The sequence below is a fragment of the Acomys minous genome, assembly GCF_964271855.1.
Source record: "Acomys minous genome assembly, chromosome: 16".
NCBI lineage: Eukaryota > Metazoa > Chordata > Mammalia > Rodentia > Muridae > Acomys > Acomys minous.
The window spans coordinates 74,227,154-74,339,269 of NC_140498.1; the positions used below are offsets into that span (position 1 = coordinate 74,227,154).

General features: G+C 46.2%; 3 protein-coding genes and 1 long non-coding RNA gene across 5 annotated transcripts; 2 read left to right on the forward strand and 2 right to left on the reverse strand.

Annotated features, from left to right (window-relative positions):
• Positions 1–6,334: 6,334 nt before the first annotated feature.
• Positions 6,335–11,644, forward strand: FZD9 (frizzled class receptor 9). Its single transcript, XM_084764636.1, has one exon. It carries the CDS (start codon positions 6,568–6,570, stop codon positions 8,344–8,346), a length of 1,779 nt encoding a protein of 592 aa, XP_084620762.1. The 5' UTR covers positions 6,335–6,567; the 3' UTR covers positions 8,347–11,644.
• A 700-nt stretch (positions 11,645–12,344) lies between these two features.
• On the reverse strand, positions 12,345–76,483 carry BAZ1B (bromodomain adjacent to zinc finger domain 1B). 2 transcript variants are annotated; one of them, XM_084764561.1, is made up of 20 exons: positions 76,012–76,483; positions 65,892–66,008; positions 61,975–62,119; positions 55,677–55,875; positions 51,840–51,961; positions 49,456–49,653; positions 41,784–43,482; positions 38,216–38,354; positions 37,054–37,187; positions 32,803–32,905; positions 30,639–30,737; positions 29,775–29,952; positions 27,747–27,929; positions 22,526–22,673; positions 20,366–20,513; positions 17,854–17,975; positions 14,833–14,963; positions 13,776–13,879; positions 13,232–13,585; positions 12,345–12,753 (listed from the first exon to the last, which is right to left on the reverse strand). In XM_084764561.1, exons 1-20 carry the CDS (start codon positions 76,116–76,118, stop codon positions 12,750–12,752), a joined length of 4,434 nt encoding a protein of 1,477 aa, XP_084620687.1. In that variant the 5' UTR covers positions 76,119–76,483; the 3' UTR covers positions 12,345–12,749. The 2 variants fall into 2 exon arrangements, with proteins under 2 accessions (XP_084620687.1, XP_084620686.1); XM_084764560.1 differs by having other exon boundaries at positions 12,345–13,585.
• LOC311587637 lies at positions 38,394–40,646 on the forward strand. Its single transcript, XR_014775926.1, has 2 exons — positions 38,394–38,825; positions 39,729–40,646. It is a non-coding gene; the product is annotated as an uncharacterized lncRNA (long non-coding RNA).
• An 8,463-nt stretch (positions 76,484–84,946) lies between the features above and the next one.
• Positions 84,947–103,999, reverse strand: BCL7B (BAF chromatin remodeling complex subunit BCL7B). The gene is made up of 6 exons (XM_084764678.1): positions 103,737–103,999; positions 100,612–100,687; positions 90,706–90,802; positions 86,681–86,851; positions 86,187–86,266; positions 84,947–85,947 (listed from the first exon to the last, which is right to left on the reverse strand). The coding sequence occupies exons 1-6, from the start codon at positions 103,826–103,828 to the stop codon at positions 85,855–85,857; spliced, it is 609 nt and encodes a 202-aa protein (XP_084620804.1). The 5' UTR covers positions 103,829–103,999; the 3' UTR covers positions 84,947–85,854.
• Positions 104,000–112,116: the final 8,117 nt, after the last annotated feature.

Consider the following 112,116-nt stretch of genomic DNA (forward strand, 5'->3'; position numbering starts at 1 on the left):
TCCACACTCTCCCTATGACGTGAGTACTCAACACACACACACAGGCACGCACACACTCACAGGCAGGCACACACACACAGGCATGCACACAGGCACACACAGGCACGCACACATACATAAATGTATAAATAAATAGATAAATGTCATCCTCCCCGTGACACATGCATCCAACACACACACACACACACACACACACACACACACACACACAGAGAGAGAGAGACAGAGACAGAGAGATTAATTAAATGACACAAGGGCTGTAGAAGTGGGAAAGTTCACTCAAACCACTATAGTGAAAGGAGAGAATTGACTCCTGCAGGCTGGCCTCTGGCCTCAACACACGCACCATAGCACCTGTTTGCGCGCACGCAGACACACACACACACGTGCATTATATACATGTATGGAAATGTATATGAGACCCCCATTATGTAATTATATATACTTGTATATGCTAATACAACGGAAACAAGCAGAGCCAGGTGTGGTGCCGTATGCCTTTGATCCCAGATCTCAGATGCAGAGGCAGGCAGATTCCTGTGAGTTTGAGACCCGCTTGATCTATATAGTGAGACCCTGTGTCAATCAGTCAATCAATCAATCAATCAATCAGCAAACCCTCGTATTGTTACTTACTCAAGTAGAAAGCCTCACGGCCCTCTATGCCTCAGCTTCCTTATTAAATAACTACAGCCAATATTAAGCACCTTGGGGAAACTGCTCAGTGTGGGTAAGAATAATTGCTGTATAAACAAGGGGACCTGAGTTCAAATCTCCCGGGCCCACAGCGGCTGTTATGGCGGTGTGTGTTTGTAGCCCCAGCACTGGGGAAGCCGAGACACACGGATCTCTGGTGCTCGATTCAGATGCAGTGAGAGACCTTATCTCAAGTGAGTAAGGCAGGATAGAGTAAGGCTCCCAACACCCACCTCTGGCATATATGCACATCCACACTCCATGACATGTAGCATGCGTACACACAGACACATATACACAAACGCAAAGTGCCTTATAAAGCATTACTGGAATTAAATGAGATACAAATAACTTTGTTTTGTTTTGTTTTTTGAGACAAGGTTTTGCAGCCCTGGCTGTCCTGGACTCACTTTGTGGAGCAGGCTGGCCTTGAACTCCCAGGGATTCACTTGCCTTTGCCTCCCTGAGTACTGGGATTGCAGATGTGCACCACTATGTCCAGCTGCAAATTAATTCTTAATAAAGAGTGGCTATGCTTCAGCTCATTACATCTATATCTGAATTGTAAGAATTATTGATACATTGGTCAGTTCCCATTATTAACAATTTAATTTGCATTATGACGTCTGCTTTTTAGCTGCAAGATGTTCATTATTTGGACCAAGTGTTGCAATGATTTTACTAGTATATTCATATACCAGAACTCAAGTTATATTCTTAAAATGTGTGTGATTTGGGGCTGGAGAGATGGCTCAGTAGTTGAGAGTGCATACTGCTCTTGCAGAGGTTTCCAGTTGTGTTGCCGTTGCTCACAGCCATCTGTAACTCTTGCTTCAGGGTGATCTCACGCCCTCTTCTGGCCTCCAAGGGCACCTGCACTCATGTGAACATACACACAGATGTATAAAAGCAAATCCTAGGGCTAGGCATGGTGTTTCATGCCTCCAATCTAGCAGAGGCAAGCAGGTTTCTATGGGTTCGAGACCAGCCTGGTCTACATCTGTGTTCCAGGTCAGCCAGGGTTAAGCAGTGAGACACCCTGTCTCAAAGACAAAACAAAAAACAAATAAACCCAAAACTTTAAAAGAAAAATAGATTTGCCATTTATGGTATAACATCAATAATGTCTCTCAATATGGCTTTACGGTTAAGAGGTGAGCCCAGCATGGGGGGAGTGGGGGGAGAAAGAAAGGAAAAAGAAAACAATAGGCTGCTGGTACCTCTGGCTTCTAGATGTGGGGGATTCAGATGACTGGCTTTTGCTACCATCCCTGGCTTTGCATGTGGTCTCTTATTCACTCTGTAACCTAGGCTGACCTTGAACTCTTAACAGTTCTACTCCACACTCACAAATGCTGGGATTACAGGTATGTGCCACCATGCCTGGCTTTTATTTTATTTTATTTTGAGATTGGGGGGGGGGGCATCTCAATGTGTAGCCCTGGCTCTTCTGGAATTCACTATGTAGACTAGGCTGGCTTCAACTTAAATTGATCTGCCTTCCTGTGCCTCTGAGTGCTGGAATCAAAGGTGTGTGTGCCAGTATGCCCAGCATGCCCGGCTTTTAAGAAAATGCTTCTTGGGGCCGGAGAGATGGCTCAGCAGCTAAGAGCATACGCTGCTCTTTCAGGGGGCCTGAGTTTGCTTTCCATCACCCATACAGAGCATCTCATAGCCACCTGTAATTCCAGATCCTGGGTGTCTGATGTCTTCTTCTGGTTCCTGAGGGTTCTAGCTCTCCTGTGCACATACCCTATACAGGTACACACACATACAATTAAATTTTTTCAATAATCAATCATTTAAAAAATAAAGAAAATGCTTTTTTAGGGCTGGAGAGATAGCTCACTGAGTAAAGGTGCCTGCTGCCAAACCTGATGACCTGAGTTCAATCCCCAGGAGTCATCTAGTGGAGAAGGGAACTGACTCCTCTAAATTGTCCCTTGTCCTTCACACGTGCATTCTGGCAGGTATATGCTCACCTCCCCGTACATAAATACATGTAACGTATTTTTAAAACACTTTTAGAAGTTTTTTTTTTTTTTTTTTAAAGATATCTTCACAGTGTAGAACGGGCTGGCCTCAACCTCACAGGAGATCACTTGCCTCTGCTGGGATTAAAAGCATGTGCTACCACGCCTGGCTAGCATTTTTTCTTTGAAGTGTGTGTGTGTGTGTGTGTGTGTGTGTGTGTGTGTGTGTGTAGGTGTCAGTGACAACCTTAGGCTTGAGATAGGATTCTGTTGTTCGTTGCTCTGTAAACTGGGGTGGCTGGCCTGCTGGTTTGTGGGATCCTCCTGTCTCTGCCTCCCCCTCCCATCTCCCTGTAGAAGCCGTGATATTACAGGTGCCCTCTGCCATACCTGGCTTCACATGGGTCTAGAGATTTGAACTCAAGTCCCCACATTCCTCACTCTCACATTGTGAGTGTTTTACCCATTGAGCTGTCTGCTCCCTTCCCCTGCCCCCAGCTCTCTTTAAGCATTTTTAATGGTCTCTCTCATTCAGACATTCTTTTCACACAATGGACATTTATAGGCGCCTATTCCAGGCCAGGCGCCAAAGCCTTGTGGGGCATGGCACAATGCCTTCCTCCTGAAGCCCCCAGGTTGTGTAAAACAGGCTCTGGAGCAGCTGGCTGCTCTCTCTCCAGTGGGGTGTGGAGTAGGAGTCATCCTACTGAGAGCTGAGATAGGGTCTCGGGATGGCAATTGGTGGTCACAATGGAAGAAAGGCCTCTGGGAAGGTTGGAGGCCCGGAGTGGTGAGGGTGGGAATTCAGGACAGAGGCCTGTCCCTTCCCATAGTGAGCCCCCAGCCAAGGCCCCTAGGAGAGCTGGCATCTTCCAGGGAGGTGGAGCTTCGAGGGGCTCCCCAGGGGGGTAAGAATTGACGGTGACCTCCCTCCATCCCTGCCCTTCAAATCGGCTCCCTTTCAGTGTGTGCCTGAGGTATTGTTCCTCTTTTGTAAAGAGAAGGATCGGTAACAAAGCCGGGTGGGTGGGCAGGCAGCCCAAGGGGCCTCTTCTCTCCCCCAGCAGCATCTGCACTGGGAGGGTAGGCGGGTACAGCAATGTCCCATACACAGACACCTCTGGCTTCACAGGAACGGGCTGTTGCCATAGTGACAGGCAGGCCTTGCATCTCACTGGCCCCTGGAGTGCCCTCCCCACTATGGCGGCCAGAGTCAGAGCCCCCAGCTCTTTTGCATCCCAGAGTGGGGGCAGGGACATAGAAAAACAGGGCTCTCAGGCCAGTCTCTTCATCTGTCCCGTCCAGTCTTAGCCTCAGTCATCCTGACAGGTGCCCAGGAGGTAGCACTGAGCCTTGAGTTCAGAAATAAGCCATCCTTGGCCCTGGTGCCTGCGTTAGCCCTTAGTGTTCTGCAAAAAGGAAGGGAAAGAGGGAGAGAGCACTCATAGGGTGGGTAAGGACACTGCGGCCCCCAGAGCAGAGCCTGCACTCTGTCCAGAAAAGGTGGGGACGGCCCCTGAGAGGTGATGATGGAGCCTTCTGTGATAGGTAAACTAGAGGGGAAAGGCCTTGGGGTATTGGTGGGAAAAACAAAAACCACAAAACTTAGAGAATCGAGGACTGAGGGGAGGTCAAGGGGTGGGAGTTGGGAGGAGGAAGAGGGGGAGGAAGAGGAGGAGGGATCACCCTCAGGGATCTACTTGTCTCCTATCCCCCAGTGCCCCCCCATCGCCAGCAGGGGAACCAACAGGTGTGGATCCCACCCCCTGGCTTTAATTTGTGGCTCCTGGGGGTTCAAACTCAGGCCCCTGGGTTTGCCCAGTAAAGTAGGCATGCTTTACTGCCTAAGCCATGTCCCCAGGCCAGCGTTTAGGACCTTGCGGCCAGCCCTACCTCTGGGGTCTCCCAGGGGCTGCTCTTGGTGTGCAGGGGCGGCTGCATCTTCACAAAGCCCCTTCAGTCTTTTCAGAGGTGGAGGGGCTGGGTGCATGCCAGTGACAGCATATGTTTGTCTTTGTTCCCACCGAGTTCCAGCTAGGTTCTCAGGGAGCTGAGAGACAGTGGGAACTGAAATGACTGCCCCGTGTTCTCACTGTGGCCATCAGGGCTGTCCCAACTCCTTCCTGATTCCCAGCTCTAAATATAGCGGGAGGGTATTGGTCAAGCCGGAACACTTGGGCATCTGCCTTTCTCTCTCTCTCTCTCTCTCTCTCTCTCTCTCTCTCTCTCTCTCTCTCTCTCTCTCTCTCTCTCTCTCTCGGGGGTGGGGGGCAGACACTTTGCCTGTCAGCCTGACCCCTAGGAGGTATGTAAGTCAGTCAATAGCTTCACTTTCAGACTTGTACAGTGGGCACGGGCTTTCCTCTAAAGCCATAAGGGTTGAAAGTATCACTATGAACCGGCTGGCTCAGGGGCCGGAAGTGGTGCATACCTACCATCCCAGCACTTGGCAGCGGGGAGCAGGAGGGTGAGAAGTCCAAGGTCATCCTTTGATGCCTAATAAGTGTGAGGCCAGCTTGGACTACAGCAAACAGTCTCAGAAACAATCAAATATGGAGTTTGAGAGACTTGTTGGGCATTGAGAGTCTTCAGAGGACCTGGGTTCAATTCCCAGCACCCACGTGGCAGTTCACAAAGCCTCCAAGGCCCTCCAAGGGCACCAGGCACGCAAATGGTGGACACACATAGACATACATGCAGGCAGAACACTCATACATAAATAAAACAGTTTAAAAGTTAAAACAAGCTGGGCATGGTGGCGCACGCCTTTAATCCCAGCACTCGGGAGGCAGAGGCAGGGGGATCAAAGTGAGTTCAAGGCCAGCCTGGTCTACAGAGCAAGTTCAGGACAGCCAGGGCTACACAGAGAGACCCTGTCTCGAAAAACAAAAACAACAACAGAAAATTAAAATAAATAAAATAAACAAAGCAAAAAGCAAACAAAGCAAGCAAATGAAGGCTGGGCCAGAGAAATGGCTCAGTATAAAGGCAGTTATTACCAGTCATGACCACCTGAGTTCAGTGGGCAGGTTCCACATAGTGGAGCTAGAGAACTGCCTCCCCATGGTGGCGTGCATAGTTTCATGAGAGTGCATGCATCTCTCTCTCTCTCTCTCTCTCTCTCTCTCTCTCTCTCTCTCTCTCTCTCTCTCACACACACACACACACACACACACATATACACACACACACACACACACACACAAACACCAGAGCTTGGGCTGGGCATGTTGCTTAGTTGGGAGAGTGCTTGTCTAAAATAAATGAGGCTCCCTGGGTTTCATCCCTAGAACGAATGGCGTGAAAGTCATGTGGTTGGCAACCCTTATGAGGCAGGAGGACCTTGTCTCAAAAACAAGAGCAACAAAAATACCCTGAGGACTCCACAACTATCTTGCCTGGGGCTTGGAGACCTTGAGATGATCCCCTCCCACCTGGGAAGAAAAGGGAGTATCTGACGTAGGGAGAGTATGCACGGGGACGGGGGGGGGGGGTTGTGTGAAAAAGAGTGGAAGGCAAGAAGAGCTGCCTCGCGACATGGCCCACTCACCTCCTGCGTGGCAGAGAGGCGCGGCACCTTTAAAGCGCGACGGGGGCGTGCCCGGAGAGGCTGCCCCGCCTCCAGGCGTGTCTTTCCCTCTGACCACGCCCCTCAGGGGGTTCGGCGCTGCGGAGGCTGGCGGCAAAGACCGCGCCGGCTCTGGCTGGAGTGGCGGCGGCGGCGGCGGCTTCGGCTTCGGCTTCGGCTTCGGCTTCGGCTGTTCCTCCGAAGGCATCGCGCGCTCCGGGACGCACGTGGGCGACCGGGAGATGGCGCGCGGCCCGCGACGTGGCGCGCAGATCCCGGGACGCAGGATGGACCGGCTCGAGTGAGCCCGGGCGGCCGCGCCGCGGGGCGATGGCCGTGCCACCGCTGCTCCGCGGGGCGCTGCTGCTGTGGCAGCTGCTGGCGACGGGCGGCGCGGCGCTGGAGATCGGCCGCTTCGATCCGGAGCGAGGCCGTGGTCCCGCGCCGTGCCAAGCGATGGAGATCCCCATGTGCCGGGGCATCGGCTACAATCTGACTCGCATGCCCAACCTACTGGGCCACACGTCGCAGGGCGAGGCGGCCGCGCAGCTGGCCGAGTTCGCGCCTCTCGTGCAGTACGGCTGCCATAGCCACCTGCGCTTCTTCCTCTGCTCGCTCTACGCCCCAATGTGCACGGACCAGGTCTCCACTCCCATCCCCGCCTGCCGGCCCATGTGCGAGCAGGCTCGTCTGCGCTGCGCCCCCATCATGGAGCAGTTCAATTTCGGCTGGCCCGACTCGCTCGACTGCGCCCGGCTCCCCACTCGCAACGACCCTCATGCGCTCTGCATGGAGGCACCCGAAAACGCTACTGCAGGCCCCACAGAACCCCACAAGGGCCTGGGCATGCTGCCAGTGGCACCTCGGCCCGCGAAGCCACCGGGAGATTCAGCCCCAGGTCCCGGCAGCGGTGGCACCTGCGACAATCCCGAGAAGTTCCAGTACGTGGAGAAGAGTCGCTCCTGCGCTCCGCGCTGCGGGCCGGGCGTCGAAGTGTTCTGGTCTCGGCGCGACAAGGACTTCGCGCTCGTCTGGATGGCTGTGTGGTCCGCGCTGTGCTTCTTCTCCACGGCCTTCACCGTGTTCACCTTCCTGCTGGAGCCTCACCGATTCCAGTACCCCGAGCGCCCCATTATCTTCCTTTCCATGTGCTACAACGTCTACTCCTTGGCCTTCCTGATCCGAGCAGTGGCAGGTGCTCAGAGTGTGGCCTGCGACCAGGAGGCAGGGGCTCTGTATGTGATCCAGGAGGGCCTGGAAAACACAGGCTGCACCCTGGTCTTCCTATTGCTCTATTACTTCGGGATGGCCAGCTCACTTTGGTGGGTGGTTTTGACTCTCACCTGGTTCCTGGCTGCAGGCAAAAAATGGGGCCACGAGGCTATTGAGGCCCATGGCAGCTACTTCCACATGGCAGCTTGGGGCCTGCCAGCACTCAAGACCATTGTGGTCCTGACACTGCGCAAGGTGGCCGGGGATGAGCTGACGGGCCTCTGCTATGTGGCTAACATGGACCCAGCAGCTCTCACTGGCTTCGTGTTGGTACCCCTCTCTTGCTACCTGGTACTGGGCACCAGCTTCCTCCTGACCGGTTTTGTGGCTCTCTTCCACATCCGCAAAATTATGAAGACGGGCGGCACCAACACAGAGAAGCTGGAGAAGCTCATGGTCAAGATCGGGGTCTTCTCCATCCTTTATACCGTGCCAGCCACCTGCGTCATTGTCTGCTACGTTTACGAACGCCTCAACATGGATTTCTGGCGCCTTCGGGCCACAGAGCAACCGTGCACTGCTGCCATAGTGCCCGGAGGCCGGAGAGACTGCTCGCTGCCAGGGGGCTCGGTGCCCACTGTAGCTGTCTTTATGCTCAAAATCTTCATGTCTTTGGTGGTGGGCATCACCAGTGGAGTCTGGGTATGGAGTTCCAAGACTTTCCAGACTTGGCAGAGTCTGTGCTACCGAAAAATGGCCGCTGGCCGAGCCCGGGCCAAGGCCTGCCGAACCCCAGGGGGCTATGGCCGTGGTACCCACTGTCACTACAAGGCTCCCACGGTGGTCTTGCACATGACTAAGACAGACCCCTCTCTGGAGAGCCCTACACATCTCTAGGACATAGGCTGGGCTAGGGGCTATGCCTGCTCCCTCCTTGCTGTCCCCTCCCCCCTTCAGAGACAGCTGACTAACAGCTGCCCAGCTGTCAAGGTCAGGCAAGTGAGACACAGGGCTGAGGACTAGGGTGGGGACCCAGTAAGGCTCAGGGCCCAGTCATGCACAGAGCTGGCCTAGTTGGGTCCTCAGAGGGTCCCAGGATGATAAGGGGTAAGAAGGGGCAGGGTCCAGTGCGGAGTTTATTTAATGATGTAATTTATTGTAGCGTTTCTCTGGAACTGTGACTGGAATAAACCCTCGTGTGGCACTGCTGTGTCCTGCCTGGGCTGGAAAGAGGGAAGACAAGACAGGAGGGAGAGAGACTTCACAACCAGCACTGGGGGTGACAGGCGGGAGGTTCATCCCTTAACCCATGTCCTGGCTCCCTGTCAAGGAGGAAGTTCCCCTCCACAGGCATTGGCGCACTATAGGTATCCTAGACTGCTTGAGGCGTGTGTGTGTGTGTGTGTGTGTGTGTGTGTGTGTGTGTGTGCGCGCGCGCGCGTGTGTATGCATTCGTGCGTGCGCCTGCGCGCACTGGATGAAGACTGAGACCCCTGCCTCTGAAGTGGAACAAGGACGCCTTCCTGAATACCCCGAGGAATGCCTGGGTGTCACACGGTTGCCTCTAGCCCTAGTAGTGTTTGGGGAAACAGGTAAGCTTTCTCTTTTTCACTCTGCTTTGGAAAATAAGAGAGTCAGGGCTAGCAAGACAGCTCCATGGGTAAGGGTGCTTGCAGCCAAGGCTGAGGATGTGCGTTCAATCGCTGGGACTCATGGTGGGAGAGCCAACTCACAAATTATTTTTTGATCTCCACATGTGCACTGTAGCCCACTACACAAGTAAATAAATGTAATAAGATGTTTATTATTAAAAAAAAAAAAGCGAAGGAGTTAGACAGGTTCCAAGTTGTCTCCTCAACCGAGTCTGGAGGATGGCTATCCTCATTATTGAAGAAGATTGCTGGGAGCTGGGGGCACAACTCGGTTGGCAGGTTGGCCTAGCATACATGAAGCACTGGGTACCATCTCCAGCACAGCTTAAAAGAGGCATGGTAGAGCATGTCTGTAATTGAAATACTTGGGAGGTAGAGGCAGGAAGATCAGGAATTCAAGATCAGGCAACTCCTACTACATGAGACTTTTGACAAAAAAATCAAAATACAAAAGGGAGTGGGCAAGCCAGAAGGCTCAGCAGGTAAAGCTGCTTGCCACCAAGTTCAAGTCTAAATTGAGTTCAATCCCTTGAACCTGCATGGTAGGGGAGACCCACTTCCCACCACCCTCTCATACCCCATAACTTGATGTAGAAATATTCTTTAAAGAATTATTGTTTAGCAAGGTAGAAGCCTTGTCTTAGAAAACAAAATAGCATTTACAACATTAACATTGAAACCCCTCATTAACAACAAAACAGTCTTTGGTAGTTGGAGCCCCAACTACCTATTTTGGGATGGAGGGGAAGATGGGCCTGGACTATGCATACATCTTGGTAGAAGACAGCCTTAGAGGTAGGGAGCTATTGAGTTCAGTGAGAACTGTGGCTCATCTCACCCACCATAAGCTATAGAACTTGGAGTGCTGTGAGAATAAGGCAGGTCTACAGGGACATGCACAGCTGTGCTGGGGCTGTTGGCACATGTGTGTGGGTCTGGAAAAACACCACGTAAACTTGTGTGCCATGTGCAGTCATCATGGAGTTCCTATCAGCCCAAACTGTGTGTGTGCACTCTCTCAAGTGTGTACATAGGCCAGGAATGTTAAGTGTCTATCAGCTCACTGATCCACACCCAGCTTTTTCTGTGGGTGCTGGAGGAGGGACTCATCTCAGGTCCTCATATTTGCACAGCATGTGCTGTTGCCTACTGTACCATCTCCCCAGTCCCACAGACAACGATCATAATCACTATGCCTGGATGCATTCTACGCTTAGCCAGCTAAGTAAGCACAGCACCTCAGATTTTCCATTTTTGCGTTTTGAGACAGGGTTTCTTTACATAGCCCTGGCTGTCCTGGAACTGAGAGAGCTCCCCGTCCCTACCACCTGAGTGCTGGGATTAAAGACCCTCTTCCCAGCTGGCTGGCTAAGGAAGTTTTAAAAAACTGTTTATTACGCCTCAGCCCTCACTTCATGTGTTTTTGTAATCTTGGTAAAATGAGAAGCAGCAAACACAAAACCTCTATTACAAGCCGTTATCTCTGGGAGTAGAGTGTATACACTGAACCGTGATATGAACTAGATACTTGCTGCACAGCACACTACTCTTGCTTTGCTGGGGAGCCACACCCCCAGGCTGTCCTAGGAAGTGGCCTTGTCTTGTGTCTCAGGCAAGGGCTCTCTGGCATGAGGAGCAGCTCTTACAGCCCACGCTGGGAGCAGGAAGCTAGTGGCCACACAGGATTTTGGCAGCCATACACCTGGAAACAGGAAGGTAAGGGCTGGGCTGAGGTGTGCATTTAATGGGCAATCAGTGCACCCCTATCCTTGCCAGTCATAGGCAAGCAAGGGATCGGTCCTTGGTTGTCTGTGCAATGGAAACAAGACCAGTGTTGGCTTCTAGAGAAACTAGGGGGTGGGGGTGGGAGGGGATGTAACGCTGTGCTGTGTCTTTGTCACTTTCTGAAACAAGGTCTACATTTCCTAGGCCAGCCTTGAATTTCTGGTCCTGTTTCCTCAGCCTCCACAGGAATGCCGTCTAGTAGCTACTCCAACACCCAGATGCCACCTAGGTACACTAACCATGTTTTGGGGAAAGGGTGGAGGGCATAGGACAGAATGAGGGTCCTCACTGGAGGATGACATGGCCCCACATCCACAGAGGAACAAGACTGTAGATGTGGGATGAATGACACTCAGGAGTGAGCTGGCGAGGATGTCAGAGAGGGCTGCTTCCTGCAGTGTGCTCAGTGCAGGCCAGGCTGGTGGAAGTCAGTGGCAAGACCTGCGTCTGATTCCCTTCCTGATTGACTGCTTCTGTAGCGTGACAGAGGCCTGGCAAAGCCTTCCAACCTCATTAACAGGCTGATTCTCAGCAATGAACTACTCAAACTCAGTGACTTTAAAAAAAAAAAAGAAAGAAAGAAAAAAGCAAGCACAATGAAAACAAGGCGCTGCAGGACAGAGCTGCAGAGCCAACTCCATACAAATCCACTGTATTGTTCGTGCTTGAAATAACCCCACTCCAAGGGCTGCACTGCCCATCACTGCCCCAAGAGCAAAAATCAGAGTTGTCTATTCTTTATAAACACAAGTACATAATGTTTATTTGAAATTCTAATTTATTACAAGTCTACCCTTTACTGCAGCCCTTCCTCCTTTAAGACAATTTAAAAAGCCACCATGCAGATGTCACTGCAGTGGGAACACCAGCCAGGGTAAGAAGCAGGGAGGCAGCAGGGCCAGGGATCACGGTGTATTAGTGCGCACCCCAGCCAAGCCTGCAGGAGCGGGGACAGGACTCAGCCACACCGAGGTCTGCCCTGTCTTGGGAGTGGTGAGCCTGCTTGATCTGGTGGGCTTCTTTTCCTTTAAATAAGGAGAGCTGAGGGGCTCACATTTTCCAAATCCAAAATTGGTAGGAAAGAAAATTAAACCTTGATTTGTATTTTTATCAAAATCTGTCATAAAAGGGAAAGCAGACTACAAACTTTTGCCTAAATACAACACGAGGCTAGACTGGCTATAAAGGGCGGAGCTGGCCCCTGCCACCACCTCCCAATGCTGACACAACTGCCATCCACTGTCCACTGGGGAGATGCACTCCAAAGGAGTGCAAGGTCTGCAGAGTGGGCCCTGGAGCAGGCACCCACGGGAAGCAGAGTGCTGCCAGGGCAGAGAGGGGGCTCCAACGCCAGCTCCTGCTGCCCACAGGCCTCTCTGAGGGGAACAAAGCGAACACGTATCATAGAAACTGTACTGTACATGTGCCAAAGCAAAATGACAAGTATTTTACAACATGTTCTTTATACAATATCACTGCGGAAACAAGCAACTTTAATAACTACAAAAGTCAATTTAAAAAATTAAACATTTTCACTTCTTCCTGCTCTCTTTCGGCTCCCTAAGGGCTTGTCTGGTTTGTGGGTGGGCTAGGCTCCAACACCCTTGTGGCCAGACCCATCAACGCCAAGGTCATAGCATGATTAGAAGCAGGAGTCCAGTCTCTATGGGAAGTGCCTTAGTTTGCTTTGTTTCTTTATGAGACGGTGAGTTGGGTGAGGGTGTGGAAGGGCTGCCACAATGGAGAGGGCACCCAGGAACAGCTCCAGAAAATGTCCCTCTATTCTGCCACGATCAACTCAAAGCCCACACTGTCCCAAGATGCTGGTGAACACAGAATTCTGTATGGCACTCGCTGATACTGTCACCTGAGAGGGAGGAGGAAGAGACAGTGTGGACATAGAGAAATAGGACTGTGTATAAATATAAATTCAAAATCATCCACACCTCACCCAGCACGGCCAGATGATGCTCCTTCCTACTGTGGGGCACAGCACCCTCTCCGAGAGCAGGGGCTTGGCACTGCTGTAATGATGAGGTGGGAGGGGAAGGGGGAGGAGGCGGCGAAGGGCAGGGCCATACCTAGGCTTCTCCCAACTCTCAGAACTCAGGGTGAGGCCCAACTTTTGCTGCTAGCTGTTCTGGGCAAGGTTCACCAGGCCAGTATGAGACTCTCCAAGAGCTTGGCTTTGCTGGAAAAAGGCCCAAGCTTGGCATGGCAGGCATTTCTGGATGCTAGTCACCTCCTCTTTAAGTTCTCCCAGCTTTCTTGCCTCTCCCACACCCCTTGGAGGTATCCTCCTATCCCCCCTCCTCAGCTCCCTCACTAGGGCCCTGCCTCTTTACTTTTTCTGTCTTCGTCCCCTGGACTGTCCAACAGACTCTGAATCACTGTCCCCTTCATCCTCAGCGAGCCGATCAGGAAACTTCCTGCGTTTCCTGCGGACATAGGGGTGGCCGGGGAGGTGTTTATGCAGTAGAGCCAGCAGGCACTGCTCTGTCTTCTCCATGCAGCTCAGCACATGGCTGCCGCGGCAGTTGTAGAGCTCCGCATTCGTAAACACTTGCTTCATGTCGGTGAGGAACTCTTGCACAGATCGGTAGTTCCCACAGGAGCACTTGTTCTGCATGGTCTGGAAGTCCATGGGGTGGTCGATCACATCATAGTAGTCCTCCGCCTCATCTCTGGTCACAGGCTCCCTGTAGGAAAACACCAAGTGAGAAACGTGTACCAGCCAGAGGACCACCAGCCCCAAGATGCTTGCAGCCATGATCAGCCAAGCCAGGAGACCAGGTGTGTTCACTTTCAAAGGGCTGTCACTCCCCATTCCCTTGCCAAGATGTGTCTCAAAAGGAGGGGCCAGGGCCGCCTGAGGGGCGTGGCACTTACCGGAAGGGCCAGCTGAAGCGGTACTTCACCAGTTTGTGAAGGACCTCCTCACACTTCTGCAGCTCCACACTCTGCCTCCTTGAGCTTCGCTTGGTCTGAAGTACCTAGCACCAGAGAAAAGCAGTGTGCCAATAGGACTTACAAGAGTAGACAGGACACACACACACACTCTCCCCCCCCCCCCCATCTGCTTGGACATCAAAGTTGGGTGATCTGCAAGTGAGGGACAGTGACTAAAGCAGCAGAGGACAAGCAGCGAGTGCCCGTCAACAGAACAGAGAGTGGCTGGAGAGGACCACAGCAACTGGACACTAACCCTGGGAGCGATGGACCCAGGATTATGGGCATAAACAAAGCAATCTAGAAGGTAAGGCAGCAGCTGACCCTAGCAGCCAGCTTAGGCCAGCTAGGCTATGCTTAGGAGGAAAAGCAGGAGGTGTGGCTCCCTTGCTCAGTTGGCTGCTAGAGGAGGTGACTAAGGAGATACAAGGTGGGGCACCATTCCAGGCAGCCATAGCCAATGCACTAGCCAACTTTAAGGACTGTTCCTCTACATAACAACTTGTTTCATGTCCTCAAGCCCAAATTAATCTGCAAGGACAAGCCAGTTCCCGAGAGGTTCCTTCTGTTCTTTGCGCCCAACTGAGATTAAAAGTGAACAACTAAAAGGACATCGGCCGATGAACATAGGGGTGGGGTGATGTCCTCATAACAACTGTGGCTGAAGCCGAGCAGTTCGTGGCTCTGGCATTGCTGGCATTCCCACAGGGAGGCCCACCCCTCTGGGCCCACCAGAGACACATGGACACTATTTTAAAGTCCCTAACGAGCTGTAGGCTGCTGCTAACTAGGGGGAGACTGTCTGCAGGCTAGGCAGGATGCCGGGCATAGCTGCTCCTGGAGGGCCTGCTGCCTAGTCTGCCCAGAGCCCATCCATCTGCTGTCTCAGCCCCCAGCCCGAGAGGAGGGGAGGCTCCCACCTGTTGCACTGTGAATTCCTCATGGTGGACTAGAACATAAAGAATACAAAGACTAGAGGAGGCTAAGTCAGTCTTACCAGCTCATCAACCTCTGTGTCATCCTTTGGCCGTGACCTCCTGGCAGAATGTGACTTCTTACCCGGTGGTCTGCCTGACCTTGCTGCAGGGATGACACTCTGCTTGCTTCGGATGTTCTTCCGAGGTCTCACTGAAACAGAACATGGGCTCAGAGCAGAGCACTCAGAGTAGTATGGCGTGTGCTCGGTAGGGGAGGGGCGACACCACCCGAGTAAACGGGCAGTGACTTTCTGGAGTGGCAGAAGGCCAGGTCTCAGCACTTCTATCCTGTGTCCATTTGGTTCAGTTTTATCAGTTATGTCAAGGAACTCAGCAGGTAACAAGCTTGCTAACATGGCAGCATGGCTCTCCTACAGCCCAGACTTAGCCCAAGAGAATGCATGCACTTACTTCCATGAAAAAGGGACTCTGACCTTGGGTAATTTCCAGTTACCCTAAGCTCATTACCCAGTGTTCTCAGTGAAAAGCTCACTCATGCAGCGGGTCAAAGGATTTTGCAAATCCAAGTCAGGACCTGCTTCCTCACGTTTCTGAAAAGCACGATGGTCGTTTAGGACTCTTCCCTAGGAGCCCTGCCTGGAACAACCGAAGAGAATAAACTTGAAGGCACTTAGACTCCTCGTGTCTGGCTGACAGGTGCTCAGGGACAGGCAAACCAACATTCCTTGGGATGCCCTTGGGAACATTCTCTGCAAGGATTAACTCAAGGCTTCTCCTCCACTAAACCATTTTCCACGACCTTTCCTTGCTAATACTGTGTTGGGGGGGAGATGACATGTGGGTAGAGAATGTGTTCAGAGAGGCAGCCATACGGAGAATCAATGAATGATGCTTCCCATTCTATTCTGGGACCATGCTAACCCTCCGGGGGCTATTTTAAGGCTTCTAGCTCCAGACAAGGATCATGAGGAAGAAGAAGCTGAGGCTCAGGTGCTAGGCCGAAACCAGGGAGCCAGGAAACCAACAACAGTGGGTTGAAAGGCTGAGCACACCGAGGGCTCCAAAGTGTCAAATACTTTCTGGATTCTTCTGCTGGACAATAACGTTAGAAGCCCAGATACAACTATTGCCTTCATGGGGTAGAGGTGGGACACCATCAGTAGCACGAAAATAAACAGAAGCAACTCTATGCTGCTCTGAGCTGTGTAGGCTCAATCTTCTTAGCAAATATATTTTATTATGAACTTATTAATTGAAAGTACCTCACTTGGGCTGGAGAGATGGCTCAGGGGTTAAGAGCGCCACCTGCTCTTTCAGAGGTCCCTGAGTTCAATTCCCAGCAACCACATGGTGGCTCACAACCATCTATAATGTGGTCTGATACCCTCTTCTGCAGATAAAGCACTCATATGCAATAAAATAAATAAATCTTTAAAAAAAAAAAAGCACCTCACTTATAACCTGACTAACCTAAACAATAGAAAAAGAAGATTAAAGAATACAGTAATGAAACCGTAAGGATATCAGTTCCAAGGAACGATTCTCCTGGCATAATCAGCAGGATTTCTTCTGCTGGAACCTGGAGCAACCGGAACCCGGAACCTCAGCCAGAGCCCGGAAGCCTTCCCTCGAGCGGTGCTCTCTAGGAAGGTCTCCAAGTGGAGCAGTGAACAGTCAAAACCATCCCAAGTCTCCAAAGCCCCGCCTCTTGTTTTTGGCTCACATTTAGACCTCCTCTCAGAATTTGTTCAAGGATGTTTTTCAGCTGATTAACAGCCAATCTCCCCTACACAGTGGTTCGACTTCTAAGGGGATAAACATCACCTGCTCTTTCATAAGTCTTTTTCTCATCTCCCACTTGTGATTTAAATAAAAAACATGTTTATCTCTCCTTCAGAGCTATCTCCAGACAATGCACCCATACCATCTGTCATGAGAGCCCCTTCATAACATAGGACGGCTAGCCCTAGGCACATCTGAATTCATACCTAGTGACATGGTGGCACATGTCGGTGATCCCACCAGTGAGGAGGCATTGGAATGGACAGCTTTGGGAAAATCCTTTTAATCACAGTACTTAGAAGGCCAAGACAGATCTCTGCTTATTTGAGGCCAGCTGGCCTATACTGCAATTTTTAGGACAGCCAGGGCTACATAGTAAGATGGGAAAGATCACGCAATAGCCGTGCCTAATGTGAGGGAGGAAAGTCAGTTAGGGCGGGCACGGAGGCCAGAACACAAGGACATGGGATGCGATGCACTGCTACAGCAGGACATGGCCATACCAACACACGCTTTTTCTCACAGCACAGCTTCAGAGCTGCATTACTCTTGAGATCTGCGGTCTATTTTCTACCAGCCTATAAGAGGATCCTGCTGAAAGGCTGGCTGGAGCCATTGGCTTGCTTCGTCAGTGACAATACTTAGAGCCTTTCCACCTCCTCTACGAAAGGACTAGAGAAAACCAGCCAGCCTTTTTCAAACTAGCAAAGCTAGGCACTTGTACACTCCAGGGAGCATCGATCAACATATGTGATGAGAGAAGCAAACCCAGTGTCTGAAGCCAGCCCAGCACCACAGACTAAAGACGCCCCTTGGTCACTGTTGCTATGCACAGACAGGGCCAGACCTGAACCCCTCAGCCCCACTAGATCTTAGAGCAAGTGATCTGCTGTGGGCTGACACCTAGGAGACCAGCCCAACTTCTCCCTGATTTTTATCTTTGTATGAGTCTGTATGTACATATATATGTGTGCCCATGAGTGAAGATGCCCAGAGTCCTAGATAGCCTGGAATTGGAGTTTTAGGCAGTTGTGAGCTGCCCAACATGGATACTGGGAAGTGAGCACTGGTCATGTGGTAGGGCAGTATGGCTTCTTAACTGCTGATCCATCCTTCTACCCCATCTGCCTCCTCCTCCACCATCTTGAAAGCCAATATAGACACATGGGCTCAGTCACTCACAGTCCTAAGAGAGAAGAGGACGGGAGCAAAATGGCAGTGCTCAATTTCTCTTGCCAGTCAGGCTTCTCTGGTCAGTGTGAGAGACTGAGGGCAACTATGCCTCATTGGACACTTACACCGCAAGCCAGCTACTTCATAATCCTCTTCCTCCTCCTCCTCATCTTCTTCTTCCTCTTCTTCCTCATCACCACTCTCATCACTTTCACTGTCCTCAGAGGTAGACTCTTCAGCGTAATTCCTATGGGAAGGAAAGGCCAAGTAGAGAGACAGTTCGAGTTTAGTCAGGAGGGCTTAAGGAGAGCTAGCCCCCACCCCCAAGCCCATGTCTGCAACAGTTAGGAGCAGATGGAGCTGACAGTCAGGGGAGAGACCCCGAGCACAGCAGTGGCCTCTACTGTGCTTCAGCAGTGTGCCTCCCTCTGCTCAGCCTGAAGGGGCTTAATGGACAAAGAACAAAATGCAGCCTCTGCTTCTCTCAAGCAGTAGAAACACAGAAAACCAGAGAAGTGAAGTTCCAGACACCAAAGCTGCCTGCCTCAGAGGTGGACTGGGAGGACTGAGCCCAGACAGGTGTTACTGCCCACCTTCATGGCTCTCTTTCAGGAGCTGAGACAATTTGCAGATGACCACACAACAAAGCAACTAATCCCAGCTTAGAACAGCTGGTCCTAAGCACTCCTTCAGAGCAGCATGCCTCCTGTCCCTCCAGGGGAGGTGGTGGAGGAGTGAGAGCGAGAACTAAGCCAGCCAGGCTGTTACGGTGTGGCTGGGATGAACAGTGCTGCCCTTTCCAAGAGAGACGGCCTAGTCCTGTAAGGATGCCCTTTCACAAACTCAAATGCCAACGCAGAAGGCCACAGCAGTAATGGGAAAATATTAGGTGCTTCAAAGGTGCTGGCTTGTCTTTCCTGACACCAGAACAGAATGAAGCACTGATCTACTTGCAGGGCATGGGCAGTCAAGGAGGTCCTAGGTGGGCGTTGGCCGCCTGGAGGAGAACCCATTCATTCTAAGGATATAAGGACTTCTGAAAGAGGTGATTTTAGCCTAGCCCCAGGCAGTTTACCCAGTGGAGAGTGTGGAGAGTGCTGGACAGACAGGATGCTAGATGTTGGGGAGCAAGAGACAGCAAGAATAATATAGTCTTTAACAAAGCACACAAACAGGAGAAAAAGTCTAATGTGTCAAGAGTCTCAAAAATAAGGATGAGGAGTCTGAATTTAGTTTTAGAGGCAAGAGGAAGACTAGAAATTTCAAAACAGTTCTGTCTTCTCTATGCTGCTCTGATCTCACTAGTGAGAAGCCACAGATGGAAGAAGGGGAAGAACAGGGGCTGAAAGCCACCAAAGAAGCCCAGCTGAGAGCCAGGCGGGAGGAATGCCAGCAGGGGCTACAGAGAATGAGCAGGAGACCAATTCACAGATAGCTGACAGCGGGTTGGTAATAGTTGGCCAGTTAATAAATATGTAAGACAGATGAAGGGACGCTCATGTCCACAGACAGCAGGCAGAGGAGAGTAAGTGTGGGAGGCAAGGCAGTGATCTGGCTGCAGAGTTTCAGCAGTGATTGCCTGTGGAAGGGAGCAGCTCTCATGGAAGCAAGGAGGTAAAGGCAGGAAATGCTGTTGCTGAGATGTGTAAGGGATGGAGGGATGGCCCAGAGTTAAAAGACTGGCAGCTCTTTCAGTGGCCTGAGGTTCAATTCCTAGCACCTACAAAGAGGCTCATAACATCTGTTAACTTGAGTTTCAGGGGATCCAGTGTCTTCTTCTCGCCCCCACAACCAGCAGACACACATGTAGTACACAGACATAGATGCAGGCAAAATACCCACACACACTGAAAACAAAACAAAAACTGTAAATGGTGGGGTGGGGTGGGGGTGCATCCAGAAGAGACAGCTAGTAGTGGTGGCACACGCCTTTATTCCCAGCACTCGAGAAGCAGAGGCAAACAGACCTCCGAGAAACACTGTCTTGAAAAAGCAAAACAGAAGTGAGGGCTAGAGGGGCACAGGGCTAACAGCGAAAAGCAGAAACATCAACATTCAACAAAACCAGATGGCTCAGCAGTTAAGAGCTCTTGCTGTCCTTCTGTTAGACCCAGATTCAATTCCCATCACCCACAGGAGCTGGCGACCATCACAACTCCAGTTCCAGGGGATCCAATGTCTTCTTCAGAACTCCACAATGAACAGACACACTATGTATACACACATGCAGGCAAAATACTCATACATGTAAAAAAGTAAAGTTAAAACAACACATACACAAACCAAAGTCATATGACAGTGTCTAGCTCCTGTTGTTGCACTAGAAATGACCAAGCTTTGAACCCAAATGAGCTTAAAGCTCCTTGGAAACAGTTTGAGTAACTTATCAATGCTCTCATATATCCCTGAAAGTCCTTCAAATTGCTTTGTAGCCAAAGATGACACAGAACTCTTGATCCTCCTGCCTCCGCTTTCTTAGTGTTTGGGATTATGGGCTTGCACTTACCATGCCTGACTTATGTAGCACTAGGAACCAAATCCAGCACTTTGTACATGCTAAGAAAGCATTCTACCCAGTGAGCTATATCCCCACCACACCCCACCCCCATTTATTTTTAAAAGAAAAAAAATTCTCACCTGCCACGGGAATTGCGCCTGGCGGTAGGAGGCTGGCAAGCTGGACACTGCCACTCGCCATCTGGTACTTCATAGAGGGCCGGCCTCAGACAGAACAGGTGGAAGGCTTTATTACACTCATCACACAGGATCAGCTTGTCATCTTCACCTGCAGAGACAAGAGACTCACACAGCACTGTTGGCAGCACAACAAAACAAACACTGCAGCATAGCACTTATCTTTTCTTGTTAAAGACTTATTTTTATTTCTGTCCGTGTGTGTCTGTGGGAGAGTATGCCACGTGTGTTTGAGAGCCTGTGAAGTCAGAGAGAGCTCCAGAGCCCCTGGAGCTGGAGTTACAGGAACTGTCCAACATGGGTCCTCCAGAAAAGCAACAAGCATTGTGAGGGCTAAGCATCACTCCAGCTCCTTTTTTCTTCTTTTAAGACAAGGTTTCACTGCATAGCCCACAATGACCTGGCACTTGGGGAGATCCTCCTGTCCCTGCCTCCCAAGTAATGAGACTGCAGGTACATAGATAGCATCAAAGTCGGCCGCTCTTGTGTGTGTGCATGTGTGGAGGCAGAGGCTGACCCGAGGTTTCCTATTCTCACAGCCTCCCACCTTATACACTGACACAGGGTCTCTCACTTGAACCCAGAGCTGAACACCGGTTCCGTGAAATCCCCTTGTCTCTATTTCCTAGGAGCCCGGACAGTTGAGCCACCAATTCCCAGTCTACATTTATGTGGATGCAGCAGTGGAACTATACTCACCCCATGGTTATGTGCATGTGTTTTACCAACTAAGCCATCTTTCCAGCCTGTTCTTATTTTATCTTTTTATGCATTTATTTTCTGAAAACTGGACAATTTAGGGAGAGTTCCTAACTCACCTTCTCAGAACTACCAAAAATCAGGGCAGGACAATTAATATTTACTAAGAGGTGACTGGGCATGGTGGCATACTCCGTTAATTCCAGCACTCAAGAGGCAGAAGCAGGTGGATATTTTTGAGTTCCAGGCCAGCCAGAGTTACAAAATGAGACCCCATGTCAAAGTAAGTAGGTAAATAAATAAATAAAAGAAAGGAAGGAAGAAAGCTGTTCGATAGTGTGGTTATTTTAACCAAAAGGCAACAAAAATCAGGAAATGGCTGGAGAGTCTGTTGTTCTTTGTGAACCCAAAACTCTGGCTTGGGTCCTCAATGACCAGGTTTCTTTTCTTTTCTTTCTTCTTCTTCTTCTTTTATTTTTTATTTTTATTTTTTTTTGTTTTTCGAGACAAGGTTTTCTCTGTGCAGCCTTGGCTGTCCTGGACTCACTGTGTAGACCAGGCTGGCCTCGAACTCACAGCGACCCACCAGTCTCTGCCTCCCAAGTGCTGGGATTAAAGGCACCAACACGGCCTGACTATGACCTGGTTTCTTTATATTAAAAAACATACGGTGTGAACTTCACATGATTAAATTCCTTTTCCAACCATCTTTCAAGGTCAGTTTTGCAGCAACTGAGTCTACAGTGCTTCATTCTTTGAACACTGATAGTTCATAGGGAAGCACTAGTCAAGGAGAAGTAAATCACGTGGAAGAGCTCAGTATGAGTTCAGCACAGCCTGGTCTACAAAGTGAGTCTAGGACAGCCAAGGCTACACAGATAAACCCTGTCTTGAAAAACCAAAACCAAAAACAAAACTCATTTCTGAATGCTCTGCTCTGCACTCAGGTCTGGGTGTGCAATGAGCAAACAGTGCCCTCTGCTGGACACACTTGTATAAACTGAAGACTGGGCAGCTGTTTCAGCCATCCACTGCAGATGTTTATGCATGCTCACCAGCATGGTGCTGACTGCAAAGGAAAAGAACTGCCCTACCTACCACACTGAGAATGTGCACACGAGAGAGGAGAAAAACGGTGTGCTAAAATTCCTTCACAAGATGGGGTAGCAGACTAGCATGCACACCTATAATTGCAGCACTGGGGAGGCAGAGGCAGGCAGATCTCCGAGTCCAAGGCCAGCCTGGTCTACAGAGTGAGTTCAAGGACAGCCAGGGATACACAGAGAAACCTTGTCTTGAATAATCAAAAAAACAAAACCAAAAATTCCTTCAGAGGATAAAGAAGATTTTGAGAGTGGACAGCCCCAAACAATCAGATGAGCAACTCTTCTCCTCGATGCATACCTTTCTTTCGACAAACTTTGCATCTAGCGTTTTCTGCAGACATATCCCACTTGATACATGCATCAAGCATCCCAAGTAGAACGTGCATTCTGGAAAAGGTCTGTGCTTCACGGATTGCTGTTTTCCATTTTTCCAGTGCAGAGGCGACCTAAGCAAGAAGTAAAACAGCTTGGTATTATGACCATGACCTCAAAGACAACAGAGCACTAAGAACATGTCAAGATGTAATAGAGTTCCAAAGACATTAAATTACGCCATCAAGGTCTCAAAGAATGAGAAACGTACGCGTGCAGGAGGGGTGAGAAGCAGCGTGAGGTCCCCTCCAGTGGGATGACTGAAGGGTGTCGCATCTGGGATAAATACTTGCAAGCAACATCAAATATGGCCCAGGAAACGTTAGTTACTGAGTCCTTCATTCAGGCCCAGATAAGTCAAGTCTTATCCTTGAAGCTTCCCACTCTTTCTTGTGTACCTGGTACAAAGCTCTCCTCTCATCTGCACATCACTTTAACAAAAGTGAAATTTCTCACGCCTTAGGGATTGTCTGATTAATCCTGAACATTCACCACCAGTATATGCTTTGCACTCCTCTTACATCACCAGGAAATGCAGGCTGAACTAGAATTAGCCATAGTTAGAATGAACGGTGGAGGGATAGGATTAGAATCTGAGTGGTAAACATGACATTTTCCCCCTATAAAGTGGGTGTCTGAGGTCAATGAGATGGCTCAGTCGGCACCTTCCTTCGCTCGACCATTCAAGTGCCCCAGCTTGGCATGCCGACAATGAGCCTCTGGTTAGGAAGTGAACAGTATCCAGGAAGGAACTTACATATCAAACCACACCAGCAGCCCTTTTGGTTAACACTAGCAAGTCAGCTATCCTGATTCTGGAAGGGATGGAAGGCTGCACAAAATACCATTCAAAATGGAAAGCTTTGCTACTTTGACAGAACACACCAATACAGAACTGCTGTATGAAACACCGATGGGGTACTTGCATCAGAAAGACAGGCAAATTCACGAGCCAGTTCATACTTTTAAATACTGCATAGTACCTCTTAAATATGCTCAATTATTAGGTATTAATGGATTTTTAGGGTGTTTAAATGAGCCTAGAGATAGCAAGGTGGTTAAGAGCACTTGCTGCTCTTGCAGAGGGCCTGGGTGTAGTTCTCAGTATCCACATGGTGGTTTCCAAGAATCTGTAACTCAATTCAAAGAATCCAACATCCTCCTTCTTCTTACCCCATGTGCTACATGCACACACACAAACAGGCAAATCACTCATATGCATAAATTAAGAAAATCTAGGTGGGCAGTGGTGGCACAGGCCTTTAATCCCAGGACTCAGGACCCAGAAGCAGAGGCAGGTGGATCTCTCTGACTTAGAAGCCAACCAGGTCTACAGAGGAAGTTCCAGAACGGTCAGAGCTAGACAGAGAAACTGTCTTGAAAAACAAAAAACAAAACAACATAATTAATAACAAAAATGAAGTGTGTTTAAAGAGGGGGAACGCTCACTATTCTGACTTGATTATATATATGCTATATACACACTGAGTTATATTGCACACTATACATTTGAATAACTAAAATAATGAAGAAAAGTTAAGCGCCAGGCCTGGTAGCTTGTGGGAGGCAAAAGAGTCCTTGTGCTCAGAGATAAGCACTAGAGAAACTGGAATGCTGGACACACAGGGTTTTTGCTTCAAAGGAAGGGATGCATAACCTCTTATCCTCCCAGAACACTGGGAGCAGACATGCGTTCTAGCCTGTGACCTCTGTGATACCTGTGTGCCTGGAGACCACAACAGACCCTCCCCTACACTCTGACCCCAAGTTGTGTTTTCTCAGTCAATCTACAGAACTTATCTCTATGGAAGGTATCGCATGTACTTTACAAAAGGTTTTGATGTAGTCACCTCCGATCCTTATTTAGCTTATTTTGTGCTTTATATCACCAGAAAAGTTTTCATCAAGTTGTGCTGTACTTAAAAATACCTGCAGTAACCGGGCATGGTGGCACATGCCTTTAATCCCAGCACTTGGGAGGCAGAGGTAGGCAGATTGCTGTGAGTTCAAGGCCAACCTGGTCTACAAAGCAAGTCCAGTGAAGGATACACAGAGAAACCCTCTACTGAAAAACGAAGAAGAAGAAGAGGAGGAAGAGGAGGAAGAGGAGGAGGAGGAGGAGGAAGAAGAAGAAGAAAGCCTAAAATAGGGGCTGGAGCTGGAGAGATGGCTTGGAGGTTAAAAACACTGTCTCTTCTTCCAAAGGTCCTGAGTTCACTTTCCAGCACCCACATGGTGGCTCCCTCTTCTGGGATGCAGGCACACATGTGGGCAGAATACTGTACAAATAATAAATAAATCTTTCAAATAAAATGCCTAAAATAAATTACTCAGGGTGTTGGTTTGAACCAACACTAGTTAGTCAGTCACTTTGAACCAAACTGCCTTCTTGCCTCCCTCAAATCATTTTTTGCTGGCTGTGGTAGTCAGACTCTTGTGGTGGCTCAGATCTTGGGAGGCTAAGGCAGGAGGATCACTAAGAGGTGATCGCCAAGGTGAGCCTAGGGTACAGAGTGAAACCTTGTTTCATAAAAACAAGCAAATAGAAAATAAAAATTATGTGACTGGTAACAGTTGTCAAACAAATTTGGGCATAGTGACACACATCTGTTATGTCAACACTCAAGAGGCTGAGACAGAATTATTACGAGTTTGAGGCCAGCTTGGGCGACATGGTTAAGATCCAGTCTCAAAAGAGACAGAGGAAGAGAGGAGAAGAGAAGAGAAATATAGAGGCAGAAAGGGAGAATGCCAAATATGAGATTCTTCCTAAAGTATACATCACTGTCAGTTTTTGGAAACAAAATAGGCATTATATACCAGATTAGGACTGGAGGGTTGGCTCAGCAGTTAAGAGAACTTGCAGCTCCCACATCAGATAGTGAACAATTGCCTGTAACTCTACCAACAAGGGAGCTGATGCCTTTTTCTGGCTTCTGAGAGCCCTGTCTGCAGGTGGTGCATATACAGTCAAGCAGGCATACACATAAGTGAAAATGAACAAAATTTTTTATAATTAAAAAACAAACAAACAAACCAACCAACCTCTGACCCGGATCATTTATTACTACTAAAAAGACCAGGCAACGATCTCATAGAACTAAAGAAACTGGAGCCCAGAGGTCAGGCTGACATAAACTCCGGTGCCAGCCAAGGACGCTCTGGCTCTTATTCAGTGGAAACTTTCAAAGCAGAGGACAGTGGAAAATTTTGAGCTGTGGCAAAGCTGACCTTTGGGGGGAGCTACGGGGCAGGATACCGCTAGAAGAGGATACTGCAGAACCACTCAGCAAGCAGCCTAACTGATTTTTCCAAGAAGCTCCCCACTTTTACACTCTGTCTGGACATTTTATTTCAGCTCAGGGTTTATTACACAAAGGGACCTTAATGGGACTTAATTATCTGTTGGTCTTCAGTATAAAGAAAATGTCACAGGAAAAATAAACAGCCAGGAAAGACAAGGCTCTTTCCAAGAGCTTTCCAATAAAAGTCAGTACAAAGTTGGGTTAAGGGGCAACATGGCTCATAGGATAACGGTAACTGCCACCAAGCCCAACAGTCAGAATCCTCCCCCTGAGATCACATGATCAAAGAACTGACTCCTGCAAGTTGTTCTCTGACCTCTGTAGACTTTCTGTGGCTCACAACACATACAAATAAGAATAAAACAAAACAAAACAAAACAAAAAACCTGGTTAAAAACAAAACCCATGTAGCAAAACAGCATCTCATAAATATGTACAATGAACTGTAAAACAGAATGCAATCTACTCTGATTTGGTCAGTATATACACTGTGCAGGCTGAATTGTCACACTGTACTCATAAATGAATACAATTAAATTAATAAGGAATTTTAAGCCAGGTCTGGTGGCTCAGGTCTGTAACCTGAGGCAGGACATGTCTTAGAGATCACTTATGTTATCTAGGTGCTGAAAGCCATTGAAAGAACTCAGCTTGAAGGAATGTCCCAGTAAAATACTGAGACAGGCAGGAAGTCCTACTATGAAGCAAACCAGCCTCTTACTCCCTGAATCATATATAACTGTGGCCTAAGAAAAAGTAAGGTGAAATACAACTATGTACCAACTCTTGAGGTATTTTAGAAAGAGCAGTCAATTTACTCTTGAGTATTTTTGCTTGCAATCACATATGCACAATACGAGGGCTTGCTACAGATAGTGGTAAGCTGCCATGTGGGTTCTGAAAATTAAAGCTGGTCCTCTGGAAAAGCAGGCAATGCTCAACTGTCTTGGTATCTCTGCAGCCCCTGAGAGTAGACGGACTACCTGGCTGTGGTGATGCTTAGGAGGCAAAAGTAAGAGGACTCACTCAGCTGGGGCTACATAAGACCCTGTATTTAAAAAACAAAAAACAAAAACAAAAGGCCAGGTGTGTCAGCATAGATGTTTAATCACAGAAGCAGGTAGAATCTCTGAATTTAAGGCCAGTCTTGTTTAAATAAAGAGTTCTAGGCCAGCATAGTGAGAGCATTGGCTAAATAAAAATAAAACTAAATAGATTTATCTGTAACTGCCAGACAAATTTCCTTTTGTTCTGCACTTAAGGACTCATTCACTGTTCTTCAGAGCCAGCTCCCTCGACTACTACTGGGAAGCTCTGACACCCTCACATGTTAGCCTAAGCACCACCCCTCCTCCGCAGATGGCTTCCATCTACACCCCTTCCCCCCGCTAGCCCAAGGCAAAGTCTCTATGTAGCCCTGGCTGTCCCAACCTTGAACTCAGAGAGCTGCCTGACTCGGCCTCCTGAGAGCCAGGATCACAGGGCTGCACCAGGTGGGTTGAGTGCTGAGTGGTATGAAAGGGATTCCTGTAGTAGGCCCTATGTAAACGGCCATCTTTCCTAAGCCAGCAATAACAGGCAACACAGGCTGAGCAAAGAGCATGGAGTCACAGCCAAAGCTGGCTACACCATCACTGGGGAAAGAACTGGGGCTTTACAGCGTAAGCAAGGCTAGGCGATGCTGTGCCACAGGACAAGCGCTGTTGTGCACTTTCTACCTTACTATATTCTCAACATGCAGGGATTTCTTAGACCGCAAACAGGAAACTCAAGCAGCTTGTTCTGCCATGTGGCTGCCTCGCTAAAGCAAGGACCCACAACTTAGACTCAGTAACTGAATACCTTTGCTTCCTCGACCATTTTTTTCTCTTCATCCACTTCCTCAGACTTTGTGGAATCTTCACTTTGGAGTTTCCTTTTCTTCTGTTTGGGAGCCATGAATCCTTGCAGAAACTTCTTTATGACACTGGCCTGAAGGGCAATGACGCATTCACCAAAATCCTTCAGTTTCTCTAAGGAAATGACCTATAGGAAAGGTTTAAAAATGAGACTGAGAGGAGGACAAGTGTGTGTGTGTGTGTGTGTGTGTGTGTGTGTGTGTGTGTGTGTGTGTGTGTGTGTCTGCCTATAAATTCCCGACCAACGTAAAGGCAAACCTCAGAACCCTTAGGCAAACACCTGCACGCCTTAGTTACTAGGGCTGTGGGCCTAACAGCTCCTGACTACTTCCACTTCCCCAGTGAATGCTGAAGTCCCATCTACTGCAAGGAATCCATCCACTCAGTAGTCACTTCCTACTACATGCAGGGCAACTAGAGGGCGGAGGCACAGAGGGTGCCTAGCATGTGTGAGGCCACATGTTTAAACCCCAGCACCAGAAATAAAACACAGAAAGAAAAGCAAAGAGAGTCTGAGAAGACTCGCGCTTTCCTGGCTTTCCGGCTGAGTCAAGCTCTGAGCTTTATGTTCTCCCATCTCCACTGCGCCTTTGTTTACTGTATGGATGAAGAGGCAGGCACTAAGTCATTATCAATCAAAATTATGTTTTTTACAGAGCTGCTCACCAGAGTTAAAATTGTCAGGAGGCTCAGTCACCAGTTAATCCAGATCCAGTGGGATCCAGCACCTCCATCTGGCGCACACACCCACACACATAGTGAAAATAAACTTTACAGCTGAAAGTGGTGCTACAAGCTTTTAATCCCAGCATGCGGGAGGCAGAAGCAGGCAGATCTCTGAGTCGGAAGCCAGGCTGGTCAACTTATCAAATTCCTGGCCAGCCAAGGCTACACAGTGATTCCCTTTCTCAAGAGAAAAGGAAAAACATTAAAAAACTAGCAGGCGTGGTGGTGCACAAGAACACAGGTGCACATACCCACATACATAGCGAAAATAAACTTTACAGCTGGGAGTGGTGCTATAAGCTTTTAACCCCAGCACTCAGGAGGCAGAGGCAGGCAGAGTTCGAGGCCAGCCTGGTCTACAAAGCAAGTCCAGGACAACTAAGATTACACAGAGAAACCCTGTCTCAAAAAACCAAACCAACCAACCAAACAAACAAACAAAAAACCAACCAACCAAAACAAACAAGAACAAAAATATTTTTTTGATACCGAGTCTCACTAGGTAACCCTAGCAGATTAGAACTCACTATGTAGACCAGGCTGGCTTCCAAATCATAAAGACCTGCTTGCCTGTGCTTCAGGTGCTGGGATTAAAGGCATACAATACCATTCTTTAATTAATTAATTAATTGTTTTAATCATGCGCACGCACCTGCTTGGGGTATGTGTGTATGACTGCAATGCCCAAAGGAGCCAGTATCTGATCCTCTGAAAGGACAGTTGTAAACTGCCTGACATGGGGGCTCTATAAGAGCCACTCCTTCAGCTCACAACAGTGTGCTCTTAGGCACTGCGCACTACTATCTTGTCAGTCACAATAGGAATGCCAACATTAAAGGAGAGAGTCAGGCGTGATGCTGTGCACCTTCACTCCCACACTAGGGAAGCAGAATCAAGAGATGACGTGTGCTTGAGGCCAACCTCATCCTAAACAGTGAGTTCTGGCTGGGCCATGTGGCAAACCCTGCCTAAAGAAAAAAATCAAGCCAGAAAGAAAAATAACCTACTGTGAGCAAGAGAAAGAACTAGATTTGGCCTATTTCTTCATACTTAGCAAACAAAAAAGATGACAAAGAAAAAAATTATACACATAATCTTTTGGTTCCACGTGTATTATGTAAAACAAACCCAAACTGAAACATGATCCTAGCTTTACGTTAGCAGGTAAGACACCAGCTCTGGAAAGGGCTCCAAGCTGAGTTTCTGAGAGCAGCAGCTTTCCAAGGGTATTTCCTCACACTCTTACCCGGGCTTCAAACTCTGCAGTTCCCTCCATGTAGCCAAGGCCTCCTTTCTGCAGCCGCGTCGCCACTTCAATAAGATCACTCCTCAGGAAGTTTAAGAGCTCCTGGTTGCCATCACAAGATTTCAGACCCAAATTTGGCTTCCGAGCCAGATAAATAGAGTGAGTAATTTCTTGGTACCTACAGGAGTTGGGACAGGAAAAAAGGAGGTATACAGAAACTTTCAGAAGTACTTCTGCATCCCCCAGCAGCCAATAACCAGCTCTGTTTCTGTGTTATCCTATACTGGATGCTGGTGCTTCACATAAACAGAATCATACATGTGGCCTTTTCTGTTTGTCCTCTTTTGCCTAGCATAACATTCTGACACTTAGCCATGTGGCTGCACAAACCAGTGCTTATTTATTTATTTAATGTATGTGGGTTTTTTGTGTGCATGTGTAATCCCTTCTGTAAGTGAAGAGCATGATGTTTGGACAGGTCACACTCTGTCTTTCTACTCATCAACTGGTAGACAATTATGATACTTCTCCCTTTGGCTTACCATGAATAATGACGAAATCAGTATTGAACAACTAATTCAGGTAGGAATGCATTTTTGCAGTACTGCTCAACTACAGGGCACACACTAGTCAAGAAGCAATTATGCTACCCTGGATCATATATAAGCTAAATGTGTATTTTTCCAAATAAAAGATTGTAAGTTTTATCAATATCAAAGGTTACAGACTTATTTTTGTAACTTTATTTTAATAGACTATCAACAAAAAGTCAGGTATGGTTGTACACAGTTCTAGCCAAGAGCTCCTTGACACCTGCACCAGATTTACATTTACGCTGAGAAGATATGAACAAAAAATATTTACCTTTTCTCCAGTCTCTCTTTAAGCTGACTTTCTCTTATTCCCTGCGGGTGAAGGCCATTTAGCAACTCGTCCAGTTCCTTCTGACTATCACATAGAAACCTGTAGAAGCAGAACAAACCTTACAAGTGGAAAGAACATTTAAAATCAAGCAGTGTATTAGTCTCAGGTTGATAGTGAGAGAGAAATGCAGAATTCCAAACTGTCTTCAATCTAAAGTCTACCACTAGAATAACTAATTTACTATTCCCATGAGGCCTAATGTTAACTTTATTCTAAGCTATGAGAGGAGCCAAGGTCTCCTGCTACAAAACAGAGATTTTGTTTGTTTTTCTGAGACAGGGTTTCTGTGCTGTCCTGGAACTAAACTCAGTCTGTATAGAAGACTAGCTTTGAACTCAGAAATTCACCTGCCTCTGTCTCTCTGCTAAGATTGACACCATTGCTTAGCTCAGAGACAATTTATAAAACTGTCCATACAACTCTAAAAAGTTTACATCTCAAAGTAAAACAGCTCAGATATAGGTGACTGCACCAAATGTATTTTATGTAATTAAAAGTAGCAAAGACCTTTTTAAAATCTACCTCTTTCCGTAAAAGCAGAATTGTACATTCAGAGAGACCAATAGCTATTTTTAATTTTTTCCCCAATGGGTAGAATTTACTTGATTTTTGTAACTTAATTTTAATTTATACAAGGATTATAAAAGTATAATCACAAATTCAAAATACTTCAATATTCCTAAACAAACTCAGCAGCATTTGGCAATGCTACTTAAGATGCATTACACAGCAGACTTGGTGGTGCACGAGTGCAATCCTAGTACATTGGGAAGCTAAGGCAAGAAGAGTAGAGTGGGCTCAGAGCCAGCCTGGGCTACACAGCCTGGGCTAAATATCTCCATGCTCACCTGAGCTATAGTGTGAGACTCTTATGTCTCAAGAATTGGTGATAAATCTAGCACATAATTTACAAAATTATAGTATAAAGGGGTCTGATAGCTAATCTAGATTGTCAATTGGACACACTTGAGAAGAAGGGCCCTCAAGTGAGGAACTGCTCCCATCAAATAGGTCTGTGGGGCATTTGATTGCTTTGATAGAGGAGGGCCCAGCCCTCTGTGGACAGCACCACCTGTAAGCAGGTGGGAAGAAAGAAAGCTAAAGGCGAGCCTGGGAACAGGGCTGTAAACAGTACCCCTGTGACTCCTGACATGAACTCCTGCCTGGCTTCCCTGGAGGACAGATTGTAACCTATGAGTTAAAATAACTGTTTTCCTCCGCAAACTGTTTTAGGCCACAGTGTTTATCTCAGAAACAGAAGCCAAATGAAAACAAGCAGGGAAATCCACTCATCAGCTTTGAGAAAAATAGCTATTTACCAAAAATGACATGTGGCTTTAAAGTAGTGAGGTTTTTTGCTTCCTTTCTTTTGAGGCAGATCCTAGAGTTGGTATGTCCTGCTTCCATCTCCTGCCTGCTTGGGTACAAGAATACACCACCACCACCACACTGCCTAAAAGCAAATGGAGTCAGGTGGACATGGTGGCACATGCCTGTGATCCCAGCTCTCAGGAGGCAGAAGGATCTCTGTGAGTTCGAGGCCAGCCTGGTCTACAAAGTGAATATAGGAAAGCCAAGGCTCTCTACACACACACACACACACACACACACACACACACACACACACACATACACACACACACACACACACACACACACCCTGTCTCAGAAACAAAACAAAAAACACCAACAAACAAAACTAATGGAGGTGCAACTCAGGGCTTCACTCACACTAGGCAAGCATTCAGCTGAGCCACAGCCCTTGCTCCCAAGTAAGCTTTGATACGAAAAAACTAAACAGCACCAAATATCCTTAATGTCACTGTTTTAAATATTTTCTTTCGTAACACAGGAAAGGAATAAAACTGAACAAGCCAGCTGGGCACGCCTTTTAATCCCAGCACTCAGGAGGCAGAGGCAGGCAAATTGCTCTGAGTTTGAGTCCAGCCTGGTCTACAAAGCGAATCTAGGACAGCCAGGGCTACACAGAGAAACTGTATCTGGAAAACATAACAGCCAACAAACAAAAAAACACAAAACAAACAAACAAACAAAAAACCCAACCAAACAAACCAAACAACTGAACAATGGGTGCTCTTCTTACCATAGGTTCTGTCCTTGTTTGGGCACAGTGGTCTCCACAGCTTCTAGTGCTGACCCATGGTGTGTGTTCACACTTGCACTCTTGCCTATGTTTGCTTTTTTACCTAAGAAAAATACCAGTGTTACGTTTAGTACATTAAAAACCCAAGTCCTTGTTAAGAAAACTTAAGCAGGCCATGATACACAGAGGCTGCCTATTAAACACAGAGCATGCTTATAATTACCAAAAAGTTAAATTTAAGCTCACAACATTTAAGAAATATCTAAAGCACTCCCATTCCCAGATTCACAAGTATTTATAATGTTATGTGTGATTATTACATAATATAGTTATAGTACAAGGAAAACTCAAAATCCAAACCTTCAGAAAATATCTTTGTTAAAAATTTTTTCAAATTTAGCCAGGTGTGGTGGCACACACCTTTAATCCCAGCACTTGGGAGGCAAAGGCAGGCGGATCGCTGTGAGTTCGAGACCAGCCTGGTCTATAAAGCGAGTCCAGGTCAGCCAAGGCTACACAGAGAAACCCTGTCTCAAAAAAACAATCAATCAATCCAAATCTTAAAGCAGTGGATATTAATATCGTCTGAGGAGTAATACTGAGTCTCATATGGTCCCCACCTCTTTTGTTTTACAGCAGTAGTGATAACCAGTTGGTATTGGAAGCTGTATTCTAAGTCTTTTCTGGGGCTGGACTTTGCACTTTTACACTGTTAGACAACCATGCCTCCACCAGGGCAAACACCAGACCCTCACACTGCAAGTAGTAGCCATGGGGCTAAGCTATACACCTGGTAGGGTAGGTCTATTACACGCTTTTTCAACATGCAGTATTTTAAATGTCTGATAGGATTATCAGACACAACATTGAAGTTGAGAACATCTATGTTTATTTTCTACAGTTCAACAGCTGTACAGTTTAAACCCTAAGCAAACTGATCTTTAGGGTTGTGGTGGTGCACACCATTAATTCTAGCACCTGGGAGGCTGAGGCAAGGAGTTCTCTGTGAACTCCAGGCCAGCAACTTCTATGCTCATAAAATTAAAAATACCTGGCCCAGTAGGTAAAGGCGCCTGCCACCAGGCCTGCGGACCTGAGTGTAATCCCCAGGACCAACACGGGAGAGAGAACCAACTCCTACAAGGTGCCCTCTGGCTTCCACATGCATGCACCCACACATACACACAAACACATAAATATAATGTAATATAGAAGACACCCCACGAGGATGCTCCAGATAAGCGTTTGGAACACAACTGTATCAAATAGTCCACACTCTGCTGGAATCACTTCCAAATCTGAAAGTCCTGACTCCACAGCCAGCTGTTCTCTAGTTCAGCTGCCTCACAGATGTGTAAAGTACACCAAAAGCAAAATGTCCTGCAAGGTGGTAATATAATCTGTACTTAAAATAACTTACTATGAAATAGCCTTAAAAGTTTTTGGAAGAAATTAGTGGTTTTCTTACTGATAACTCTGTGAGTACTAAGTTTGTTATTAGGAGTGTCTCAAAAATCAAGCATTACTTCAAACCAAAAAAAAGCAACATCTTAGAGAACTATAGTCCTTGAGAGGGTATCTCCTTAGGTGATTCTCAACAGGGTGCAGAGCTGCCTGCCAGGACCTGGAGCCATTTGGACATGGCTACTGACATCTAGTGGGCAGAGGGGGAGATGCTGCTAACAGCCCATTAGAGCCCACAGGGCCTTCTCTAACCAAAAGACATCACCTAATCCAGGCATCTGATCTGAAAGCTTCTTTTTCTTAACACATTCAACACATACACAATTGAAGAACAAACATATCTGTCCAGAAAAGTCCACGTGCATTTATTTTTATCAACTAATAGACCTCATAACCAGTATTCAGATGAAAATGTTACCAGTGACTCATTCTTAGTAATTTCTCTAAATCATCTATTTATGTTTTTTCTTTTTCCTTTTTTTTTTTGGGGGGGGGGGGGGAGAGGGAGAAGGGAGGAAAAGTCCTGGACTCACTCTGTAGACCAGGATGGCTTTGAACTCCGAGGTCTGTGTGCCCCTGCTTCCTGGGTGCTAGGATTAAAGGCATGTGCCACCACATCAGCCTTCTTCTTCTTCTTCTTCTTCTTCTTTTTTTTTTTTAATTTTTAGAGACAGGCTGGTTCACAACTGCCTGGGCCTCTGAGGGTACCAGGCTGTACACATGTGGTGCAGACACATCCAAGCAAAATAGCCACAGACACTAACAATTAAAATAAAATCCACATCCACCCTTGTCACTTTTTTGGTTTTATTTTTTTAGTTTTTTTCGAGACAGGGTTTCTCTGTGTAATAGTCCTGGTTGCCCTGGACTTGCTTTTGTAGACCAGGCCAGCCTTGAATTCACAGCCAAGATGTTACATACCTGTAAGTACAGAAACTTGAGAAGTAGAGACAGGAGAATCAAGAGTTCAAGTCTTCTCCTAGGCTACATGAAAAAGTCCAACCCTGTCTCAAAAAAACAAACAAAAGTCCAAAGCCAAAGCTCGGGGGTTAATCCCAGAGCCTATATGGCCATCTAACATCTCTAACTCTAATCCCAGAGAACCTGATGCCCTCTGCTGACTTCTGCAGGTACCAAATGCACACAGTGCAGGCAAAATGTATACTTATAAAAAAAAAAATCTTGAAACAAAGAAGAAAAGAAAGTCAGGCGTGGTGGTGCACACCTTTAATACCAGCACTGGGAGGCAGAGGCAGGCGGATCGCTGTGAGTTCAAGGCCAGCCTGGTCTACAAAGTGAGTCCAGAACGGCCAAGATAACATAGAGAAACCTTGCCTCTCGAAAAAAGAAAAAGACTTCAAAGCCACCCTAGGTTGCATGAGATCCCCAGCTGGTGGTGCTCTCCTTGTCTTGTCCCATTCAACTCCTGGGGTCAAGCAAGCACTCTGCTTCAGCCTTCCAAGGAGCTGCAACTACCATGCCTCAGTCTGTCAGCCTTGTGCACCCCACGGGGTCTCACCATGTAGCCCAGGGTGGCCTCAAATTCACAAGGCTCCTGCTTCAGGGTCCTAAGTGCAGATATCACCTCAACTAAGCAGTCACTTACTTAAAAAAGAGACACTGTCTGTTTTCTCCATACTAGAATTGCAGTCAAGTGGCACTCGGGACCTCACTTGCCTTTTCTGTCAAATCCTTAGCACGCCTAAATTTGCTTTGCACAATACAAGATACTTCACAATTAATTTAAAAAGCAGAAAAGGAGGCTGTATAACTGTTTCTTTGGTGTCCTACCTCAATTCTAGGCTTGATGCCTCCACAGACATTTCCAAGGTACCAAATCTGACAACTGTTTAAGATCTGCCACCCACATGCATCAGCTCTTCATCTTCCTCATTATGCTGAGAACAGGCTACTAGGTCCTCTCCTCTCTACATGCTCATCGTTACCTCTTTTACTCAGAAGCTAGGATGGTAATAAAGAAAACACACATCTGCGAAAGGTCAGGGAAAGGCAGTCGTCGGTGTGGACCCTACGTGCATTACCTAAAACCACAGTCACCTATTTAAACCATCTCAACGCCAGTGGAGGCCCACACCTGCAATCCTGGCACAAGAGACTGAGGATGGAGGATTGGTAGTTCTATGTCAGCCTGAGCTATAGCAAGGTACTGTTTCAAACAAAAATGTTTTATCTTGAGCCAGGTGTGGTGGCGCTCACCTTTAATCCAAGCACTTGGGAGGCAGAGGCAGGTGGATCTCTGGGAGTTCAAGGCCAGCCTGGTCTACAAAGTGAGTCCAGGACAGCCAAGGCTACACAGAGAAACCCTGTCTCGAAAAACAAACCAACAACAAAAACCAACAACAAAAGTTTCATCTTTATAAAACACATTCACAAGAAACAGTCCTTACATCTTTTTCCAAGGCAGCAATGAGCAGCACTGGTTCTCAGGCTAGGGAGGGGCCCCAGCTCCCAGGCAGCTACACACTCATGGAGGAAAATCAGAACTCCACAGTGCTCTGTGCTCCGCTGCCCCATAGTTCAGACTTACTCAGTGTTTTCCGGACATAAATACCTCCCACCTGTGACAGGCTGGCACAATACTCTAAGGCAGTGGTTCTCAACTTTCCTAATGCTGCAGTCCTTTAATACAATTCCTCATGTTGTGATGACGCCAGCCATAATATCTGATATGCGGTGCCCGTAAAAGGATTTCAACAACCCAACCACACCCACCCCAGTTGAACAGTGCTGCTCTAAGTCAGCAGCCTCTGCAGCAGAAAGACTTACCTCGGGGACAGTAATCCTCCTCAGGTGAACTGCCGTGGTCTTTGCGGTGGTGCTTGAACCGGTAGTCAATGCTATTATGGACCCAGCCCTTTTCAATGAATAGTCCTGGAACTTCATTTGAGAAAAGCCAGTATCTACAAAGCACACCCAGGAATTCATTAATAATCACCCAAGGTAAGTTGGACAGTGGACAGGGAGAAGGCTGGTCTGCTTTCCTGCTGGAGAGGCTGCCTAGCAAGCAGGAATTTAACTAGTCACAGTGGACAGTGTCTTCCTTACAGTCTGACACAGCTTGTGTCAGTTATAAGGGAAGAAAAGATGACAAAGCTGCCCTAACATCTGGAACTCATCTAATGTCTGTGTCACTTCTGCAATGTCTATCCTATGTCTTTAAGTCCCACACAAGGTATGAAATTAAAATACCTCACTTTAAAAATACTGTTTTATGTGTGTTGTACTCTGCCTTCACATATATATGTAAGATGGTGCCCCACTGAGGTCAGAGAGTGTCAGACCCACGGAACTAGACTACAAATGGTTGTGTCACCATGTAAGTACTGAGACCCAAACCTAGGACCTCTGTAAGGACAGTAAGTGCTCTTATTCACTGAACCATCCCTAAAATAACAAAGGATTTAAAAAGAACTATTTGGGCCAGGCACGGTGGCGCATGCTGTTAATCCAGCACTCGGGAGGCAGAGGCAGGTAGATCGCTTGAGTTCCAGGCCAGCCTGGTCTACAAAGCAAGTCCAGGACAACCAAGGCAAACACAGAGAAACCTTTCCTCGAAAAACCAAACCCAAACAAACAAAAAACCTATTTGGATTACAATTCATCTGCTTGTGTTATTTATGTTTCCTATCAATGGTACCCTTAAGAACCAGAGCAGAGGGTTTTTTAAAAACACAGCACTGGGAATAGAAGCCAAAGTTTATGCTAGAGCTCTGCCACAAGCTACCATCAAGCCTGGAAAACTGCCTTATCTAACTGTGTAACCCTAGCACCTGCCACCAGTAATAGTCAATAAATGGACACTGAGCAAAAATGGCTACAAACAGAACCGGGAAATTGAACAGGAACAGCTCTTTTCTAGCACCTCAGCTAGCTTCCTCACTAGTAACAGCCATGAGCATCCAGAAGACACAGACGTTGAGGAACTTACCTGTTATGGTTGCGGTCTGTACCAATAGGTGTCCTGCGCAGGACAAGCTTCGCCTTGGCAATCCCTTCTTGGAAAGCCTTCTCAGCAGCGGCCTTGTGCTTCCGCATTCGTTCCTCTTCAGCTTCCCGTTCCAGTCTCACTAGTGAAGATTGAGAAACAAAGTGTCTGTATGAACTACATGTTTGCTGGACCTTCCCTCCTTCTTTTGCCATGTGGTAGCGCACTGTCCCCTACAATGCTCCCATTCTCCTTACATCTTCATGCCTACCCCCTCACCACCACAGAATCCCTAAACAGACCAGGACCAATTAAAAATAGTTCAGCCAAGACAGTGGGGGTACGGGGCAGTGGTGGCACATGCCTTTAAAACCAGCACTTGGGAGGCAGAAGCAGGTGGATCTTTAGGAGTTCGAGGACACCCTGGTCTACAGAGTAAGCTCCAGAACATCCAGGGCTACACAGAGAAATCCTGTGCCAAAAAAACAAAAATAGATTTCAGTCAAGAAGATACTGGGCCAACAACTTGTCTTGTGTGTGTGTGTGTGTGTTAGTTACGTATGTATGAGTCTGTATAAATCTGACTGACCTAAAACTTGCTATGTAGACCAAGGTGGCCTTCAACTCAGAGATCCACCTGCCTCTGCCCGAGTGCTGGGATTGAAGTTATGCACTCAGCACACCCACATGCAGCTCACAGTCACTCATAACTCAGGCTCTAGGGGATAGGACACCAGGTATGCATATGGTATACATACATACATCAAGACAAAGCAATTATAAACATAAAGAACTAAACATAAGAAGTAATCCAAGGGTTAATGTTTTTATTTCATTGATGGGGAAAACAATTACAGGGTTGGGAGAGTTAAGACAATCTCCTGTAGCCCAGGCTGGCCTCCAACTTGATTGATAAGTGGGCTTTTGCTCAGTAAGACCAATCCATCACTCTAGCTTTTAAGTTTTTCTCAAATTCTACTATTATAATGTACAAAAGACTGCTATTTACAATGTCACAATGTTTAATTGTATCTTCTCTGATGATCATACATACAATTAGTAAGATTATAAAAAATATTTGTCAACACATAGGATTTTGAAAAATAAGGTAAAAAAAATAAATAGATGGTCTACAAAGTGATTCCAGCACAGCCAAGGCTAACACAGAGAGATCCTGTCTTGAAAACCAAAACAAAACCAAAAACCCACCAAAAAACAAAAAAAACAAAAACCAAAAAACAAAAACACACACACACACAACAAAAAACCAAATAAACAGAAACCAAACAACCCCCCCCCCAAAACAAAACAGAAAAAAAAATTCTACTTGATCCTTGGAACCACAAAAATAAAATCAAGTACAAAACTTTTCTAGACTGGTTAACTGTTTAATTACAGCACTAAAATGGGTGTGGTGGTGCAGGCCTTTAATCCCAGCACTCGGGAGGCAGAGGCAGGTAGATCTCTGTGAGTTCGAGGCCAGCCAGGTCTACAAATCTAGTGTAGGACAACCAAGGCTACACAGAGAAACCCTGTCTTGAAAAACAAAAACAAAAACAAAACAAATAATTACAGCACTAAAAGAAAAGTACAAAAGTAAACGATAGGGCTGGAGAGATGGCTCAGAAGTTAAGAGCACTGGCTGCTCTTCCAGAGGTCCTGAGTTCAATTCCCAGCACACATACGGTGGCTCACAACCATCTATAATGAAATCTGGTGCCATCTTCTGGCCTGCGGGCACACATGCAGGGAGAACACTGTATACATAATAACTAACAAATTAAAAAAAAAAAAGTAAACGCTAAAGACGAAGCTAGTAGGGGGCTGGAGAGAACACTGACTGTTCTTCTAAAGGCCCTGAATTCGATTCCCAGCAACCACATGGTAGCTCACATGCAGGCAGACTACTGTATATATAATAAATAAACGATCATTTAAAAAAAAAAAAAGAGCTGATGGATTGGCAAGGTGGCACATGCCTGTAATCCCAGCACTTGGGAGGCAGAGGCAGGCTGGTCTCTGAGTCCAGGACAGCCAGGGAACAGACACAGAAAAACCCTGTCTTAAAAAACAAGCAAACAAACAGATAGAACTGGTAAAGCTATGGAAATATTAGAACCCTCACCCTGGTGGTAGAAACGTAAGGCTGTACAGCTGCTTCATAAATGACTTGGAGCTCCTCAAATGGCTCGGCATGGCTACAGGACTCAGTAGTTTCTTTCCCATGCATGTACCCCAAAGGCTTTATGTTTTGGCTTCTTCCAAGTAGTAATAGTGCTACAACACAGATAAACCATCACAGAAAAAAAAAAATGCTCTGATGCACATATTCATCCCAGGGCAGAGGAATCTGAGTTCAAGACCAGCCTGAACCACAGTGTGAGACTGCCTCAAAAAAAAAAAAAAAAAATCAAGAACATGAACAACAACAAAAGTGCTCGCACACAGCTTTAATCCCAACACTCGGGAGGTAGAGGCAGGTGGATCACTTTGTGAGTCTAGGACAGCCAAGGCTACACAGAGGAAATCTTGTCTAGAAAAAAAAACAAACAAAAAAGAATACCTATTATCTATACGTAGTTATTATTACACGGACAATTTGCCTGCATCACTTGGCTGCTACTAATATTGCCACTCACTGTAAGCATCTCTATAAAGGGTTCATCTAGACATAAAGCCTTTGAGGTACATGCGTGGGAAACAAACTACTGAGTCCTGCAGCCATGCTGAGCCATTTGAGGAGCTCCCAACCTAGGCTGACTCAACTTATTTCTTTAAAAAAAAAACAGTGTTCATGTGGCTTGATGAAAATAGTGGCTGGAACTCACTCAATGGTTCACATTATTTCTTCTTAACAGTGTACTTCCAAGCAGAAGTGAAAGCACCTTGTTTTGAAATTGAATTCTTTTAAAATCTAGAAAATCATGAAGTCGGGCATCCCAGTTCTAATGATAGGTATTCAAGGCATCTACTTAAAGTGTTAAAATGAAACTGTCTTGACCAGTGTCTTTTTCTGTAAGACTTTAAGCGCACACCTGAGCATCAGCAAGAATGTGTCCTGTTGGGCAGTTGTTTGGGCTGCTTGTGATAAGTGTGTAGGTGTTCTGCCTTCATAGATGTGTTGCACCACTTGCAGGACTGTGGAAGCAAGAAGTGGGTGCCGAATCCTCTGGAATAAGTTGTGAGCCTCCCCCGGAAGAGCAGTCAGAGCTCTTAATTGCTGAGCCATCCACACACGCCCACATGTATGTGTGCATGCACACACAGTGCACAAAGCCACTGAGCTTAAGCATGGCAGCTCCTGCCTGTAATCCTAACATTCTGGAGGTCGAGGCAGGAGCATGAGTGGAAGGCCAGACAAACTACACAGTAAGCTTCAGGAGCGCCTGAGCTAATAAGAGCTTATCTCCTAACTGAGAAACTATGAGGAAACAAAACTATCTTAGTGAGTGCTCAGTTACTACACATAGACCAAGTGAACAGTTACGACAGATACTCTGCCATTATTCAAGTACTGTCTGTTCTTCTACCCAGGAGAGGGCTGTCCTGAATTTCTCAGGATAAATTTTACCTTTTGTTTCTCTCTCCTGGATCTCCCGCTTCCTTTTAGCTTGCATGCTCAGCAGTCTTCTGCTCTTGACAGCACTAACCATGTCATCTGCTTCCACTTCTACTTGGTGTTCTGTCTTCACAACCTCTTTTTTCCTGTCCGTTTTGCCTAGCCCATTCTCCTCTTTGCCATTTTCTTTATTTCTGGCTTCCATCTCCTTCCGTTTTTGTTTCTCTGCTCTCTTTTTATCATTCTCTTCCTTCAGCACAGCAAGCCGCTCCTTCCACAGCTCTGCCGACATCTGCTGTCTTGTCTCCATGTGGTCTTGCACAGAGTATGTCATGAGGATCCGGTGGCACAGAGCTGTCAATATCCGTAGCTTCTCCTCTGATGTCAGCTCAAAGAATTCTGATGTCTCCAGCTTCTCTAGGAACTCGTCTTGTACCTCATTATCCTCAAATGGCATGGAGTCTTTATTGTCATCTGTTTCCGAGCCCTCACTCTCCTCCTGAACATCACACCTGCGCAAGCAGAGCCGGACCAGCTCTGAGACAGAATGCAGTGTGAGGGGAATTTCTGACAACTTCATTCCCAATTCTCCATAGTCTTCTGCAATTTCGTCCTGAAGTAAGGTCTGTAGCAGGATGACCAGCACTCTGTTCAAGTACAAAAAGCCACCTTTATCTGCACTCAAGGCTTCCATCAGGGACACAGCAGTGATGGGGTACTGAGCATCAGGCAAGAGCAGCCCGGAGTAACAGCTCAGGAACTCCACCACCAGGGCCACATCCCCAAATAGAGTGTTTGGCAGCCCTTCAGGGGTATCCACCAGCCTGAATGCTGGGAGGTTTCTGCCACCTAACTCCTGGTCCTCATATCGTTTCTGTTTTTCTAACTTCTCCAGCATTTCCTTCTCTCTCCGTTCTTTGGCTTTTTCCCTCAACCTCTCCTTTAGCTCCTGTCGTTTCTTTTTCAAATATTCTTTCCGCTGCTCTTCAGACATAGAGGCCCACCTCTTTTTATGTTCCAGGAGCTCATAGCGTTTCTGGACAAGAATCCGAAGCTCTTCTGGAAGACGGGCTCTGTCTTCATTGGAGAGGAGACGTGCTGTTTTGGAGATAACACAAGACAGAGCACTCTTCTTGTCCTCTTTGTCTTTATTTTCTTTGTAATAGGCAATGAGATGCAGGGCTGCAGGAGGCAGATGTTTATGAGGTTTACCAGAGGACCTTGGCACACCCCCAGCACTCCGTGGGGTGCGAGTCATTTTCTGAGTCCCTTTGGCCATATCCAACAGGGTCATCTGCTTCATTTTGGTCTTAGGAGTCTTCACACACTTGTTGGGTGATTTGGAGTTGCCTGTGGCCTTCTGTCCGTTCAGGATGCCTTTGCCTCTGCCCTTGGCCTTCAGAGGTTTGTCACTGGGCTTCCCTGGCTTCTTGGTGGCCAGGCCTTTCTTAGGGATGTGGAAGCTGTGAAGCTTGTTGGGGGACATTATTTTCATTACTTCCTCCAAGTGCTCTTCTGGAGACTTGGAGTTCTTTGAGTTCTTCACTTTGAGTGGTGGGCCATTTAACGACTTCTCCAAGTGCACATGACACCACAGCTTAGGGTTTAGTGGGGAACTCAGAGAAGAATTGTCCCTCTTAGGTTTCTTTGAGGGTTTCCTGTCTGGAGATCCAGTATTCCTCCTCTTGGTAGAGGGATTGAGAGTCATATACTAAAATTTAAGAAGAGGAGCAAAATTACTTTTAAAAGTGAAGCGTGGTAAGCAGTATTTAAAAACTATAAAGGTGTTCTTCATTTTACAACTAAAGCTATGCATCCAGGCTACAACACGAGATCTTATCTCAAAGCTAAGCTCGGCTGACATGGTAACGGCTATCTCCAAACTTAGGCAGTGGAAGCACGAAAATCAGACATGTGAAGTCTGTCTTTATTACATACCAAGTTTGGGGCCAGCCTGACTCACATTAGACTCTGTCTCAATGTCTCTCCCCCCCCCCCCAATCCCTCAAAATGTGTGTGGTGGGGCTGTGCAGTGATACAAAGGCTCTCTTGTGTGTTTGAGGACTTGGGCTCCACCTCCAGCACTGTAACAAAAGGCCATCATCCTCTGGTATTAGATGCTTTCGCTGCACAACTAGTTCTATTTACATATGCATTAGTGGCTCTCAAATAGTTTAATTACACTTTCTCCAGCAACAACACATAAAAATTAAATACACAGTTACCACAATCTATCCATGGGCCCCAGAGGAAATAACTCATCTAGGAAACAGCAGCAGCTCAATTGTAGAGCACCTGGCTAGAACCCCAGTAAGGGGCTGAGGGTGTTGCCAGTGTAGAGCACTTGCCTAATATATAAAAACCTTTAATCCATCCCTGAAAATGGAGGTGGGGGTCAGAGGGAGTAATTCTGCTCATGAAGTAAGAGTTAGATTTTCATCCTTTAATTTTATGTCTCAGCTAAAATAATTCGTGCCATAAGTAGAATATACTATCCAAATACTTTTGTCTCAACCTAGAGGTATATGCTGAGTGAATACATAATTATGTAGAATGACAACAGTACTGTTCAGATAAAGAACCCTCCTGACCTTGGCTCCTGGATTGTTTCTCTTTCTTTCTTCCCTTCTTTCTTTTTTTTTCTTTAAAGATTTATTATACAGCATTCTGCCTGCCTGTACACCAGAAGAGGGCATCAGGTCACATTATAGATGTTTGTGAGCCACCATGTGGTTGCTGGGAATTGAACCCAGGTCCTCTGGAAGAGCTAGTGCTCTTAACCTCTGAGCCATCTCTCCAGCCCAGCTCCTGGTTTCTCAAACTCTTTGTTCTCTCCTACAATGAGAAAACTCACTTCTATGAATACAGGAACTACAACTTCTATAAATTCTCATTTATTTTATACATTTCTTTAAAATGTTTTTTATTACGTTTCGTTGTTTATCTTGTGTAGGTTGAATATATGTGTGCTGGGGGTGCCAGGCACATGCCATGGTGGGCTGTGGAGGTCAGAGGTGAACAAAGGGGTTGGTTCTCTCTTCCCACCATGTAGGTTACAGGGATTGGACTCAGGTGCTTAGCCTTGGCCACAGACTTTTACCTATGGAGCTACATTGCCAGTCCTGATGTTTGCATAATAATGTTTGGAGGTAATAATGTTTGAATGCACCCCAAATGATTCTCTCAGATACTCTAGTCTATAATCCGCCAACCTCCAATCTCAAGACTTTTTTGTTTGTTTTATAAGACAGTGTTTCTCTGTATAACCCTACCTATCCTAGCTGGATCTAGTTCTGTAGACCAGGCTGTCCTCAATCTTATAGAGATCTATCTGTCTCTACCTTCCAAGTGCTGGAATTAAAGATGTGTGCCACTACTGCCAGAGGATCTCATGAAACTTTAAATCTGGTAATTTTATCACATTTTCAGCATCCTAACTTTTCTGTCCTTTAAAAAAGTGGGGCGGGGGGCGGGGGTGGGGGAGGAGAGAAAGGAGGGGAGGGAGAGGGAGAGATGGCTTGTAAGAGCCAGGCATAGTGGCTCACACCTATGATCCCAGCACTCAGGATATGGAGGCATGAGGTTTCCCAAGTTTCAGGATATCTATGGCTACACAGTAAGACTTATCTGAAATAGGCAAATTCTCTTGGAATAAACAAAAAGATAGGATCTCACTATAATGCCCAAGATGGCGTCAAGACTCTGAACAAGCCATGCTTCTAAGCCTTGTGAGTAGATGGGACTTAGGGCATGGACCACCATGACTGGCTTCTACCCTTTGCTTAAATTTAATTCTAGGCAATCATTATAATCTATCTCATATAAACCTACAATTTCCTTCATATTCTGTATTTACTTGGAAAAACCCAATTCGTTCTGCCACAGGCTGTACATGTTCATTGTAAACATGGTTAGAACAGAAAATATAACAAATCCATTGCTGGTCCACCCAGACCCGAGCTGGCCCTATCTCACAGAACATCCCCTCACCCTCAGAGTCCACCCCCCTGCCCACTAGTACACTCACATCTTCTGGCTCCTCAAGCCTCCACACCCCATTCACCTCACACAGAATCAGTTAAGAGGCAGCTTGGCACGACTGTTCCCACCTATAATTCAAGCACTCCAGAGGCTGAGATACAAAGACTGTCATGTCTAAAGGACTGTCATCTTTGAGTCTGAGGTCATCCTTGACTACAGTGTGAAACACTGTATCAAAAATAAAGCAAAAAGACACACCTGGAATTCCAACACTTGGGAATCTGGAAGGATTTCTTCATGGTAAACTGGATGAGGCTATAGGGTGGGACCCAGTTTCAAAACAAACCAAAAAGACTTAAGAGGTTAGAACCAAGTTCACTGGTTCACAACAGGAATTTCTATTTAAATATGTATTAAAATTATTAAGTGATTTTAATATTTTAGAGAATATAATTATAAGTCAAGTATGGAGTATACAAGCCTGTAATCCCAGTACTTGGAACACAGGGGCAGGAGGGTAAGGAGTTCAAGGTCAACCTGGCGACATGAAACTATGGCTCAAAACAAGCCAAAATAGTAAACTTGACAGTTAAAATACAAACTAAATCAAATAAACAACCCAGTTTGGCTAACAGGGAAAAGACTACTAGATAACTTCTAGTACAGGAAGCAGATAAGCAGAAGGACAACCCAAGAGAGTTCTCATTTTTGAATGGACAGGACTAAGTGACATGTGACACATGCCTGGTTATCCTAGTACTCAGGAGGGAAGGGAGGAGGATCTGTTCAAAGAGAACAACCTCAGCTATATGAAATTCTGTCTCAAGAAAAACAAATTAAACATTAAGGACAGAATCATCAACGAAAGAAACCCACATAACAATGCAGGAAACAATGTGAATTGAGAGGTGAGGCATGACTAATTGACTGAATCCCAACTTTAAACCCAAAGTGACTTTTCAGAACTACAGGAAATCCTGGCACATGCGTACCATCCAGCCCCTCAGAAGGCTGAGGCAAAGAGAAAAAACAACCAAACAAGCAAGCAAACAGACTTCTGTAACTGTAGGTCAGTCTTTTAGCTGCTTCAGTGCCTGATTAAAACTGAATGTTTGGTTTCCCTTCTCAGGACAGAGGTTTACCATCTTACAGAATATGAACCCTAGCCATGACTCCTCGGATACATCACCATAGTGTAGAATTTCCTACTTGTAGTTAACAGAACTAAATATCAAAATGTTAATGAGAAATAAGCAAAAACTGATAATTTATTTAACAGTTCCATTCGTAGACAATAATACTGAGTACTTCAAAGAGCAGAGTATTTCTGAGACTGTCCTGCAAACCCAGCAGCAAGTGACAGTGTATGCTCTCAGGCTGGCGCCCCTTCAAGCAGCCCAAACAACTGCCCAACAGGACAAACACACCCACGCTCCTGCTGATGCTCAGGTGTGAGCTTAAAGTCTGACAGAAAAAGACACTAGTCAAGACACAGCTTCATTTTAACACTTTAAACAGATGCCTTGAACAGCTATCATTAGAACTGGGATGCCCGGCATGCGCACTCCTTCACTAGCTGCACCATCTCAGCATGGAGCATGCTGGGTACTCACAGCCAAATGGGAGCCGGCATGGCTGGATCAAAAGGATCTGAAAAAGTGTAAAACCACTTATGTGCTGAGTATCTCCCCTATCTCCCACTTAGCACAACGCTACAAGATTAATACAGAGGGTTGAAAAATGGAGGGGGGGGAAAAACCAGAATAAAAACATTAAATTTTATTTAAATTTTATTTTGTGAGGCCCTTCCTGATTGCCAAATACTTATGACAGCAACATGAGAGCCCAAAAGAAAAAACAGAGTATATATGATTCTACTTTGCTCCTATCACGAAGAACATAGCTCCACAGGACTAAGTCAAAGAATAACGACAGGGAACAAGCTGCAGCAACGCCATCTGAAGATGAGTATACTAATAAAAGCAGTATATCTAAGCACTTAGATTACTTAGAAACCTCTGTTTGTGAGCATCTGGTATTTTGGTAGGTGTATGGCTTTTGTCTTTATGTGGCTATGTGCATGTGACTGCAGGTCAGCTGAGGGCCTAGTGTCAAATTTGTGGGAGTGGGACCACAGCAAGTTGTGAGGTGCCTGATGAGGGGTGTTGGTCTTGGGCCCTCTCCATCTCCATACCTGACTTATGTTCCAGTGTGTTGGTGGGGTTTTTTTTTCCTTCTGTTTTTTTTAACCTTTACTTTATGTGCATTGGTGTTTTGTCTGTAAGTATGTCTATTATGAGAGTTACAGACAGTTGTGAGATGGCATGTGGGTGCTGGGATTTGAACCCAGGACCTCTGGAAGTGCAGTCAGTGCCTTTAAGCACTGAGCCATCTCTCCAGCCCCATGTGTTCTTTCTATGTAATGCTAGCTGTCTTGGCACTTGCTGTGTAAACCAGACTGACAGATCCACTTGCCTCCTGAGTGCTGGGACTGGAGTCCTATGCTACCACTCACACATAGCTCCATTCTTTGTTACTACACAGGGGTGGAACCCAGGGGCTCTCATGACAGACGAGTATTCTACTACTGAGAGACAACCGCAACCTTTTCTACTCCTCTAATTCACTCAAGTCAACAGAGCAGGAGGTTGAGGGCAATATTCACAGAGAGTTTGTCCTCATCTCTATGTTTTTAGTCAGTTAGTTTAGTTGGGAATGTTTCTTCTTTTGGTTGTAGTGTTGGATACTAAGCCCAGAACCTCATATACTGAGGGAAAGTGGAATGGAGACAAAAGAAGGGAGAGGAAAAAACAAAAACAAACAAATCCTAAGCCAAAGTCTTAGCTCATCATCCACTTTATTTGGTTCTAATTAGATTATACCTAATCTAAATAAAGTTAATAAATACAACACACAATGTGATGAACATGATTTAAGGATCAATTAGACAATTCAAGAGGGAAAAATGTCTCAGGAGGAAAATGCTTGGTTTTCATTAGCATGTCATATAAGTTATATATATTCCATGTTTTATAGGGCTGCTGGAGTTATCTCTGCTTATATTACAAAATCAGTTTTCCTTCCACTCCCCACACCGCAAAACAGGGTCTCTCTAAATAGCCCTGGTTGACATGAAACTCTCTATGTAGCCCAGGCTGGCCTCAACCTGCTTCTGCATGCCAAGTGCTGGGATTAAAGACATGTGCCACTATGCCCAGCTCAGTTTTTTCTTTCTTTCTTTTTTTTTTGAGACAAGGTTCCTCTGTGTAGCTTTGGCTGTCCTGGACTCACTTTGTAGACCAGGCTGGCCTTGAACTCACAGTGATCCACCTGCCTCTGCCTCCTGAGTGCTGGGATTAAAAGGTGTGCACCACCATTGTCCAGCTTTAACCAGGATGTCAAAGCTTTAAAAAGGAAAACTGAGCCAGGCAGTGGTGGCTCATTCCTTTAATCCCAGCACTTGGGAGGCAGAGGCAGGTGGATCTCTGTGCGTTCGAGGCCAGCCTGGTCTACAAAGCAAGTCCAGGACAGCTAGGGCTACAGAGAAACCCTGTCTCAAAAAAACAAAACAAAACAAAAAAAACAGACAAACAAGAGTTCAAAATCTGCCATAAATCTAACTCTGTTGTGAGTTACTAGAGAAAAGGAACTTACCTAGCAAGGTTTTATTTATCTAGGTGTCCAACACTAACAGTGACCTTACCTTATACGGGTCAAGTAGAAAGTCACTGAACTTGCTAGGCAGGGAGTATTTCTTCACCAGTTCATCTTCTACCACCCAAGGTGCATTTTCACCAGTGCCAGCACGTAAGGCATTATGCCGAATAAAGTACCGAACTATCTCCTTATTAGGTGGTCTCTCTGTTCGAATCAGGCTGTCTGCTGGCACATTGCTGATGATCTAGGCAAAAAAAAAAACAACAACAACAACAACAACAACAAAGAAGTCAGCTCTGGGACCAGGAACAAAGCACATATCCAGAAAGGAAGACTCACAATTCCATCTTAAAGGGGTGTGGTGCGGGGGAGTGGCATTATAAATTAGAAGAAAAGGCAGAAATGTAAGACAGAATTTCAAATTAAACAATCCCTAGGTTTTTTGTTTGTTTGTTTTTTAGTTTTTCAAGACTATTTCTCTGTGTAGCCTTGGCTGTCCTGGACTCGATTTGTAGACCAGGCTGGCCTTGAACTCACGGCGATCCACCTGTCTCTGCCTCCCGAGTGTTGGGATGCGCCACCTCCGCCCAGCTTGGTTTTGGTTTTTTGAGAGAGGGTTTTTCTGTGTTACAGCCCTAGCTATCCTGGAACTTACTCTATTTACCAGGCTGGCCTTGAACTCAGAGGTCTGCCTGCCTCTGCCTCCCAAGTATTTGGATTAAAGGTGTGCCACCATTGCCTGGCTCAAATAATACATTAATTTGTATTATCATCTCTACCTTTAAAACCCACTTGAGCCCTAACTACTGGTAACCAAATCCATATTCTCCAATGATCATCTCCTATGTGGGATGAAAGATAATTTTTTTTCTTGTTTGCACTTCCCACTGCTTATGACTTGTGAACAATTTGCACCATAATTAGGAAAATGAACGGAAGTGGATGAAATTCCTTCGTATGCTTAACTAGCTAGTCACTAATGAGTAAGAAACTCATATAGGTGTATGTATTTAGATTACCGACTATCAATTAGGAAGATCTGTCAAAATTCTAAACAACGAGAGGGGGGCGCACAACAGCCAGGAAACAACAAAGAATTGCCCCGCCCCAAACAGTGGTCACTCCTGTAATTCTAGCACTCAGGACACAGAGGCAGGATGATTGTTACAAGTTTGAGACTAGCCTGGATTACACAACTACAGTTATAGAAAAATGGAAAATGCGAAAGAACAGGCTAGTGGCTCTTCCCATAGAGGACCTTCCCAGATTAAACCTCACAGGGCTGAGTTGCTTCTTGTATGAAAGGGTTATCTATGAAACAAGCACACAATTGTTTTCAACATCCTAGTCCTCTTTCCAATTAAACAAAATTCTATTCATGTATGTGTAAAAACACTTGAAATAATATACTAATACTTTTTAAATCTAAGATATAAGCAATTAAACATATATTTTATTTACAACTTCAGAACTTTTGTTTTCTGACCCAGGGTCTCATGTAGCCCAGGCTGCCCTCAAACTCGCTGTGTGACAAAGGATGACTTTCAACTCCTGACCCTTCTGCTTCTATCTCCCAACTACAAGGAGCTGGGAAATAAATTCTTGCCAGCTGCTTTAAATACACCCTGACGCTGAACATATTAAAAGATATATAAAACCTATGGCTGGAAATAGCTCAGAGAGTAGTTGTCTAACACATAGGAAGAGCTGGGACTGAGCCTTAGACCCACATGAAAACTGAGCAATGTAAACTGGGTGTGGTTGCAATGCCTTTAATCCCAGCACTCGGGAGGCAGAGGCAGGTGGATATCTGTTGAGCTTGAGGCCAGCCTGGTCTACAAAGTGAGTCCAGGACAGCCAAGACTATACAGAGAGACCGTGTCTCGAAAAACCAAAAGGAAAAAAAAAAAAAGAAAGCTGAGCAATGTAAAAGCCTAACACCTTACATCTCAGGAAAAAGGGCTGGGGGTGTGACTCGGTATAGAATATTCGCCTAGCACAGCAAGGCTGGACGAAGTTCAATACCTAGCAAGGGATTTTTTAAAAAGTAAAAAAGCAGCACTAAGCTATGCTAACGGTACTTACTACCACAGACTATTAGCTTGAAATATACAAGGAGTGAGCTCATCTTGTAACTTGACATTTCTGTGACAAAGACATTCCTTTACAGTTTTCCTTAGCACATTTTTCTTCAAGAAACCCCTATTAATATTTTCTTAAAAATCTATTAATATGGGGCTGGAGAGATGGCTCAGTGGTTAAGAGCACTGCCTGCTCTTCCAAAGGACCAGGGTTCAATTCCCAGCAACCACATGGCAGCTCGCAACTGTCTGCAACTCCAAGATCTTACACCTTCACACCAACACACACAAATTAAAATTAAATAAAAGATATTTTTTAAAATCTATTAATGTAAGAGGTTTAACCAACCTTATCTTCATTTTGTAGCTTTACATCATATTTGTGAGGAAGAAATTTTGGAGGAGCCCATTTCCTTTCTCCTTTTTTTAACGAAGTAGGAAGTTTTCGTGGAGACCTGCGTGCTCTATCATCTAGTCAAATCAACAGAAAATTAGCAAATAATAATACTAATAATAAATTATTTTATTTCAACTTATTCACTCACAACTAATAACTTTACTCAATTCCTCACTTATACCAAGCACTAGTTGATGTGATCCAAAGATGAGATTTAATACCTGTAATTTCAATTCTATGCAGGAAGTCAGCTAAGTAAATGATTTAAAAGGACTCTGAAAGTATAAAAAGGAATACTCCACAAGGTGAGCACAAAACATCTAAAAGAGTATGACTTCTGGCTGGGAAGATAGTTCGGACCTGTGTTAGAGTCCCAGCACCCACATCCAGTTTCAGAGGACCTAATGACTATTTTTGACTTTGGTGAGCACCAGGCATTCATATAGTACAGACATAATGTAGGCAAAACACCTACACACATAAAAGAAATAAGTAAAACAAGGTGAAATATAACAGAATAACCACCAGTGTTAAATCTAAGGAAAAACTGAAACAGCTAGGGTTGGAGAAATGGTTTGGAGGTTAAGAGCACATGCTCTTTCAGAGGACTTAGGTTTGGTTCCTAGCCCTTGCTCACCTGATGACTCACACACAGCTGTGACTCCAGCTCCAGGGGAATCTAATACCCTCTGTGGCCTTCGTGGACACTGTATGCATGTGATGCACAGACATACATACAGTCAAAATATCCATGAACAGAAAAGAACAAAAATCTTAAAAACAATGGGTCTGACTCCCAGCGCCCATATGGCAGCTCACAACCATCTGTAACATTAATTCCAGGAAATCTGACACCTTCTGGCCTCCAAGGGCACTGAGCATGTAAGTGGGGCACAGGCATACATGCAGAAAAAGCACTCACACACATGAAATCTTTAAAATGTAAAAAAAAGTCTTAAAAAAAAAAAAAAGCTCTGTACCTGGCAAGTAAGAGGCCATCGGCAACCTGATTAGAAACTATACTGTAAGTCATTAAAAGGAGGAAATTAATACAGGCATGGTGGCATACATTTGATACACCTGTAATCCCAGGTCTATAGGCCAGTTTGGGTCACAGAGCAAATTACAGTCCTAGGCTGTCACAAGAACCTGCAAGAAAAAGTGCCAAGAGCAGGGGCATAAGCCTATAACTCAGTATTCTCCAAGTAGAGGCAGAAAACTCAGTAGTTGAACATTTCCCTGAGCTACATAGTGAGTGTGACACTAGATTCCTTGAGTCCCTGTCCTGAAGCAAAAAAGTTAAAAATTGTAGGAAGTAAGGCAGAAGGTAAATCATAACAATAGAAAGGTGGTGCACGCCTTTAATCCCAGCACTCGTGAGGCAGAAGCAGGCGCATCTCTGTGAGTTAGAGGCTGGTCTGGTCTACAAAGCAAGTCCAGGACAGTCAAGGCTACACAGAGAGACCCTGTCTCGAAAAACCAAACCCAACCAAAAAACAGAGAGCAACAACAACAAAGGAATCAACCACCAGTCAGGAGGTACAGAAGATAATATTCTCAAGAATCTTGCAATTAACAGGATATAAGAGAAACATGGTGGTACACACCTATCTATACGTCCAACTGCTAGAAGGTATAAACAGGAGGATCAGAAATTCAAGGCCAGTCTTGGCCACAAGAGACCCAATGTTAAAAAAACAAAGACTAAAATATCAAGCTAAGTAAGAACACAAAGCTAACATGTTCCTGACCAATAGATTAACTCTTTCTCCCCGCTCTAAGAAAATACTACGGAAGCCATTATTTTTATGACATTCCTACAGAAATCTTTTTTGTTGTTGGTTTTTTGGGTTTTTTTAATTGTTGGGGGTTTGTTGTTTTGTTTTGTTTGTTTGAGACAGGGTTTCTCTGTGTAGCCTTGGCTGTCCTAGACTCACTTTGTAGACCAGGCTGGCCTCAAGCTCACAGAAATACACCTGCCTCTGTCTTCCCAGTGCTAGGATTAAAGGCGTGTGCCACCATAGGGCTGACTTTCTCTTCTTTCTTTCTTTCTCACCATGCCTGGCTTCCTACAGAAATCTCAATCAACTGTTTAGAAAAAACATACAGTGTTTGATAGCATTAATTCTAGCTCTGCCTGTAACCCTTTCTATATACTGGAAACACCATTAGATCCCAATAACTAAAACCGAAGGAAAGCAAACACACTAGACAAGAAGTCAAAGCCTAAGCTCTGCTTCCTGGGCTCTCATGCTTCGGGCATGAATCTGTACAGTCTGGTGATCACTGTACTCCAATGACCAATTCTTAAACCAGGAAGAAGAGTTCAGATGTCCTCGACTCCTCACAAAAACAATCTTCAACCTTGGGGAATGAGAATTTCCACATTTTGGGGGCTGATGAGATGACTCAGCAGTTAAGAACACTTGCTATTCTCCTCCAGAGGACCTAAGTTCGGTTCCCAGCACCCATATTGGATGACTCACACCCACCTGTAACTCTTGATCCAAAGATATCCTTTCTTGGCCTCTTTGCACCCACCCACATATACACAGGGCATTCACTTATACTGACTCACAGGCAATGTGCACACACAAATACATGCATACATATACACATTAAAAAAAAAGAATACACTTATAAATAGAACTTCAGCTTCAAAGAGAGAAACTGGAAATAGTAGGAATAGGCATTCACAACGGAGCAGAAAACACAGCTGAAATAACAACACTGAAAGGCCAGAGACAACTAGTCTCAGAAGTTTCCTTGGGACTACTAGGAATAAAATAACCAGCACAGGTTCAAAACATCTGGACACAGCAGAATGGATGGCAGACAATGTGGCACTTAAAATAGTGAAGTGAAATGATTTGATCAACTAACAGTTACAGATCGTGCCAATGCTATGTAATCATTTTGAGACAAAAGGATTCTAGTGCAGTTAATTTCCTTATTTAAATCTTTAAAATTAAATAAATAATAAAGGTTTAGAATGTGGTAGCTCTCTCAGAGAGCTTCTCCTAATGAACAATGTTCTTAGTTCTTCTAACTGTAAAACATTGTTTTGGCCTCCAGGTCTGTAAAGATTATTTTTGGACATCACAGTGTTTCAGAATTCTAGTGGCTCCCACCTAAGAGTCAGAGCAAGAGAAAACCAGAAGAACAGAGTATCTGAAAGCCACCGCACCAGCTTGCACCTTGAAGATCAGGAAGTGCTTTGTCTGCCCAGATCCCTGTCCTCTCTCTGCTCACATATATGCTCGAAGCTTTAAGAGAGAAAGAAGGCAGGCTGTGATGGCTCACAGCTTTGACCCCAGCACTTGGGAGGCAGAGACAGCAGATCTGTGTTCCGTGTCAGACGGAGCTATATTGTAAGAACCTTGTTTCAAGAGAACAACCAACCAACCAACCTACCAACAACACAACAGAGTAGGAAAGAGTCCTAGGTGTATGTTGGTGCATACCTGTAATCCCAGAATTCAGGAGACAGAGACAAGAGGACCACTCCAAATTTGAGACCAGCCTAGACTACATATTCAGACCCTGACTCGAAAAAAAAAAAGCAAAGAAAGAAAAGAAAGGAAGATTAAAGGAAATCCAATTTTCTTAACCATCTTGGTTAGGAATGATCTTAATTATTTAGGAAGTTTTAAGTCCTAAGTCACGTTGTGGGTATTTTAGTGGCTTTTTGAATAGTAATGAATATAACCATATAAAAACTAATGCTACATTTCTGTATAACAAATGAGCATTGTCTCAACTCAGGAGCAAGGCTAGCATCATACATACTAATACTCTCTCTCCTGCCTTCATCCTCTTTGACTACTGTCTCCTTCTGGTGGTCCTGAGCCATTTGACTGGAATTCTCTTTGTCACTTGATGGAGAATCACAGGCCCCATCAGATTTCTTCTCAGCAGCCTCTTCATCAACTTTCTCCAAAGGATGAATCTTCACAATCTTCACCTTGAGCATTTTCTCCTTTCCAACCTATGCAAGTGATACAAGAAATTAGGAGACACTTTTTAATAAATAGAACTATAAGCCTAAAAAATTATAAACCATGCTCCAGTATACATGCCTAATATAGTGATCTGAATAAAAACAGTCCCCATAGGCTCATATATTTGAATACTTAGTCACCAGAGAATGGCCCTATTTGAAAGGATTAGAAGATATGACCTTAGCTGGATGTGGTGGTGCACACCTTTAGTCCCAGCACTCAGGAGGCAGAGGCAAGTGGATCTCTGTGAGTTCGAGGCCAGCCTGGTCTACATAGCAAGTCCAGGACAGCAAAGATTACACAGAGAAACCCTGTCTTGAAAAACCTCAAAACATTTTTTAAAAAGATATGACCTAGTTGAAAGAAGTATGTCACTGAGGGTAGGCTTTGAGGTTTCAAAAGTCCAAGCCAATCCCAGTAACTGTCTGTCTATCTATAGATCAACTATTCCAGCACCATGTGTGCCCCCCATGCTCCCCACCATGCTGAAAATGAACTAAGCCTCTGAAATTATAAGAAAGGTCCCCAATTAAATGTTTTCTTTTATAAAGTTACTTCAGTCAAGGGCATCTCTTTAAGAGACCTAGCAAACAAAAATTCATATGAACTCTGAAGTATGCAGGCATAGTGAACTTTGTTTCTGATTTCTAAGTCTAAATATGCATTTAAAAAATAAGAGGAGGGGCTGGAGAGATGGCTCAGTGGTTAAGAGCAATGTCTGCTTTTCCAGAGGTCCTGAGTTCAATTCCCAGCAACCACATGGTGGCTCACAACCATCTATCATACGATCTGGTTCCTTCTTCTGGTGTGCAGGAGTACATGCAGGCAGAACACTATATATGTAATAAATAAATCTTTAAAAAAAAAAATAAGAGAAGGGGGCTGGAGAGATGGCTCAGTGGGTAAGAGCACTGGCTATACTTACAGAGGTCCTGAGTTCAATTCCCAACACCCACATGGTGGCTCACAACCATGTATGCTGGAATCTGATGCCTTCTTCTGGAATGCAAGTAGGTGTACATGGAGATAGAGCATTCACACATAAAATAAAATGAACCTGACACAGTATCGTATGTCTATAATCCTAGCACTTGGAAGGGTGGGGGGAAAAGGGTTGCTCAGCGTTCAAGGCCAGTCTGCAACAAGTAGTGAGCTCCAGCTAGCCTGGGCTACAAGGACAGTCTCAAAAATCAACTAAACCAGTGTTTCTCAAGCTTCCTAAGCTGTGACCCTTTAAAAGAGTTCATGTTATGGTGACTCCCAAACATAAAATTATTTTTGTTGCTACTTCATAACTGTAGTTTTGTTAGTTATGAATCATAATGTAAATATCTGACATGCAGCATATCTGATATGTGACGCCCAAAGGGACCCACAGTTTGACCACTGAACTAAAATAAACAAACAAAAGATCTTCCAGACAGTAACATGACAACCTATAATCCCCAGTAGCTCGAGGCAGGAAGACCAGGAGGACCTCTTTATCATCTCTCCTACATAGTGAGTTCAAGGTCAGCCTGGGCTACATAGCAACACCCTGTTCAACAACAATAAAAATTTTTTAAATAAAATAAAGTGGGAAGGGGGCTGCATAAATAAAATGAGCACTTAAGAGCATTTGCGCTTGCAGAAGTGAGACGTTTGGTTCCTGGTACCCATGTGGTGGCTCACATCTATCTGTAACCCCAGTTTTAGGGAATCCAACAGACACACATGTGGCACACATACATCTATGCAGGCATTCATAAACATGAAGTGAGATAATATTCTATTATATAATGTTCTATTATATAATTCATATACTAAGGGCAATTTTGTGCCAGCCACTTGTGCATTTTGTTTTATTTTCTGGGAAAGGGTCTCGCTGTATTCCTGGCCAACCTGGAACTCGTTAAGCGGAGCAGACTGGCCTAAACTATGTGGCAATCTTGTCCTTTCCTCTATAGTGCTAGGATTACAGGTGTGCATCACCACCCCCAGATAAGAACTTTCATTTTTCAAAAATAAATTGTATAGATCAATTCCAATCATTATTGAGCCCGTCTGTTAAATGACTAGCTTTTCTCCCCTTAACTGCCTTTCAGTGACCATTATAAATCACGGGTCTGGGTTTGTTTTTGGATGCTCATCTACTGCGCTATCTAATTATCTTACCACAGAAATTAAATTAGCTGGGCACGGTGGCACATGACTATAATCCCAGATCTCCAGAGGAAGAAGCAGGACTGACACAAAAAAATGAGCAAGCCTAGTCCTGTGGATTTCTAGAATAGTCTAGAAACGCTGTCTCAAAAAGATGCAGAAACAGGAACTGGAGAGAGCTCAGCGGATAAAGAATGTAGGGATCTGAGAACTGTTCACAAGCACTTGTGACTGACTCCAGCTCAAGGAGGCTGAGATGAGACAGCTCTGGCATCCATGGACACCTGCACTCACATGCACATACCCACACACGTTACTAGAAAGAAATCTTAGAATGCACACACACAAGCCAGGTCTTGGCCTAAGCAACTATAGAATCAAGACCACCCTATGGCACTTACATCCACCATATACACTACTGTTTAATCACACACAAGACAGAGAGCACAGCAGCACATAACTATGGTCCTAGCACTTGGGAAGTGTAGGAAGATCAAGAGTTTTTGAAAGCCAGACTTGACTACAAAACAAAGTTGAGGCCAGTATGAACTAAATCCCCCAGGCAAATAAAAGCACAACTGTAACAGGTCTTAAAGTAACCCACTCTTGCCCTCAGAGACTGACAACTACTGTATTATTGTTTTGATTTCAGTAAATGAAATAAAGATTGCATCCTTCTCTGACTACCTTGTGTTAGTTTTACATTTCTTTCTGCTATTGAGCACTCAAGGCCCCTACAATTTATTCATTCAGCTGCTGACAGATCCTGAGGTTATTTCCTCTTTGGACTATTATAAATAATACTAAGGTAGTTCTTTTTTATTTTTTATTTTTTATTTTTTTGAGACAGGGTTTCTCTGCGTAGCCTTGGCTGTCCTGAACTTGCTTTTAGACCAGGTTGGCCTTGAACTCACAGCAATCCACCTGCCTCTGCCTCCCGAGGGCTGGGATTAAAGGCGTGCGCCACCACCGCCCAGCCTACTAAGATAGTTCTTGCGATAAGTGATTTGGGGCAATTTTATGAGGATAATGTTGAAGAATGAAAGCCCAGTCAAGGGCATGTGCAGACTCAATTGTACTAGCAACTCCAAAGCATTCAGCAAAAGAACTGTAGTGCTTACAGTACTAGTGGTGAACAAAGGTTGGGGATACCGTTCAGAGGTAAAGCACCTGCCTAACATGTGTGAGTTAGACTGCTGCAAACAGTACAGCAACCAGAGGGAAACACAATGAGCAAAAGCAGTGTGTGAGCAATTCCATTTTCTTACCAAACTTTGGCAGTGGCTCATATTTACTAATCTTATATGTAAATATAATCTTGACTATGGTTAAATGCGTTTAAACATGTTTTCATGGTCTGGGGCATACATTCCCATATTTCATCCTTTGCCTCAAAAGAAAAAAAATTTGTGTGGTTAGTTTAGACAGGGTTTCTCTGTGTAGGTTTGGCTGTCCTAGACTCACTTTGTAGACCAGGCTGTCCTCCGAGTGCCGGGATTACAGACGTGAGCCACCATGCCCAGCTGCCTCAAATATTTCTTGTTCCATCTTTGTTTTATTTCATTCTCTTACTTTGAGTATTTTATTTTTAGTGCTGAGGATGGAGTCTAGAGCCTTGCTCATGATAGGAAAGTATTCCACAGCCCCTGGCTGGTCGATTCTAAGCAAACACAATAACTGAACTACATCTCCAGTCCTTTTCCATCTTGCAGATACAGCCAATGCTTTCTTTTGTTGCTTTGTTTTTCTTCCTTTTTCTTTCTACCTGGCTCAGTGTTTGAAAGGACTAATTGTCTTGGGTTCTGTACCCTTTAGATTTTTTGTTTTTGGGGTCTTTTGTTTGTTTGTTTTTTGAGACAGGGTTTCTCTAATGTAGCCTTGGCTGTCCTGGACTCACTTTGTAGACCAGGCTGGCCTCGAACTCAGAGATCCACCTGCCTCTGCCTCCTGAGTACCAGAATTAAAGGCCTGCGTCATCACACCTGGCTGCTCTTTAAATGTTTTTATTATTAATGTTGTTTACATGTACATGCGTGAATGTGTGTATTGTCTACCGGAGGTTAGGGCATGCTATGGAGCTGGACTTACAAGCAGTTGTAAGCTGCCTGATGTGGGTACTGGGAATTGAACTCAGGTCCTCTGCAAGAACAATATATTGAACTCTGAGCCATCTCTCCAGCCCTGCCCTTTAGTTCTTGATGAGGCCAGCCCACAGAAAGCACATGGGAGAAGTGAGGTGGGTTCATTTCTGGCATATTCCTCTGAACAAATTTCACAAGTTAGCTAGATCAGATCACTAAATTAATCTAACAACTATAGCCGTTCTTTTCTACTTTTTGGACCCACTGCCTTCCTCCTTCCCTTTGTTTCCCTGAGGTTTGTTTAGAAATTACAATCTCCCTAGTGCTCACAGCAGAACTTCTTGTGAAGTATTCCTGTCTAATTTCAAAAGTCCCTTTACTAAACTCAACTCAATTACACCACTCAAGTCCTCCATCAATCTTTTTTCAAGATGTAACTGATATCATGTATGATTAAAACTCACTAGTAAGCCAGATTTCTATAGCATGTAATTACAGCACTTATAGGCACAGGCAGGCCAAATGTGGTGGCACACGCCCGTAATCCCAGCTCTCAGGAGGCAGAAGCAGGTGGCTCTCTGTGAGTTGTTACACAGCTTGGTCTAGAGTGAGTTCCAGAACAGGTAGGGCTATGTAGACACCCTGTCTCAAAAATAAAGGGAGCCTGAGGCAAAACTGCTTAGACTAGGTTTAAGACCAGCCTAACTTATAGAGTGAGACTATCTTTTAAAAAAGCAAACCAAGGGCTGGAGAGATGGCTCAGAGGTTAAGAGCACTGTCTGCTCTTCCAAAGGTCCTGAGTTCAATTCCCAGCAACCACATGGTGACTCACAACCATCTCTAATGAGATCTGGTGCCCTCTTCTGGTATACATAATAAATAAATTAATTTTTTAAAAAAGCAAACCAAACCAACCAATGAACAAAACCATTGATAATCTCAGACATTACAAATAAAAAATATATAATGCACAGAACAAGAGTAAATTCATAGCTGGACATAGTGGTGCACACCTTTAATCCCAGCATTTGGGAGGCAGAGGCAGGAGGATTGCTGTGAGTTCAAGGCTAGCCTGGTCTACAAAATGAGTCCAGGACACTCAAGGCTACACAGAGAAATCCTGTCTAGAAAAACCAAAAAGGGGACTCCCCCCCCCCCACACACACAAAAGAGTAAATTCATTAAATACATTTGTGAAATAAAATGCAAACCAAGTGAGGTCTCAGACAGGCATATATGAACTGAATGTTGACCTTATTACTTATTGGCTACCACAGCACATTCTGACGCAGAGCAAGACAGCCTGTCACTTAAAAAAATCCCAGCAATTGCCTGTAATCCCAGCATACCCAGGAGGCACAGACAGGGGGATTTCTCTCTGTGAGTCTAAGGCCAGCATGGTCTCTAGAGCTAATCACCCAGGGCTACACAGAGAAAATCTGTCTTTCTTTTCTTTTGTTTTGTTTTTTTCTTTTGTTTTTGAGAACTCACAGTGATCCACTTGCCTGTACCTCCCAAGTGCTGGGATTACAGGTGTGCGCCACCACCACTTGACCCCAGATATTTTTTTAAACAGTAGTAGTACATGCCTTTAATCCCAGAGGACGCAGGCCAATCACTTTGGGTTTAGCTGGTCTACACAGCAAGTTCCAGGCCAAGCAGAGCTACTCAGTGAGGCCTAGTCTCAAAACAAACAGAGGTGGCTCATGCCTTGAGTCCCACCACAGCACTTGGGAAGCAGAGGCAGGTGGGTCTTTGAGCTTGGAGCCAGGCTAGTCTACAAAGAGTTTCTAGATGGGCAGGGCTACACAGAGAAACCCATCTCAAAAATTAAACGAACAAAAAATTACTCCAGACACTTACCTCAAAGTCACATTCTTCTCCCACAGCATATTTAGTCATGATTTCTAACCAGGCAGAATCTACTAGCTTCTCTAAGGAGGCTGTGTTATGATGAACCATTTCCAGAACAAGCTTCTCATACCAGGTGGGGAACTCTTCCTTCAAACTAAATAAATGTCAACAGTTAGCAAGAAAATATAAAAACCGTTACCCAGAGATTCAATTCAAACTTTAAAAAAAGACTTAATGTTTTAGAACAATTTTAGGGTAACAGCAAAACAAATAATTCTTTTAGAAAAAATGACTTGAGAATTTCATGCAATGTGTTTCACTCCCTCCCCTCAAAACAAACTTTTCTTTAGCAAATACATGCAGAGCACTGAGAAATAAACAAAGATTAAAATCCATGACACTGGGGCTAGAGAGATGGCTCAGAAGTTAAGAGCACTGGCTGCTCTTCCAAAGGCCCTAAGTTCAATTCCCAGCAACCACATGGTGGCTCACAACCACCTATAATGAGACGAGGTGTCCTCTTCTGGCCGATAGGCACACACGCAGACAGAATATTGTATAAATAATAAATAAATAAACCTTTAAAAAAACTCTTGACACTAGGCTGGAGAAAGGGCTCAGCAGCTAAGAGCATTTGCTGTTCTTAGACAGAACCCAAATTCAGTTTCTAGCAGCACACAGAACTCACAACTGCCTGTAACTCCAGTTCCAGGGGAATCTGATGCCTTCTTCTGACCTCCTTCTGTGCCAAGCAAGCATGTGATGCACACACATACATGTAGGCAAAATGCTCATATACATAAAACAAATACATCTAAAACATTTTAAAGAACAGAGGCTAGAGAGATGGCTCAGTGGTTAAGGGCACTGCTGGTTGCTCTCTGAGTTCAATTCCCAGCAACCACATGGTGGCTAACAACCATCTTTAATATGATCTAATACCCTCTTCTGGTGTGCATGAAGACAGTGTACTCACACATAAAACAAATAAATCTTTTTTAAAAAAACTTAGTTATTTTTATTTTTTATTTATTTATTTTTTTCACGACATGGTTTCTCTGTGTAGCCTTGGCTGTCCTGGACTCACTTGGTAGACCAGGCTGGCCTCAAACTCACAGTGATCCACCACCCTCTGCCTCCCAAGTGCTGGGATTAAAGGCATATGCCACCAAACTGTGCAGTTTTTTTTTCCCTTTGTTTAAAAAAAAATTTTAGCATGGTGGCGCATGCCTTTAATCCCAGCACTGGGGAGAGAAACCCTGTATCAAAAAGCAAAGCAAAGCAAAAGAGAAAAAAGAAAGAAAGAAAGAAAAGGCCGGGCGTGGTGGCGCATGCCTTTAATCCCAGCACTCGGGAGGCAGAGGCGGGCGGATCGCTGTGAGTTCGAGGCCAGCCTGGTCTACAAAGTGAGTCCAGGACAGCCAAGGCTACAAAGAGACCCTGTCTCGAAAAACCAGAAAGAAAAAAAAAAAAAACAAAACCCCACAAAAAAACAAAGAACAAACACCAACCCAGTTTAGGTGCAAAAGCAGGAAGGTCTCTAATATCTAGGCCAGTATGGAAAGAGACGGATAAACACAAGGAGAGAAGCAGGGAAAGACTCATGCAGTTTACAGAGGGGAAAAGGGAGCCCCAAAACAAAAACTATTAAATATTTGTCAAATTAACTCTCTAGGTTAGTTTTCTCACTTATAAATGAAAATAATGGGCATAGTACTCGTAAGTTCAACATCTTCCCCATGACTTGCCCTGGTGGGCACTGAACTCAGGGATCTGTCTGCCTCTGCCTCTGGAGTGTGAGCCATCAAGCTGGGTCATTACTTTGCTTTTGCAATGTACTCTTTTCCAAATGCAAATTTATTCCTGTCCCTTGATTCAAATACATTCGCTCACTTCTCACACTATCCTGTGTCTAGCATTTTTATTTTACAGATAAAAGCTTCAGGAAAGGTTACAGGTTCAGTTCCTGATGAATCCAAAGCCTTGCAAAGTAACCAATGAGCTATCACTTTCACTTGCTCAGCTAGTACAAGTAATCGTAACTCTCACACCCAAGATGGCAGAGCACACTACAAAATGGTCTGCAGACACTGAGGACAGTCTGTTCCAATCCTTTTGTGGGGATGGAGAGATGGTTCAGTCGTTAAGAGCACTGGCTGCTCTTGCAGGACTCAAGGCTAACTGCCAGCACCCACATGGCAGCTCACAGACATATGTAACTCCAATTCAAGGGGATTCTAGCTTCTGAACTGTGCACACACTGTGTACAGATGTATGTACAGACTAAACACTGATACACAGAAAATAAAATTAATCTTTAAAAAAGCAACTGGAAGCCAGGCGTGGTGGCGCACGCCTTTAATCCCAGCACTCGGGAGGCAGAGGCAGGCGGACCGCTGTGAGTTCGAGGCCAGCCTGGTCTACAAAGTGAGTCCAGGATGGCCAAGGCTACACAGAGAAACCCTGTCTCGAAAAAAACAAAAACAAAAACAAACAAACAAAAAAAGCAACTGGAAAACACTGCTATATATGCAAAGATATTCACAGTTAAGAGATTCCTTTAACAGAAAATAATAACTAAGTAGACAATTAAACATGTAATTTTAATCAGGTCATTTTTTAAAGACTTATTTATTTACTTATTATGTATACAGTGTTCTGCCTGCATGCACACCTGTAGGCCAGAAGAGGACATCAGATCACATTATAGATGGTTGTGAGCCACCGTGGGGTTTCTGGGAATTGAACTTAGGACCTCTGGAAGAGCAGTCAGCACTCTTAACCTCTGAGCCATCTCTCCAGCCCCTCAACCATATCATTTTACACTCATATGAAGCACTGGGGAGGAGTGGGTGAGGTATGCGAATACTCATGGAAAGGAGAGTGCTCAGTGTGCTTTAATGGGGGCTGTACCTCAGCCTTGTGTTGGGGTTTGCATTGTCTTGTTCTATCCATGGCTACCTAACCTCCTCATTGACTGCTGGACTTCCCTCGACACCACAGCTGAACAGAACCTCTTGTCCAGTCTAAAGCAGCTGTTGCCTTTGACTCTTCCCATGGGCCTCCCTTCCCAGCTTAACCATCCTTTGAAGATGTTGTCAAACTTCTTAGAGTGTGACATTTAAAGTAACCTTTTCCCCCTAGTTTTTCGAGACAGGGTTTCTCTGTATAGCCTTGGCTGCCCTGGACTCACTGGTGGACTGCCTCTACCTCCCTGAGTGCTGGGATTACAGGTGTGCACCTCCACACCCGGCTGTCTTCAGACTTCTTTAATTACTGAACCCTACAAACTCAGTCTCTTTCTAGAAATTAAGTTTTAAAACTTCATTGTCTAAGGCCGGGCAGTGCGCTTGCCTTTAATCCCAGCACTTGGGAGGTAGAGGTAGGTTTTGAGTTTGAGGCCAACCTGGTCTATAAAGTGAATCCATGACAGTCAAGACTACACAGAAAAACCCTGTCTTAAAAAAACCAAAAAAAAACAAAAAACAAAAAAAAGCTCTTAACACTGAGTCATCTCTTCAGCCCCCTTCACTTTTCAATAATCTCCCATTACCTTACTTTAAGTTACTAAATCACATATTTCGCAGAACCTCTGGCCAATGTGGGTTTAGTCTGGATTTTTTTTTTTGTTTGTTTGTTTGTCTGTTTTTTGCTGCCTCAAACATATGAGCCCTTTACTTAGAATTATATTTTCAAAGTAAAGAACACCCAAAGGCTTTGTAAAATACCCAGTAAGTGAACACACATAAACACCAGCAAAATGGTACTAAGCAAGAGCACTCAGAATACAGCACACTAACACAACGTATCCCATTCACGTCCCAAACATTTAAACACAAACACTGCCTTAGCGGCTAGTATTATCCCCACCCAACTTCCCTGACATAATGAAGATGGTGCCAATGGGCAAGGTTTCTGCTACTCACAGTTCAGCAACTTCCTGTTCCTCCTCCCAGGCCTCCTTGTGTGTCAGCTGACTGCTTCCAGTGCTCTTACATGTCCAAATGCGCTCACTGTATCTTTCCAAGCGAGCTTCATACTCTCTGTCAGCAGTGGCTCAGGAAAACAATATGCAAATAACAAAGACAACCAATACACATTCAGAAAAGACCTATCTGTAGAAAAAAAAAATCCTTTCTATAATGTAGGACAAGAGAAAATATGAATGGAATCTGTTTCAGTCATAAATTCAAAGTATGATCATAATTGAAACATGGTAATAGCTGGTCACATTGTTTGTTTTTATTTTTCGAGACAGGGTTTCTCTGTGCAGCCTTGCCTGTCCTGGAATTCTGTAGATCAGTCTGACCTAGAACTCAGAGACCCACCTGCCTCTGCCTCCTGAGTGGTAGAATTAAAGGCATGTGCCAGGGCTGGAGAGATGGCTCAGCAGTTAGGAGCATTGGCTGCTCTTCCAGAGGTCCTGAGTTCAATTCCCAGCAACCAGGTGGTGGTTCACAACCATCTATAAAGTGATCTAATGTGCAATGTATACATAATAAATAAATGCTTTTAAAAAATGTGCCACCACACCCAGCAGGATTAAGTGAAACTGAAACACAAGAATCATTGCACAGGGGCTTGGAGAGATGGCTCATCAGCTAAGAGCATTTACTGCTCTTGCAGAGAACACAAGTTAGATTCCTAGCACTCAGATGGTTGCTCACAACCATCCATAACACCAATTCCAGCAGATTCAGTACCTCCACTGGACCTCTTTAGGCACCAGGAACCAAAGCGGTACACGTGTACATGTACGTACACGTGTACATACACACACACACTAAATAAATCTAAGAACAGATTTAAAAAACCAGTCTACAGGGCTGGAGAGATGGCTCAGAGGTTAAGAGCACTGTCTGCTATTCCAAAGGTCCTGAGTTCAATTCCCAGCAACCACATGGTGGCTCACAACCATCTGTAATGAGATCTGGTGTCCTCTTCTGATATGCAGGTGTATATGGAGGCAGAACACTGTGTATGTAATAAATAAATATTTAAAAAAAAATAAAGTCCCAGGAAAAAAAAAAGTCTACATAAAGGTAAGATGACCACATTCCACAGGCAATTTGGGGTAAATGCAGACTACTGACTCATTTACCATCAGCCTTTCTAGCTGCCTTGGAAACACCCGTTCCTTCCTAAGGCTTATAAAACAAATTCCATGGGGCTGGAGAGATGGCTCAGAGGTTAAGAGCACTGTGCTGACTACTCTTCCAGAGGTCCTGAGTTCAATTCCCAGCAACCACATGGTGGTTCACAACCATCTACAATGAGATCTGATGCCCTCTTCTGGCCTGCAGGTGTACATGCAGACAGACTACTGTATACATAATAATAAATAAATCTTAAAAAAAAAAAAATAAATAAATAAAAAAAATTCCAGGCTGGGACTGTCACTCAGTAGTAGAGCATATGCCTAGGCATGCACCAGACTATCAGTTCAAGTTAAGTATCACAACTCAAAATAAGTAAGCAACTGCATGAACTACTAAACATGGCTTTGATATACTATTTGTTTTTATATATATAATTTGTTATATATACTATTTATGTTTTCATGTTGGCTGATAACACCATCTTCACAAAACCACTAACTAGTTGTTCAGTCTTCCTGAATTAGATGGGAGAAGATAACAGAAGAGTGCCTTACACTATAGTAAATCTCCTACCATCCCAACTGGAATGCACTGTCAGCCAGCCATGCTCAAGTTCAAATAGCAAATAACTAGTTTACTTCTGTGTATCAATAGTAACAGTAACAGATGCTATACAAGAAACAAACTGAGCTGCAACTAGAGTTAGCTAGAGTCCCAGTATGTCCCAAGCAACATGCTTTATCCTGCACTCGCCTGTAATCCCAGCACCTAGCAGGCAGACGCAGGAAGACCAGGAGTTCCAGGTCATCCTCAGTTACAAAGGGAGTTTGAGACCAGCTTGAGCCACATGAAACCCTGGCTCAAAACAAACAAACAAACAAACAAACAAACAAAATAGGGAGGAGAGGTGGACCTGTTAAAAGGGTATTGAGTCAGCAGCCCCAGATTTCTGTTTTAGATTTTAGGTTACCAGAAGTCACTCATTCCCATATAACCACTCAGAGAAAATGTCAATTGAGGTTTTTCTGTTTCAGCAACTGCTGCACATGTAATTGAGACAAAATGTCAAAGCAATTCTCAAAAGGTTAAGCAACCTATAACCGATACGGTATTTTCAAATCCTAGACTGTCATTATTCATTTACTTTTCATGACTCCCAAGAACTATTCTCCTTACAATATGCTACTTTATTCTATATAGACTAGTAAGCCTTGCTTCTTTCCAAAGTACTTGCCTGTGGTGGTCGGAATGAGAACGGCCCCAGAGGCCCATGTATTTGAATGCTTGGGCATTAGGAACCAGCAGTGACCCTGTTGGAGTAGGTACAGCCTTCCTGGAGAAAGTGTATCACTAGGGGGTGGGTTTTGAGGCTTCAAAAGCCCAAGCCAGCCCCAGTACCCTCTCTTCCTCCTGCCTAGAGATTTGGATGTAGAACTGTCTCTCTGCCTGTGTGCCACATTGCTCCTGCCATGTTCCTCACCATAACAATGAACTAACCCTCTGAAACTATAAAGCCCCAAGTAAATGTTCTCTTTTATAAGTTACATGGTGACGGTGTCTTCACAGGAACAGAACACCGACCAAGACACTGACAGTCTGAAAAAAGTGGCCCAACTATATGTGAAGACTTCAATAGCAGAAGTAGAGGGGCTGGACAGACGGCTCTGTGCTTAAGAGCACCTGATGCTCTTGCATAGGACCTAGGTTCAGTTCCCAGAATCCAAATTTACAACCATCTATAGAGTTCCAGGAGACCCTATGTCCTCTTCTGATGTCCAGACACTAGACATGTATGTGGTATACATACATACATGCAGGAAAAACACCCATACACATTAATTACTCAAAATACAAAAACAAAAGATGAGGATGGTAAACACTTGCAATCCCAGCCGGGCATGGTGGCGCACGCCTTTAATCCCAGCACTCGGGAGGCAGAGGCAGGTGGATCGCTGAGTTCGAGGCCAGCCTGGTCTACAAAGTGAGTTCAGGACAGCCAAGGCTACACAGAGAGACTCTGTCTCGAAAAACCAAAAAAAAAAAAAAAAAAAACACTTGCAATCCCAACATTCTAGAGGGAGTCTAGAGCATTAAGCCTGTCAGAAACACACACAACTATAATACTAAGAGTTCTAACAGTGTCAATTCTATAGCCAGGCACAGTGGTGCACTCCTGAAGCTACAGTTCTTGGGAGGCAGAGGCAGGTGGATCTCTGTGAGTTCGAGGCCAGCCTGGTCTACAAAGTGAGTCCAGAACAGCCAAGATAACATAGAGAAACCTTGTCTCGAAATAAATCAAAAATAAAAATATATATATTTTATATGTATGGATGTTTTGTCTACATGTGTATCTGTGCACCATGTGCATGCCTGGTGTCCTCAGAGGCCAGAAAGGGGGTTGGAGTGGGGTGGTGCCATCCCTGGGAACTGGAAGTGGGCATGGTTGGGAGCCACCATGTAAGTACTGGGAACAAAACCCTGGTTTGCTGGAAGAACAGCCCAGTTTTCTTAACCACTGAGCCATCTTTTCGGCTCCCAAAGTTGTAGTTTTGATAGGGTTTAATTTTACTTTTTAATTATAGCTCAGTCTGGTTTCAGACTTTATTTGTGGCACAGGTTGGCTTTGAGCTTGGGGCAGTCTTCCTGCTTCTACCTCCCAAGTATTGAGATTGCAAGTGTATGACAGTACCCAGTTAATGTAATATAAACTATGTCAGTTTAGAGTTCATTGGCAGTATGATCCAAAGAAAGAAAAGATAGGATTAGAAAGCAAATCTTGAGAGTTGATGCTCTTTTTTGTTGTTTTGTTGTTGTTGTTGTTTTGTTTCTTGTGTTTTTCCAGACAGGGTCTCTGTAGCCTTGGCTGTTCTGGACTCACTTTGTAGACCAGGCTGGCCTCAAACTCAGTGATCCTCCTGCCTCTGCCTCCCAAGTGCTGGCATTAAAGGCATGCGCCACCAAGCCCGGCTTTTTTGTTTTTTTGAGACAAGGTTTCTCTGTGTAGCTGTCCTGGACTTGCTTTGTAGACCAAGTTGGCCTCGAACTCACATCAATCAGCCTGCCTCTCCTCCCAAATTCTGGGATTAAAGGTGTGCACCACCATGTCCAGTCATTTGTTTTAATTTTTAATGATTTATTCAGCTTGGTGACACACACTTTAATCCCAGGACTTGAGAGGCAGAGACAGGCTGATCTCAATGACTTTGAGGCTAGCCTGGTCTACAAATCAAGTTCCAGGACAGCCAACACTGTTACAGAGAGAAACCCTGCCCTCTCCAAATAATATATTTACAGCTCCCCAACTTTTCAAGCATGTTGTTCAGTCTGTTTAGAGATTTGCTGTACAGATAACAGCAGCCCCTCATTAAGCCCCTAGGAGTTCTTGTAACATACCACAAAGCCCCTTGACAGTTGTTTCTAGACTTCAGCAAATGACAATTGATGCACACAACAAAAGCACGAGTTTCCAGCAGGCTGTTGTTAGCTCCTGCTCAACACCCACTTTCAGTTAACAGATCACCCCATGGCCAAGTATCAAACACTGTGGGCTGGGTATGGTGATGCCCACCTGCAGTTCCACAGCTTTAATCTCAGCACTCAGGAGGCAGGGGCAGGAGGATCTCTGTGACTTGGAGGCCAGCCTGGTCTACAAAGTGAGTTCTAGAACAGTCAAGGCTACATAGAGAAACTGTTTCAAAAGAGCCAAGCAAGCAAGCAAACAACTAAACAAACAAACAAACAAAAAACCGAGTGGTGGCTAGACATGGTATGGTGGCACATGCCTTTAGTTGCAGCACTGAGGAGGCAGAGGCAGGTGGATCTCTGTGAATTTAAGATCAGTCCGGCCCACATAGTGAATTCCAGGGCAGCCAGGGCTGCAGAGTAAGACCCTGTCTCAAAACAAACAAGCAATCAATTAAGAGCACTGGCTGCTCTCGAAAGAGCTGGGTTCAATTCCCAGCACCTCCATGACAGCCCATAATTACAGTCCAAGGAGATCCAACCCTTTCTTCTGACCTCCATGGGTATGACACACACATTTATGCAGGTAAACACTCAGACACATAAAATCTAAAAGCAACAACAACAAAAACTATATACCAAACCGAGTCTAATAAATGATCGTTCTTTTAGTGACAGTGTCTTGCCTAAGGTACTACCCCTGTGGGAGAATATCGCATAGATTCAAGGGTAAAGTACAAGCAATACAATCTATGATAATGATAACATACAATCATTAAATAAATGAATTAGCTGCAACTTCCAGTCTTCTTCTTCTTCCCCTTCCTTTTCTTCTTTGGTTTTTGGAGACAGGGTTTTTCTGGGTAGTCCTGGCTGTTATGGAGCAGGCTCTGTGGACCAAGCTGGCCTCGAACTCACAAAGATCTGCCTGCCTCCACCTCCAGAGTGCTGGGACTAAGGGCGTATACCACCCAGGTCCAGGTTATCTGAATGTGTGAATGAATGCATGCCCTGTATGTGTGATACCTCCCGAAGCCAGGAGAGGGCAGACTGTTCTCCTCTGGATTTGCAGGGGGTTGTGAGCCTGCAATCTGAGATACTTTGACAGAGCCTCAAATGCTCTAACACTGAGCCATCTCTCCAGCCCTTTTGTTTTAGAGACAGGCTGGCCTAAAACAGCTTCAGAATGCTGGGATTACAGCCATAACATGACAGTAAACTCCCTCTGTAAATTCAATGAAGAGGTATAAAGTACCTTCCAGAGTATTCTGGCTCACTGCTTTAAGCTAAAATAGAAAAGTGTGTTGTAATTATACATGAATCAAAATAAAGAGAAAATAATCTTGTTAAAAATATAATTATAAATATAAATTGAAGAGTGGCAATACTTCAAATACAGCTGTTGCTCAACCATACATCTGCTTTCCTCTATGGAACCACTAATAGCCTCATAAAGAAACATGCCAGCCAGCCAACCACACAGTCCAGAGCTCTCTAAACCACCCTCAAAGTGCTCCTGCTTCTGGAAATTTCCAGAAGAGTAATTTCCTCCAACTCTAATCATTTTTAAAGAATTCCTTTGTTTAAATGTTCTAAATACTGGTATAGGAAATTCTAAAAGAAAGGATGTTTATTAATTACGTGCCATTTTAAAGTATTCAGGTTCAGTTTTCATTAAGAAAACACCTATACCTACACCAGATGTTGGTGGTGCATGCCTTTAATCCCAGCACTTGGGAGGCAGAGACAGGCAGAACTCTGTGAGTTCGAGGCCAGCCTGGTCTACAAAGCAAGTCCAGGACAGCCAAGGCTACACAGAGAAACCCTGTCTTGAAAAACCAAAAGAAAAGAAAATGTCTACAAAAAATAGTACTATGATGGTGCCTGTCTAGCATGCTCCACAATGTGCACCAAAGCATATGCATGACCGCACACCCACTCCCCCAGGGTATAATAAACAAAGCCTTTGTTAATAATCCTAAATTAGGGGGCTGGAGAGATGGCTCAAAGGTTAACAGCACTGCTTGCTCTTCCAAAGGTCTTGAGTTCAATTCCCAGCAACCACGTGGGGGCTCACAACCATCTATAGAGGTCTGGTGCCCTCTTCTGGCCTGCAGTTGTACATTCAGACACAACACTGTATACATAATAAATAAATCTTTAAAAAAAAAAAAAAAAAAAAAAAAAAAGAGTTCCAGGCCAACCAGAGCTGCATAGTGAGACCCTGCCTCAATAAGTAAACAAGCAAGTAAATAAATAAATAAATAAATGCCGAATACCGAAACTATGTTGGCATCATAGAATAAACTTTACTGATGTCATGGAATTGTTCTGAAAAGTAAATACGGTACCTTTAGTATAATGTACTTAATAGAGTTAAATGCATGTTATATTGTCTAATTACATCTTAGATCACAAACTTACAGAGTATACTAATATTTCAATAAAAATTGCTAGAGAGATGGCTCAACTCTTTTTTTTTTTCTTTTGGTTTTTCGGGGACAAGGTTTCTCTGTCTTAGCCCTGCTATCCTGGAACTTACTGCGTAGACCAGGCTGGCATCAAACTCAAAGATCTGCCTGCCTCTGCCTCCCAAGTGCTGGGACTGAAAGCATGAGCTACCACTGCCTGCTGCACTTGCAGAAGATCTAGGTTCAGTTCTTAACTAATACATGGTGGCAACCGTCTATAGGCACACATGTGATGGTGCACCTACATCCATGTAGGCAAAACATTCAACTTCCCAACTATTCTTTTAAAAAGAATTTTATTTAATTAAATTAAAAGCAAAGAAGGATGTGGGGCCTGGTGGCACAAGTGTGATCCTAGCCCCAGAAATCCCTCACTTGGGAGGCTGAAGCAGGATTAAAGAACTCAAGGACAACATGGCTGTGTCATACACTGCAGCTAGCTCAGTAGTGCAACATGTACTTAGCACATACAAGGTCCTGGGTTCCCTCCCTAGAATCCCTAGTATTCCTGTTCTTCCCTTAGTTTATATAGTGACATGGTTCCAAGAATACTGGACTATAATCCCACCTTTCATCACTTAGATTCAAGAAGTGCACAACCTTTAAAACACTAACTTCAATTTTCTTGGGCCTTCTCAGCAAGCAGCCAGGAGATCCAGAAGACCTCTAAAGACCCATTTCAGCTCAGAGATGCTAGGCATAAATAATCAAAAACACCTACATGGAGGCCAGGCATGGTGGTACATGCCTTTAATCCCAGCACTTAGGAGGTAAAGGCTGGCAGATCTGTGTCAGTTTCAGGCCAATCTGGTCTACAAAATGAGTTCCAGGCTTAACACTGCTACACAGACCCTACAGAAAGAAAAAGGAAAACCAAAAACCTACAAGGGTTAGTTAGAGTCAACAGTGAGGTGTTGTCAACAGGGCTTAGAACCTGGATTCAATTCCCAGCACCCACATGGTGGCTGACATTCATCTGGAACTCCAGTTGTAGGGGACCCAGTGTACTCATCTGGCCTCTGGGGACACCAGGAACACAAGTGCTACACAGACACACATGCTGGCAAAACACCCATGCAGGCTGAATTAGAAGGGAAAGGTCCCCTTTTCCAAGTCTCTGTAGGTGAACACTGGGATTCAGAACTGATGCTAACAAAATGAAGCTGTCCTGCCTACACTGAGGTAAAAGTCTATAATCCCAGCTACTGAGGAGGCTGACGCAGGAGAACTCAGAATGAAAAGAGGGCTATGGAGGAAGCTTACTAATAGTGCAAGGCCTGGGTTCAATCCCCCAAGTACTGAGGAGGGGAAGGGAGTGAAATTATCCTAATTACTCAAAACACTATTAAAACCAAGATCAAGCTAAACAGGTGGATGTCTGCAATCCCAACACTTGGGTGGCTGAGTCAAGTGAACTGTGCATTCAAGGCCAGCTTCCAATACATAAATTAGAAATCATCCTGGGCTACAAGAAAATTAAAAACAAAACAAAAAACAAAAAAGTGATGAATGAGGTAAAGGCCAAGAACAAACTGAAATACTTCACCTGAACCTTTCCTGCTCCACAGGTACAGCAGAAATTACAACACAATCTAGTCTTCTCAAAGATGGGACAATAAAACTACTAGGACATTCAAGTTTGATAAAGAAACATCTTTAAAAAAAAATAAACAAATAAGCCTTAAAAGATGCATCCAACACTTCCCCTACACAGCAAAAGAAAGCAATCCAAGTAAGAGGCTGTGCTTGGTCAAGAAATCCTACGTGCAGCCCGGTTGCGGTGGTGGCCCACGCCTTTAATCTCAGCACATGGGAGGCAGAGGCAGGAGGATCACTATGAGTTCGGGGCCAGCCTGGTCTACAAAGTTAGTCCAGATCTGCCAAGGCTACACAGAGAAATCCTGTCTCGGAAAGACAAAAACCAAAAAAGAAAAGAAAGAAATCCTACAAACAATGATGAGAAATGCAGACTTTCTATTTTGAAAAACCCGTTTCACGTTCCAAAACGAAAACGTTAAGATGCCTTGGTATTTTACTTTTTTCTAACTGTGCTGAATGGCTGATACAGGCTTGGTAGGTTGACCAAGCTGAGGCAGGATTACCGCCTATGGAATTGGTTCAAAGACAGCCAGGACAACGTAATAAGATATTGTCTGGAAACAAACAAAACAAAACCAAAAAGGAAAAAGAAAGAACGAAAGAAAAAGAAAGCCAGCTGGGGAGGGGAAAGCAGGAAGCATTGGAAATTCTTCAAGACCCGCTTCGACTGCATTCTGAGTTGGAGTTGATAGATCCAAACGGGTCTATCAAAAAAGAAAGAAAGAAAGAAAGAAAGAAAGAAAGAAAGAAAGGAAGAAAGAAGGAACTTCTACATTTCAAACCTGTGTATTCTCTGGGAAAGAAAAGGCCACGCTCTGTTCCTTCCCACTTTCAGTGAGAAGTTAGTGCCAGGTTTTGTGTTTTACGGTTCTGTCAATTCATCCCTGGCCTAAAGTCCACTCCGGAGGAGAAAAACAAAACCCACAACCTACATCAGTGTCCCCCCCACACAGCCCAGACAAGACGCAGCAGAGGTCTGCACAAGCCGGATCACGCGGCCGCGCCGGTACAATTTCAAAAACTTCACTTGACGGTTTCATTTATACGAAAAGGGGAGGAGGGAGAGAGAGAAATAAAATGCGCAGAGGAGACCAGGTTCACCTCCCTAGTCACTTGGGGCCCGAAGCCAAGTTAGGGAGGTGGGAAGTGGTGCTACGATCGTCACCGAGGCACCGGGGACAAAGTAAGGGGAAATAGGATGGAGGCGCGCGGCTCCGGGAAAGACGGCTGGAGACGGCCGGATGGGTCTCGCCGCGGGGATCCCAGCCCAAGGGGCATCGCGGCCCCGCGGATGGGCCGGTGCCGTGACAGCTGCCCGGCGAGCCGCGCGCGGCCCCATTCGCATCTCGCCATCTCCATCCCTCGCCCTGCGCAGCCGCGGCCGGGCGTCCACATCGCGCACGGAAAAAGGATACTCCCGGGTGCGGAAGGCCTCCTGAGTGTGCGGGATGGTGAACTGCGGCTCCTCTCCGGGCAGCGGCTTCACCAACGGGAAAGGCTTGCGGCCGAGCAGCGGCGCCATCGCGGCGGCGGGGACGGGGACCGGGCGCCGGAGGCTGAGCCGCTCCGCCTCGCAGCGCTAGGCCCCGGCGGCCCCGAGCGAAGGAGCGAGCGAGCGAGCGAGCGAAGCGCCTGGCTCCCGGGGCGATGGGGGAGGGGAGGGGTGAGAGGGCGGCGCGAACTCCGGCTTCCCTCAGAGCTGGCGGGACCGCGCCACAGCCATGGAAAGCAAGGGGAACACCTCGAGGGGAAGAAACCGAGAGATCCTCCTCGCTCCTCCCGGCGGCTTTCACCTCACGCCGGTCTCCGCCGCGGCGGCCGCTAGTCACGACTCCTCTCCAGCGGGCACGGGAGGAAATTATTGAAAAATGGCGGGAGATTCCCTTCCTCCCCCGCCCGCTGCCGGGCCAGAACGCAGACTAACTTGCTTCTCCCCGTGGCGCCCTGGGGCGAATGCTCCGATAGGCGGAGGGCTGGTCGGCGTCCGTAGCCTATTGGCTGAGAGAGGCTGCCGCTCCACGCTCGAGTCCCGCCCCCTGGGCCCCAGCCACGTAGTTTGGTTGCAGCGCACTAGAGGGCAGTCTGAAAAGGTGAAAGGTCACGTTATGTAAGAGCCGGCGACTGGAGTGCGGGCTTCCCGTGGCGGACTTAAAAAGTAATGGGACAGCGCGGAGGGGGGGGGGGGAGGACGAACGGCGGAGCGCTCTAAGGGGTCAGAGCAGAAAGGCCCGTCACACTTACAGACATTGCGCCATCTGTCACCGACGGCGACACCGACATCCGGGCACCCACTGTCCGTGTGGTGCGCCGGTGGGGAGGGGGGAAGGAAGGGAGGGAGAGCGCGCGGCCAGGGGCTTTGTCTTTCCACTCGCGCTCCGCCCCCTTCTTAAAGGGGCCCTGCTCGGCCACGCCCGGGGATGCGCGGGCGGAGCTGGGCTGGGCGGGAAGTCACTCGGGCCCTCCCCCTAATAGAAGTTCCAAGAATTAGGACCACTGGGATCCCCAGCATCGCTCCCCAGCAGACGTCGGTGTGGTTTGAGAAACTGAGGTTAGGATCATGTAAAAGTTTCTTTACAAATATATGGAGGAGGGGCCACAGAGCCAGCTCAGGGTTTAAGATCTTGTATTCTTCTTTCAGAAGACTCAGGTTCAATCCCTACCTCCCACATCAGGTAGTCTGAAATTGCCTGTAGCTGCCCTCCAGGAGCTACCAGGCCTCTTGGCTCCGCAAGCAGCAGCACTCCCTTACAGGTAACACCCCCACCACGCACGCACACATACCCAATTTGAAAGCAAATCTTATTTTTTATTTTTCGAGACAGGGTTTCTCTGTGTAGCCCTGGCTGTCCTGCACTTGCTTTGTAGACCAGGCTGGCCTCGAACTCACAGCACTCCGCCTTGCTTCTGCCTCCCGAGTGCTGGGATTAAAGGCGTGTGCCGCCACCGCCCGGCTTGAAAGTAAATCTTTAAAAAAGCTTAGGTGGGAGAATAATGTAGAAGTTTCTTTTGTATGTATATACACACTTAAAGACTACATAAATGTTTATATATGTTACACGAGTCCGACCAAGCCATGCGTGCGTTTGAAGCTGGAGGCTCCTGAGTGAGTTCGTGGCTACCTGGGCTACAAAGGGTCTCACAAGCCAGCCTGGGCTGAAGAGCAAGACCGTATCACAATAAGTACATGCATACAATTATATTAAAGGACACAGATTTATTAAGATAAGGGAGCTGGGGAAGTGGTTCAGCAATCAAGAGCACTTCCGGTTCCTTCAGAAGACCTGACTCAGATTTCCCCCCAGCACTTGCGTGAGAGGTCCACAACTGCCGGGAACTCCAGAGTGAGACTCTTGCAACCCTGTAAACATACCCCCACATGCATAATTTAAAATAAATACATGGTTAAAGGTTAAGAACACATACCGCTCTCGCAGAGGACCTGAGTTAGGTCCCAGCACCTACATGGAATGGGTGACAACTGCTTGTGACTTCAGTACAAAGGTTGCCCAGCGCTCTCTTCTCAACTCTGAAGGCACATGCACATGCCTTCACCCTCCCACCCCCGCCCTGCTCACATAATTAAAAAATAAGTACACAAATGAGACTCTGAAACCAATAATAATAATAAATTTTAATTTATGGGATATTAATTAAAATTATATTAAAGGACACAATATGTTGAAATATTGGGGTTAAATTAGATGGTGAGGGCACACGCCTTTAATCCCAGCACTCTGGAGGCAGAGGCAGTTAGATTTCTATGAGTTCAAAACCAACCTGGTCTACAGAGAGAGTTCCAATTCAGCCAGGCTACAAGGAAAAACCTTGTCTCAAAACAACAAAGTAAATAAATAAAAAGAGCTGGGCAAGGTGGCGCACCCCTTTAATGCCAGCACTCGGGAGGCAGAGGCAGGTGGATTGCTGTGGCCAGCCTGGTCTACAAAACGAGTCCAGGACAGGTAAGATAACATAGAGAAACCCTGTCTCAAAAAACCAAAACAAAACAAACAAAAAAAAAAAGAAAGAAAAATCCCCCCAAAACAAACAAACAAATAAATGTTGGGGTGAGAGAGATGGCTCAAAGTTAAGAGTACTGGTTACTTTTTCAGGGACCAGAGCTTGAGTCCCAGCACCCAAGTGGTGGCGCACAACAGTTTGTAACTCAAGTCTTCTGGTCTCCTTGTGCACATGTGGGGCACAGACACATGGGCATGCATAGAGACATATAAAATACAGTAAAATAATAGTAAGAGCTTTAAAAAAAGATGGGGATCTGATACTTGGTGGCCATGGAGATCAGAATGCCAGCACTGGGGAGGCTGTTTTAAAACGGAGGTGGGGAGAAGGGCAGGAGACATGAAAGCAAAAACAGAAAGTAAAGAAAAATACAGCTTTAATCCCAGCACTTGGGAGGCAGAGGCAGGTGAGTCACCGTGAGTTGGAGGCCAGCCTGATCTACAAAGCAAGCCCAGGACAGCCAAGCCTACACAGAGAAACCTTGTCTCAAAAAAGAAAAGAAAAATACAGCCAGGTATGGTGGTTTTTCGAGACAGGGTTTCTCTGTGTAGCCCTGGTTGTCCTGGACCTCTTTCTGCAGACCAGGCTGGCCATGAACTCAAGAGAGATCCACCTGCCTCTGCCTCCTGCGTGCTGGGACTAATGGCGTACGCCACCACTGCCCTGTTGTAGGATATTTGGTCACACTGTGAACCCAAAATTGTATACTGGAAAGACCTGTTTCCAGTTGTGGTGTGGCTCAGCCCTAGCACACACCTTCAATCCAAGAGGTTTCTGTAAACAGCATTAAATAAAGTCAGCCACAGGTCAAGAGGCTCAGCAAGCAACCAGCTGACAGGAAGTGAACATGGGGGAAAAAACGTAGTGAGAGGAAGTCCAGATGGATAGAGAGACACACAGGAAGTAGAAAGGAGGGACATTCAATTTGAAGGGTTTTTAAAACAACATGGAGGAGAAGGGGCTTTTTCTTCTGGAAAATGCTGGGGCTTAGCTGGGTAGGAAGGTGCTTTCTCTGCCTCTCTGAGCCAGAAGGTTTTCACCCCAGCATCTGGCTCTTGAGTCTTTATTGGTAAAAATCAAATTTTTGGGAGTTTTGTTTAAAAATAACACTGGGCCAGGCATGATGGGTGGTGCCTACCTTTAATCCCAGCACTCGGGAGGCAGAGGCAGGTGGATCGCCTGTGAATTTGAGGCCAGCCTGGTCTACAAAGTGAGTCCAGGACAGCCAAGGCTACACAGAGAAACCCTGTCTTGAAAAAAGAAAAAAAGAAAGAAAGAAGAAGAAAACTACCCTGGCTGGATTTATTTCTGGAGGGAGTATGGCTGCTACTAGGCACATGTGGAGGCCAGAGGAGGTGGTTCTCCCGCACCCCCCCCCCCTTGTGGATCCTAAGGATTAAACTCAGGCCCTGAGGCTTGGCAGCAAGCACCCTGCTGAGCCATTTGCAGGCCCATAGTGTATTCTTACTCCCATTACCCTCTGGTCTCCCACCTACTCCCTCTAATTCTTTATTCTGAACCGGAACCAAAACCACCGCTTTCTACTTTCATTCTTTGTTTTGTTGTTTTTGTTGTTACTGTGGTTTGCTTTTTGATTGTTTTTTTTTCCCCCCCTGTGGTGTGGTGGGGGGAGGAGGGCGAGGTTCATGAGGGATGCTTTCAGGAGCATTGGCAATTTACCAGTTGCTACACCACTGAAGACACCTCTCCCTCCCCCCCCCCCCCAGCACCCACTGCCTCTTATAGATTACCAGGGAGGGGCAGTGCCTCTGAGTCCCTCCCCCATCTATGACAAAATGCTGATGAGCCCCAGTGTTTCGTTCATCTTATGCAGGCAGTCACAACTCAAGGCTTTTGAGGTGGGGTCTCTTTGAAGCCAGGCTGGCCTCTTTCTTACTGTGGAGCTGCAAGAATGAATGACCTGACCCTCTAATTGTCTGCCTCCACCACCCAGAGCTGGGCTTTACAGGTTTGTGTCTGTTCATTCACTCACTCACTCATTCATTCACTCATTCATTCATTCATTCATTCGTGTGTGCAGGTCAGAAGACACCTTGAAGAACTGGCTCTCAGTTCTTCAGTGTTCGGTTCCTGCTGCTCAGGCGATCAGACCCCCGGTTTCGTGGATGCTAGGCAGGCTCTCTACCAAATGAGCTACACCCCCACTGCACGACTTTTTAAAAAAATCATAATTATAGCATGATTACTCATTCCATATAGCCTCTCTCTCCCATTTGAATAAGCAAATTAATACTAAAGGACAGAGATTAAAGATGGCAGTTCCCAGGCACCCTCTACAGACCTCCTCCTGTGTCTGTTCCCAGTCAGCAGGAGCTGGTTTCCTGCTGGGAAAAGCACCATTTGGAGATGCCCACGCTTCCTCATGCAGTCCCCCACAGGACCAGAACCCTGTCTAGGGCCTGTCTTGTGCTCTGCGCATGGAGCGGTCCTGTCACCCACTCATCCCACATGGATCCCTTTACAAACTCAGCAGTTCAGCTTCTGTTGCTCCCTCTAAGTCCCGTCCCATTGGTATCTCAAACTCAGACTACCTCAAAGCTGAGGCATGTGGAGGAAGGGAGATTCAGGAATTGAAGGTTATCCTAAACTATATAGCAAGTTGGCAGCCAGCCTGGGCTTCCTGAGACTCTGTCTTAAAAACAAACAGCCAGAGCCTGGCAGTGGTGGTGCACACCTTTAATCTCAGCATTTGGGAGGCAGAGGCTGGTAGATATGAGTTTGAAGCTAGTCTGGTCTACAAAGCTAGTTCCAGGGCAGGCAGGGCTACACAGAAGAACCCAGACTGGGGAGTGGTAGGGACTGAAGGGATGGAGAACTACGGCACCAACTCTTCAAGTGGTCCCCCCTCACCTTCACATGCGATGAATGAATGAATGAATGATGAAACAACCTCTTACCCATATTATACTTTTTCCTTTTCCACCTTCCTTTTTTTTTTTTTTTTTTTTTTTTTTGCTTTTCGACATAGGGTTTCTCTGTGTAGCCTTGGCTGTCCTGAACTCGCTTTTGTAGACCAGGCTGGCCTTGAACTCACAGAGATGCACCTGCTTCTGCCTCCTGCCTCCCTAGTGCTGGGATTAAAGGCGTGCGCCACCATGCCAGGCTCCCACCTTCCTCTTAATTTAATGCACATACTTTGACCTCTTTCATATGCAGCAGTTAGCATCCAAGGAGCAACCAGATGATGTCAAATCTATACCCTTAAAATCTGATAGCTATTTCTCTTTTTTTTTTTCCTTCCAACAGTCTTCTTGAGCCATTGCTCATTTTCTTTCCTTCCTTCTTTCCTTCTTTCTTTCTTTTTTTTTTTTTCTTCAAGACAGGGTTTGTCTGTGTATCCCTGGCTGTCCTGGACTCACTTGTAGACCAGGCTGGCCTCGAACTTACAGGGATCTGCCTGCCTCTGCCTCCCAAGGGATTAGAAGCATGTGCCACCATGCCCGGCTCCCCTTGTTATTTCTGGCTTAAATCATATTATGATAACGTTTTTATTATTATTATTATTATTATTATTATTATTATTATTATTATTATTATTATTATTATTATTATTATATAATGACTTTTTGCTTTAAATTTTCTCTGGTGACAACACAGCAAGATGGCACAGCAGGTAAGGGAGCTTGAATCCTGGACCCACATGGCGAAAGAGGACTCCTGCAGGTTGTCCTCTGACTTTCACAATCACAATGGAGTTTACACACACACACACACACACACACACACACACATACACACACACACACAAATTATTTTTGAGACAGCTTCCTGTAGCCCAGAGTAACCTTGCAGCCAAGGATGACCTTGAACTTCTGATCCTCCTGCCTCCACCTCTGAAGTTCTGAACTGTGTGTGTGTGTGTGTGTGTGTTTTTTCACATGTGTATGCCTGGTGAGCCCAAGGTTGACTTCAGAAGTCCTCAAAAGATCTCCCTCTCATTCGTTGAGACAGAACCCAGAGCTCATCAGTACAGTTACTCTGGCTAGGCAGCTGGCAACCCCCTCCCTCTACTTTCTAAATGCTACTTCTGAGAGTCACCATGGCCACCCAGCATCTAAACTCTGGTAAGTGCTTTAGCCATGCGCCATTCCCTAGCTCAGCTTCTTGCTGTTGTTGTCCTTTCTACTAGAAGAGACTTAGCCTTCTGTTGAACCAACATGATTGAAGTCAGTGGTTTCACAGGGAGCTTTTCGACTAGGTGCCAACAGACCAGACATGGCAAAACCAACTTACCAACTCACACAAAGTGCTGTATAGCCAAACTGAAACATTCTTTTCAAAATCTTCTCTTTTTTTATTAAATATTTATTTATTATGAATACAATATGCATCAGATCACATTATAGATGGTTGTGAGCCACCATGTGGTTGCTCGGAATTGAACTCAGGACCTCTGGAAGAGCAGACAGTGCTCTTAACCGCTGAGCCATCTCTCCAGACCCTCAAAATCTTCTTAAATTTTGTTTATTTGGTTGGTTGATTTTTTGTTTTGTTTTTGGGTTTTTTGAGAGATAAGGGGAGGGGCTGGAGAAATAGGTCAGGAGTTAAGAGCTCTGGCTGCTCTTCCAGAGGTCCTGAGTTCAATTCCCAGCAACCACATGGTGGCTCACAGCCATTTATAAAGTGATCTGAGCCAGGCTTGGTAGTGCACGCCTTTAATCCCAGCACTCGGGAGGCAGAGGCAGGCGGATCGCTGTGAGTTCGAGGACAGCCTGGACTACAAAGTGAGTCTAGGACAGCCAAGACTACACCGAGAAACCCTGTCTCAAAAAACCAAAAAATGAATGAATGAATGAATAAATAAATAAATAAATAAATAAAATAAAAAAATAAAGTGATCTGATGCCCTCTTCTGGCCTGCAGGTGTACATATGATAGAGCATTCATATACATAAATATTTTTCAAAAAGGTAAGGGTAGCTGTTTGTGGTGGTACACACCTTTAATCCAAGTACTTGGGGAGGCAGAGGCAGGTGGATCGCTGTGAGTTTGAGGCCAGCCTGGTCTACAAAGTGACTCCAGGACAGTTAAGGCTACACAGAGAAACCTTGTCTTGAAAAATGACAAGGGTTTCTCTGTGTAGCCCTGGCTGTCCTGGATTTGCTTTGTAGACCAGGCTGGCCTTGCACTCAGAGGTCCACCTGCCTCTTCATCCTCAGAACTGAGATTAAGAGCATGTGCTACTATGCTTGGCTATCTTTTATTTTATGTGGATGACTGTTTAGCCTGTATGTATGACTGTGCACTAAGTGTGCCATGTCCTCATAGGCCAGAAGAGGACATTAGATCTCCTAGAACTAGAGTTACTCTTCATTGCTAGCTTCCATGTATGTTTTTAATACATATAATCATATAATATATTCATACATAACTTATACAATATATATGTGTGTGTGTGTATATAAATAAAATTATCTTGGGAGGTTCAAGACAGGGTTTCTCTGTGTAGCCTTCACTGTCCTGGACTCACTTTGTAGACCAGGCTGGCCTGGAACTGAAAGAGATCTGCATGCCTCTGCTGGGATTAGAGATGTGCACCATCGCGCCCAACTAATTTATATATACTTTATCTTCATGTATGATGGGTGTTCGTGTGAGTGCCAGAACATGAGCCAGAGTTCATGTGGAGGTCAGAGGACCACCTGAAGTTTGGTCTTCATCTTCCACTGTGTTTCTTGTTCACCTGTGTAGTCCAGGCTAGCTGGGCCTTGAGCTCCCAGGAAATCCAGTTTCTTCCTTTTTTTTTTTTGTTTGTTTTTTGTGGGTTTTTTTGGTTTTTCGAGACAGGGTTTCTCTGTGTAGCCTTGGCTGTCCTGCACTCACTTTGTAGACCAGGCCTCGAACTCATGGGGATCTATCTGCCTCTGCCTCCCGAGTGCTGGGATTAAAGGTGGGCGCCACCACCGCCCGGTGAGTTTCTGCCTCTTATATCACATAGGACACTGGGATTATAGACGGCACTACTGCATCTGGCCTTCTGTAGGTTAGGTTGAAACTCAGGTAAACGCTTCACCCACTGAGCCATTTCCTTAACCCTATTTTTTCCATTTTCCTGAGACAGGATCTTTCCATGAAGCCTAGCCAGGCCTTGAACTCACTAAGCAGGCGGCCTGCCTCAGGCTCCTGCATGCTGCTGTCATCCTTACCCCTCACACACACTACAAGGGCAGTCTTGAAACCATTCTACTCCGGAAGGGCATTCCGTGGGAGCAAGAGTGGACAGGGCCAGCCCATGACGACTTCACAAGCACTTGCCCGCCCCAACTCTGCTTCCAAAGCCCTGTAGAAGGAAGCATTCAGATACTAACAAGACATATTTCAAATAGTTTAATTTTAAAAATACTCTATTCAGTGCTAAAATAGGTCTTCACTTGCTGTTGCCCATTTCCATTTTTCTTAAACTTTTTTTTCAGACAAAAAATAAAATCATAAAGTTCAATTAAACATGCAGATTTCAAAGAAAAGGGTTCTTTCTAGAAAGTCTGAGCTGAAGGAGTACTGGGGGGCAAGTACTGCGGTCAGACCCTCCAATCCTAGCTGGGATTTTCTGCAGCAGGAGGCACAGATGCTGGAATGAAATGGACAGGAGGAAACAGGAAGCTGTGTGTGTGTGTGTACGCGTGGTGAGAAGCAGGTTTTGGCAGGCACAGGGCGCGGAGCAGCTGGGGCATCCAACAGAGGCTGGCCTCAGGGTCAGGATGCTATCCCCCACGGTCTCCTGCCCACAGGTGGGGAAAGCCCTCCCCTCTGGGAGCGCCACCCCCACTGTTGTCCAAGTCTCCACCAGGCAGTCAGTCCTTCTTCCAGCAGCAGCCAGCAGGGCCGGGCCCTGAGGCAAAGTCTGTAGTCTACAGTCTCCATTCAAATTCAAGTAATCCTAGGCACTCTTCTCTAGGGTGCCTTCCACACCTTTCTACTCGTGGCGGGCGGCGCCAGCAGCTCCGTGGTTCTGCAGGTGACAGATGAGCCTTGATGCTCTGGCCTACATGGGGTGCAGAAAGGATGTGAGTGCTCCTCTGCTCCAAGAGCAAGCAGACACGAGTGTCAGGGACAGGAAGATGATGTGACGACCCCACGCCCTCCGTCAGCCTTCTAGCCCAGAGGGCTCCCACGCACAGGCTCTGGACCCTAGTGCTTGCCCGGACCCCAGCATCAGAGCTCGGCCAGACCAGAATGCAATAAATAGAGGCAGGGGCCAGGAGGCGAGGGGCCGGACGGTGCTAGCTTTCCGACGTGGTCTGGGGCACTGCAGGTTGGTCCATACAGAATCGCTTCAAGGGCGGGGCACCCGAGTCCTCCTCTTCCTCAGTGGTCTAGAAGTAGCAGGACAGGGTACAGTGAGCCACTCCTGAGTAGCCCTAGCCATTCACCACCCTGCAGCCTACCCTCTGCTTACTCTCGAGTGGCCAAACCGGGCTATTTTAGAACCTGGTGACTCTGTTTCCCCAGCAGACCCTACATCCTACCACAGCATATCTGCGCTAGCCACTAGTTCCTAGGGTCTTTCCTTCTGTTCCTTGGAAATAGGGACAGCTGGTAGCTAGCCTCTTACCTGTGTCTCTAGTGGAACCGGCTCTTCCTTTGTGAGGGTGGGAGGCTCATCTGCAACTTCAGATGCAGGCAGTGATGGCTCTGCAAGAACAGCTGTGTTAGCACAAGGTAGGTCTGGCCTTGGCCTTGGCCTGGGGAGAGCCTGAGAGTCATGTCAAGAAGATGCAGGCCTGGGAGCCACTGTCCCTCACATAAGATGGATAAAGTATGACCAGATCACAGAGGGCCACCATCCCAGCCTGGGTGGCAGACACTGGGAACCAAAGCTCACCTGCCATTCCAACTACCACCATGCCTACTGTGCCTCTCGGTTCTGAGACGGCTGCTATGTCACATAAAACAATGGAGGGAGGGAGAGACAACAGCACATGGCCAGCAGCAAGCACGCATTATCCACACCAAAACCAGTTCAATCGTGTGGCTTACTGGTAACAGGGTAAAAACCCCAGAAGCTAACAAGAGCCAAAGACACATGCGAGGCACCCCAGGACTCACCCTCCAACATCTCCTGGCCCAGGGTGGGTGGCTGGGAGTCATCGGTACGGAAGTCTGCAGTGTGTGCTGGGCTCAGGGACTCGCTCTGCTGAGGACTGGGGCTGGAGTTGGTGCTGCTGTCCACCTTGAGTTGATAGACATCTGACACGGAACTCTGGTTGCTGTTCTCGTCTGGAAACCAAGCAGTAAAGCAGAGCTGGCGTGGCACCATCCAAGGAGCTCAGGCAGAGCCACCAACAGTTACCACCGCCGCAGACACCCCTAGAAGGGAGGCATGAGCAGGGTTCCCGTGCCCTGGGATTTATCTGCAGAGCCTAAGCTGACTTGAGACAGGTGTTGCTGTGTGGAGCAGGCCGGCCTCAACCTCTTATCTATCCTCTGCCTCTGCTTCCGCAGTCCTAATGACAGGTGTGACGCCGCACACCTGGAGAGAACTCGCTGTGTAGCCTTCACCTCTTGAGTTCTGAGATTGGAGGCATGCACCTCCACACCTGTTTTTTGAGGTGCTGAGGTTGGAACCCAGAACTTCCAGTGTACTGACTGAGTGAGCTCTCTACCAGTTGAGTCATAGTCCCAACCCAAGCATTTTCTATTTGACAATATATAGTGCATGCAGCCAAAACCTATGAGCACAACATTTCTAGGCCAGGAATCCACTTACATAACCATGTTTCTACTGCCTACCAATTACAGCTCTGGCCTGGTAGCTTCTCGCTGCACAGTGGGAGGCAGGGGTGCCATCTGTGCCTTCCCCTGGCACACAGACTGGAAGCACCACGTGTCTGGACCTCAGGGTTCCTGAAGGAGGCTGTGGTGTCTGGAGGCGGTCACCTCAGGCTCTCCGACACCTGACAGCCCCAAGGATGAGAGATGACCACCTGGGGCTCTGTCTACAGGCTTAAGGTCACCAAGGAACTTAAAAGCTGAGGCATCCGCAGTTCTCCATGCCCATCATCGCCGCCAGCAGTCACAGTCAGACTCCCTTATCACTAGCCTAGCCTCATGGGGCAGCCTTGAACGTTGGCCTCACACCACAGACAAAGTGAACACTCCAGCCCATGCATGGCTCCTGTGGTGGAGAGGGCTCTGTGTCCCTGTACTTCTCAGGGCAGACAGACATCTTTGCCCTCGGGCCTTGCTTTCTGCCATTCTTTAACCCATAGCCTGACTCCAGCAGCTGGAAGCTGGCCAAGCGCTATTTCATGGACTGTATCCCTGCCAACCTCCCTACTGCTGGCTGGTGTGATTTCTCCCCGCAGACTCCCTGTTTACCAGGGTGGAAAGGCCCATCCCATGAGCTCTGATGCGCACACACTTCACCTTCATCACAGTGTATGGGCTGTCTCTCATACTGTGTTGTCGCCAACACCCCAGTGCCAGGTACAGGAAGTACAAACAAAAAGGATGAGTTGGTGACCAGGCTTATGCCTCCTGTCCCCTGGAGCGTTCTGTTCACTGAACACCCTTTCCCTGTGTTCTCGTCCATCTATGACACTGACCTTGGAGGGAAGGAGGAGGACAGCAGGGACAAGTGCATGCTGGGTAGCTTCCCATATAATTCTTAAGAGACAGTGGAAGGCCACTGCAGTCTACCCTCTTTCAGGACTACTATCCTCCACGCTAAAATGAAGTAGTGTGTGTGTGTGTGTGTGTGTGTGTGTGTGTGTGAGAGAGAGAGAGAGAAAGAGAGAGAGAGAGAGAGTGAGAGAAAGAGAGAGAGAGGAGAGAGAGAGAGAGGAGAGGGAGGGAGGGGGAGAGAGAGAGAGAGAGAGAGAGAGAGAGAGAGAGAGAGAGAGAGAGAGAGAGAGAGAGAGAGAGAGAGAGGAGAGGGAGGGAGGGGGAGAGAGAGAGAGAGAGAGAGAGAGAGAGAGAGAAAGAGAGAGAGAGGAGAGAGAGAGAGAGAGAGGAGAGGGAGGGAGGGGGAGAGAGAGAGAGAGAGAGAGAGAGAGAGAGAGGGAACGCTGAAGTTCTGATTCAGGCCTGGTGGCACCGACCTGTTACAGCAGCCACTTGAGAAACTGAGGCAGAAGGATGCAAGTTCAAGGCCAGCCTGAGGAACCTACAGAGATCCTGCCTTTAAATTAAACACAAAGGGGCAGGAGCTTGCCTCGCACTTGTGAGGTCATAAATTCAATTCCAGGTTCTGCCAAAAGGGAAAAAAAGAGCAGTGAAGTTCTGTGGCCTGTGCACTCTGGCTTTGGGAATGTTCGAGTCCTCAAGTGTGGATGGATGACAACAACTGCAGAGCTGGTGGCGCGGGCTGACAGGATGCAAATGAGAAGTGACGTGACTCTGCCTTCTGGCCACAGTGCTGTGTGGGTGGAAAAGGGCCTGAGAGCAGTGGTTCTCAACCTTCCCAATACTAAGACCCTTTCATACAGTTCCTCATAATGTAGTGAGCCCAACCATCAAACTATTTTCGTTGCTACTTAATACTGTGGATTTTGCTCATCTTATGAATCATAGTGTAAATACCTGTGTCTTCTGATGGCCTTAGGCAACCCCTGTGAAAGGATCGTTTGACCCCAAAAGGGGTCGTAACTCACAGGTTGAGAACCTCAGCACTAGAAGGCATGCTGTGGGTGCTGGGTCAGTCATTCAGGCTGGCTGTCTCAGGAGATAACAATCTTTGGGGTGGGGGGGTTCAAGACAGGGTTTCTCTGTGTAATACCCCTGGCTATCCTGGAAATTATTCTGTAGACCAAGCTGGCCTCAAACTCAGAGATCCACCTGCCTCTGTCTCCAAGTGCTGGGATTAAAGGCATGTACCACCACACCAGCTCAGGAGGCAGCAATCCTGATTATGGGTGGCCTACTAGAGACACCCTAAAAAAGAGACAGCTTCTGATAGGCAGAGGAAAGAGGATCTCTGTGAGTTTGAGGCCAGCCTGGTCTACAAAGGGAGTTCCAGGATAATCAAGGCTGCACTGAGAAAATTCTATCTAGAAAAACAAACAAACAAAACCTCACAGCTTCTGGGAAGCCAAGCCGTCCGGCTGGAGAACTGTAGATGCCTGGTAGCCTCAACTCAATGCCTCAGCTTCCAACAATGGACAATAAGGGTATTAGCAGCAACCCTGCAGGGTTCCCATCAGCTTTAGTGGAAAGGCTCTGTGCTCTGAAATCAGCACTAACACCCAAGACCTGAAGCTATTTCCCAGAGAATGGAACTCAGTGTGCTGTGGGTGGACCCCAGGGCCTTAACGTGCTGAGCCAGTCTCAGTCCAGGCATGGTCTTTCTTTCTTTCCTTTTTGTTTTATACAAATATTCTTATTTTTCATTACATGTATGTGTGTCTCTCTGTGTGTGGACCCCAGGGCCTTAACATGCTACGCAAGCACCACACTGAGCCAGTCTCAATCCAGGCATGGTCTTTCTTTCCTTTTTTTTTTTTTTTTTTACACATATATTTTTATTTTTCATTACATGTATGTGTGTCTCTGTGTGTGTGGGTACACAAGAGTAGTGAACACAGGTGCCCACGGAGACCAGAAAGGAAATCAGCTCCTCTGGGGCTGGAGTTGTAAGGCGCCTGATGTGGGCATTGGGGACTGAACTCATGTCCTCCGCAAGGACAGTTCCTACTTTAAGCCACTGAACCACTGCTCCTGCCCACTTTTTGGTCTTTCAAGACAGGGTTGCTGGCTGGCCTGGAACTCAGAGATCCACCGAGTGCTACGTATGCGCGCACAACCACACATTGCTCCCAGGTAGGTTCTTATTCCTGTGACTTCACTGAATTTTTCTGATTTAAAAAAAAAAATATTTCTTTGTATTTTAGGTGGATAAATGTTTTGCCTGTGTGTTCATACATGCCCCTACTTGTGTGCCGGGTGCCTGTGGAACTCAGAAGTTATCAGAACCCCCTGGCACTGGAGTTATGGATGGTTGTGAGCAACCATGTGGGTGCTGAAAACTGACCCTGGGTCCTTGGCAAGAGCAGCAAGTGCTCCTGACCACTGAGCGGCCTCTCCAGCCCCAAGGTTTCTATTGTCTGCAAGGGAGACAGGCACAGTCAACTCACCCTGGAATTCAAGAAGGAGGGAGGAGTTGGCTGAGGCATCAGAGGGAAAGCCATTGGGTTCCCGGGCAGCTGAGCTGTTCGATTTTGACTTTTCTTTCTATGAAAGCAAAAAAGAAGAAGAAAAAGAAATATGACATAGATAAGCAGGAGCCTCACAGGGGGACAGGGGCACCTGCTGTCTGGAAGCCCTCAGGGGTCTGAAGGGAAGTCATGGGATGGGGGAGCCTGGGAACCGGGAGGCAGGCAGAGAATGACAAAGGCCCAGGTAATTGCTTCCTCTCCACCGGCCTCTCTAGCTGAAGCAGCTGAGCCACAGGGGGCCGGGGCCTTGGCCTCCCCCTCAGCACTGTGGTTCTCTTCTGCCCTGATTGCAACGTTCAGGACTCAGCCCAGCCGGTCCCTGCACCCAGGCAGAATGAGGGACAAAATACACACATTTGAGACAGTCCCTTGGTTTTTTGTTTTCGACCCCTAGTTAGGCAAAAGGGAACACTGCAGGTAGGACAAAAGCTGCAGTCACCAGCATCCTTTCCCATGACAGCACTTCCAGCAGACAGAGGCTGTCGGAAGGGACCACAGTGAGAAGCCATGGTCACTGGGCCTCACACAGCAGAGGGAGCGCCAACAGCAAATGCTGAAATCCGCAGTCTCAGACTCACCAACCCGTCTTTTTTTTTTTTTCTTCTTGAGACAGGGTTTCTCTGTGTAGCCTTGGCTGTCCTGGAACTCTATTTGTAGACCAGGCTGGCCTTGAACCCACAGAGATCCACCTGCCTCTGCCGTGGGAATAAAAGTGTAAGAAACCATGCCCGGCTCCAACCCGTACTTTTCACATCTCTTCACTGTAGATGCAGCAGTGATACAAAGAGTAGTTAGAAACCCTTAAACCAGCCAGGCGCGGTGGCACACTCCTGTAGTATCAGCACTCCAGGAGGCAGAGGCAGGCAGATCTCTGTGAGTTCAAGGCCAGCCTGGTCTACACAGAGAGTCCATGATAGTTAGGGCTACACAGAGAAACCCTGTCTTGGAAAAAAAACCAAAAAACCCTTAAGCCAGCCAGGTAGTGGTGGTGGCGGCGGCGCACGACTTTAATCCCAGCACTCGGGAGGCAGAGGCAGGTGGATCACTGTGAGTTCGAGGCCAGCCTGGTCTACAAAAGTGAGTCCAAGACAGCCAAGGATACACAGAGAAACCCTGTCTCGAAAAAACAAAAAACCAAAAACCAAAAAAACCAAAACAAACAAACAAAAACCCCAAACAAAATAACCCTCAAGCTTAGTCCTATAAATAAGTCACTTATGTCTATTTTTGCCTTCACCTCTATTTTTTATATGTAGACCTATTTCTTTAACTGATTTAAATGACATTTATTTTGTATGTGAATATATGTGAACTTGTGTGGAGGCCAGAGGACAACTTTGGGGAGTATGTTCTCTCCTTCCTGGGAATTGAACTGGAGTCATCGGGCTTGGTGCTAAGGGCCTTTATCCACTGAGCCACCCTGCCTGCCCAGGTAGACCTAATTTGACTGTAGTTGTAAACACTTCACCACTTTCCTACATAAACACATGTTGTAGCAGTTATATCATACTCTATTTGCCCTGATTCACCAACTGCTTTCCAGCAGTAGATGTGTGTGTGTGTGTGTGTATGTATGTATGTATGTATGTATGTATGTATGTATGTATGTATGTATCAAGTTTGAGGCCAGCCTGGGCTCCACGAGACTGTCTCAAAAACCAAACCAAACCAAACAAATGGGCTGGAGATGGATCAGCAGTTAAGAATACTAGCTGAGCCGGGCGTGGTGGTGGTGGCGCAGGCCTTTAATCCCAGCACTCTGGGAGGCAGAGGCAGGCAGATCAATGTGAGTTTGAGGCCAGCCTGGTCTACAAAGTGACTCCAAAAAGCAAACAACAAAATAATAATAATAATAATAATAATAATAATAATAATAATAATAATAATAATAATAATAATACTCTTCCATAGGACCTGGGTTCAGCACCCACACAGCAGCTCACAACCATCGATAACTCCATGTCCAGGGACTCTCATGCCCTCTTCTAGCCTCTGCGGGCAGCAGGCAAGCTTGTGGTGCACAGGCATACATGCAGTCAGAACACCCACACACTCAAAAGAATTAAACACAATTGCCCCAAGAGCTAAGCAGTCAACTCAATAAGCTAGAAAAAAAAAACAAAACAAGAGCAAAGAAAATGAATGAAAAGGAAATAACAGTAGCAAAGAAACCAGAGATTGTTGGGAATAGTGGCACACGCCTTTAATTCCAGCACTGGGGAGGCAAAGGCAGAAGGATCAAAGTGAGTTTGAAGCCAGCTTCATCTACAGAGTGAGTCCAGGACAGCCAGGGGTACCCAGAAAAACCCTGTCTCAGAAAAAAAAAAATCCAGAGATTATTGGAGGTTGGTCTGATGTATTTTGATGCTAATTACTACTTGCTATCTGTGACCTACCTTGCCTAGAGCCTAACCTATTTAGCCAATAAAAGGCCATCACAATTGGGCAAGGCAAATGAAATAGGCGTGGCTAAGGTTCCCGGGCTGGGGAAACAGAGAGATTCTTGGGAAAAAGAGAGACAGGAAAGAGAGGCGAAGGGCACGCCATCTTGGGTTAGATGGAGGAAAAAACACATGGCCACGTGGATGGAGGATTCGGCCCAGATAAAAAACATTAACAAATATATAGGATTATGGATGGGAGGTAACTTGATAGAAATTATTAGAAGCAGATGGCATGGGATTGGGGCAGGGATTCCATACTTGGCCACTATGGGAAGTAGTTTAGGGGATTAATGTTTACCCTGCCCCAAGTTAACTAAGGCTATTTTAAAATGTAACAGGTGTTTGTGTCTTGATTGATTGCTAGCGGGTTAAAAAAAAAACCTGCCGTAATAATGTTTATTATCAGGCCATCCTGGTAAATTAACAAGAAGAGATTAATAAAAATTACCTAATAAGTTTTTTATACAGGTTTGAAAAGCAACAAAATCACCTACTGTGGAAAAGCCACAAGTATATAAAAAATGAGTGAAAGGCACAGTAAGCAAGCGTGTAATGTGTTTGGCTGGTTGGTTTTACTTGTCTGGGCGGTTTCTGAGACAAAGTTTCACCATGTAGTTCTAGCTAGAACATTTATGTGTAGGGATCTGAGTGAGAATGGTCCCCATAGGTTATTATGTTTCAATACTTGGTGCCCTGTTGGGAGAGATGATAGTGAGTTTTAGGTCAACTTGACATAGGCAGAGTCATTTGGGATGAGGGACCCTTAATTGAGAAAATGTCCCCATCAGATTGGCTGTGGGCAAGCCTGTGGTGCATTTTCTTGATGGGTGCTAGGGTCACCCCCGGGCTAGTGGACCCGGGTGCTATAGGACAGCAGGCTGAGCAAGGCAGTCGGCAGCCTCCCTTCATGGCCTCTGCTTCAGTGCCTGCGCTGACTTTGCTGATGACCGACTGTGACCTGAGAGCTGTGAGCTAGAATAAACCCTTTCCTGCCCAAGCTGCTTATGGTTGTGGTCTTTACCACAACAATGAAAACTCCAGACAGAGGAGGTAGGGGTGGGCTTTGAGTTTTCAAAAGACTCACACCACTGCCAGTGCACTCTCTGCATCCTGCTTGTGTGAGCTCTCAGCTGTCTCAGCCACCATGTCTTAGACTCTAACCCTCTGAAGCCATAAGCCCAATTAAACTCTTTCTTTTATAAGTTGCCTTGATCATGGTATCTCATCCCAGTCACAGAGAGTTACTAAGACATGATATAAATCAGGATGCCTTGATGCCTCTGCCTCCTCAGTGCTGAGATTAAAGGTGTGACAAGTTTCAAAACACAAAATAATCTTCCAAAACACCCTACATACCAGCCCATTCGAAAACTGTGAGCAGAGGACCGCAGACATCTCAGATACCAGGTAGCCAAGCCTCCTATGTAAGACTGAGGGTAAATCCTGCAGGAAGCTGAGCGGCAGCGGCAGCCAGAATGTGAGCCCTTCTGAGGCCTGAGGGAAGGGGGCCTTGGCTCCCCAGTGAGGAGCCAGGACGAATGTCCATCTACAGTGAAATGATGGGCGTTAGGCCTGACTCCACATGTGGCTGTACTGCCTCGGGTGTCTCACGAACGGAAAGAGGACACTCAGCCGCAGATTACATCAAACACCTCTGTGTGGCCTTACAGAAGGGACAGATTCCGTCTGTTCCCTTCAGTATGGGGACAAGTGTGCTACCCCTGATCTCAATTATCAGCCTGTCTTTCACTAAGTTGTCCATACATGACCTCAAATTCCATCAGTAGCCCAGGCAGGCCATGGCCCTGGGGTCTTCCTGTTTCTGCCCGAGTGGCTGGGATTACAGGCCTGTGGCACCAAGCCCGACTAGTTGTTTTGGTTTTTTGACAGCTATGAAGCCCGGGCTCATAAGAATCCTGCCTCTGTCTCCCAGGCGCTGGCTGGGGTCTCAAGTGTGCAGCAGGAAAAATGTCTCTCTCTCTTTTTTTTTTTTTTTCCATTTTTCAAGACAGCATTTCTCTGTGTAACAGCCCTGGCTGTCTTGGACTCACTCTGTACACTAAGATGGCCTCAGCCTCCCAGGTGCTGGCTGGGATCTCACCTGTGCGCTACCACACGCAGCAGAAAATATTTCTTATGTTTAATTTAAATGCATCAACTGTATTTTAAAAGATTAAAAAAAAATCTCTGTAAAGTTTGAACTCTTCACTTGGGCACTGAGGCTCATAGCTGTAATGCTAGCAGCTGGAGGCCGGCAGAGGAGACACTAACAAGTTCAAGGACTGCCTGAGTTACACAGCGAGATTCTGTTGTAAACTCACCGAAAAAAAGAAATAAAATTAAACACTAAAGGACACTACAGAGTATTTATAAAACAAGTTACAAATGGAAAGACACATGGATAGCTTAATGAGCAATAAGAAGAATTCCCACTATTCCTAAGAAAAAGACTATGCAAGGAAATCGCCAAGCCTGGTGATGCAAGTTTATAATCTCAGCACTTAGAAGGTAAAGGTAGGGTGATCAGAAATTCTAAGCTATCCTCTGCTACAACATAGGCTTGGGCCAGCCTGGGTTACATAAAACCCTGCCTCAAAAAAAGAAAACGGGGCTGGAGAGATGGCTCAGAGGTTAAGAGCATTGTCTGTTCTTCCAAAGGTCCTGAGTTCAATTCCCAGCAACCACATGGTGGCTCTCACATGCAGGCAGAATACTGTACTAATAGTAAGTAAATAAATACTAAAAAAAGAAAAAAAAAAAGAAAAAAGAAAAAAGAAAGGAAACAGCAAGCCAGTGTGGTGGCACACGCCTTTAATCCCAGCATTCAGGGAGGCAGAGGCAGGCGGATCACTGTGAGTTTGAGGCCAGCCTGGTCTACAGAGCGAGTCCAGGACAGCCAGGGCTACACAGAGAAGCCCTGTCTTGAAAAACCAAAAAAAGAAAAAAAAAAAAAAGAAAGAAAGAAAGAAAAGGAAAGAACACAGCTCTGTGAGACGGCCTGGACAGCCCCTTCCCTGAAGCACATGCGGATGGCTAGGAAACACTGGGAGGGCTCCTTCTCCTGAAGAACTCACAGCAGAATATACACTTAGGTTTGGCAAAGCTGCACCCAGCCTCGGGCGTGCAGCCGTTTCCGCTGCAGTGTGGTCCTGGCGGAAACTGAAACTGGTATCGTCACTATGGAAAACAGCTCAGCCTTAGCTAGTACAGGCCAAATTACGCAGTGGAGACCCAGCGTCCGGAATGCTAGGAATGCCGCTGATCCGCACACTGAACTAATGCTCTAGGGGCACTGCTCTGCGACACCCACACACGGGGCCATCAGAGAGGGGGCTGGAAGGCTGCCTGGTGGCTGCCTAAGTCAGGGCTGCCGTGCTGTGAGCAAACACCATGGGCAAAAGCAAGTTGGAGAGAAAGGGTTTATTTGGCTTACACTTCCACGCACTGCTCCTCATCAAAGGAAGCCAGGACAGGAACTCAAGCCGGGCTGGAACCTGGAGCAGACGCGAATGCAGAGCATGGAGGGCACTGCTTAGGCTGGCTCGCTCAGCCTGGTTCCCTTTTTTTTTTTTTTTTCTTTTTTTGGTTTCTTTCAAGACAGGGTTTCCTTGTGTGGCCATGGCTGTCCTAGAACTAGCTCTGTAGACCACACTGGCCTCAAACCTGTCTACGCTGGGATCAAAGGCATTCGCCACCACTTATGGCCAGCCTGCTTTCTTACAGAACCCAGTGATGGCACCACCTGACAACAGGCTGGGCCCTCCTCCCTCCCCCAGGGGTCACTAATGAAGACAATGCTCTACAGGCTTGTGTAGGGCCGGCCCAGTCTTCTGGAGGCATTTTCTCCATTGGCGTTCCATCTTTTCAGATGACTCTAGTTTGTGTGTCAAGCATGAGGGAGTATCAATCCCCAGCTCCCACAGAAAAGCTGGACAGACAAGGCAGCCTTTCAGCTACCCTAGTGCTGAGGAGACAATCTGGGCAGCTAGCTTAGCTGAGTTTACTTCAGTAAGTCAGGGGAAGGGTGATAAAGTGAGACACCTGTCACCGACCTATGGCCTCCTCAGGCGCATGCTACCCACAAGAGAAGAAGAGAGTAATTACAGGCAGGTCTGAGGGAGTTTGCCTGTAATCCCAGGACCCCGGAGGTACAGACAGGATATTAAAGTTTGAGGTCAGCCTATCATTCAGAGGGAAATCCTGTATCAATAAAACAGAACACCCGGGCATAATGGCACACACCTTAAATCCCAGCACTCAGAGGCAGAGGCAAGCAGATCTCTGTGAGTCTGCGTATCAAATTGCAGAATAATCAGGGTTACACAGAGAGACTTTGTCTCACCCCAACCCCCTACCCACAAAGAAAAGATATAAACAAAAACAAAACAAACAAAACAAACAAACAAACAAAAAACAGGACCAAAGACAACATGAATTGATATGATAAATATATAGTGCTGGGCAAACCAAGAAATAAACCAAATGACAACAAAGAAAAATCAAGACACAAAAACATACATTTTATGATTCACTTTTTAGCTTTTTAATTTTTATTTTGTGTGTATGGGTGCACTGCTTGCATATATGTCTGTGCTCCACATATGTACCTGGTGCCAGCAGAGGCCAGAACAGGGCATCAGCTCTGGAACAGGAGCTACAGATGGGGGTGAGCCACGTGTGGGTGCTGGGAACTGAACTCAGGTCCTCCGGAACAGCATCCAGGGCTCTAAACTGCTGAGCCATCTCTCCAGCCCTACGATTCGTTTGTATAAAGTTCAAAATCCCTAAAAATGACCAGAGCGGTGGTAAGAACACATAAGAGAGTGGCAACTCCTAGACAGGAGGGCAGAACAGCACAGGGTCTTCAGAGTCAGCGATACTCTGTTCTGGGACCCTAGTGTTTCCATTTACTCACTGGAGACACGGACTCACGGTGCAGCCCAGGCTGGCTGGCTTAGAATTCCCACTCCAGAGTGCTGGAGTTACAGGTATGTATAACCCACCCAGCTACCCAGATGTGCACTACCAGAATGTTGGTTTATTGTTATTAGAGTGCAGAGTTCTGCTGGCTTTTTTGGGGGGGCGGGGGCAGAGTTCAAAGACAGGTTTTCTCTGTGTAGCCCTGGCTGTCCTGGACTTGCTTTGTAGACTAGACTGGCCTCGAACTTACAGAGCTCTGCATGCCTCTGCCTCCCAGAGTGCTGGGATTGCAGGTGTATACCATTGTGCCTGCCTTTGCAGAGTTCTGTTGTAAATTATTAGTGTTGTTGTTGTTGTTGTTATTATTATTATTATTATTACTGTTATTGTTATTATTGTTATGATTAGTTTTGGTTTCCCAAGACCTGTGTAGCCTTGGCTGTCCTGGACTCACTTTGTAGACCAGGCTGGCCTTGAACTCAGAGATCCACCTGTCTCTGCCTCCCAAGTGCTGGGATTAAAGGTGTGTGCCACCACACTGGCTGTAAATATATTTTTATACATATGTATATAATATATATATTATATACATACATACATATACACACATTCTTTTTTTCTGTGCTTGAGAAGGAATCCAGAGCCTCAAGCATTAGGCAAGAGATTGACCACAGAGCTACACTCTCAGCTTTCACTATATATTTTTAAAAGGTTTGTGTGCACATGTAAGCATTCTGCCCGTGTGCATGTCTGTGCACCATGTGCATGCCTGACATTGGGTCCCTGGAACTGGACTTAGAGGCAGTTTGTGAATCACCACGTGGACAATGGAAACTGAACCTGGTTCCTCTGCAAGAGCAGCAAGTGCTCTTAACCCCTGAGCCAGTTCTCCAGCCCTTATCTTATACTTTTAATAAACCAATGATTCTATGTTTCTATGGGGATGGGCACATTCCATGACACACAATACGAGATTAAAGAACAATTCTATGGCCTCAGCTCTCTTCCTCCACCTTTACATGGATTCCAAGTATTGAAATAAGGTTGCCAGGGATATGCAGCAACTGTCAGCACCATATGTATACTTTTCTTTAAAAGATTTATTAATGGGCTGGAGAAATAGCTCAGAGGCTAAGAGCACTGGCTGTTCTTGCAGAGGTCCTGAGTTCAATTCCCAGCACCAACATGGTGGCTCACAACCATTTATAATGTGATCTGATGCCCTCTTCTGGTCTGCAGATGTACATGCAGGCAGAGCACTGTAGACATAATAATAAATAAATAAATCTTTTGTTTGTTTGTAGCCTTGGCTGTTCTGGACTCACTTTGCAGACCAGGCTGGCCTTGAACTTACAGAGATCTACTTGCCTCTGCCTCCTGAGTGCTGGGATTAAAGGTGTGCGCTGGTACCACCCAGTAATAAATAAATCTTGAAAGAAAAAAGATTAGCTATTTATTTATGTGTGTGTGTGCACGCCTATGAATGAGTCCATATGAGGGGACCAAAAGGGAACATCAAATCTCTTGTAGCTGGAATACAGAGTGACAGCTGCAATCCCAGCTTAGGATGAGAGGAGGATGGTTAGTTCCAAACCAGTGTGGGCTGCATACCCCTTTTGAGTCCATGCTGAGCTACTCAGAGAGTCTAAAATGCAACCATGGGGCTGGAGTGACGGTCCAGTAGCTAAGCACACTGCTGTGTTCCAGAGCGCTCATGTTCAGGTGCAGCACTCCCATGGCAGAGCCCAGCTGCTATACTCTAGTTCCAGGGGATCTGACACCCTCTTCTGTCCTCTGCAGGCACTGCATGTATGTGGTATGCAGGTAAAACACACACACACACACACACACACAGAGATAAAAATAAATAATAAATATTTTGTAAGTACAGAGGAGCTGGAGGGACAGCTCAGCGGCTAGAGTGCTCACTGCTCTTGCAAAGGATCTGGGTTGGATTTCCAGTACCTAGATGGTGACTCACAGTCATCCGTGAGTGACTCCAGTTCCAAAGGACCTGATGCCCTCTGCTGACCTTCCTGGGCACCAGGCACAGATCTGGCACATACAGGCACAACACTCATAATGGGGGAAAAAAAAACACCTATGCTGAGAAAATCAGGAATGGGGCTTAAGCTACAGTCAAAATAGAGACAACAAAGGAGTGAAATAACAAAGGAAGGCCTTGCACAGACCATGATAAGAGAGAAATAAATTCCTTTATAATTAAAAGAGGCAGCCAGGTGTGGTGGCGCCTTTAATCCCAGCACTCGGGAGGCAGAGGCACGTGGATCGCTGTGAGTTTGAGGCCAGCCTGGTCTACAAAGTGAGACCAGCACAGCCAAAGCTACACAGAGAAACCTTGTCTTGAAAACTAAAAAAAATTTTTAAAAATTAAAAAAGAGACAATCAATGAAAACTAAGAAAACACTATTTTTAATTGTTGTGCCCCACCCTCACTTACCTCCTTGCTATCTGTCACAGGCACCCACTTGAATATCCTCAGCGATGTGTCCCCCACAGTCACCCACTTCTTCTCCCTGGAAGATGAGCATTAATTGGAATAAAGCACATTTTCTGTTTGCTTATTAATGATGCTTTCTGCTTCTCAACAGATTGCTCCTTTGATGTGCAATGCCTTCTAGACTTCTCTGTCAAATTACACCTGAAGGTAGGATTGGACAGCGAGAAGTAACCAAAGTAGAAATAAGAGCCAGGAGGGGGCTTTCACCTGTATGCCTGTAACCTCGGCTCTTGGAGGCTGAGGCAGGAGGACTGAAACAAATTGGGGAAGGGGAGGCTTTGGACGGCAGTGAGTGTGGCTCAGTGTGAACGGACTTTCTTGGCATGCACAGCTCCTGATTTTGGTCCCTAGCAAACAAAAGCCAATGAAGATTGTGGAGATAATTTCTGAGTCTCTCTAGACTGGTTTTGTTCATCTCGCATTTAAGGGTCCCTGTAACAGGAAGAACAATCACAAGAACGGAACGGGTACCATTTGCATGCTGGGTAACGTAGACTACTCACAGAGAGAAACTACGCTGAACAAGTTTGCAGATTTTAATCTTGAAGGTCAAAGCCTTGTAGCTACCCTTGTCTCTCTGGTCTGGGGCTACCAACACAGGTGGAGGCCCTAGTCTAGCTTAGCCGAGGCTATGGGCTCCATGCCCAGCATACAAACAAAACAAACTCCCTCCCCCAAAATTCTTCTCTGCCCTGGTGAGGTAGAAATGGCAGAATTGGGCTGGAGAGATGGCTCAGAGGTTAGGAGCACCATCTTGCTCTTCCAGAGATCCTGAGTTCAAATCCCAGCAACCACATGATGGCTCATAACCATCTAGAATAAGATCTGGTGCCCTCTGCTGGCAAGCAGGTGCACATGCAGGCAAACACTGTGTACAAAATAAATAAATAAATCTTAAAAAAATAAAAAGAATTAGGGATGGAATCCAGGCCTTGGCCATGCTAGGCAAGTGCTCTACCACCAAGCAACAAGTCACTCAAAATGCTTGTTGTGCGTTGTTTTGTGGTAGGGAACTCTTACATCGCCTCGACTGGCCTTAAACTTGTGATCCCCCTGCCGCAGCTTCCTGAGTAGCTATGATCACAGGCCTAAGACCTTAGGCCCATTTCACTATGTTGCTTGGGCCTCAAGTCCCTAGATGCAAATGATCTTCCGAGAGTAGCCAGGGGACTACAGGTGTGTTTGGATGCAGTGTTGGGATTTTTCAGTTAAAATGTCAAACACAGGGGGCTGGAGAGATGGCTCAGTAGTTAAGAGCACTGGCTGCTCTTCTGGAGGTCCTGAGTTCAATTCCCAGCACCCACATGGTGGCTCACAGCCATCTGTAATGTGATCTGATGCCCTCTTCTGGTATGCAGGGGTACATGTAGATAGAGGACTTACATACGTTAAATAAATATATACATCTTTTAAAAAGTCAAACACAGATCACCAGGTGCAGTGGCGCATGCCTGTAATCCCAACACTCGGGAGGCAGAGGCAGGTAGATATCTTAGTTCGAGACCAGCCTGGTCTACAAAGCGAGTCCAGGACAGCCAAAGCTAACACAGAGAGCCCCTGCCTCGAAAAAAAAAAAAAATTAACATTATGATGATGATGATTGGGTGCTTTATATGCATGTTTGTCTGCATCACACACTTGTACCCAGGAATGTCAGAAGAGGGCATGGGATCCTGTGGGACCGGAATTACAGCTGTTGTAAGCTGCCATGTGGTGCTAAGAATTGAATGCAGGCCCTCTGTAAGAGCAGCCAGGTGCTTCTTAACCACTGAGCTACTTCTCCTGCCTCCAAACTTAAAAGAAAAAGTACTTGTGTCTGCTGCAATAGCATGTACCTTTACCCAATAACCTATCTTTTCATTCCAGAAACAACTTTTTGGTAGTAGAGGAATTCAGGCAGGCACAGATGAGGCCTGCTTCATTCATTTTCTTACCAGTAAAAAAACCGAAAGGGAGGCCAGGCGTGGTGGCGCACGCTCCCAGCACTCAGGAGGCAGAGGCAGGTGGATCGCTGTGAGTCTGAGGCCAGCCTGGTCTACAAAGGGAGTCCAGGACAGCCAGAGCTGTTACACAGAGAAACTCTGTCTCGAAAAACCAAAAACAAGCAAAACAAACAAACAACCACCCCCCAAAAAACCACGAAAGGGAGGTGGGGAGACTTGAGAACCACATACTAAGAAGGGGAACGCCATAAGATGTGCACTTAAAACAAAAATTTCTGGCGTAGTGGTGCAAGCCTTTAGTCCCAGCACTTAGGAGACAGAGGATCTCTTAAGAGTTCAAGGCAAGCCTAGTCTACAAAGTGAGGTCCAGCACAGACAAAGATGCACAATAAGACAGATTCAAAGACAAAAAAAAAAAAAAAAATCACTCTAGTCGTATCTTAGCAACTGGGGAGACTAATCACTGCATGCATGAGACCTGACGGCGTTACACAGGGAAAGCCAGCCTCCCCCCCACAAAAAAAGTAACGAAATTACTAATAAGTGAGGGGGAATGATTCAAAAAAGTTGGCTCAAAACAGTTTAATGCAATGAGATCCTGTTGGCTCAATCTGGGTAAATATTTGTAGACAGACCCATGGGCGCCAAGACCGCCGCCAATTGATATCAGGAGCTGCTGTTCCTACAACTCCCACTTAATTTCAACCACTTGACCCGCATACGACTGAGCGACAACGGACATCTCCGGGCAGTCGTGATGCGCAGGAGCGGAAGCGGAACAGGGCGGCGCCAGGCAGGCCTTCCGCGAGGTCCTGTAACCCACAGGAAGTGCAACTGCGCAGCGCTACGTCCCGCTCAGCTACAGCGGCCGGAAGCAACTAATGACAGCCAGTGGGGCGGGGCTGCGAGGCGACTGTCCTTCTGATTGGCTACTGCGAACGCGGACTTGTGACTTCACGCCGACGCCGGCGCGCCCTCCTTTCGCTTTCTTGCTCCGGCCCCCTCCCCCCCAGGAGCCGGCCTCTTGGTTCCCACCCTGCCCGTGCGTGCCTGGTGACCCCTCACGCCGGCTTTCCCGCAACCCCACGTCAGCACCCCCTTCCCTCCGCTCCCGCCCCTCACCATTTCCGCACTTTCTCGATGGCCGCCATCACCTTCTTGATGTCATCTTTGGCCCTGCTACGGGTCTCGGCCCGGACCGAACGGCCCGACATGGCGGCGGCGGGGAGTGGCTGGGGGCCGGGACACTGCTCCCAAGACGCGGGATATCACGCGCCTCACGCGCCGCCGTCCACCCGCCGCCACCGCAGCACGTCACCGCGGCCGTCGCCCCCACCCCACCCCCGTGCGCGCGTGCGTGAGGGAGCGCGCGCACCCGCCCGCCCCTTGGGCCCTGAGGCCTCAGCGCGCTTGCGCACCCTGCCCCGGGCGTCCCTGCTGGGCGCCTCCGGAGACTGGCAGGCGGTCTAGTGTCGCCCGCACGTGCTGCGTGCCAGGCGAGGCCGCGGCGGTGGTGGGATGAAATCTCGAAGCCACCACAGTATTGTACTGCGTAAATGAACTTTTTTGTGTGTGAGAGAAACAAGGTCTCTCTATCTGTGTGACCTGGAACCTGCTGTGTAGACCAGGCTGATCTCAAACCCAGAGAGCCACCTGATTCTGCCTCTCCGGTGTTGTGTGCCACCGCATCTGATTGGGAAAATTCATTTCATTTTGGTTTTTCTTTTTTTTTTTAAAGATTTATTCATTTATTTATTTATTAAATATGTATACAGTACTCTGCCTGCACGTACACCTGCAGGCCAGAAGAGGGCATCAGATCACATTACAGATGGTTGTGAGCCACCGTGTGGTTGCTGGGAATTGAACTCAGGACTTTTGGAAGAGCAGGCGGCACACTTAACCACTGAGCCATCTCTCCAGCCCTCATTTTGGATTTTCGAGACAGGGTTTCTCTATAGCCCTGGCTGTCCAGGAACATACTTTTTAGGCCAGGGTGGCTTCACTCAAAGATCTGTCTGCCTCGGTCTCTTGAGTGCTGGGGTCAAAGCCTGCAGCACCACAGTGCTGGGGTGAGGGAGATTTAAGTGCATGTATACGGTACAAAGGACAGTTTGTGGGAGTCGGTTTCAGGTTGTTGTCAAGCACATTAACCCCTGGAGGGCTCCCCAGGCATTCAAGGGATGTTTTTTGCATTTCATGTTCTTGTAACCAGTGACTTGTGTCATCACGTGTTATGTAGCTGTGTTCCAGAGTCACTACCACACCTTTTCATCTTGACTTGCCGTCCTTGAATTCTCTTGTTACCCATCTGAAATTTTCTTCTGATTCAATCAACTCGTGGCTACATTGGTGGTTGCAAGACCAGCCTGAGCTCCGGAAGATCTTGGTTTTGAGGAAGAAAGAAAAAGGTAGGCGTGGAACTAGAGGAGAGTTCAGTGGTACAGCACTTGCCTGGAATCATCCAATATGGGGTGTGGCTCAGTGGCAAAGCACCTGCTAGAATCAATGAGGGAAGCCGGGCGTGGTGGCGCACGCCTTTAATCCCAGCACTCAGGTGGCAGAGCCAGGTGATTCGCTGTGAGTTTGAGGCCAGCCTGGTCTACAAAGTGAGTCCAGGACAGCCAAGGCTACACAGAGAAACCCTGTCTCGAAAAACAACAACAACAACAAAAAAGATTCAATGAGGGGCTGGGGATGTGGTTTGAGTTTCATCACACATATCAACATTCACACACACACACACACCGACAAAATTGACTCCTAAGACTTACATAGCCCCTACCGTTAAGGTACCACCTGTGGTGGATGGCAAAGTCAAAGGCTCTACAGAGAAACTCGCGGAGTGGTTTGGGCTCTACACGCACACCTGCGATTGAATTTGTGCTTGCCACTTCAGCTCCAGAAGTCCTGGTTTCTGCGTCTGCACTGTGGTCATGCTTCTGTGCCACCTCAGAAAACTAAGACAAAGTGAAAGTGAGCAGGCTGTGGTGGCCCATGCCTACAGTCTCCAGACTCAGGAGGCTGAGGCAGGAGGACCTCAACTTCTAAGCCAGTTCTAGGCCACACAGACAAGAGTAAGGATCTAAGAGGTTATTTTGCTGTGATGATGCTGAGGATGGAACCCAGGGATCCATGGAACATGGCAGCAGACATGGCCTACATCCCTAGTCTTCATAGAAGGTTAGCACTTTTTCCACTGTGTTACTGACTTTAGCAAAAGACTTGTTTGTTGTAGGAAATACACATAACACAAAAACAAAAACTTGGTGTGTCATTTCTAAGATATTAAAGTCTGAAATGGGGTGTTGGAAATAGCTGATTAGCAAGTCACTCTCTGGGCCTAAGCATATGTGCTTAATATGTTAAGCATCAAATATTAACCGTCTAGGCTTGGGAGGTAGCTCAGAAATAAAAGCGTGTATTTACCATGTGCAATGCCTGTTCCCAACACCATACACACACTCATATATGAAGTTTGTACTGTGTTCCTGAAGGTCTGAATGCAGGCTCACCTTGTGAGAATGGTCAGTATGAGTGCCTGCTGAACGAAGGGACAACTTGGGCTGGCAAGATGGCCCAGAGGATAAGAGCACCTGCTGTGCAAATCTAAAGTCCTGAGTTTGACCCCTTGAACTCAGAGTGAAATGAGAGAACCTACTCCTGAAAATTGTCCTGTCACATCCATGTTATAAAGCACACACATGACCGTGCTCACACACACACACACTCTCTCTCTCTCTCTCTCTCTCTCTCTCTCTCTCTCTCTCTCTCTCTCTCTGGATATGACAGGCCACTCTTACAATGATACCACTATTTTTGTCTGTGTTCTATAGTTTAAAAGACTGAACATGACACGAGGCGTGGTGTCTCCTGCCTGTAGTCGCAGCTCTCAGGGAGCTGAAGGTGGTGGATTGCTGGAAGTTCCAGGCCCAGACCTGGGCTGTGTGAGTTTGGAAGTGGTAGTTCACTAGATAGAAAAAGATGGGCCAGGCATGGTGGCACACGCCTTTAATCCCAGCACTTGGGAGGCAGAGGCAGGTGGATCGCTGAGAGTTCGAGGCTATCCTGGTCTACAAAGTGAGTCTAGGACAGCCAAAGCTACACAGAGAAACCCTGCCTCAAACAAAACAAAAGATGGGAAAACCTAGGTGGGGCATGGTGACTCAGTAGCACTGGGGAAGCTGAGGCAGTTCAAGCCTGGCTTGGGTTACACAGCTAGGCCTTACCTTAAAATTCTTAAAATTTTGCAAGGAGGAGGCAGCACACACCTTTAACACTAGCACTTGGAGGCAGAGGCAGGTGGATTTCTTGAGTTTGAGGCTAGCTTGGTCTACAGACTGAGTTCTAGGACAGCCAAGGCCACAGAGAAACCCTGCCTCAAAAGATAAAACATAGGGCTGGAGAGATGGCTCAGCGGTTAAGAGCACCGTCTGCTCTTCCGAAGGTCCCAAGTTCAATTCCCAGCAACCACATGGTAGCTTACAACCACTTGTAATGAGATCTAGTGTCTTCTTGTGGTGGGCAGGCACACGTGTGGGCAGAATACTGTATAAATAATAAATAAATCTTAAAAAAAAGATAAAATATACCCTAAATTTTGACTAGGTATGGAGGCACATGCCCAGAATCCCAGTACTTGAGACACAGATCTCTTGAGTTTAAGGACAGCCTGGGCTACATAGTGAAATACTGTCTCAAAACACAAGTGAAAAGGGCAACTATTGTCTTCTTCCTCCCAGCTGCCTGTGAGGTGGCTGCTTTCTCTCTCCAAGCACCATAGCTACCCTTCGGCCTCTGGTGAAATAAGACCCTCAAAAAGGGGGGCTGGAGAGATGGCTCAGCAGTTAAGAGCACTGTCTGTTCTTCCAGAGGTCCTGAGTTCAATTCTTAGCAACCACAGGGTGGCTCACAACCATCTGTAATGTGACTTAATGCCCTCTTCTGGCATATAGGTGTACATTCAAATAAAGCACTCGTATACAACATAAAAAAATTTTTTTTAAATGTTTAAAGAGAGGGCCAATAAGTCCATCCTGCACCAGTCAGACCATTATGTCAAAACTAAGTGCAACTAGTGGAAACCTAGAGGTGTCAGATATCAGGGTGCCAAGAAGATTCAAGGGCCAGATCCTGATGCCCAACACTGGTTATGGGAGCAACACAAAAGTGGCTGCCAGGAGCTCCTGGTCCACAGCATCAAGGAACTGTCACTGCTCCTGGTGTACAGCTACACTTATCACGGTGAGATGACACACAGCTTCCATCAAGAACTGCAAGCCATCTTGAAGGAGCAGCATCAACGTCACCAATCCCAAGGCCAGGCTGTGCACCAAAGAAAATGATGGCTCACTCACATGGTTGGTTTGTTCTTAAATAAAACCACAAAAATGGCAAGCAGCAGCAGCAGCAGCAATTTGTATACCAAAAGGCAAGTAAAACCAGCTTTGGGGCTGGAGAGATGGCTTAGTGGCTGAGAGCACTGGCTGCACCTCCCGAGAACCCAGGTTCAATTCTCAGCACCCATATGGCAGCTTGCAACTGTCTGTAACTCCGGGCCCAGGGGATCTAACACTCTCACACAGATAAACATGCAAGACACCAATGCACATAACAAAACAAAAAATATTTGCCAAGCCTAAATTCTCCTGAACTCTGGGAACAGCCTGTACAATCTCATGTTGAGGATGGGGCCATTATCAGAAAGCAGGCATGTGTTTGTGATAAACTTCTGAAGATTATGCCAGTCTCTGTTCTGTGAACCAGGGTCCAAAAAGGCATGCCCTAAGAACAGGCTAAGGAAGATCTGCTTTTGTACCGTGTGGAGGATTGAGTTTCCAGATTGTTTCCAGAATACTGGGGCAAGTGAGGACCACACTGGGTTGATCTAGCATAAAGCTGCTCCCCAGTCGTCATGCTGTAGACTTATTTGTTGGCTGATGTCTCTAACGAGAAGAGATAGGGTGTGTGTTGACCAAGTGTTCTTCAACTCCCAGGCTCAGGTGGCCCACCTTTGCCACTATGTGTAGCGACAACAGCCTTTTGGGTTGGGTTTTCTTTTTCTAGACAGTGCTTCTCTGCGTAGCCCTGTTCCTAGAACTAGCTCTGTAGACCAATGTGGCCTTGAACTTGGAGAACTGCTTGCCTCTGCCAGGTGCTGGGATTAAAGGTGTTCACCACCACCACTCAGTGTGGCTACAATAATCTAAAAATAACTTTTGTAGGTACTTACATGTACCTACAAAAGTGTGCCTACAATTTGTGTGTGTGTAGAGGCCAGAAGTTAATTTCTAGTGTCATTCCTCAGGCCACCCACCTTGTTTTTGTCAGGGATCTTTCATTGGCCTGGAGTTTGTTGATTTGGCCATGCTTGCTGGTGAGCAAGACCCATGAATACTCCTGTTTGGGGAATTATAAGCATGCATCACCATACTCAGGACTTATAGTGAGTTCTTGGGATCTAACTAAGGGCCTCATGCTTGTAGGGTAAGTCACAGTGGATTTTGTTTTGATTTGATTTTTGGGTTTTTTTGCATTAAAATTTTTTTTGTGGCCAGGCAGTGGTGGTGCACGCCTTTAATCCCAGCGCTCGGGAGGCAGAGGCAGGCGAATGTCTGTGAGTTCGAGGCCAGCCTGGTCTACAAAGAGAGTTCCAGGACAGCCAAGGCTAACACAGAGAAACCCTGTCTCAAAATACAAACAAAAAATCGTTGTGTATATGTACACACACCATAGCATCATAGCATATGTGGCAGTCAGAGGACAACTTGCAGAGTCAGTGGGGACAGGAATCAAAGTGAGGTTGTCACAGACACTTTTACCTACTGAGCCATTATCATCAGCCACCCTCCCCCCCCCCCTTTTTTTTTTTTTTTGAGACAATGTATCACTAAATAGGTCTGGCTGGCCTGAACTTGTTATGTAGAACAGGCTGGCCTTGAACTCACACTGATTCACCTGTCTCCACCTCCCAAGTCCCTGGGGCTAAGGGCAAATGTCACCATGCCTGGCCTTTTTATTTTTTGGTAAAGGGTCTTAATATATAGCCATGGATAACCTGGAACTTGCTCTGTAAACCACACAGGTGTTGGGGGTTGGTCTGGTGCTGCGTATTCAAATGCTAAATACTGGCCCCCAAGATTGGTTGCTATCCAGAGGAACATATTCTCAGATCTACCAAGTGATGTGTAAACCTTGCTCCCCAATTTAATGTTAATTGGTTAATAAAAATAGCTAGAAGCCTGTGACTGGGCAGGAAAGGAGTGGAGTTTAGGTTCTGGGGCTTGCAAAGGAGGGCATAGTGAACCCCCCCCCCCCAAAAAAAACCAATACTACACACAGGTCTTGAAATGATCTTGTTTCTGCCTCCCAAGTGCTAGGATTCTAAGCATGAATCACAATGGCTTGAGCAACTTCTCATGTAAGTATTTTTATTATCTGGACATATAACTAAGAATCAACAGGCCTTTCTATATACTTTTGTATGTTTTCTTCAATTTTAAGTGACTGGTAAAAATAGGTTATACATTGCCTTTTTTCCTTCATTAAATAAAAATTATGTTTTGCCTACATGCAGACACATGCAACACATGAATGCCTGATACTTGCTGAGGTCAGAAGGTGTTGAGAATCGAACCCAGGTCCAATGAAAGAACAGTAAGTTCTCTTAACTACTGAGCCAACAACTGTCATTTTTAATTAAAAAAATATAGCCGGACATAGTGGCACACGCCTTTAATCCCAGCACTCAGGCAGGCAGAGGCAGGTAGATCTCTGTGAGTTCAAGGCCAGCCTGGTCTACATAGAGCTAAGGCTCACAACTGTTTGTAACTCAAAAATCTGACACCTTCTTTAGACATGCATGCAGGCAAAACACCACTACACATAAAGTAAAAATAAGTAATTTTTAAAATGTTATTTTTATGTGTATGCTTGATTTACCTGCATCATGTACATGTAGTGCCTAGAAGGCCAGAAGTCATCAGAACCCCTCAAATTGGAGTTACAGATAATTGGTGAACCACAAATGGGGCAATGGAAAATGAACTTGGGCCCTCTAGAAGAGCAGCCAGTGCTCCTAACCACTGAGCCATCTCTGTAGCCACTTCTAAAATTGCATTATTGTGTATATGCATGATACACATACTCAAAGAACATAGTCACTGGTCTCTTTTCACCTTCATGTGGAACCTGGGGATTAAACTTGGGTTGACAGGTTTGTGTAGCAAGATCCTTTATCCTGGGGCTGGAAGACAGCTCAGCGACTTAAGAGCACTGACTGTTCCTCTAGAGGACCTAGGTTCAATTCCCAGCACCCAGATGCAGCTCACACCTGTTTGTAACCTCAGTCCCAGCAGTTCTGGCACCTTCGTACTGCCATACATGCATGCAAAACATCAATGCACATGAAATTAAAAAAAAAAAATCCTCTATCCATTGAACCATCTCTCTAGCTTCTGTATTATTTGAGACAAGGTAAGGCTATGTAGCCAAGACAAGCTGGCCTCAAACTTGCTATCCTCCTGCCTCAGCTTCCTGAGTGATGGTGGTGGGTTATTACATAAGCACCACCATGCTCAACTCTCCTACACCTTTTCGTTCTGAAAAATTAAAAACCTTCACAAATAGTGTTACATCTGTGTTAGCTTGGGAGCTAAATGGTAGAGCTGGACCGTGGTGGTGCATACCTTTAATCCCAGCACTTTGGAGGCTAAAGAGTACCAGGACAGCCAGGCGATACAGCGAAACCCTGTCTCGAGAAACCTAAACAAATAAATTAAACAATTGTGTTTTAAACAGTCTACATAGCACAGGGCCGACTCGCGGTTCTTCAACTTCAACCTGCCAAGCACTGGGTCCCAAGCTGTCCCTCCACACCCTATGTAAAATCAGTAGACCAATGCTGCCTCTACTTGTAAGGGTTATAAAAACTTGGCAGTCGCTATTTTTGCCAGACACTTTTCCTAGGGCAACAAGAACAGCTCTGTTCTATCCCTGGACAGTCTGTGCAATAACCTTTTGTGATGCTCCCACTCATTAGAAACTCACAGCTACCGGTCTACAGGGCTGGAGAGATGGCTCAGAGGTTAAGAGCACTGCCTGCTCTTCCAGAGGTCCTGAGTTCAATTCCCAGCAACCACATGGTGGCTCACAACCATCTATAATAAGATCTGGTGCCCTCTTCTGGCATGCAGGTATACATGCAGGCAGAGCACTGTATACGTAATTAAAAAAAAAAAAAAAATTTTAGAAACTCACAGCTACCAGGCAAGAGAGGCAAGCCTGTCAGCCCTGCCACTCAGGAGGATCAAGCTAGATCTCAAGTGCAAAGGCAAGGGAGTGAGATAATGGCTCAAAGGTCAAAGGAGCTGTGTATGGTGGTGCACGCCTTAAGTACCAGCACTCAGGAAGCGGAGGCAGGGGGAGCTCTATGATTTCCAGGCCAGCCAAGATCACAAACTGAGTCCCTGTCTCAAACACATACAAAAATGGGGTTGGAGCC

What these genes read in the sequence shown, in the direction of transcription:
- BCL7B (XM_084764678.1), bottom strand. Translation starts at nt 103,828, where the DNA reads ATGTCGGGCCGTTCGGTCCGGGCCGAGACCCGTAGCAGGGCCAAAGAT. An exon ending in ATCGAGAAAGTGCGGAAATG is followed by an intron (nt 100,688 to 103,736) that starts GTGAGGGGCGGG and finishes CTCATCTTCCAG; the next exon opens with GGAGAAGAAGTGGGTGACTG. An exon ending in GGGCCAGGAGATGTTGGAGG is followed by an intron (nt 86,267 to 86,680) that starts GTGAGTCCTGGG and finishes CTGTTCTTGCAG; the next exon opens with AGCCATCACTGCCTGCATCT.
- BAZ1B (XM_084764561.1), bottom strand. Translation starts at nt 76,118, where the DNA reads ATGGCGCCGCTGCTCGGCCGCAAGCCTTTCCCGTTGGTGAAGCCGCTG. An exon ending in GAGGCCTTCCGCACCCGGGA is followed by an intron (nt 66,009 to 76,011) that starts GTATCCTTTTTC and finishes CACTGCTGACAG; the next exon opens with AGAGTATGAAGCTCGCTTGG. An exon ending in CTGCAGAGTTTGAAGCCCGG is followed by an intron (nt 27,930 to 29,774) that starts GTAAGAGTGTGA and finishes CCTTTCCTATAG; the next exon opens with GTCATTTCCTTAGAGAAACT.
- FZD9 (XM_084764636.1), top strand. Translation starts at nt 6,568, where the DNA reads ATGGCCGTGCCACCGCTGCTCCGCGGGGCGCTGCTGCTGTGGCAGCTG.